Source organism: Mytilus edulis, chromosome 9 (genome assembly GCF_963676685.1).
Source record: "Mytilus edulis chromosome 9, xbMytEdul2.2, whole genome shotgun sequence".
Classification (NCBI taxonomy): domain Eukaryota; kingdom Metazoa; phylum Mollusca; class Bivalvia; order Mytilida; family Mytilidae; genus Mytilus; species Mytilus edulis.
In genome coordinates, this window is record NC_092352.1 from 13,250,683 (window position 1) to 13,386,739 (window position 136,057).

Here is a 136,057-nt window from a genome sequence, read left to right on the forward strand (position 1 = left end):
AAAATGTTTTAAATCTTCTTTATTTAAACTCCTGTATTGAAAACGAAAACAAAAGATACGAAAAGGGTCATCAAAACTGAACAGGGATTGACAAAACATTGATAATATTGACGAAAAGAAACAAAAAAAAAACAAAATTGAAGTTCTCATAAAACAAGTCTGTATCACATTAAGACATGTTATGGAATAACCGTTTCACAGATGATATCGGATATGTTATTTATGTCGTAACTGCAATCAACTTTCCTTTTCACCACGAATATGACGTACTGAATTAAAATTGAGAATGGAAATGGGGAATGTGTCAAAGAGACAACAACCCGACCAAATAAAAAACAACAGCAGAGGGTCACCAACAGGTCTTCAATTTAGCGAGAAATTCCCGCACCCGGAGGCGTCCCTCAGCTGGCCCCTAAACAAATATATACCGAATTAGCCTATTTACCGGGTTTGTAATAACATGAGCAACACGACGGGTGCCACAATTCGAGCAGGATCTGCTTACCATTCCGGAGCATCAGAGATCACCCCCAGTTTTTGGTGGGGTTCGTGGCGCTAAGTCTTTACAAATGTCGTTTACGGATTAGAGTTTCACCTTTGCAGAACGAAAGGAAGGCTGAATAAACTTATATGAGGCCGTAGATTAGACATGAAATGACATTGTCAACCCACATTTTAACTAGCCTTAACATTAAATCACTTCTAAGCAATTTTGCATCATTGAAATAATATGACACAGGTTTACAATCCTGATCTTGCGACACATCTCCGTAGACAAAAAAGAAGACTTCTGGGGTTGTAATGACATAATTGAAGGTACAGGTATTCTTTCTAGTCCCTCCTGTAGCTTGGTGAATGTGATGAACATTTTCCACTACTTCTCGAAGCAGACACATAGGCTCCAATGTACAGCTACATGAATTTACAGTGTAAAAGGGTTTAAAATTGCAGAGGCAGATTTTTTGGGGGAGGAGGGAGCTGAAGGCACGCCCTTTTCAAGGAGCCTCATGTATGGTAAAAGGAAGTATGATTGGTAATCAGACACCAGCTCTAGACAAAATGATGAAAAAGAAATAAAGCTTACCATACAACATTTTTACAATCAGAAAAAAAATATATACATAAATCAGTTAGAAATAGCCATGAAATGACAAATGTTCAACAATATAAACAAGAACAGTTATGGCCAGAAAATCAAGATATACACCAAAAAATTACAAGCCCTGTTTACAGGATGCTTACTAAGGACCGACACATTCATATGGTAGTTGTGTTCTATTTGTATGGTGCAAAATGTTCTCATTGCTAAAACCAGTGGTAGCCAAAGTATTAAATCCAGAACAAAGTAAAAAAAGCCTAACAGTTGAAAAACTAACCAGATGTTGTGAAATTCAAATAACAAAAATACAATAAAAAAAGACATCATTAGCGTAAGGCTATTTACATATAATACATTGTAATATTTACAATGAACCATTTAATAATTAGAAAACAGAACCTATAGCTCCTGATTTTTTTAAAATATAATGGATAAATGATTTAAAGTGTTACAATAAATCAGTTAAGCTATTTATGAACATTTAAAAAGTTTGTGTCGACTGCAAAAAAAATCTAGAATAAGGATTAGTAATCTTGCTGTGTTAACATTAGAAATTGATCCAAAAGCTAAATGTTTCAGAAAATAGGAGACCTGGAAACTACATGTACAAACATTGTTAATAAATGCCATTTGTAGAGCAGGATCTGCATACCCATCCGGAGCACCTGAGATCACCCCCAAGTTTTGGTGGGGTTCGTGTTGCTCAGTCTTTGATTTTCTATGTTGTTTCTAGTGTACTATTATGTGTCTGTATGTCTTTTTCAGTTTTAGTCATGGCATTGTAAGTTTATTTTAGATTTATGAGTTTGCTTTTCATCTGGTATCTTTCACCCCAATATTACAATTTATCTGTTTTGATAAGATTGTCTTGAACCTCTTTTTCATAGTTCAGTGAGTGACTATATAGCTACTCGAAGAATTGTTTGCTATGTTGATTTTCTATTATAATTTATACGCTATCGATTTTTGTATGTGTTTATCTATATGGTCATACTGCCAATATAACAGTTCTCATTTGACCACATGGTCGTTGATAATTCACAAAGTTAAGTTTCCTAGTTCAAGTCAGTATTTCAGATATGATAGCATATTATATTATGTGTACTCTCTTGTAAGGTGAACATATCTGTCAGGTAATATATAAACACCTGTCATTTATCAATAATTCCATATAACTTGAGGTCCTCTGATGTTCAGTACTTCAGTACTTTGATTATGTAAATCCAATTACATGTAAATAAAGTGCTTCATAAAATAATTGCGTATTGACAATTCATTTGGAAACTCAACATATACCCACACGACACTTTCTTCCTGTAGGTTGCTTTTCTGTAAATATTGACAATGCAATTTCCCATAGGAACTCCTTTTACGGCTAAAACTGTACCACTATTACTATTAAGTTTTGAATAAAATCTTATCCTAGAATTGAAAGTTCATATGCACTACAATTTTTTTCAAAGGTCAAAATATAGGGCTGTGCGGCATATTTTCAACGTTTACATGCCCTGAACTTCTCACAGTTTAAACTGACACTAATTTTCTTAACTACCCCTACCTCGAATAAAAGGTTACCACAGATTTCAATATAAACCATATGCACATGTATATTTACTGGTAATATTCCCAAGTTATGTCTCTATGAGATGGAACGCAGAGATCATAACTTGGAACCAGTATGTAAACAAAATTAATTTTCTATGAATATTCTAAATCTTTCCAAAAGAGGCGTGGTTTGAGGAACAGCTGTATTTACAAAGTGCAACCTGTACCAAGTCAGGAATAGGACAGTTTTATCTAATAGTTTGGTGTGTTTGAATTTTGAGTTGGCCATGTGATTTGATTTTCCGATTTGAAGTTTGCTCGGATCTTTTAAGTGCTACACGAAACAAACCTCTTTCTTAATTAATAACATCAAATTTACCAACAAAGCCGGGCTTCAAAGTTCCTGTGAAACTACATATTCTAGAGGTGGCGAATCGTATGAGAAGGCTAAAAACATCGAAAGATCTCTTAGATTAAATACAATCTAAGACTCTTTCATCTATAAATTGTATTAAAATATTTGAATTTCTACACTTTACATCAGCATTTTCTATTCCTCACTAAAAGACAAACTGAAACATTCAGTCCTGCTTTGTTTCATAAAAAGAATGACTGACGTAGATACTAGTATCTTGTCTTAGGAGGGATCAATCCTACTTTGTACAAAATCTGAACTCTGAGAAAAATATTCTTGAAAAGATGCTTGCTTTCTTGATTGAAAACATATTTGTTACGTTTGGATAACGTGCTTTTCAACAAACAATCGGCATTTCCATGGGAAAAACAGTGCCCTTCTTCTTGTCGACTTTTACCGTTATTTATATGAGGATGAAATCATACAGGAACTTCTTATGAAGAAAAAAAAGAAGTTATCAGTATTTTTTTTACTTTACTTTCCGCTATAAAGATGATGTTCTTTCATTATAAAACTCAAAAACTTTTGACTATGGTGAATAGATACAACCGATACAGTCTGTCTCATATATTGACTTCTATCTAGACATTGACAATGAAGGTCGATTAAAAACAAAACTTAATGACAAAAAAGATGATTTCAGTTTCAAATTGTGAACTTTCCATTTGTATGTCGACACAAACAAAATAGTCGTACATGAGGTTAAGCGAAAAACAAAATGTTGTCCTTAAAAGTATAAAGAGAAAACTTTATATCGAGAGGCACGAATCTTCATCATAAACCTCCTTTTACTAATGATCTTATTGATCATAATTGATGGATTTCATCGAGGTAAGTTGGGATTCTTTACAAAAAATTCAGTATTCACTGCACATGATATTAAGGTTTATGAGCCCTTCTGTAGCCATTTTAGTACGAAATTTTCAAACTTCAATTGTATCAAAACTACAGATATAATGAATAAAAGATATATGCCATTTAGTACATATACCAAGGGAAAACTTGATGGAAAGCATAAGTAATTACTGTTTCATTGCATTTACTAGAAAAAGAGTACTTTGTGGCAAAGAAACCAAGATTTTTATAGAAAATCCACAGCCTTTAATACAGAGATTTTCGTTATAAAATTTGAAACATAGATTACTCACTTGCTTTTCTATGATGTGCTAGTGTTCATTTTCTACAAAATGTTCTAACCAACCTGTAAATTCCAAAATACCTCGTTCTGAGTCACTTAAGTCGAGTGCATCCTAAAAGATGTACTTGATTTGGTCCATATTTTTATTTGTTTTAACTAATAACTACATTAATATTCTTGTTTTTAGGAAATCAATGCTAGCACTGCATGCACTAATCCTATATCTATCAGTCATCGAATTACCAAATATAAGAGTACGTATACAAGGATAAAGGCTGTGGATTTTCTATAAAATTTCCATATGTTTAACATTGTATCAACAGAAGGGTACATATTCCTTAATCAAAACTTTTATACAGTTTCCTTTTGTTTGGTTGTATATAAGGTGTGTTTGATAATCAATGTATAAAATTAATGGCTGTTTATTTTCAATCCTTTCATTAAATGTGAACAATGCTCACGTTTTTAATGGAGAATATTTTATAATGCAAAACAATTTTTTTGTTGCTGATATAACCTTGTGTTCGGTTCATTGTAGATTTATATCTGTGTCTGTTAAAAGTATAATAACAAATAATTAAAGATTGCCTGACAAATATCTCCACACCCTCTTGTTGGTACTGTTCACAGTGATAAAAAGATAATTAAAAGTTCTATCCTTCTTTATTTTCCCCATCGTGATCTTTGTTAAACCTCTTATTGACGTTATATATTACTTTATCATTACTCATATAAAGGATGTTGAATAAAATTTTCGTCTCACGAACAAATTATTTGGAAGATGTCTGGTGAGTTCTTTTTTTGTTCGATTTTATTTTAAAGAATAATTTGATTTTTATTCCAGGTACAGAAGCAACAAACATTTGGAACATTGTACTTAATTTTAAAGCAATCTTTCACATCTAAAAATAAAAATGTATTTCCTAAACCATTAAAATTTGATCATTTTAAAAATAATTTACCTGCAGATCAGTTTTTCATTTAAGCTGAAATAATGTAAAATAAGTTTAAATGTGGACCAAACTGTCAAAAGATTAATTAAAACACTTTTACGGTTGACTTTTAATCATTGTTATTAAAAAAAAACGTGTAAAAACTAAATTTGTATGAACATACATTTTCTTAAATGTGGATGACAAATATATTTCAAAATAAATAATTTACATATGTTAAGTAGATATTAACTGCATGAGGACGAAATAAAATGTACTGTACAAATCTTTCGAAAATTTTCTTTAATAATCATTACAATAATTTCTTTTTCTGACCAATTGTGAAAATTTGAAAACCACGTTTTTCTCGATCATAACTGCTGTCTTCTAAAAAAAAATTAGAATTGAATTTTAGTTGCAATATAAAAATAAACAATATATAAGTGACCACTGCGTCGTTCAAAAGCATACAAAGAATCTCCGTTCATCTGAGGGTATTCATTAAAACTTTAGTGTAGTTTGTTAGTTTGTTTTTGCTTTTGTCGGTATTATATTTTATTTTTTTCTGAATATACAAAAACAATTATTTGTAAATCTAAATGGTTACCATATTCTGCTAGAGAAGAGGGGCGAAAGATACCAGAGGAACAGTCAAACTCATAAATCAAACATTACCTGACAACGCCATGGCTAAAAATGGAAAAGACAAACAGACACATAATAGTACACAAGAAACAACATAGATAACTAAAGTCTGAGCAACACGAACCCAATCACAAACTGGTTTCATATGAATATCTCATGTATTGTCTTTATAATTTTCAGTATTTCAGGGGGGTGTCTTTATGCAACGTCATTTGTGTATATCGTGTTATTTTCATTTGCAGGCTCATCAGCGTCGCCAGATAACGTGACGTCAATTCCATTTAATGGTACTACATCCGTCTATGATACCTATGGATATTTTATTCATCCACACTGGAAGCAGTTTCCACCTGTTCCTGATGAGTATCACTACATGGTTGGAATTTATATAACTTTTGTCGGTATAACTGGTATAATTGGGAACTCAATCGTCATATGGATCTTCAGCACGTAAGTTACAATGCCAAGGGACATAAGTCATACGTTTTTTTTACCTATGACGACTTGTCAATTTCATGTCAATTTCATAAGCAATTTGTTTGTAGCGATAATTTATCATATCACTTGACTCCGTTGAGAAAGGAAATTATTAGTCAGCAAGATCAAATGAAAATTTCGTAAAATAGCGATAAAACACAAAACAGTTTCACATTTTTATTCAGGAGTAACGAGAAAAATCCATTTTAAAATCATGTTCCATTGCCTTTCATAATACATTATATTTTTTACGTTTTACATTATATATATATATAATTTAGTTATTTCGCTTTTCTTGGTTTCTATATTATAGAGTATATCGTCGTTGTAAAACAATAATTAACAAACTGATATAGCATCGATGTACACTAATGGTGGTTGTAGTCCAATGAGAAGACATACTGATTGTTATTACAATCGTTTTTGTTTCATGTCTCTTAATTACTATATGTATTATTATTATTATTTTACAGAACGAAAAATTTGAAAACGCCTTCAAATATGCTGATTATGAACTTGGCTCTTAGTGACTTGGTATTCTCAGCAGTCAACGGGTTTCCACTTCTTACAATTTCTGCCTTTAATCGGAAATGGATGTGGGGTGATGCAGGTAAAGGCAATATAAATATTATTAATAAATATTAATATTTGTGATATGAAATTAGAAATTTTAGGTCTTGTCAATCCTTCTGAAATGTCTATGACCAACAAACATTTCAGATTACGCAAAACATCGGATAATTATATACTTAAAATAAATGTAAAAAAGGTGTTCGAAACAGACATAAACAGCCGTAACCCAATCAGCAGGGAAGGGGCTAATTTATAAAACGTTTAATGGACTAGGCTTTTGAATTATAATTTTAGTATTTCAAACATGCTAGAATTCACTGAATTCCACCCCTGCACATCTAGTGACTACATTTTTTCCATCAGACAACACAAATGTGTGTTCACACTTGATACCAAATAACATATATTATATACAAATAAATTCGAACTATTACAACAATATGACTCCTATTCTCCAAATTGTACAAAGACAAATGAGATATCAGACTTATAATTATGTTATTCTAAAACAAAAGTTGTTTTACTGTTTATTTCATTCCTTTGTGACAATGAATCCATTAAAATACATTTGAATGTCTAATCTGTGAGAGTAATTCAGTTAAATTTCATGTTGTTGTCAGGGTTTTTTTTTACTTATGAGTTTAAGTGTTTTGCCTCTCTTTTACTAATAAATTACAATTCATTTACAGCTTGTCAGTTATATGGATTCATTGGAGGATTGTTCGGCCTAATGTCGATAATCACCCTGGCAGCTATATCAATTGATCGTTACTATAACATAGCAGAGCCCCTAAAAGCTGCACAGTTTATGACAAGAAGGAAGGCCTTTATGATGATAGTTTTAGTGTGGATATGGTCATTAGTATGGGCTGTTCCTCCGATATTTGGGTGGGGAGCATACGTTCCTGAAGGATTCCAAACCTCTTGCACATTCGACTATATCAGTACAGAGCCCCATATGAGAGCATACATGATTGGCATGTATATTGGGGGATTTGTTCTTCCTTTGGTCATGATAATCGTCTCATATGTTTTAATCTGGAAAGCAATCAGGAAACACGAAAATGAAATGTTAAATATGGCAAAAAAAATGAAAATTGAAGATATTCGAAATAATCAGGAAAAAGCAAATGCAGAAGTGAGGATTGCTAAAATCGCTATGATTATCGTTCTCTTGTATTTACTTTCGTGGAGTCCATATGCTACAGTGGCACTAATTGCTCAATTTGGGCCTGCTGAATGGGTCACACCATACGTTTCAGAACTACCAGTGATGCTTGCAAAAGCTGCAGCTATGCATAATCCTATTGTATATGCGTTCAGTCATCCTAGATTTAGACAAGCTTTACATAAACGAGTCCCTTGGTTATTGTGTTGCTGTGATGTGACACCAGCCAGATCTGCAAGTACTTCTCATTCCAAAGTCACAACTAAACGACAAGTAAGCCGACAAGTTAGCAACGATAGTTATTATGATGGTAGGGCTGATAGTGAAGTTTCCAGCTGTATAAGTCAAATTGATGACTACGGTCAATCTATTGAAATGAAAAAGGCGGTATCAGACACATCCTTCTCAAGACGTTCTAATAAAAAGCCTAGTAAGAGTAGTCCGATGGCTTCCCCTGATTCTGAAGATATTGTACGTGAACTAATACAAGCACTGGTGAGCGTTTCGAACAGACAACCGACTGTTCAGTCACAATACACCCCAAATATCCCACCACAAAATAATCTTCAAAATTCAGAAAATGCCCAAAAAGGTGTCTACGTTATCGACAACGGAAAACAGATTGACATGGCAACATATCTGGCACATTTGGTTGCAACGGGAAAAAGTAGTGACACTATTACCAAAAAACACGAACCAAATTTACCCACTGTCAAACAAAATATAGATAATACGGATGCAAGTGTAAAAGCAAATGAGAAAAAGGCACACCAAGATAAACAAATAGCAGTGCAAAAGGATCATGGTAAAGATAATGTTACTAGTAATAAACAGACTCGAGACTCTAGTTCAGACGAGGGTAACTCTTCTAAAGTTTGTTACAGTAACGATGCATATGATAAAGGAGCGGATGATACTGACAAAACTGCGGTTATTGATGATGGACATGTATAAGTCGGAAACATTGCCTTAATTATTATTTCACGTGCTCAAATGTGTAATATTTAAACTTAACATTTATTAAGCCGTTTTCAATAATATTTTGATGAATTTGTACAAATATTGTAGTAATTATGAATAGTAATAACTTAAAGAATTTGTTAATGTTTACTATTTTAATTTCAAATTAGTTGTTTGTGTGATTAATGTTTACAATGCCATACATTGTTTTAAATGACTTACTAGTATTTGATAGTACAAAATGTAATAAAATATATAAAATGTCTTCTTATATTTTTATGGTTTCCTATTATGTAAAAAAATTGTTAACCTTGTGTGAATATACTGATAAACAAGTTATAATAGAGATTTCCAATAAAATGATATACGTACCTAACTCGACGTACGCACGTAACGGGACCGGTTATTGCTAAACGATTAATTTTGTTAAATTTTTTAATAGTTGACATACACTTTTCTTTTAAATGGAAGTGAACGAACATTAAAACAAAAAATATTGTAATTGATAATAATGTATGTAAATAAATGTGTACACCAATTGAGTATATATATCGTAATTTGGAAGGTGTAATTGATTAGCAGCTGATGAATAATAATCTGCATATAAACATTGTCAACTGTGGATAGTAAACTATCAGTTTATAGTGCATAGTTATTTCCTAAAATATCCGGTTCTCAAGTATCTCTGATTAAAAGTGGATGAGAATGCAAATTTACATACTTGTTACGTTTTTGAGATAACTATAATGTCACTTCAGTCTTTACGGGAATTTTCTTTTATTCATACTCATCCAATTAGAAGTGAATTCTAAAGCTATCACATAAATTGATTGAGTTAGCGAAAAAATTTTGTTTCAATTTTTGTATAGCTTTGGGAGTATATATATATAAAAACAAGTCTAAATTGAAAACTACGTTCAAACCTATGATTGCGTTGGATAAAAATCGCAATTTTTATACGTGTGCGTGTAAAACAAATTTCGTTGTAGAAGGGTCTAAATACAGCACAAACAACATTTTACAAAAACCAACAAAGTGAAAAAGTATATTTGAACAATATATATATATATAAGTGACAACTCTGCGACATATCTATGGGCATGATCACTAGTGAAGGTGATACACGACTAAAAAAACATTTTATATTCATAATTATATGCTAGTACAATGTATATGGCATTGACTGGTAGCAGGCTAGCCTCGAATACGGTTTCAATGATTTTGTTGGACCCCCCTGATCGAATGACTTTAAGACTGTATTTTATTTCGGCTTCTCCACCAAGCATGATGCATTCATGAGTAATAGCAGGTATTGGTTTACTCGTAAAAAGACAAGTGTGTCTTTATAGTGGTAACGCTCTTTTGATACTTAAGTGTTGGGCATGTACAAAAAGATATATATGCATTTATCATTTTCATTCATCCTTTTAATATATATATATGTAATACTTGTCACTGGATATAAGACATGCATCAGTATCATCATCATTGTACTTGAGGCTAACTCTCCGTCGAAAGTACAAAAAAGTCGTGTATTATAAATAGCTTGACGCTTCTTCGTCGTTAGTATTATAACTTGAGGATTAATTCTTATCTGACATTTTAGCCAATCTATGTCGAGAACTTATAAAAGAGGGACGAAAGATACCAAAGGGACAGTCAAACTCATAAATCTAAAACAAACTGACAACGCCATGGCTAAAAATGAAAAAGACAAACAGAAAAACAATAGTACACATGACACAACATAGAAAACTAAAGAATAAACAACACGAACCCCACCAAAACCTAGGGGTGATCTCAAGTGCTCCGGAAGGGTAAGCAGATCCTGCTCCACATGTGGCACCCGTCGTGTTGCTTATTTGATTACAAATCCGGTAAATAATCTAATTCGATAGGTCACATTCATGAAAGGGAAGGGGATTGTAGTTACGACGTAAGGAACATATCCGAAATCATTTGTGAAACGGTTATTCCATAACGGTCAACCAACTCGTAATGGCGTCCGTAAAATTTACGAAGGGATGATTTCAACTTCACCATTTGGAACTCTTGGTTTAATAGCTTCCTTGTGAGCAGTAACCCTCTATCAAGAAAATCATGATAGGAAATGCAAGCACGGGAATATCGTATCAATTGGGAGATATACACCTCGTATGCAGGTGCTGCTGGAATGTTGCTACTTCGAAATGGAAAGTTCACAATTGGAAAGCTGAAATCATCTCTTTTGTCGTAAAGTTTTGTTTTCAACCGACCCTCATTGTCAATTTCTAGATGTTACGCATGCATCTTTATACTATATGTAAATGTCCAAGTTAAAGCCAATAGAGATCATGTCAAAATTAAAACAGTAAGAAAGGGGTTGACTCGTGAGTCTGAAACGAAGCATAAAAACAGCAATTTTATTTCCAAATAAACTCCATGTACCGATCTGATAGTATCCACAGCTGCTGAACACTATCTTCAAAACAACTACAACTAATGCTTAGAGAATAATTATCCAGTTTATAAAATTGATCAATTATGTCGTACTGTTCCAAGTCAGCAGCCTATGATTCAGTGCTTATCGCTTGTTGTTGTGTTTTCGTTCATTTTTTTAACCTTAATTTGGCCGTTAATTTATTCGTTTTAGTTGTTTAAAATTTTAATTTTGTGGCGTCTTATAGCTGACTATGCGGTATGGGCTTTGCTCATTGTTGAAAGCCATACGGTGGCCTATAGTTGTTAAAATTTCTTTGTCATTTGGTCTCTTGTGAAGATTTGTTTCATTAGCAATCATACTACACCTTTTTTTGTACATATCACAAATTAAGTATAAGAAATTGCATAGACATTCTAGAAAAGCAACCCTTTTAGTTTTGCCATGTCAAAAGCTCGGAGTGTCTGTAGGACCATTAGTGATCATAACTGTGTAGCAGATTATATGTAGTTTCCAGGTGTCCATTAGAGTATATGTAGTTTCTAGGTGTCCATTAGATTATATGTAGTTTCCATGTGTCCATTAGATTACACGTCAATACACATTCTGTGTTAAGTCAGCTACTAAATCACGAGAAAAAATCCAATTCAGTATGAAGTCTTAAACTTTTAAATCTCATGCGAGATATCTAATGTTCAGACATTGTTGTTTTCAAAAAGTATTTATCACAGTCAAACGACAATCAATTAAGTTTTTTTTTCGTGCAATACAATTTGTGAATATGGCCGGATCCAAGATATTTAAAGAGTGTTTAATTCCGATAATTGGATTTATACTGACGAGCGGAGCGATGCGAAAAACAATTTGAACGATTTAACGGTAAAAATTTGTATAGATATTGTGGAAAACATGAGATTTTCAAAACTATTTCGCGATCGAAAGGGGGGTACGCCCTCTACCCCTGAATCCTGCAATGCGCCACGTTTAGGTTTACAAGGACAAAAACCTCGTCTCAAACATTAGTATAGGTAAAGACGAAAAAGTACTATTTGATAAATATATCAATGTTATGAATTTCAGCCCACATCAAATTATATTCAATTAAATTCTAGAAAAATAATGTTTTAAAAAAAATAGTCGAGTACACTTTTTACATTCGGGTGTGTTGGAATCTACTTTAAACGTTAAAACTTGTAAAATAAATTTAAAAAAAACAGCCAACGGAATTCATTATTTTAATATTGTCATGCTAAATTTGTTTTAGTAGTTTTTAAAATTCATAATTTGAGAAGAAGTAGAATATGGGTCAAGTGAAATGACAAGAAATGATGGGTGTATTTGATTACAAGTTGCTAACTTACTTATTCCATTATAATATTTGTGTGAGTAAAATCATTTAAAGATTAATGACAAAATAGTCAAAGATTAAAACAAATGGTTGGGATTGATTTTTACATAAAGCATATTCCAGCAAAAAATGCGTGTTCAAAGAGCAAAACATGCATGCAATGTATTCTCCCCTCCGTCATGCTTCAATACAATAGGACGAAATACGATGAGTTAGGTCGGTTATGTCGAGTAAAGTCATTTTATTGGAAATCTCTACTACAACTTTAAAATAACGTTACAAAGAACCATTATTTTGATATGATTATAGTGTCAATAACATGTTAACTTCTAAGGTAAACTTTCAGTAACTAAAATTAGAATCATCTGGAATATATGGGTGAAAAAATGCCAAAATACACAATATACAAATTGAAAACGACTTTAATCTTTAAGTACAATGTATATGTTGGAGTATCTTTTCCTTTCCAGGTGTATCAGATCCCTAACAATACATATTCATGTGTGAAATTTTCCTTACACCAGCTCTTTCTATATACACGATCTCTTAAAACAGCTCTTCGTATGTACAAAATCCCTTGCACAAGCTTTTATTTAAAAGACCCCTCCCTACAACTCTTCTTGTGAACAAGGATTCTTACTACAGTTCTTCCTATGTACAAGATCCCTAATCGCTATACCTATGTAAAGATCCTTTACAACTTGTCTTAGGTATACGATCCCTTATTCCTTATAACAACATGTTCCTGTGTACAAGATCCTCACAACAACTCTTAAGGATGTACACCTCTGAGGAACCAAATATTTCTAGAATTAAACTTTTTTCTAAACCTGATTTTTGGGTTTATATGACTGTAAAAAAATAATTGGTTTAGAAAAAATCATATGGTTGTGCACTTCTTTTTTTGCTACGGCTCTTTCAAAGTACCATATTTTGATGATTGTACCATTTTTCACCAATTTTTACCTATTTTTGGGCTATCATCATAAAAAAATATCACTATTCCACAATGAAACTTTTTGTCATACTTTCAATAGAGATGAAGGGGACCAATCTGAATAAATTTGAACTAAAAAACTATAGGTAGGTGTTAATATAAGAAAGTTTTATCATATTTTGATGATTTATTGTGTCAGATTTACCATGTTGTCAATTTTGTCAATTTGTGATTCTCCATTTTAAGTACAAATTGCATATGTTCTTAACTTCTTTGTAATAAATGATTGAGAAAATACATATCTAAGAAATTTGAATAGAAAAAAGGGGTGTGGGATGTACATGTTTCTGGTAAAATCGTTTTTCATATCCCTCGCCCATTTTCTCAAAAATTTAAAAAGGCTGACTTGATTGGTAATAAAATTTGAAAAATTGATACTCAAAAACTACATATTGGAAATCCCAAATTACCAAATTTAGTACAGAGTTTAATAAAGGCAACAGTAGTATACCGCTGTTCAAACTCATAAATCCATGGACAAAAAACAAAATCGGGGTCACAAACTAAAACTGAGTGAAACGCATAAATATAAGAGGAGAACAACGACACAACACTACAATGTAACACACAGAGAAACGGACCAAGCATCAGACAAAATCCCACGAGAATAACAAATATAACATCAAAATCAAATACATGAATTAGGGATAGACAAGTACCGTGACACGTCTTATCGCAATGTCAATTTACACTTAAAAATAAGAGAAAACAAACGACGCAACGTTAAATTGTAACACACACAGAAACGAACTATAATATAACAATGGCCATATTCCTGACTTGGTACAGGACATTTTTAAAGGAAAAATGGTGGGTTGAACCTGGTTTTGTGGCATGCCAAACCTCACACTTTAATGGCAATGTTAAATATAACATTGAAATGACAACATAATATTACAGGACTACAATACAAATAAATAGGAGAACGTATTAGACAAAGAAACACATGATTAATGAATAACAAAAAGCATCAGGTTTAAAATTTAATACGCCAACAACGCGCCTCGTCCACACAAGACTCACCAGTGACGACCAAATATAACAGATCGAAAGCGAAAAAAAAGTACAAAGTTGTACAGCACTGAAGATCAAAAGCTGAAAAAGGTTGTTTCAAATACGGCTAAGGTTTATCTTTTTCATTTTTAGCCATGGCGTTGTCAGTTTGTTTTAGATTTATGTGTTTGACTGTCCCTTTGGTATCTTTCGTCCCTCTTTGAATATAACATTTTTTAAATTCATTGATATTTTCGACTTGTATCAGATATTTTATAAATAATTCCAGAACGAGATTTCAACGAGACTGAAACGTCAGTGTCGTGTGTACTATTGTTTGTCTGTTTGTATTTTTCATTTTTAGCCATGGCGTTGTCAGTTTATTTTCGATTTATGAGTTTGACTGTCCCTCTGGTATCTTTCGTCCCTCTCTCAGAAGAATACATCCTTAAGCACAAAATCATTTGCCAAAAAAAATTATTTCCAAATTCCTTTACAACAGGGGTTTTTATGTCCAAGAAATCTGTCAAAGACATTTACAATTTATGTTATGTAAGAGATCTTTATAAAAACTTTTTCTAAACTGATTTGGACATATCTGTATGCCTGAATTTGGTAACTATCGATGATGGTTTGGTACCTGGATAAACTAGGATTTTATTGATTTAAGGTAGTACAATACAAAGATTTGTTCACTCCCAATCAGACAACTTTAAACTGATGTAATTCATTTCATCCTTCTTTATATTTTATCTAATTGTGATAATGTCATTATGACATAGTTATTACATAATTAATTATTATGTAATTAGTTGCTATATTGTGATGTCAACACTTGAATGAATTTAGCGTCTTTATTCTTCATAGCATCCTAAAATATTTTATAGATTCTTGCAAAACACAGCTTGACCTCCAAAACTGTGTCTCAGATTTCCAAAAACATCAATATAACAAATTTTATACCCGATTGAATTTAATGGTCTCTTATGAATTGATGTTGCAAACTTCATTGAAGATTTATGAGAGAATTAATACAATACGAAAAATCTGAGACACAGTTTTGGAGGTCAAACTGTGTTGTGCAAGAATCTATAAAATATTTTGGGATGCCATGAATAACGAAGAAGCTAAATTCATTCAAGTATGGACATCACAATATGGCAACTTATTACATAACAATTAATTATGTAATAATTATGTCATAATGAAATCATCACAATTTGAAAGATTAATCTTTCTTCTTTCTTTTGGTACCTCATTTATAAAATTTAAAGAAAGATGAGTGGAATTACATCAGTTTAAAGGTGTCTGATTGGGGATGAAAAATCTTTGTATTGTGCTACCTTAAAGTGTCATTAAATATCGCGCATACGTCTCAAAAGTTATTTAATATTTAATTCAACATTAATCGATCTCGTTTTTTTTCTAGTCTTTCTTTTTGTCAAAATGATTCAAGAGTTAAAAATTAAAGATTTGTATATCATGCTTAATCGTCTAATTGCATGCAACCGGGTTGGACTGTAGAGTTGACAAAGTTTTACAGAGAGGCTTCCTTCTCCTCATTTTAGATTATAACCTGGAATTCGACATAAATGGTCATCTCAGTACCAGAATCTATGACAAACGAGATGATTCTAATTTTGAAATTATCAACTTGATACCACCTCAGAATTGGTTGACAATTGTGGAAAATTTCTTAGCAGCAATATACCATCTTAATATACATAAGGGAAATACATTTCCTATCACATTCGGTATTCAAGAGCTTGCAGCTGCTACACAGACTTTATAAAAACGGTAAAGATATATGTGCAGGAAGTTGATAACCAGGATTATATCGCAATACGTCTCTTCTTTTTTTCTACAATAATTCATCGGAAAAAAATCAATGCCTTGTTGATAAATATTCCGTATCAACTTCACAAATAATACATCATGGTCTTGTGGTATAGATTCTCGGTACTGACGTTGTTTGTCATCTTTATAACATGTTATGCTGATATTTTATTTCTCTTTGTATATTACAAACCTTTACTTTCCGGCCAAATTTTGGTAATATCTTTTTGGTGTGACTCTATATTAATACATCCCGCCATTGTGTTATTTGTAACCCGGATTTATTTTTTTCTCAATCGATTTATGAGTTTCGAATAACGGTATACTACTGTTGCCTTTATTCATTGGTCTATGGTAAAAAAAAAATGCATTCTTGTCTGTCATCTTTGCTTGTGTGCTGTGTATATATAACTTTTTGTTTTTCTTTGCCGGCATAATTGTTAGTTTCTATCGATTTATGAATTTATACTACTGTTGTCTTTATTTTACAATTATTGAGGTAATAACACAATGTTGACTGCTATATCAACATTACCTTATTAAAGACAAGGAGCATACAATACATCAAGCTTTAACAATAGTACCATCAATAACACAATTTCACACAATTAAGTAATTAATTACTATATATCATTCTGAAATCTTCTTAGACATTGTAATGTTTTAGCAGTATTAAGTGTGACTACCGCTTACAAATAATCCTACTAAGATTTTTTGTACATGCAATCAATATTTCATAAATGAATTCCGATCAATAAGAATTGGTAAACAGTTGGACAACTGTTGATTTCGATGTGTTCTTTTAGAAATTGGAAACTTATGGGCTTTTTTGTAGCAACTTTTAAATCGTTTAGAAATCATTTATTTTTTCACCTTTTTATACTATGACGGAAATTGGAACATAATCCATAATGAGAAATCTACCTGACAGTATGTGCCTATCCCTTTGAACCTGTGTTATAGTTGACGTGTTTACCTCAGTTTTTAGTTTGTAACCCGGATTTGTTTTCTGTCAATCGATTTATGACTTTCGAACAGCGGTATACTACTTTATTGCCTTTATTGGTACGTGTTGAATCCTATTAAGGCTTTAAAAAAAACGATGCAGAAGAGTGCCGTCGTTAGTGGCGGTGTTCCTGTAGGTCTGTCTTAACTATACAGAATAATAAAAACAGCTTGTGTTATCTTTTAAAACAAAAAAGTTATGTATTTCTGTCGAAAGGTAAAATACATCCACAAATCCGAATTTTTAATAAATATCAGAAATTTCAACCTCAACTTATTCAAAAGGTAGCACATGATGGTATATATTTTATTACCTATTTTATCAAATCAGGTAAAAAAAACTTGCAAATTTTCATCAAAATTTCATTATGGGATCAAAACTGTATCGTATGGCCTTAATCCCTCTTATTTATTATTTATCATTTGTCGTTCAATTATACTGTCTGTTTAACAATTGGAATATAGTTTGACTTTGATTTTTCTTTTTGGTCCTACTGGTGTGACAAAATTGTCGAATGCTAAAGTCAGTGTTCTGCTTTTAATGTTTATGTACCTTTAACTAAGTTTCGTTCTAAAATTGTGTTATTCATGTTAGAAAAACTATATATATAAACCGAGTTTAAACTCTCAAAGAAGGTGTGGAGTGCTTCTACTATCCTAAATATTCGTCAGCTTTTGTTGAAGAACGGAAATATTTTTAAAAGAACAATAATTTCATTGTTAATAAAACGAGAACAGCAGTGAACATTTATAGTCATACCAAACACTTATCAATAATGTATATATTTAAAAAAAAAAGAGAGACTATAGATATAACCCTCAATAATTCATTAAATAACCAAAAAAAAACACATTAAAAATTATATCAACAGGTCAAATCAAAAGTTTTATTAACTAGCAGTTATGTATGTTTCAACAATTACGTTTATTCACACGTTGATATATTTTTATTGCCACCAGATTTAATGAAAATTAAAATCACAAAAATACTGAACTCAGAGAAAAATTTAATCGAAAAGTCCATAATCACATGGCAAAATCAAATAACAAAACACATCAAAAACGAATGGACAAGAACTGTCATATTCCTGACTTGGTACAGGAATTTTTAAATGTAGAAAATGGTGGATTAAACCTGGTTTTAATTATTGTCCTTGGAAAATGTCTGTACTAGGTCCGGAACACGACACACACATGTCATCCATTCGTTCTGTTAGTTGATATAGTAGAGCCTTTGATTTTGTCAGGTTTTATAAACTTCTCTCTTTCTCAATTTATCTTAGGAGTCGGTATTTAAGTTAATAATTTCCCCCATTGTAATTGAAAAGTTTAATAACACTATTGGTTACCTTGATGAAAATTTTGATTGAAGTAATGAAGAATTCTATAATCGTGCTTCCGAAATTTAACCAAGCGAATTTATTTAAACAAATCCTATATTAACAGCCATAATTGTTCTTTTCCAGATTTTTAATATTTTAGTTTCAAACTAGAAGTACCAATAAAAAGATACCTTAAAACTATCCTGGTTTTCGTTCCCTATTGTATATTTATTTTTTTACACGAACTCATATGGTGCATAGGACAGTCGGAATCAACGGAATTAGTACAAATCTGAAAGCTGAAGCACAACAAATTTTTTTTCGTTTGGTTTTAAATTTTACGAAATATACATTCTTTATTTTTAATAGCTAAACTCTGAAAATTGTAGTCTTAATTGTTGTCTGCTTTATGGTCGGGTTGTTGTCGCTTTGACACATTTCCCATTTCAATTATCAATTCTTTTAACAATGTTTTCCCTATCAATGGTAAATATATTGTTAATTTGTTTTCGCTATTCTCTTATCTGTAGCGACAGTGAATTTGCCGACAGCTCGTCGAACTTGAAAAAGTATCTCAAATAATGTCCAGCAGCAAATTTTACGAATATCAAACATATACAATGTTTTCAATACAAATGTGTCAATATTGTATTCACTTATATATCTTAGAATTTTTAACCGTCATTTATAGACAATACCATCTACAAAAAACAATGAATTTATGTATAAATATAAATGAAACCCTGTATCCGATGCCAATGCCTGTCACGGATAAAATTAAAGTGTCGGACTTCACGAGTAATTGGAATTATGAAATAAGCTTACTGACATAAAAGAGGGACGAAAGATACCAAAGGGACAGTCAAACTCATAAATCTAAAACAAACTGACAACGCCATGGCTAAAAATAAAAAAGACAAACAGAAAAACAATAGTACACACGACACAACATAGAAAACTAAAGAATAAACAACACGAACCCCACCAAAAACTAGGGGTGATCTCAGGTGCTCCGGAAGGGTAAGCAGATCCTGCTCCACATGTGGCACCCGTCGTGTTGCTTAAGTGATTACAAATCCAGTAAATAGTCTAATTCGGTAGGTCATATTCATGAAAGGGAAGGGGATTGTAGTTACGACGTAAGGAACATATCCGATATCATTTGTGAAACGGTTATTCCATAACGGTCAACCAACTCGTGATGGCGTCCGTAAAACGACGGCTAGAAAGTGAAGCGCTTGAAAAATATCAAAGTATATCTTTGTTGTATACCTCATGAATATTGACGAAACAACAGTACAATATTTTCCAGCTTTACTAATCGAAATGCTGGAAAATACTATTCATGGTACTTACATTGATTTTGTTTCGATAAAAAAAAAGATTATTATTGTATTTTATACCGTTGATATTAAGAATTTGTAATTCGTCATTGCGCAACGTTAGTTTTCTCATTTGAATTGTTTAAATATAATTGGCAATTCGGCGTTTTCTATAGTTAACTATGCAGTATCAGTTTTACTAACTATTAAAGCCAGTACGGTGACCTGTAATTGTTAACCTCTATTTCATTTGGTCTTTGGTCGAGTGTTGTCTCATTGGCAATCATACCACATCTACTTATTTCATACCAGTGCAACATATCAAACATATTGGTGTAAAGACGTCATAGAAAAGCATGACAGGCTGTTTAATGTACAAAACAATCAGCGAAAAAACAACTTTTTGGCTTTCTAACTATTTTGATCTGAGCGTCACTAATGAGTCTATTGTTAACGAAACGCGCATTCTGGCGTATTAAATTATAACGTCGCTGGGCTTCTAAAATGTCGTATATGACTTTTTTGGCTAAAAATACTTTTTGACACCAATATGGTCTGGGCAGGAGGAAATCTTTGGTATTACAAATTAGCATACAGTTAGACCAATCAAAATGTGTGAAATAAGACATATTACAAAATTGCCAATGTCAGTTGTTTGTAATGTTTGCATCCTAAATGTTGTATGAAAACTTGAAAATCGTTGTAGAATGGCTTTGGGGAAAAATAATTGTACATTTCTTTATTTCTGTGAAAATAATTTAAGTTCTTTGATAATCCAGAAATGTTTTTATTTCACTGCTTTTTACAAAAATGTTCAAGTTCACATACGACATTTTGGAAGCATGCATTTTGCCAAAATTTTCAAAGCCTGTTTGTGAGATATTTACAACATTTTAGAAGCCCATCGACGATAAGCCTTGTACCTCTGATGACTATTTACACAACTGGGTCGCTGCCATTGCTGGAAGGAGTTTCGTTCCCTAGGGTTACACCAGCCCAGAAGTCAGCACTTCGATGTTGACATGAATATCAATTATATGGTCATTTTTATAATTTTACTGTATGCAAAAAAAAGTAAGAATTATTCGCAATACTAACGATTTTCTTATCCCAGTCATAGATTTAGCCTAAGCCGTATTTTGCACAATTTGTTTTGGTCATATTAGCAATTTTGTAGATCTTGTTCTGCTGATAATTTTTGCCTTTACGGTTTCCACCTCTGTATTATAGTATTTGAAATTATATGCAAAACAACGTAAAAAGACGACGACGACGACGACGATTGAGGACGACTTCAGGCGACAAGTGAGAGAAATAACGTGCAGCGATAAATCTGTTTTAAACTATTCTTGGGTTTCCTGGTTGCGCACAATGTTTACACACAGTACTTATGGAAGGAAAACTAAATAATTTTATGTAACTCACTTATATTTCTTGATATTTTTCATTTCGATACATTATGTGCAAATTCTTAACAAAAAAAGTATTGTATTTTTAGTACAGTCTTATGGTGTAACTGATACTCCTGTCGGTTGAATTGTTTTAAAGTAAATCAATATATTACTGTCCCAAATCAATAGATATTCAAATGCATCTTAGGTATAATATATCATGATGGTTCCAATACTAAATTATCTAAAAATTGATTTCTGTTAAAGGAGATATGATTGTGTGTATATTCATTTCACATCTTTCTTATAAGTTATTCATAATTTAATACCAAAAGCAAAAGATAGATTTGTTCCCGAATGAATGTTGATGTCTGTCTTAGGAATTATCAATCTTCTAAATATTATATGTTGCTGTCTTTCTTACCAAGACATACAAGGTAAATATAAAATAAAATTATCAATTATACCAACTTACATGACTTAAAGTTCTGGTTATATTTTGATTTTATTTACAACATAACGCCAACTATTTTTTTTCTGTTAGATGTTAAACGTGAACAAAAATACCAAATGGAACAGCCTTATCCTGATACCACATTATTTATTCTTATTGGACATTCTTAGTTAAAAATTGTTTCATGGATTTTAATAGGAACAAGAAGAATACAACCATCTAACATACGACCGTTTACTATAAAAAGAAATGTAACCATTTCATTAAACAAGAATTTCATAGTAATGAATTAGAGAATACGTCTAGCTTTCGGTTTGACATTTTAGAATTATAAAAATTCATTTAAAATTTTGACTTCAAAAGAATTTTTGATGTATAGATCCATCAACCTTGTATAATGGCATATGAATATTTAATGTGAAATTTCTCAAAAATATCAGATCAGAAACTTACCTTGCACCTTTATTTTCTAAACTAAAAATACGGAATTTTCAAATATGTGAAAACACAGTTTAAAGGAGAGTGTATTGCAGTGAACGCTTTAGTCTGATCTTTTTGGCCAAAAGAAAGAACAAAACATTGTTTAATTTTGTTTGTAAATCACTAAAGGATATAGTTGAGTATGAAATGTGATTTGTGTAAATAAAACGATTTGGATCCAAACCGTTGGTATTAAGATTAAAACTAACACATATATGTCATTATCTTATAGACGAACTTAAACTTTTAATTGAAACAAAACCTTAGAAAAAATATTAACATTAAATAACTATTTTAAATAACTCTGGAAATAAAACATGTTCACTCATGTAGGTATAGACTGGAAGACTGACTTATTGGGAGCATCATACAATGGAACATTAAGTGTTACAATCTCAGGACGTACGTGTCAACCATGGGGATCTCAGACCCCACATAAACACTTATTTACCAAAATATCCGACCAATATAATTACTGCAGGAATCCTTCGTTAGACTATCCTGGACCCTGGTGTTACACAACAGATCCTAATGTTAAATATGAATATTGTCCTATCTATCTATGTGGAGTATGTAAGTAGTTAAATAAATATATTAAAATTTCATCACAGATGAGTCTTTTGTAGACGATATATTTTTTGTATCTTTTTGTGTTTTTTTAGTAGTGTCCTTCAAATTGCTTTCCAGATGTTTGCATTATTCATGAGTTTAAGAAGACTTAATTTTTATGCATACATACGCACAGTGCATTCGAAAGGACGGTATTGTTATGAGTTTGGATTTGAAGAGAGCGACACAATATATGTACTTTTTATAATGGTATTGTGTAGTTTTGTCGCGGATCTGAATTTCAAATCGGGGTCCATCATTTATGTATAAATGAATCTTTAAATTTTATGTCATTCACAATTAACGTTATAATGCTGGATCTTCCATGTGCTCCACAACATACCTACTATAGATCTGTGTCAATCTGTTGTAGATACTAAACATTCCAAAGGTCAATAAGAGTGCATAGTTGTTTGACCGTTATGGAACACCTGCTATACAGATGATATCGGATATGTTCCTTATGTCGTGAATATAATTCCGTTCCCTTTTTCACGAATATAACCTACGGAATTAGACTATTTACCGGCTTTGTAATAACATGAGCAACATGACGGGTGCCACATGAGGGATCTGCTTACCCTTCCGGAGCACCGAAAATCAACCCAGATTTTGGTGGGGTTCGTGTTGTTGGTGTACTCTTGTTCACGCATAGTTGTCAATATAATGAAATGTGATGCAATTGTCGTACAAGTGAGAGGTTTAGCGCTATAAAACCAGGTTCAATCAACCATTTTCTACATTTGAAAATGCCTGTACCAAGTCAGGAATATGACAGTTGTCCATTCGTTTGATGTGTTTTATCATTTGATTTTGCCATTTGATTATGGACTTTCCGTTTGAATTTTCCTCGGAGTTCAGTATTTTTGTGATTTTGCTTTTTACAAATAAAGTCTCTAGTAAAAAGTAAACAAAATTACCCTTTAACTTCATCTCACTAAATTATTAAAGTTTGGTGACTATGTTCGATGTTGAACGTATCTATTCCATCGTACTTGAAATACGGAGTATATCTCTAAGTTGATACAATATTCTAGAGCTTACATTTCATAAAATGTCAATTTGTTCATGACTTATGAGTGTATATATATTATATTTACCTTATGCCTTTTTATCGCTTAGATTGTAGTGGTGGATTTTTCAAATGTGACGACGGGGAATGCATACAAGAACATTTAAAATGTAATGGATTTGATGATTGCTCCGGTGGAGAAGATGAACTGAATTGTTACGATGAAGGTATTATGTAATATCGTACAGTGGTGTGCGTAGAAGGGATTTATTATAGTATACCGTTGTTCATCTGTCCCGTCAGTCCACGCCACGTTCAAAATCAAGAGAATAACAGCTTACAATGGGTTTTTTTTATCAAATTTCATAATCCTTGTATGGGATTGTTGAATTGGTGTCTTTAATTCGATTCGAATCATTGTTTACATATCAAACAATAAGGCGAGTATGATTGGATCCAATTACTTAAATTGTAGGGTATTGTTGTTATTGTGAAAAAATAAGCTGCTTTTCAATTTATAGAATTGTCTGGATGATATTGAACCTGCAATTTTTTTTACATTTTGCGCACTGATTCGAGTATGCTCACAATATTCTATTTTCTAATGCAAAATTGTGGTTTAATATATGTTGCACTTTGTAAATACAACTTCAACCATGCCTCTTTTGGAGAGATGTATAATGTTCGTACAGTTTACTAATTGGCTTCCAGGTATGCTCACTATGTTTTATTTCATAGTTACATATCTTAGAACTGTTACCAGCATAAATACAAATGGAATTGAATTCTGAGGAAAACTCTACGAAGTTCGTGGCATATATATGCCGGGGCACTTGGCCTTTTACATTACAAAAAAGGATTATATGAGTAACAGCAACGAGAATTTTCTATAAAAAAAAAGGAGGAGGCAATTTGCTTAAAAGTGTGGGAGTGTATACATATGCGAAATTTCTTGCTGCTTTAAAGACCCATGAGGGGGCTTTGGCTATCAATTCTATGTAGTGTACAGAATAGAAACGTCACAGATGTTAACTGAATAGAAAGGACAAAAAATAGCATGTGTCTTTAACATCCAAATAATAAATATAGTTTTTCAAAGATGATTTATTTCATTATTTGCATATGCTTTATTACAAAAATTAGAAATGTTTTCATGAAGTTTGGAAACTAGTTAAAAGGTCGAGATGAAACGATATTTGAAGGGCCGTTATTTTGGCAGTACATACATCCTTAAGTAGAGGCATTCTATTATAACGATTTGATTATATAACATATTTTCTTCTCGAAAAACCATTATGTTTCGACACCATTTTTTTTTAAATTATAAAACTGTATGCACAGATAAATCAAACAACACCGTTGTTATTGTTTTTTTTTTAAACTATAGTGAACGAGTGTATGACAGAGAGCACGGGGTTAACATACAGAGGAAAGTTCAGTACGACACGGTCAGGAGACAAATGTTTGCGCTGGACAGATACAACTTTCCAAAGACAACTAAACCACTCGTATTGTAGAAATTTTAGCGCGAAACTGAAAGGTCCATGGTGTTTTATATCTTCTGATGACTGGGGTTATTGCGAAGTACCTCTGTGTGGTAAGATATGTGACTGTTGATGCCTCTATCCCCACCATGGAAAAAATGTGATTATGTGCACTTCTTTTATATTTATCTTAATCAAACCGTCACTGAAAAAAATCGGTTATTTTAAAATACTACGTGATATGATTTCCCCGAGAAAAAAAACAATCCAACAGAGTCCAAATTAGCGGATATAAGAATAAGAAGATGAGTCAAATCTCCACCAGAATTCCAAATGACATAGAAGTTAACAACTCTGGGTTGCCGTACGACCTTCAACAATGGGAAATACCCATGACTGCATACTAGTAGTAAAATAAAATTATAGGCCGTAACTAAAAACGAAAAACATTACAAACGAGATAAATAACGGCCTGATGCATGTACAACACTATTAACGAAAAACACATGTTATACAACATCAAACACCTGAATTACAGGGTCCTGACTTGGGACATATAGAAAGTTCATTTTAAACAGATTTACTATTATATCGTGAGAATCCCCTGATGGATATTAAAGGGGTGATTTAGTTTTGTACCGTAATTAATTTCATTTCTGATGACTTTTATATTTGAACAATGATCATTTTCTCCAAATTCCTGAGAAATATCGCTGTAGTCTTATACTTAACGTAATAAGAGTATGATTGAACACATTGTGTACAGACATTTGCTCACCATTTGGGTCGACTGAAATAAAATTTCAGTTTCATTTAGATTAGTTTATTCCAAGGACCACACAGATTTACTTAAACAAAATGCTGAAAACCTTACTGCATTAGAGTGGGCCCTAAGAATATGCTCAATCAATTTATCAAAAATTACTCTTCTAAAACAAACACCAGCCCGTAAATTCTTGTAAAACTCTATAGATTACAAAACTTACTCGTGAAATTAACCCGTTAGATTATGCTTAATATGTTGAACAATTGTGACATTGCTGGTTCTATTTTATCTAGAAAAGCAAAGAGAGGATGATTGTGAATTAGTTCGAAAATATCGTAAGTTAATATTTCAAATGATGCCGTATTTTCAATTTTGTGATACTGAAAAGGATCGATACTTAAATGACACATTCTTTTAGAATACATCAAAGTATCAATTAAGAATATGCTTCTAGGGAAATTATACACTTCATTGCATTGCCATTTCAAGCATTGCGTTATTTTTAGTATATACATGTAAGTAAAATAAAATATAATGGTTATGTTATACATTAGTAATGTTCAATGTTTTGCTCTCTGTCAAGATTGTCTCTCTTTTTTTGACAAAGCGTAAATATGATGTTTAATTCGACATGTCGTCTACAATGTTAATCTTGCCACACAAATTGTTACAATTAAACAAATATTCAACCAATAGTGTGTATCAAACATGTATAATGGCATTATATCATGTATCATTTCTTATAATATTAGACTTGAAACTTGAATTTAAATCTCGACACACTAATGCCATAAAATAAAACATTTCTGAATTTTTAAAAGTTTTTAAAAAAAAGTGTAAAGTAGTGAACAGTTTGGTTTGAACTGTACTGTTGACGAAAAACGAGGTTTAATCCATATTTTTAAACGCAAAAAAAAACACGAATGTTTAGTAAACCACTAGAAACTTGTTTAAATAGACACTAGACAATGTTTTATTGGCACAAACGCATTTACAATAAATGGTAATGACCGTATGGATAAACAATTTGCATCGTAGTATAATACAAACAATTGTATATATGTGAATAAAAAATTAAAGGTATAATAAAATCTATTGCAATAGATTACTTCTTTCATTTAAACAATTTGTTACGAAAGAGAAATATAGTTTTAGTGCCATGTAAGATTTGTTATTAAGTATAAGCTTTATACAAAAGTCTATCTAAAACTGGAGTTACCTCTGCAGTGGAAGAGCATGTGTTGTTCATTCTCAATTTCGCCACTTTTACAGATTTCACAATTCTTTGATCTCTGGCACTTTAAATATCTTCCTCTTTCAATGGCAAGGTTATGAGCACTGACTCTTTATCTACACAATGATGATCGATCTGATCTATTTCTTAAAGCATCAACATAAGCTACCCGTTCACTTATTTTTAAACATTCTGGAAAAATGCTATTTTTGGAGATGTTGAAATATTTGCGTGTTGTTCCTGAAAACCAAGGATGGACAATTAGTCTTTGTTTTATTAAACCAAAAAGGGGTCTAATAGAAAGGTAAACGTTTGACAAATATGAGTCCCTTCAGGTATAAATCGTAGACATATATGTTAATGCCAACATGTATGAAAAACGAATATTATCATCTTATGAACAATGTAAACATTTTCATTGAAATATAACATTGGGGAAAAAAATCAACATTTGTATTTCAATAACTGTGACAGATAAGCATGTTTATTTATGTAGGTATAGATTGGAAGACTGACTTGTTAGGAGTATCATACAATGGAACATTGAATGTTACAGTATCAGGACGTATCTGCCAAGCATGGGGATCTCAGACCCCACATAAACACTTATTTACCAAAATATCTAACCAGTCTAATTACTGCAGGAATCCATCATTAAACTATCCTGGACCCTGGTGTTACACAACAGATCCTAATGTTAACTATGAATATTGTCCTATCTATTTATGTGGAGTATGTAAGTAGTAAAGTAAAAATTAAGGTGTGGTATGGCTTTCATATTCCAAATATCATCTTTATTCATTGGTTTACAAAAACTTAATATTTGTACATACGCACATCCTCTGCTTCTCAATGTTTGTCACAGTGAAAACACATGGTATATTAACTTTTCCTATATTATCGGACCTGTTAGACATAGGAACATGTTTTATATTTTGATTCCTTTTTAGTTGAGATTGTGAAAACATCATAAAAATTCTGACCTCACATTACACAAATGCTATTACACCGAATGAAACCTCGTCAATTATAATTATATCTTTTAAACAGAAAACGATTTCTAGATAAATAATTTTTGGAATGGCAAAATATAAAACGTTTAATGGTTAAAACACATTTGAAAAAAAACGTGAATTTTTTCTATAACACCATTGGCAATTTTCTTTTTTAATATTAAGGCAACATGTATTCAATAGGTATCGTTTTGTTACCCTCATTTTGTTCCATTGCGTTGCCAGTTTGTACTCGATTAATGAGTTTGAATATCCCTTTTAAATTATCCGCCACTCTTTTACATGATATAAACTTTAATGAACCTTTTTATTATTGCCTAGATTGTAGTGGTGGATTTTTTAAATGTGACGACGGGGAATGTCTACAAGAACATCTTAAATGTAATGGATTTGTGGATTGCTCCAATGGTGAAGATGAACTATACTGTTATGATGAAGGTGCCTTTGTATACTAATATGGTTTTCTAGGGATGTTCATAGTTGGGACTTATCATTCCATATTTTTGTCCATGTCTTTGTAATTCAACTCTTAATTGAAAAGCAAGAGAACAACGATACACCCATTTATCAAAGGAGTAGATTCAGTTAGACACCAATTTGGCCGTAAAATATATCAGTCTAACAAAATTATTTAAATGTAAACTTCGGTACTGGCATGAAAATACGGACTTTTTGTTTTATTAAATTTTGCTGTTACAAAATGTTAGAAATTATTATAAATTAAGGAATGTATCTTCCTCATGCAAAGCTCTGATTCCTTTCGTGGATTTGGCTATATTTTGTGGACCTTTTGGATTTATGCTCTTCATCTTTTATATAAGCTTTGGATTTCAAACATTTTGGCAACGAGCATCACTGAAGAGACATGTATTGTCGAAATGCGCATCTGGTGCAGGAAAATTGGTCTTTTGACATTACAATGCACATGTTTCGAGTACTAGCATCATTAACTCATGATAAATTACTGAAATATTCACAATATTATCATTTGAGTTAAATTTTAGACGGTTTCCGTCTTAAATGGAAGTGGCCGCATTCGTGTTCATTCTTAATATTAAAAAGAAAGTTGTATTTGATGATAATACATAACATATATAAAGGTTGAGAGTGAACACGGATGCGGCCACTTTCGTTTTTGACAAAAATCATCTGAAAAGTGACATATTATGGCATATTTTATAGATTTTACATATTTAAGCTTGAATTAATCGTCTTTAATGACTAACTCAGTTTAAATCTCTCACATAAACTAACCGAATCAATTGAAGTAAACACTTAAGCCTCGGTCAAACCTTACCGGATAGCACGAACGGACGCCTAACGGATGAAAATAAAAGTTGTCCGTTGACAAAATTGTCATCCGTTGAGAGTCCGTTGATGTACTGACCGAATAAAACGGACGTGTAACGATTGCATAACGGACACACACCGGATATGCAACGTACGAGAAACGGAAACGTAACGGACAGAACGGATGTCGAACGTACCTTCAACGGACGAGTAACGCATAAAACGGACACATAACGGAAGCGTACCGGATAAAACGGATGAACAAGATATACGGAAAAAATAGAGGCGACAATAATAATACATGTAAATCGCATAAATATTCAAATGTTTCTGTGTGACTGGTTTTGGTTTGTTCTTCAAAATGCCGCCAAAGGGCAGTATATGACCTGAATAAGAGCTGCTTGATTGTGAAGACGTGCCCTTACTCTAAGATCGATTATGAATAATAAGAATTCATGAACCTTAAAAAAATCTAATTGGCATTTTTGACGCGAAATTTTTCATTGGCATTTATCCGTTTCAGCTCCGTTCATCATCCGTTTTATACGTTATACGTCCGGTAGAAGTCCGTTTCACATTCGTTCAACATCCGATTTATCCGTTAGACGTCCGTTAGAAGTCCGTTGATGAATTTATTTGCCTGACCTCCAACGAATGTATAACGGACACGTAACGGATATAAAACGGAAACGAAACGGACGAGTACCGTACAAAACGAACGTCTACCGGACGTTCAACGGACATTTCATCCGTTGGACGTCCGTTCAAAGTTTTGAACATGCTCAAAATTTTCCACCGGACAAAACGGACGTCGACGGATAAAACGTACGTTAAACGGACATGCAGCGGATATGGACTGATGTCTAACGGATAAGAAAGGACGTCTAACGAACATGAACGGATTGAAAAAAAGTTTTCCGTTAGGCATCCGTTCGAGCTATCCGTTAAGGTGTGATCGAGGCTTTAAGTATTAAAAAAGTGTCCAAAATCTTTCATCAGATGAACCTTAAGTTTGGTGCCCTTACCAGTCCTTCTCCTTAATTTCCTGACACCTGTATGGAATACAATGTATTCGATTAGGCTACAAGACAAAAAGAAAAAGCACCCTGCAACATTCTTTAATTTTACTTATAGATATATGATTAATGATGTCATATCATTGAATAACCCATATTTCTGTTAGCACTTGCATCACATATATCCCAGTGAACTTGAAATTACGGATACTATTGATACAAGAAAAACTGCTCCAGATCTTGATCTTTTCAATCGTTATTGACACAGATGGTCGACTTCACACTAAAATAAATGACAAACGGGATAATTTCAATTTCAAATTATCAATTTCCCATTTCTCAGCAGTAACTTTCCCTCTGCTCCGTCGTATGGTGTTTACATACCTCAATTGATACGTTATACTCGTGCAAGTTCACACTATACTGGCTTCATATACAGGAATGTGCTTCTTACGCAGAAACTGCTCCATCATAGTTATGAAGAGGAAAGATTAAAAATGACACTCCGTTAATGTTATGGACACCATCGCGATTGGTTGATCTATACGATGTGTCTGTGTTGCTAAACTAACTGTTAGCAATTTTACCACGTCTTAGATTGTGGTTAAACATCTATGTCGGTAGGTTCCGAACTTGACCTATTCCCGAATATGACTGTCATACCGAGTGTATATTTACATTGCTATACGACGTGTCTCGATATATTTTACATCCAAAATTCATGTAATAATTAATTTTAGATGTTTCTGTTATGGCTTCAGTTCAATATTGTATTTTGTCTTGTCGTTCGTAGTCCAAAAAATTATAAATTGCCTTTCAATATCAACATTGTCATGAAAATTGATTAGACTAGTAATGTGAAAATAATAGTTTAAAGTTCGAGATTACATGTTCGTTACGTAAATGCGCCCCTTCTTGTGATATCATGTGGTGTCTGTCGTTGATGGCCCAAGACCACAATTAATGACCCCGCTTTTCGTTGTCCGAATATAGTTCCTTTTAATTAGAGTGTATTTTTCCTTAATTTTTTTTCTTTCCCTTCCTCACTCATTTCTTAGATTTTTTTGGGTGGAAATGAAAGAAGAGAGGTGAAATAAATTTTTGGATGTTGTATTTAAACTGATTTTGATATGGAATGAGTGATTAGGCCAAGTGCAAAAAGGTCATATTTACAGTTTTCGGAACATCTCTTGACTTGTCAATAGGGGTATGGATGTGTATTGGCTAAATTTGTAAAAGTGATTGCTACAATCTTTCTGAATTTTGGATATATATTTGGACTAGGGCTATACATTACACACACAAAAAATTTGACAAAAGTGCATGGTGCAATTTTTTTAATGATACAAAACGTTATAAAGAACTGATAGAGGAATTAATTGTGGTCTGTGGCCTGATGGAAGATGTTCTGTGGTTTGTATGGTATATCGACAATTATATTATTATTGTGCGTTTCTTTGTGACGAGAGTTCTTGTGTGTGTTTGTGTTATATTTCTGTCATGTAGTGTTGTTATTTAAGCGATATTTTTTAACATTGTCATATAAGCAGGAGGTTAGACTAGCCATAAAATCAGGTTCCATCCACTATTTTTGCCTAAGATGTCCTGTACCAAGTCAGGAATATGGCAGTTGTTATCAAATAGTTCGTTTCTATGTGTATTGGCGTTTGTTTTTGTTGTACTCCTATTGTTCCTTTGTTTTTCTCTAATATAGTTGATGAGTGTCCCTGGGTTTTAGTTTGTAACCTGGATTTGTTTTCTCTCAATCGACTTATGACTTTTGAACACCGGTATACTGCTCTTGCCTTTATTTTATTGTGGTTTTTTATAACTTATAGTGAACGAGTGTATGGCAGATAGCACGGGACTTACATACAAAGGACAAGTCAGTATAACACAAGAAGGAGATAAATGTTTGCGCTGGTCAGATACAACTTTCCATATAAAACTAAACCACACGTATTGTCGAAATTTTAGCGCAAAACTGAAAGGTCCATGGTGTTTTATATCTTCTACTGACTGGGATTATTGCAATGTATCTCTGTGTGGTAAGATAATCGACTTCTAATGCCCCTATCCACACAATATTAAACAAAATTATGTGCACTTTTTTTATCTTTGTCTAGATCGATCAGGACATTGTATTTATTAATTTAACTGACAAATAATGTTATTTTAAATGAGATTTGATGTAATTGCCAGCGAAACAACTATCCAAATGAAGCGGATATTCACTTAAAAATATTTTCTCTAATATCATGATACCCTTATGGTAATTAAATGGGTCGGTTTGAATTTGTATTAATTAATTTCATTTGTGAAGAAACATATATAACCTTTTAGAGATAAAACAATGAAAATCTGTCTTAACTTTATCATTGTTTTTGTTTTTTATTCATTAGAAGTCTGCTTAATTTTTATGGTTAGTGCAAATTGAGTATCATCAGACACATTTTCTAAAGACATGTCAGCACCAGTTGTACTAGCTGCTACAAAAGCTTCGATTCATTTACTGGTATTTGTATTAGGGGACACATGAATTTGGTTTTATGAAATTAAAAAACTTGACAGCACTACTAAAATGGGACCAATGAAGATTATGCCCAATCAATTAATGATCAAATCCATACTACTAGTAAAAAATGGAACTAGTAATAGTGCTGTTACACACTATGAATACTTAACTAACTCATGAGACTGAAGCGCTAAAATATTATAATAATATTCAACATTATTGAAATTGTTGATTTTATCTTATCCAGAAAAGCAAAGAGAAGATGAGTGTGAAACAGTTGAATTATATCGTAAGTTAACATTTGAAATATTGCTGCATTTTCAATCTGTAATGTTGAAAAGGATCAAAACTTAAATGATGAATGATTTTAGAAGACACAAAGTACCAATTTTAAATTTTTTTTTCTAAAAATATTGTTTTGAGACAGTCAACATGATTTAATCAAGTCTCTTTTGACATTAAATCCTTCTCCGTTTCATTTGTTGTTCTTTTAACATAACATGACACATCTTTAAATATATTTCTCTAATTTTTGCGCTATTTTCACATTTCCTGACCGGTGTGAGAAAAATATTTCTCCTCACTAGTGAAAAATCTGTTCTCGGCAAATGATTAGTCGAAATTTGATTATGACGTCAAAATGTTTTGTTTTCTTCTCAATTTTCCTATTGTGACGTCATGAAAAAAGGCGACCTTGCCTGATGACGTCGCATATAAAGAGCACAATTTTCTGAAAATCTTTGAAAAAGACCGATAAAAAGCATTAGAGAAACAGATTCCGACACTATAACTCGTGTATTACGATATTTCTCCACTCGAGACAGTTAAATTTTATTATTTAAAGCGCGAGGCTTGCCGAGCCCTTTAAATAATAAAATTTAACTGTCGAGAAACACACTTGTTGCAGTGTAAGAATCTATATTTCTCCCATAATAAACATGACACTTTTTAAAATGTATCTTTCCCATAATAAATTTATATTGCTAGACGTGTTAGTAATTTTTAAACGCCTCCGTCTAATAAACTAATACGATTTTGAATACAAATGGAATATTAAGATTGAATGAAACAACGCAGTTCGCCCACAAGATGAGGTGTGTGATGTAATATAGCTGTGTCGCGTTTGACAATTGAAATTGTTGTTGAAGTGTACGTATATCAAACTCCAAAAGTGTCACCAGGAGAAATCATAAAAAGTACGTGGGAAATCAAATTTGCAAAAAACAATAGTTATTTACAACTGATATATATTTTAGACCGTTGGTTTTCCCGTTTGAAAGGTTTTACACTAGTAATTTTGGGGCCCTTTATAGCTTGTTGTTCGGTGTGAGCCTAGGCTCCGTGTTGATGGCCGTACATCGACCTATAATGGTTTAATTTTATAAATTGTTATTTGGATGGAGAGTTGTCTCATTGACACTCACACCACATCTTCCTACAGTCCATCTATATACTAGTAGTTTTATCATGCATACCACCTTTAGCTGTATGAAGTAGGATAATGTTTATGATATGACTCGTTTTCGTATGTTTAGTGTAGATAATACATCGCAGCATTTCACATATTTGTCGTTTTTCATAATATTGATCATTTTAGGGAATGGCAGTATCATTGACAAGCCAGGAAAGACCTTAGCAGGTTGTATAACTTTAATAGTATTGTATATTGATCTCGAAATCTTTAAGATTTTCAACGTTTTGAAATTAAAGGTGTTGAAAAATGTGAAAAGATCAGCATTGGAAACAAAAAAGAAATGTGTTGGTGTTTTGGTCTTATGTCTCTTCATGTGTTTTGGTTTTATACATCCTTGCAGTCACATGTTTTGGTTTGAGCCCCTAATGAAGGTAAATCCAGAAAAACGTTTTGAATGCGCGAAATTACTAGAAGTCATTTTTTTCCATTCCATAGCAAAGTACGAAGCTTGTATCTGGTTTTCGTCTTTTTCACCAAAAAAAATACATTTATACTTTTTTAATACCAAATGCATCAACTGTGAGATTAAAACAATAATAAGAAATTTACTGAATAAAACTGATTGTACACATATTTCCTCTTTTTTTTTAATTGGATGTTCTACCTATAAATATAAATGACCCATGCTAAATGTTTCACCTGGCACCAATTTCTTACTTTTGTGTATTAGTTCATGTGCACTTTAACTTGGTGAGTGCCTCGTTTGTTTATATATTCAAACACAAGCGCGTGTGGGGCAGTAGATTATATCTTTGATGACTTTCTTCGTTTTAGAAAAAATCATAATCACATTACTCCAAGAGGAGTAATCAAAAGAGTAACCTTTTCCTGCTTTCGATGTGGTATCCGTCATATGAGTCCAACGTCATGTCCTTAACTTAGTCTCAAAGCCAATACTATGATGAAACGAGTAATAATGTCAGACATGCGAAACATCTATCCAACCAAAATCCGTGCATGCATATCAGAGTTGTAACATACAAACCATATTCAACATTCAAAAATTCAGTCAAAGGTATATTATTACAACATAGAGTTGCTAATTTGACAAGTGATAGCATTGGTGCCTAGCAAAATAAAATGATAAGTATTATCACAACACTTTTTTTCATTAGTATTGCTATCAATTTGTTTAATTTTGCGAATAGTGTGACTACCAAACAAAAGTGTTTTACACTTTAGAAGTCAGACAATTAAGACAATTTTAACAAAATTCATGTATAGAAGAAAATCAAATATATATTTGAAGGATACGCTATTACTACAGTTATCGGCATTGCTGGTGCTTCGTCTGCAGTTATTGTTCTTTACCAGTTCAAAAAACTTCTGCGAGATAACATTGGATCAAAACAACAAAAAAAGGTAGGATACGCTAATTTGATTCCAGAATACTTTCGTATCTTTTTGTCAGACGAAATACATATACTGAGTAAAAAAAAAGTAGCAACATATATTTAAGGTTTCATATTTTCAAAAATATACTTTACTTCTAAAGCATAACAATACATACATTAGTATATAAAACAAAAAAAAGAAAGAAAAGAAACCATAAGGTTCAACTTTCTAAAATCTTGGCAGCTTCTAATTAGTCTGGCAGATAAATTCACCAACGGACTTCTAACGGACGTCTAATGGACGTCTAACGGATAAAACGGATGTTGAACGAATATGAAACGGACTTCTACCGGACGTATAACGGATAAAACGGATAATGAACGGATCTGAAACGGACAAATACCAATAAAAAATTTCGCGTCAGAAATGCCAATTAGATTTTTGAATGTTCATGTGTGACGAAGTCATTAAAGGATAAATATATTTTATTACGTAATTACAAAGTCAAGAAAGATACTAAAGTTCAAATGTTGAAATGTTCACAAACTGTTTTTAAAGTTCAATTGTTCGAATGTTCAATAGTTCACAATGGCACGTGATCGTATAGTTTTATAAATGTTCAGTCCTTATGGATTACGTTCAGATATTAAGCGCATGATTTCCAGCCTACCCACGATGGGGAAGACCTTGGCGGAATCTCCGGTACCAATAGCTTGTACCAATCTGTCCTCCTTCAAGTCCAAAGCTGGATCTTATATAGTCCAGTTGTCCATAAACATGTCTATAGCTGTAGGCCGGTTGTATAATCGTCTGGTTATCGAGTACTATTTACATGAGGTTAATTGTCAAATAATGTAATTAACCCCTGACGGATAAATGTTATTTTAAAGTAGACATGGTCATTTATGGGCTTCGGGGTATATATGTCCATAGTATACGAACAGATTGTTATTAGTGTCCAAAGGCTTCCTGCTATTTAATGTATTCACAGATTGTTATTAGTGTCCAAAGGCTTTCTGCTATTTAATGTATTCACAGATTGTTATTAGTGTCCAAAGCATACATGATTGTCATTGAATTGTTTATTTCCTTTTTAATAAATTTCCTAATTAATACTCCTTGATAATTAATTAATGTTACCAATTGTGTAACATTATTCCTTCCCTCGCAATAAGAACGAAAGTTCGGAAAATACGATAATCCTTCTTCATTTATGCTATTGTAAATCCAGTAGTTCCATTGTTAAGTTTTTTGGTAACCATCACCACATATATAGTTCATAAAATTCGGCAAGTCCAACATTTGAATATATTTACACATAGTTCATTTGAAAATAGTTCGATATACATAGTTCATGTTTTATTTCCGTCACCATCAAAGTATAAAGTTCATCAACTGCTGGAAAGGGCGCACATCTTTGTACAAGTGTCGTCATCATCATCTCCATTACGTAGTATTTGACGCATCTAGCTATTTGGTTCGTCCTTCTTAAGAGGCTGTTAACATCGGCATTCGGTTAAGTTTTGTCCTTGACCAATGGCGCGGAGGAAGACATCTCTCTGTTATCAGTAGCATCTATTCCAACCAATTGCGAAGACACCATTTGTTTTTACCCAATTGTTCGTGGCATTAGAACCAGAACTCACAACATTCTTTTTGGCTAACCAAGATATATTCTGAATTAATTAACAGTACAAAAATATGGCTATTCCAATGAAGATCGCACCTAAACCCCACTGATAAACTTATCTCAATTGGAAAAAACTAAAAATTGTTTACTTCCCCTTATTTCTTTTTTTATTTCATTTTTTTTTTAATTCATCTATCAGATTATTGATAGTTCGTTCATTCGCCTTGAGTTCGCAGGATTATCTGAGCCTAGCAATATTTTGTAAAACAATTTCTATATATAAATCAATACCTTTTTTTTTTTTTATCGAATTATCCGTTAAAACAAAAAAAATAATAAAAGAGGGAATCTGTCGTATACAACTTCTACAAGTTTAAAAATCCTACATAATAAAAACAAAAATATGTGTATTTACACAAGACGTAAAAAAATTCATTAATTTACAATAAAAAAAGTTCAATTCGATCATGTTATATAACCCCTACACCTACATGTACATGATACCTATAACAAACAAAATATAATATACTAAAAATTATATGTGTTTCTTTTTTCCCAATTGTAATACTTTTACAGTTTGAAATTGTGTTTCATTAATTAATCTTAACGTTAAATATAGACCACAAATTTATCTCCTTACTCAAAAAAAAAAACGTTTAAGATTCCATTAATAGAATTTTAACTACCTCTTGCGCAATTTGTTACTGACTCTACATTTCATATTTGACAACAAAAACACCTTATTGCGAAAAAAAAATGTCGTTCTCTGTAATGTATTACATTTTTCTTAAATTAGTATATAATTTCCTTATACTATTTCCTTTCTTTTTTATATATCTATTTTTCATTTGTTTTAAAATTTCAAACCTACTGCCTATCCCTTTTATACATTTCAATAAAACAATTAAAAAAAAATCTATGCCTACTTATGAACTAAACACATCGTTAAGATTCTTTTCTTTTTTTTTTTTAACACCTTAATTAATTATTTCTTTATTCTTATTTTAATTTCTGATAATAATCCTCATAATTGTTTACTTTTACTTTTCAATTTTAATTTTATTTGAATGCTAGTTTTCCTTTAATATCAAATATCTATTTCACTTAAGATTTGTCATTAAGTTCTGAAGTTCATATGTCTCTTTTTTCTTTACAAATATCAGTCTTCTACAACATTACTAGTAAATCCCTAAGGGCAAACATATCCATGTTTTTCTTTAATGTGCTACTTTATGAAGATACTTCTCTTAATCTATTAACAATATGTAAATATGGCGTAATCTAACACCATAAAAAAAACTTGCACCATTTAATAACTTAACATCACTTATGTTAATCATCCGAAGAAGGGGTTGGAATCTAAAATTATAGACTATTTGTTTTCTCTAAACAAATGTGCGTAAACACTACCCAACTGCGAAACCATCACCCAATGGCTCTAACACGCAAACAATGTATCCTCAAAGTACCCTTAACTTCATCTACCAAAGGTTCTAAATCAACCTTAATTTACACCGGTGCACTACTAAATTTACGTAAAACATATGTTTTCTAGAATAATTGAATGTATCTTCAAAAAAATAACCCATAATATGATCAAAACAAAAAAAAACAAAATACCTCCAAAAAATGATATTGTATCAAGACATATTTACTTGTTTTTTTTTACATATTACTCTAAACGAAAAACTAGCTTCTTCAAACTTAAAAAAAAATATATTTTTTAAGAATCATATTATATAATTTATCCTATCTATTAAATAACAGCCGATAAAAATTACACTTAAAAAAATAACCTTGTTCTCTAATAAAAAAAAATGTGTATAATATTCATAGTTTTTTAATCGACCTATAATACCTTAAAATATACCTAATAAAAACAATTTGTTCCTACCACAACTCGTGACAAAACTTCTGATTTTAAGCATTTTAAAAATACGGCCTGACTTCCTTTAACATTAAAAACTTTACTGAATATGTGTGCCATCCCTTGAAAAGCCATTTCTATTTGTTGTACTGACATAGAAATATCTTCATTGTCCATTAAGAAAAATGAAAGTAACTGAGTTCTTACCTTTTATATTCCTTCGCGTTATTTTAGACAATCCAAGTCGATCGTGGTCAAACGGCACCAAATCGTGACTTATGTGACGAAGTCAATAATGATTAAATATATTTTATTAAGTATTTACAAAGTCAAGAAAGATTCTAAAGTTCAAATGTTCGAATGTTCACAACTGTCTTTAAAGTAGAATTGTTCGAATGTTCAGTATCTCACACGGGCACGTGATCGTATAGTGTTATAACTGTTCGTTCCTGTTAGAGTATTTCGGATATTAGGCACATTAGTTCCAGCCTACCCGCGAAGGGTGAGACCTTGGCGGAATCTCCGGTACCAATCTCTTGTACCAAGCTGTCCTCCTTCAAGTCCAAAGCTGGATCTTATATAGTCCAGTTGTCCATAAACATGTCTATAGCTGTAGGCCGGTTGTATAATCGTCTGGTTATCGAGTACTATTTACATGAGGTTAATTGTCAAATAATGTAATTAACCCCTGACGGATAAATGTTATTTTAAAGTAGACATGGTCATTTATGGGCTTCGGGGTATATATGTCCATAGTATACGAACAGATTGTTATTAGTGTCCAAAGGCTTCCTGCTATTTAATGTATTCACAGATTGTTATTAGTGTCCAAAGGCTTTCTGCTATTTAATGTATTCACAGATTGTTATTAGTGTCCAAAGCATACATGATTGTCATTGAATTGTTTATTTCCTTTTTAATAAATTTCCTAATTAATACTCCTTGATAATTAATTAATGTTACCAATTGTGTAACACATGAATTCTTATTATTCATAATCGATTTTTAGAGATGGGGCACGTCTTCACAATCAAGCAGCTCTTATTCAGGCCAGAAACTGCCCTTTGACGACATTTTGAAGAACAAACCAAAACCAGTTACACAGAAACATTTTGAATATTTTTGCGATTTACATGTATTATAATTGTTGCCTTTAATTTTTCTGTATATATTGTTCATCCGTTTTATCCGGTACGCTTCCGTTAGGTGTCCGTTTTATGCGGTACTCGTCCGTTGAATGTACGTTCGACATCCGTTCTGTCCGTTACGTTTCCGTTTCTCGTACGTTGCATATCCGTTGTGTGTCCGTTATGCATTCGTTACGCGTCCGTTTTATTCGTTCAGTACATCAACGGACTCCCAACGGATAACAATTTTGTCAACGGACAACTTTTATTTTCATCCGTTAGCGTCCGTTCGTGCTATCCGGTAAGGTGTGACCGAGGCTTAAATGAGACAATCCACAACGAGAGCATTAACCAAAAGTCATCAAGAGGACAATAAACATTCTTAAACAAGGGATAGCCATAAGTCTATTCAAGATGTTAAATTTAAAATCGTCTATATAAATTCTGAAAATAAAACCAACAGAAACAATCCTGAAAAAACTCGGATCCACCCTGACTAAATGTTTTCAACGATACACCTGGGGTTTTGTTTATTTCAGGTGCGACCAGAAAGCAAAAAGGACAACAATCCACCGAAGACATTGCCTATTCCAAGTGTTCAAAGTAAACTTGGGATTGCACAACGCCAAACTGTGCACGTCAATACAGATCTGAAATATATTTAACAAATTAATAAAGAATTTATTTACCAATTGTGTCTTATTCTTTTATTAAAAACTATTAAAAAAATGATGCTTGACTACTACATGTTACTGATAATAACTATCGTTAGTAGTAGTATTACATGATGCGTTAAATTTTAACTAGTTTGCTTAAACAGTTGTCCGATAGACAGGTCTGTTGTTAAATCTATCAACTACCGACAGACCATTTGCTTTTTAAAGCTAGCTCTTACTCTAAATATGATTAGCATGATTAGCGGAAAAAGTAGTAATATTTCTATTAAGATACATGTACATGAATTAAATGCCTTGGTATTTAAATTGAGACCAGAGAGAAATTATTGCAGTTATTAAAAAGCGTTCCCGTTCCCTCCTAAATAAACTTTAAGGAGAAGGGGTATGTATATGCAAAGTCTTTGATACACACAAGACGTGTAGTTTTAGAGGAGTTAAAGATTTTGATAAGAAAGGAACATTTATACACCAGTTTTGAAGGTGTTGTCTCTTTCATAACAACAACAAATCGATCGATTGATTGGGTCGTCATTGTCTAATGCGGGGTTCACACATTGCCGATTATTGCTCCCGTTTGAGATCAGACAGCAATACGACACGAAAAGTGAAAAAGTCGGATTAGTATCCTCAATTATCTGGAATGTCCTATTATTGTCTGAACGCAGTCGTTTTAGTTCGTAACAGGTTCCTACTGGTCGGGAAGGGTCCGAATAGTTTGGCAAAGCACCCCGACAGTTAGGTGCGTCCCGTAACATTCGGGGAAACTCAGCCGATTTTTTCTAGTCGGATTACAATCGTTCCTATGTCGTGACAGATTCTGCTGTATCGGATCGAATTCCTAACAATGTTCTGTGTATTCGGGACGGTGTCCTGTGGAACGGTAATGATCTGGAGAAGTCCCGACAATAACAGAATACAATACGACTGAGACCAGACAAAGCCGTTTGCAATGCGATAGAGCGGACCGTGATAGGATTACGTTCCGACAGTACCCGATCATCCCGATTATGACGACAGTTTTCGAACGGATAACTTCCGTCAGCGTCGGTTCACTGTCTTGTCACTATCTGATCTCTGTCGGATTACATTCGGTAGAATCGGGACGCAGTCGTGACAGACTCGGTCGAATTTTACCTGGCGAAAGATACAAATCGAATTTCCATCCACGATTCACACGATCTTGATCAGACTTTTGACAAATTTTAATCGGGAATGGTCCTGTCAAGGACGGCAGTAAAAATCGTGAATATGTGACCCCAGCTTTATGTCCAGGGACAACTTGATATTTGAAGTTTGAGAAACCCATGCTTTAATTTAGTGTTTGGTTTGGGAATTTTACAGGTCTGTGGTAGCGTTTGATATGGATAAGAGTTAGTTTGAAGTCCCTGTGCTCCATTCTGAATATGAACATTCCAACTGACTCCATTTTTAGAAAACGAAATCTGTAACAAACATAAACTTTTAGCCATCGCTTTACAAACAGAGCCAAATACAATGAAAGTCCCAACTATGTATTGGCTTCCGAAGCTACACAAAACCCCTTACAAATATAGATTTATTTCGTCTTCAAGCCATTGTTCAACTACTAAATTGTCTATTCTTCTTACCAGCACACTTGGTACAATTAAAAACCTGATAATAAATTGTTCAAATAAGGCCTTCGAAAATAGTGGAATAAATTACTTTTCGAGTGTCAAGAACTCGTTGGAAGTACTTGATAAATTGCATGCTTATATTGGTGATTTTGAATCTGTTCAAAGTTTTGATTTTTCTACCCTGTATACCACATTGCCTCACATTCTCATTAAGAAAAAATTCACACACCTAATTAAATGGGCATTCAAAAAATCAGAATGTGAATATATATGTTCAAACTCTTTTAGGTCATTTTTTAGTAGCAATAAACAAAAAAACTATGTTAATTGGACATGCTTTGATACTATAGTATCGAATTCATAACAGTGTGGCTATGGACATTGATTGGCGCACTTTAATATCCCATTGACTGGGACAGATTAGGTGAACGTTCGTCTATAACGCCCATTGCTCACGACGTCCTTAATATAAACATTTAAACCGTGGGGTCACCAAAGGTTCTCAACGCCTATATAAAATAATTCGAAATACTAATCAGGAATTTGTGTTTTGATTTATATTGATTAATTAAACGTCCTTTACTTGTGTTTTTGTTATGTTTCGACAATCAATTTTCATAATAAGATATCGCAAAGCCATGTTCTTTCAGAAAAAAGAATGACTTACAGAATGCATGTATTGATTGATTATCTTTTTCGGATTTGACAATTGCGATTGTCGAGTTATGTAATCTTTTAACTTTTATCTGGTCTAATTTTATTTTCGAACGAATGCATAATCCACTTTCAAAAGTTGTGCAAATACGAAACATAAAGACAAAATATACTTCTGCCCTGTCTTTTTCGTACTTGAAAGTTATTGGATAGTAAGAAAGCTATTTGGATTAAACCTTGTGAAATTTGCATGCATTTACGTTATTGTATTGGCAAAATGTATCATTTGGTGTATATAGGAAACTTAAACCGTTCTGCTATACTGCTACTATACTTGTGAAAAACACTTGGCAACAGAAACGCATTCATCTTATCTATATAAAAAAATCGACCCAATTTACTTAATGAATGGCTGTTATTTATTTTGAATTTATTGAACCATAAAATTAATTTTTGGCTCTTCACATTGAATAATCTGCGAAGCGGATAATGTTAAATTAGAAGAGTCAAAAATTAATTTTATGGTTCAATAAATTCAAAATAAATTATTGCCAATCATTATAAATAAATTTCTATCAAAAACAAGGTTCAAAGATGTATATTAATACGAATAACAACGTACACAGATGTTTGCGTATGAATACACAACGTTAGAGTGGGCGTGTCGCCATAAAAATTGATAACATTGAAAATAAAGCTAATTCTTTTAACCAATCAGAAGACAGTAAAATACACCAAATTTATTTATATAGAAATGGACGTCTTCGTGCATTTGTGATCGCAAATAAAATATGTTCCGGACCTTATGAGTATTTGGACCATACGTGTATGGTTGGACCATATTAGTATACCCTTATGGTCATGATATATGCGTATGGTCCAAATACTCATATGGTCCGGAACACATACATGATATTCTGTGCGTTGTCGGTCGTCTATTAATTTTTTTCTTTTGTTGATGGATTTGACGTCTTTCTGTGAGTGATTATTTGTTCATGACTTAAAACTTACTTGCAAATAATTTAAAAACAAGACTTGATTTATAAAAATGTCCAAACAAACCATGATTTTTTTTTAAAAATACATCACATCCATTGCAAAAGGCTAAAATACGCCAGGTCTTTAATTTCAACTAAGTGAGTTGACTAAATTAATGTTGCGGACCATTTTCCAATTTCCATGCGGTATCCCTATTTTTTTCTCGCTCATCTTTTATGTTTGTTTTTTTTATCCCAAGACCTCTTGGAGCTTTCATTCTATAAAGTGTGTATTTTGCTAATGGTCGAAGGCCATACGGGGACCTATAGCTTGATAACGCCTGTTGGTCCCTGGAAAGAATGTGTCTGATTGCCTATCACACTTCATATTCTTATTTTAACATGCAGTTATATCTATGATAAGAATGAAAATTGAATTGTCATTGAGACAAAAACCCAACCAAAGAGCAAAAAAAAAAAGAAAAAAAAAGCCCAAGGCAACATGTAGATCTTTCGTATCAAGGGAATTGCTATAAATATATTTATTTCAGGTTAATAGTATTAGGCCATACTCAAGTTATAAAATAGATCTTGTCGTCAACTTTTGCAACCAGCTTCTATGTTTCTATAATGCACTGTTCATCTTTTTTGGGCTTCGACTTTTCCATTGGACAGACAATTTTGTTTTCGACTGTTTTAAAAAGATGCATTTTTTTACAAAATTATACAAGTAAGGATTCTCTGGCCTTTGGTAGTGTTGTATGTTAATTAATGTTTGTTTATTTATTTGTTTAGGAAATAAGTATGACGTACATTTTCACTGAACTAGGACACTTTTTATAATAGTTTTTCGATATCGCTCGGGCAAAAATAATCACGAATATAATGCCTACCCATGTTAAAACTACAATAAAGTATAGTTTGCATCAATTATTTCTTGAACCTACCATTTATTTTTTGTCTGTGTTGGATTTGTGTGGCATTGAAAAAAACGGGTATAAACTACACAGTGCAGCTTCCAACAAGAATACAAGATTTATTGATTTTCAAAATGCGACCAAAATTAAAAATTTGCTCGCAGCGGAAAAAATTCAACAGTTTGAATTTCATTGAAATAAAATAATTGTTATGATTTACACACCGTTACTTTTTCCAATATAAATATTCGAACTATTTTGTTTGTTGTTTCCTTTATAAATTCACATCATTTTTAAAAAGACCACGCGTCTTCGATATTTAGAAGACTATAAAAGCGATGTTCATTATCTTTCTTCTGCTGTAAGTTTAATTTAGTTATTTTGTGTCATAATTGCCATCTCGTATGTTTTAAATTTGAATAAAGAAGATTCAGGTTGTCTTATACGTCAATGATACACACAAAAAAAAAACGATAACAAATAAAATAAGGTGCAACATTCATTCTCCATGAAATGAATACATCACATGGATGTAATTTTTGTAAGAAAAATACCAATTTCGTGAGAAGTTGTGTGTTGGACTTGAAGAGCCAAGGCAAACTGACAAATATCTGAATGAACGAATCGATTTATGGTATATAAAAAAAAAACAAAGCCCACATGGTTAGCATTGAATAAATAGAAGGCCACTTAAATGATCACAACGTAGAAGTTTTTGTTCTCTTAATCAATAAGATATTTTCTGAAATAACGCGGGTCCCTATTAACTTAAAAGTTTTTTTGTTTCTTTTTACCATGAATAAACTTTTTATTTTTTATTATTATTTATTGATATCAGCTCTGGACATTAATATTCTTAAAAGTGAAACTGTTGTAAGTGATGGTATAACAATTATTTAAAATAAATTCCTTAAATGATATGTGAAAAAAAAGTTTCATTTTATGTATCAAAATGTGTACACAACAAATGATTATTTAAATCCCCACTTGAAGGCCTCCGATAGACTGAGTGAGCATAAAATCATCGCCCACGACAAACAAGTTAAAGGTAAACTTTTCAGTACAATTACTAATAAACGTTTTACTGTCCACCACACTGTTATGAATTTCGTTCTATATTCCCTTGAATTTTTACTAGATAACATTTTTGTTCGCTTTGGAGATTCCGTATATCGTCAGATTATCGGAATTCCAATGGGGACTAACTGTGCACCACTTATTGCGGACCTGTTTTTGTATTGTTATGAGTTACAATTTATGACAAAAATAAGCAAAGACCCATCGAAACAACATCTGATAAACAAATTTAATAATACTTTTAGATATTTGGATGATATTTTGGCTCTCAATAATGACGACTTCAGTATGTATATTAATGAAATTTATCCTGTTGAACTTACTTTAAATAAAGCTAATACTAACAATGACCACTGCCCTTTTCTCGATCTTGATATCTATATCACTAATGGAAAGCTGAATACTAAAATTTATGATAAAAGGGATGATTTTTCATTTCCTATCGTTAATTATCCGTTTTTAGATGGTGACGTTCCCTTGTCACCATCTTACGGTGTTTATATATCTCAACTTGTACGATTCGCTCGTGTATGCAACAATGTTTTCGATTTTAACGAGAGAAATTTATGTATTACTGAAAAATTATTACACCAGGGTTTTCGATATCACAAACTAGTCAAAACATTTACTAAATTTTATCATCGGTATAAAGACATCATTCGTAAATATAGCTCAACATGCAGACTTTTAATACGTTCAGGTATTTCACATCCAATTTTTTATGGTAATATTCTTTATAAAGCACAAAAGTGTCAGTATTCACCTCAGAAACTTACAAAACCTTTGAATAGACTCATTAAGAAGGGATATAATTACGATACTGTTGTCAAGTCATTAAAGATTGCATATTTTGGCGTTAATATTGAGTCACTGATAAGGTCTTGCATCGGAACTAAACACATTTATTCTAAAAACAGTTGTTGGCATGACACGGGTTATGTTCTTCTCATATATGTTATGATGGTATGATACTAAACCCCTAACGTTGAAACAAATTGTTGCCATACATTATTCGCTTATTTGTCAGCTGTCAACGAAATATGCAAAATTTAATGCAGATGAACATGATATATGTCACCTCATTTTTCTTGAATCATCGAAAACATCTTTAACATATATTGCTGGTATACAAATAACCTCGATTTGACGAATGTGTATCTTACGTCAAAAATGAATGGTATTTAAGATTACTTCTTTTAATTGTTCAATGTTGATCTTATATTTTCTATACTGATTGAACCTTTAATATTTGATATGATCAAAAATGATTAAAATTGTATGACATGACAATAAATAGCGCAGCGAATTTAATTACATGTTTTAAATGTTGACTGAATTGAGAGTGCCAAGGAATATCTAGTTACGTAATCTATGTTGACAGCCGTTTTAACAAAAGTAACAAAACATTTTTTATGCATTCCTTCGTATGTAGAAATTTGAAGTAGACGTATTAAATTATTTAAATCAATCAATGTCCTTTATCAGTCATCATTCACATGCGATTTTAAAGAGTTTGATTTACATAAACAACCTTTGTTGTACACTGAGTTCCTGTCGGCATGTGTATATACATTTGTTGTTCATACTCGACAGACAATGAAATCGAAATTCTTTATTAAAATTAGTCTTCTTGTGTGTAAAATAATTCCCCAAAACATGTTTTTCTCGCGTTGATACTGATGTTTTCTGTCTTTTAGCGTGCTCTGTCTTTGTGAAGCATGCTATACATGCTATAGGGCCTATAAACAAGACACACGTTTACTCTAACAGAAATTCAGTTTGAATAGTCATTTTTTGGTATTAATACACTGCACTGGAAAATAAATGTCGGTATGAATTTGATGCATTTCCATAAAATAATGATGGACGTACGATATTTTCGATTTATACAATGCGACTTATATTGAAAAAAATCACAGCTCAAATTAAACTGACTGTAATGTATGACTCTAATAGAAAATACTTGAAAATTTCAGACTACAGAAACATAAAGTTTCAATATCAAGATCAATGATGGTTGATTGTTCATGGTTTGGTATTGAAGGTATTGAAGTGTCACCAGGTGTCAGTAATGGACTATTAATTGATCAGTAGTGCAGTAATGGTCATGATCAGTTTTGGTGCGCTTTTCTTATTAGTTGCTGCTTTGTTTCTCATCTTTATAACGTGTTATAGTATTCTTTATTTGTCTTGATGAATATTACTCATACTGTTTACGTCTATTTTTATTGATATCCATTTGACGTGGCTCGGTACTTGTACATCCCGTCGTTGTGTTATTGTTCTGTGATAATTTATCGTGTTCTTGTCTTTGGTTTTTGCAGGTGTGCTTGGTCTATATGCCTTTTTTTGTGTGTTTCCTGGATATGTGGCGTGGCGCTGTATATCCCGTTATTGTCTAGTGGGAAACATTTTTGTATTCTTGTCTTTCATTTTTGCTGATGGGCTTTGTCTGTATGCCTTTTTGTGTTTCTTTGATGCATATATGACGTGGCTCTGTACTTGTGCATCCCGTCATTGTGTTATTGTAATATGGTATTTGTGTATTTTTGTCTTCATTTTTTGCTAATGTGATTGGTCTGAATGCCATTTTTACGTCTTTGGTTCATGTTTCTTTGTTTTTATAGTGATTAAGATTATAACACTATGTTGACTGCTGTACCCCTATTTTTGACATTTTTACATATTATGTCTGTTTGTTTGTGAACATATCGACTGCCATATAAGTAGAGATTTAGCTAGCTTTAAACCCGAGAGTAATCCACCATTTTCTACTAACGAAATACCTGTCAAGAATAAGACAGTTGTTATCCATTGGTTTGATGATTTGAGCTTTTGTTTTTGTCATTTGATTGAGGACTTTCCTTTTTTTTTAATTTTCGTCGGATTTCAGTATTTTTGTGATTTTACTTTTTATTGTTTTCTAGCTTGATGCAACTTTTATTCGGTAACTTGTTTTTCGACAGCTTGAGTCTGGTTAATTTACTTCAATAAAAGATACAGACAAACAACAGTCCACGAAACAATACTCGGCTAGGTTACCATGAATATCATCAGATATCCAAAGTCAGGTCGTCTGGAATGGTTTCTGCTTCATTTGTGGCACCCGTTATGTCGCCCATGCCCATGAAACAAATGAGAAAATCCAGTCTTCAACATCTCACAGGTGTCTGTATAGTGTTTCAAACTCTAGATCACAAAGTTTAAAACTTTTAGGCTTGTTTGTTTTGTCTCCTGGCTTTTGGGGGAATATTTACATCGTGAAACAATCAATTTAACTTACTTTCAATACTCTTCGTGTATAACTCTTGCAACATAACAGATGCTGATCTGCATTTTACGAGCATTGATTGACAAAGCCTTTGTAATTTATTCAGTTTTTCTGATAATATTATATCACTATTCCGATTCTCTAATTTTTTAAGTTCTTATGTACGGTATAAGCCATAAAATCGAAAACCTAAATAATGATAGCATTCACTTAGTAATTGGTGTTTGGTAAAAGCTTTGTTTCGAGCCGATGGACGGACAAGCTTTTTGAATATCATATCATAGCGAGCTTAATTGCATATAATATGAGGTATCTCGTTTATGAACAACACCTGTTGTGTGAAAAAGATCCACATCAAATGTTTAAATGGATAAGTTGTAGTCAAGTCTTTTGTTAAAAAGACATTAAAAATTACTTCTAAAATCTTTAAATGTTGTCAATTGAAAACAGTTTAGCTTTTGTTAATTTTCATTCAGGTAGAAACTGTTAAAAAGAATGAGTCTAAGTTATTCCTTTAGATTATTGGAAACGAATTCTAAATTAGTCGAAAACTATAAATCAATTTGCAATCTGAAGTTGTAGCACAGCAGGCGTTTAATAACAAGCGAACCTTGAATCGAGCAATTGGATAGCGACATATATTTAAGAGAAAAACAGACATTTTTATCAATTTATATATGTTGAGTGTACAAATGAATCTAAGCAGCATTTTAGTCGTACATACAACTTTAAAATGTTGAATTTAAAACAACTCGTATTCAAGTTCTTAAACAGCAGTAAAAAAAACATTTTTATCAATTTTCTACGTTGAGTATACGAATGAATCAATGCAGCGTTTAATAGTATGAACAAATTTAAAATGTTGAATTCAAAACCTCTCGTTACCAAGTTCTAAAAACAGCAGTAAAAGAGACATTTTTATCAATTTTCTACTTTGAGTGTACGATTAAATCAATGCAGCGTTTAATAGTACGAACAAATTTAAAATGTTGGATTCAAAACCTCTCGTTAACAAGTTCTTAAACAGCAGTAAAAGAGACATGTTTACCAATTTTCTACGTTGAGTGTACGAATGAATCAAGGAAGCGAAAATAGAATGAACAAAATTAAAATATTGAATTCAAACCTCTCGTTTCCAGGTTCTTAAACAGCAGTAAAAGAGACATGTTCACCAATTTTCTACGTTAAGTGAACGAGTGGATCAATGAAGCTTTTAATAGTATGAACAAATTTAAAATGTTGGAATCAAAACCTCTCGTTACCAAGTTCTTAAACAACAGTAAAAAAGACATTTTTACAATTTTCTACGTTGAGTGTACGAATGAATCAAGAAGCTTTTAAAAATAGTATGAACAAATTTAAAATGTTGAATTCAAAACATCTCGTTACCAAGTTCTTAAACAGCAGTAAATAAATTGAAATATCGATTTAAGTGATGTCAACATTTTAATAAATTATCATTTGTTTGGTAAATGTCTAAAACTGTATGATATGTAAGTCAAATAGTTACTTATGTTGTAAATTTAAACTGTATGATATGAATAGGACTTTTGTAGTTTAATTCAATAGAGAACTGTCGGACATATACATACATAACATAATCACTTGTTTGAAAAGTGGAAAATTCATCCGTGTACAAGCAATAAATTTTCAAATTCATTACATTAAAGATTAAAAAGATTTTAATTTGTACATAAGATTACTTTGTGTAATTTAGTTAACATACAACCTCCTTCAATATTTGCAGATTTATTTAACCTGATTAATTAGCTTAAATATTGGTCCAATTTATAAAACTAAGTCCAAACATTATAATATAGAATCTTAGTAAATTAATCGGTTTAATTTTTAATGAAGAGTTATTATAAACTTAACCCGAAATATATTTGGGTTAATACTTGATCTGTTTTATTTCAGATAGAAATAGTTATAGTCAGATGTCGTATTATCAGGACGGTTATTTATTTTTGATTAACATGTCATGACGAGGTTTAATCAACACAAGCGGACCAGTTACCAAACTAATGAACAAATCAGTAGACCAACACCAGTTACCAAACTAATGAACAAATCAGTAGACCAACACCAGTTACCAAACTAATGAACAAATCAATAGACCAACACCAGTTACCAAACTAATGAACAAATCAATAGACCAACACCAGTTACCAAACTAATGAACAAATCATTAGACCAACACCAGTTACCAAACTAATGAACAAATCAATAGACCAACACCAGTTACCAAACTAATGAACAAATCAATAGACCAACACCAGTTACCAAACTAATGAACAAATCAATAGACCAACACCAGTTACCAAACTAATGAACAAATCAATAGACCAACACCAGTTACCAAACTAATGAACAAATCAATAGACCAACACCAGTTACCAAACTAATGAACAAATCATTAGACCAACACCAGTTACCAAACTAATGAACAAATCAATAGACCAACACCAGTTACCAAACTAATGAACAAATCAATAGACCAACACCAAACTAATGAACAAATCATTAGACCAACACCAGTTACCAAACTAATGAACAAATCAATAGACCAACACCAGTTACCAAACTAATGAACAAATCAATAGACCAACACCAGTTACCAAACTATTAAACAAACCAAAGAGCAAGTAGATCAATAACTGCGCTGTAGCATACGGAGAGCAGTTTGAAAATGAACCAAATGACCAAATATTCCCAGACTGTGGTGTCATGTAAGGCTCCCTTGAAAAACACGCATTAACACAATTTGGAGAAAATACTGTCTTCTTAAGTTTATATGTGTTCCAAGTATTTCTCATAAATTATACACCTTAAATCCATCTTTAAATTGTTAGGCGTTCATGCTAAAAGATGTGTTATACAACGCTGAAATCGTGATTCAATTGTCATATTTCTATTCGTTTTTTCGTATGTATACATCATAAGCATTTCTAATAAAACATAGCATATGCTGCAGAAACACCTCTCATTAACTATTAGACTTTATTACCACATTCGGAGAAGGACTTGTTGCTTGTTTATTCAATGAAAGATTCATTATGAACAGTTTGTTTTTTTGGGCTTAGAAAAGATAAAACATTATCTTTTATAAACAAACTAGTTTTGGCTAAATTCTCTCTTATAACAAGTTGCACATCATATAACATAATACAAACGCGTAATTGAATGTTTTAACGTTATTGTAAATAATTTAACGGCTAAATGAGCTGCTTCATTTTTTATCCATAAACCATGTATATAGGATATATGAAAATATTGAATGTAAATATAATGTCAATGACTTCATATTCACGCATTCAGATTTATTTGGTTTAAAAATCTTTTACGTTACATTCCTTTGAAATATAAATGAAAAAAAACCACATCTTTTCTAATCTTTCAAAGCAGTTATACTTTTAAATACATGTCATGAATAACATAAAAGTTAGCAAGGTCTTGAGAGTATTATAAAGGTATAAATATATCTGATTTTACCCATTCAAGCTAAACAGGACTTTCCTGCTAAATGTACAAAAATCCGATTTTACCCAACTGAGCAAAACCCCACTTTACTACAAAATGTAAAACAAAATCCTTACCACTACCAGGTTGGTAAAATATATTGTCGCATAATCCGTTTTACACGCTTTTCATTAGAGTAAAATTCATTTTACACACTACAGACCAAAATACTTTTAAACACAATACCAAGCATCAACCCCAAGTAAGACTGAGGTCAACTTTGTTCGAGGGAATAACAACCTTCGTTTTCAAGTCAAAAATTACAAGTAATTTTAATGCTGGATGGTCTGTTTACAAACAGGCATATTAAAGCAATACCAAAAAGTTCTCTATAAAACTCTTATCAAATCACAGGATTTAGAATGCATATCCCTTTTCTATATTCTTATTTTCGCCTACAATAGATAAGTGAAAATAATTTTATAAAATATTAAGGAATATTTTAAACTGTAAACATTAATAAAGTACTGACTAAAAAAAATATATATAGCAAAAGAGTCTATTCACCAAGCGGCGCATGTTAAATAGAAAATTTATCATTGTCAAAATCGAACTGTTTGTCTTAAAAAACGAAGTCAAATTATAACTATTTCAATTTATTATTGCATCGTATTAACTGCCCTAGGTAAGTTTATGACTTCCACTTCTGACAATTTGCAACCTGGGTATATCAACTAAAATAACATATAGATATATAATGGAGTCAAAAGTCTCTTTGGCAAGGATCTCTCGTCACAATATTTAAACATGTTAATTTCACACCACGAACCACAACTTTTTCAATTGTTCATGAAACTTAATTTTCAATGTCATTTTTTAATGTTTCTTGCATATTGTAATATATTTCTCCGTTTATTGTTTCATTTTTTGTCTTTAGCAGTTTTCTTCTCCTTTTCCTTTCGACCCGACTTTTTACCAGATGAATTGTCCTTTTTGTTTTTCCTTTTGCCAAATATTATGGCCATGGTTGATTTCTTTGGTCTACCATCACCCTTCTGTGATTCGGGAGTGGGAACTATAACTCCCCGACGATACGACGACGTTTTCTGGTCCGCTAATTGCGCCATGATATTGGCCAATGTAGCTTGTTGTACGTTTGTAAGCTTTTTCTGTGGTGGCTTTTTGAACGTTGCAAAATGTTTATTTGCAGACAAATCTAAGAGCGCAAGTGATCCTCTGAAATTCAACGAAGACGGGGGAGTCAGCTTCCCTCTGTTCGTGACATTGCCATCACAGTTGGTCATATATTCTTGCTCAAGATCGTCCATATATCTAACAGATTTTGTTTTTGATATATCCGGTTTTTGAGCTACGAAAACTGTATTACGACGTGGCGTGTCGTCTGCACAAGATATTCTGATTTCTGGTACAGACCGGGATAAAGTCTGAGAATTTTGGAGAGAATTCATTATACGGCTTCGTCCACTAATGGCAGCTTGCTCAAAATCGCTCATTCTTCTTTTGGCCTGTTGCCTTTCTTTTGCCTTTTTCCCGACTTCTACCCAGTCTTCACCATTCCTGAATGTAAATCTGTCGGTTTGTCCTAAGCTTGCATTGCCTTCCTCTTGAAGTATGTTAGCTATGTTATGATATCCAAGTCTTTTGGCATGTAAGTAAGGTGTTAGACCTAACTTATCGTGGACATCTACAGACAAACGGTATCTACGACATTCTTTACATAAAATTGATACTATTTCGTCATTACCCGACTGGCAAGAATGATGTAAAGGGGTCATTCCGTTACAATCTTTCTCCAAAATATCGATTTCTCCTAAGAATATATCGAGAAGTAATTGTAATTCTGCGGATCTGCCTAAGATACAAGCCCATGCCAAAACTGATCTACTGTGTCTTTCATCTCGAAATGCTGGATTTGCGTTCCTTTTGATGAGAAATCTAAACATTTTCCCTCTATTTTCTTGATCCTGTATATGAAGAGCAGCAATCAACACGTTGTAACCATAGTCATTCAGAATGTTAACATTTAATCCTTTGTCTAACATTAATTTCACTTTTCTGAATCTGCATTTGTATACGGAATTGAATAGATTGTTTCCCATGCATCTTTTCAAATGATCGTTCTCTACATTCCATTTTGATTTGACTTGAGGTGGAGGTTTGGCAGGAAAGATGTCCTCTTCCATTTCATTCAAATCCAATGAATTTTCCATTTGATGGACTAAAGACTTCACTTGTATGGTAGTTTCCTCACGCAGCACCATTTCGGAAAATGTTGTTTCAAAAATATCACTTAAATAAGTTGCATACACAAACTAGAAAAGTGTGTTAATAATTGATGCGTTTTAAAATTCCATATTGATCATTTCAAGTGAAAAGTATATTTCTAGTCAGATTTAAAACATACCAACTGATCTACTGAATACACGAACATATGTGAAATATCTTTTCATAAGTTATTAAAATTCAACAATTAAATTTTAAATTCCAACACAATACCTTATAAAATCCTCACTGGCTTCAACGATTAAGTGATCAAAACGTGGCTAACATTTCTTGATAAAGCTGATGTTTTATATTCAATAAAATAATCCATTCATTTCCACGTGTTGTATCCAATGACGGAGTGAAATAAATTCCCGTGAACCTTGATCAACGAAATAATACTTCCATGTTTCCAAACAACGTATCGTGTTTTTGATTTTAATATTTTGTTTATCCACGGGGTAAAATTACATCCGAGAGCCGTTTAAATTCTAACCATTTAAATATTTAAATGATCCTTCTATGTGATTGTCCGATATAAAGATGGAAATCAAAATGTACATTGATGTAAGAAAAGGTGAAACAATTTTGACAGTGTGACAAATCTACCGTGAAGTTTTTCATTAAATAAAACTAAAAGCAAAGATTTATATTGAAAGATCATTGCTTTAAGCAATATACAGTTATGAAACCAATAAAAATATTCTCTCATACGTCAATCGCTTATGCTTTTAAAAGTCTATCAAGTAACAATTTCATGAAAGATCACTAATAAAAGAGGCAAACTTTAAATTGAAACCCTTCGATAAACCTGATAAATGAATCCAATAATGTGAAATGTTATTTGCTTTTAATGCTTTATCCAACACTTTGTCTAAGATTCATTAGGTGATATGTCAATAAGTATTGTCAAGAATCAAAGGTAATCCGAGTACAACATCACCGAGTTTCTTGGGAAAATTTTCATTTTAATATAAAACACTGCTTTATTAACTTATAATTGGATATAAAATCAACATAAAAAGAAAATTAAATACCACAGCCATGTATGTTGCCACGCAGTACCTGCGTATGTATGTAATATGTAAGATCGGTAAGTAAAGATGAAGAGGTTTCCGTCAATGACATTACTAAATGGGAATACATAAATCTAAAACAGCCATGTAATTCTCGTAATGGAGATTTTCACCTAATCCTGCTATACTTAATGGTCTTTTGTGACGTCTTCTTTCGAATATATTAACCCAGCAGAGTGTCGAAAACAATTTTATGTTTCTTTTGAATAAATGAAGTAAATGCACAAAAACACTTAAAAATTGCTTCTTTTTGTAAATTTATTGAGATGTAAATAGTTATCAAATAAAGGTACCAGGATTATAAATTGATACGCCAGACGCCCGTTTCGTCTACATAAGACTTATCAGTGACGTTCAGATCAAAATAGTTAAAAAGACAAAACAAGTACAAAGTTGAAGAGCATTGAGGACCAAAATTTCCAAAACGTTGTGCCAAATACGGCTATTTTAATCTATGCCTGGGATAAGAAAATCCTTAGCATTTCGAATATTCATACTTTTGCAAACATTAAAATTTATAAAAATGACCATTTAGTTGTTATTCATATCAACATCGAGGTGCTGACTACCGGGTTGGAAAAAAGCGTTGACCAAGATGTTGTGGCTTTTTTGCATGACCTGTATCTCCCTCTTTGACGAATCTGATCTGCTTTGCCTCTGTTGTTGGTGGTCTCTTCTTTTTTTCTCAATATCAAGGATCTCTGTCACATATTTTAGGACCTTGTCGTGCCGCCATCGATATCTTCCCTGTGTCAGAGCAACTTCACACCCTAAAAGTATGTGTGTCATAGTGCCTCTTCGCCCACATAACTTGCAGCTTAGTTCTTCTATCAGTCCCCACTGGTGTAAGTTTGAAGGGCAAGAAAGTGTATCATAGACTGACATAAGCATTAATGAAAGTCTGAATGGTTCCATCCTCCATAGCTCTGCCCATGTGATCTTTCTTTCTAGCAAATTCCTTGCTCCTTGACGGCTAAGCTCTACTGCTTTTGCCCTTCTTGGTTGTTGTTCTTGTTTTATTTTACTGCACCATGATGCTCTTTTCTGTTGGTGTTGCCTTTGACCACTGTTGTAAATATGTCATTCCTAAGCCCTGTCTCCACCAGTACAAGTTTTGCCCACTATGTCTTTGTGATGAAGAATACTTTCTGCTTGATCTATTGTACTGTCTTCACATTGATATTGTCTTTAAAGGTGTCATCAAACAATTTCCCAAGGCACTTATAGGGTTATCGTCTATTGCCGGTATTTTGTCTACTTAGATCTTCAACTTCGTTGTTATCTGACCCTTTCTCTATAGCATTGATCTTGACTTCTTTGGCTGAAATTTCAACCTGGCCCAAGTGACTACATCTTCCAGTGCTATCAGTATCCATCTTGCTTAAATATGGGATGACGTTGTTGCTGTTAGGTCATTCATGAGCCTCGAAAAATTTCTGAATCCTTCTTTGGACCTCTTGTTTTTTCTTTCTGTTGCCTTCATGATATGCATACTCATCATGAATAGTATCGGTGAGATGGTACAACCTGTAACTTTTTTCTTTCTCTAACTACTGTCATGATGTTGTCTTGTTTTCTACAGTGAGTCGCAGCTGTAGTGCACCTAAATACTTTTGAACTATTTTTTTATGTGATCTGGAATGTGGTAGTGATCCATCGCCATCTCTATCAATTCGTGTAGTACTTAACCATATGCGGTTGCCAGGTCTAACCATACAACTGCCAAATTCTTCTATCCAGCCTTTGCCTAATAAATGAATTTGCGAAGAACACTAGTATGTTCATCGCATCCTGAAAACCTGCGATGCTCCTTTCTACATAGGTGTATCGATGTAGCTATTATCTACCATATATGTCATCATCCTGTTCGCCAATACAGAGAAGTAGATTTTTCCCTCTACGTTCAACAATGAAATTGTCCTTAACTGAAATGTCTTTTGATCTTTTTCCTTAGGTAAAATGCACCCTCTGTCATCTGTCATCCTTCAGGAATGGCCCCTTTTTCAGATAGTGTTCGGATTAATAGCTGCTATAGTTTTATTTGGGTTTTTCTTATAGAATTTGTATGGTTCACCACTGTACCCAGGTGCTGACCATGTTCTTTCCTTTTCTTCCACCTCACAAATTTCCTTCCATGTTGGTTTTTCGTTTCGAATTCTTTTATTGGTTGTTCTTCTTCTGCAACCCTTGGGCAATGTCCCAAAGGTTGTCTCTCTTTCTTTGTCTGAGTGTGTTTCATACAGATAACTTCTTACTTCGCCCTGTTCTTTCTCCAACCAACAGTGTTTTTTATGTAGTATGAATTCTAGATGAAGTTCACTAAAATTTTCCCTTTCTTCTTATTACTATTCTTGAGTTGTTCTGCCCTTCTAGTTCTTCTCATCTCATCTTTAACACTGTCTGTGAGGCTGGCTTTATCCAACTTCTCTTTGCTTCTTTTGTACCACCTGTTTAGGTCTTTGAGCTCCTTCCTTAGTTGTTAATTTTCTGTTCTTTCCTGTTTGGCGTCCGCTTGATGTTAATCCTTTCTTCAATCTCCTCAACACCAAATATCTCATTTCCAATGTTATCCACTACCGTAGTCAGTGTTTCTATCCTCCTCTTGTGCACTTTATCATGGAAGCTCGTGTCATCATGAATGATACATTTCATTATGAGATTGCTGTTTGCCAATCAAAATAACGTATTATAATGAAACATACATGTAACGTAATTATAGAAATGTGATTTAAAGGAGATGCAAAGTCAGTAAATTTTGTATTTCAATATATATAGCCCTCAACACTATAAGAACCCCAGATGGTTGACTGAGATATAGATATATGTTCAAATTGACTTCTCTCTTGCATTCAGCAGTACAATCCATGCTAAAAAACAATGGGTTATTTAGATAACGACTGCCATTTAACATACAACCTCATCTGACTAATAACAAGCCCGTGTGCTGTGTGTGTGTGTGTCAGTTTGCAAGTTCCAGTCTTTAATCTAGTTATGTCAACTGACTAAAAAGTTTGATGTTTAATGTCACGGACGCCGTTTAAATTAAGAATAATTAAAAACAAACTTTAAATAAGTGTAAACTGCTGGATATATACCGATTGTCATGTTGTCTGCACATTTAACAATATAAATATGATGAAAATCTGAAAAACGATTTTTTTCGGATTTAATTGTATGTAATGTACTTTTACATGATAGAAATAAGTGTTTTCTTTGTTGCACTAACAAATCAGAGGATGACTTGATAGATTCGGGCCAAACTTATCCTAGGCATAGATTACCTGACCCCTATTTGGCACAGTTTTGGGGAATTTCGGATCCTCAATGCTCTTCAAACTTTATACTTGTTTGACTTTCTAACAATTTTTATCTGAGCGTCACTGATAAGTCTTATCATATGTAGACGAATTGAATAATAAGCCTGGTACTTTTGATAACTATTAACAATGTCATTACATTTTTTTTACGCTGGTCCACAGACACTTGCTCTAAAATTTTGTTTGCCTGTATGCTTAGTATATTAAAGTATATAGGTAAAGATATTCAGAGCCAAGTTTTTGACGCCACAAAGCTGTGATATGCAATTTTATGACGCACTGAGCAGAGTGATTTAGACAGTGGGAACACCGATAATAAAACTTGCACCGTACAGTAAGGGTGGTTGGAAGTAATTGCTTTCATGATAGAAAATTAAAAAAAATATATTTAAAAACATTTAAAAAAAAACCGGTTATGCTTGATAATTTGTATTTATATTCAGCGAAATTGTTTAAAGTTTTTTTTTTATCGCAAAATCTCCCAAATTCGATGTCAAAAGTTTGATGAGTGCCATGTTAATGATGCTCTCTGTTCTTTATAGAACATTTTCTGCAAGGGCATGCATACCCCGTGTTATAAATAAATAAATTTTAGCAAATATTTTATACGTGAAAGTTCATATTTAACTTTACAATTGGGTTTTAATTTTCAATTGATAGTTTTTACAATGATGTTTAAAAAGATAAAAAGAAGTCTAGTTTACGCCATTTAAACTTATGTATTTATGAGAAGACGTTTGTAGCAAAACGGGCAAATTAAATCACTTTGCAAGCAACAATTGATCTAAATAATTTAAAGATAATTGGAAGACGGGAAAGGGACATTTGAGAAATTGTTGATTTAAATTTAGCCTTGAAAAAAAATATGAACTATTGTTAATGAAATAATATAAATCGAATAATTATTCTGTAAATGTCATTTTTGTAAACATACCGGAAGTATTTAAAACCAAATGACGCCTGTGTCAGAATTCGTTTGGAAAAGGACAAATCTAGAGTGCTAGCATAAGGCAGCTAAACTGCCTAAAATTTGAATGACCAAAAAGCAGTTTCAGCATTTCTTGTTTAATTGTAAAGATTTCAAGGATGCACTACTTTCATGGGTTGTTAAGCCAATAATACATATCCGCTCTATGTGGTTGGAGCTCATTTGACACCAAACCTCATTAGATTAATCCAAATCAGATATTCTCTCTAGATATTCACAAGCAAACTTATATTGCACCTTCCTCAAACATCTTGCTTTTTCAAAACTTTTTTCATAATTTGCTTTCCATATGCAAACCAGAGATATATGATATAAGCTTTCTGAGACTAATGTTACAAATGTATGAACTAAACATGTCTCTGTACAAACTAAATCATATATAATCAATCTGAATATTTATGAACATGAAATATTTATTGGGATACATACAAACCACTATACTTCTCTTTTCAAATGAAACATAAATCTTCTTTTGCCATGTTAACGATATAAGAATATCCTGTGCACTACGACAATTTATTTATGATAATAATAATATAAGCTGTGTCTATCACTAACTAGATGCCCCTCAGGACTGAATCTCTCACATGCCAAACGTTTATTTTGTATCATTTCCCAACTATTATAGTTTCTGCAAAACAAATTGAGGAAAACGGGGCAAAAACTCCTTAAATGGTTCATTGGACGATTTCTGTGATGATTTATACATCTTATTGTTCAGGTCGTATTCCTTTTTTGAAGATTCTCTCTAACTATACTAGTTTTCAAGATAACAATCACAAACTGCATAATTGCTAAAAAATGACATTTCTGGGATAATAACTCCGTAATGGATAATGGATGGTCTGCTTTTTCTGTAAATTTCGTAATTGATAGACCCTTACCAGCTAATCATTTCTTCACTAAGAGTTTTCTCTGTTACTGCTGTACTTTTTGAGATAATAATCTTCATTAAAACCACAGACTACCCTCATGTTATATTTTTTAGCAACAGCAGCTTGCTTTGATTATAGATCAAATAACCTAATATTATTTTAAAAGTTAATACCTAAGGAACATTCAGGTAATGTCTTGTAACATTTGGCTGGATGTTTTTAGAGAAGACAGTTTTTCTGACAGTTGTAATCAATGAAAGGACGAAAGGACAACAAACGAGGATGGATACCAAGTGATGGCAATAACTCACATGGTCCTGTGGGTCAGGTGACCATAAAATATATGTTTTAAAGATACTTTTGAACCCAACATCTCCATTTATTAATATCATGCTGAGTTTCAATTGAAACCTGTTCCCTGATAACTTATATATCATTTCCGTTGAAATTATCAATGAAGTTAAAACAAAAATATTTTCATTATATTAAGACTAACAGCTATTGTTCTACAAACAGAAAAGATAATTGGTGACATTTCTGACATTAGAATAATTCTTTGAAACTTGAAATCATTTCAAGGGTGCAAAAACACTTACAAAAAGAATCAAGAGGAATACTATTTTTAGAAGAGATGTAAATGGCAAAAGTTAGGTATAAGATGGCAGTTATTAGAGGATGACAGATACACTCATAATCCCATTTGGTTATTGGTGAATTATGCAATAAAAGAAATCCAAATTCATTATCTATGTGAAAATAGTCATTTATTGAGAGTAATTTTTTTCATCCTGAACTAGTGTTTATACAAAACCAATGAACTTTGTAAGTGACCAGCACTTTCTGTGTAGTTGTAATCTTTAATCCAATCTGCTAATCAAATGTCTGCTGTTCCACTATTGTCCAGCTCTAGTGGTCAGTTCAAATTATCTTTTCTCTGTGTACTATCAGTGTCTAGATCTAGTGGTTATTTCTGAATATCTGTTCTGTGTCCTACTTGTTTCCAGCTCTAGTGGTTAGTTCAGATTATCTGTTCTCTGTGTACTATTAGTGTCTAGCTCTGGTGGTTATTCATGATGATCTGTTTTGTGTCTAACTAGTGTCCAGCTCTAGTGGTTATTTCTGAATCAGCTACTGAAAAACTGTCTAGTCTATAATCCATATGTAAATGATCCGCCATCTGTTTTATAAGATCTTGCTGTTGTTTCTGTAGATCATGTAACTTTGTTATCCTGGAAAGAAACAGCAAAATAAGTGTTTATATCTTTCTATTTTGACTGACTAGTTGATATGTATAGATATCAGGTTTTCTACACATTGATATCATAAAATATTACCTACAAGCCACAATTTAAACTTTTTTTGTGAATGAGCAGCAAACGAGCTAAAAATCTTCACATTGTGTCGAGCGACTGATATTTCATTATCTGTTTATCTTTCTATTACTGGTCTTTCCTTTCTCCCTAGGATAATTTTACACATGATGAAAGCAAGCTTGATAATTTCTCCTCACACAATGAGGTCACTGATTACTTCTCAGACATTGTGATGTCGCTGATAATGCCTGCTCTCATCTCAAAGCTGTGATACAAGAATTACGCAGCAGGGTGATATAGGCGTAGGGAAGAAAGATAAATACTGTATATGAGGATGAAATTTTTTTCCCTTTTTGTGATTTTGTTTCACTCAAAGGCTTTCTTTATATTTCGTTTACAAAGCTGGAAATGAAAAAAACTATTTCTTTTTCTATATGTTGTCACTTTGTTTTGTTGTAGCTTTATTACACCTATAACTGTATGAAGTCCAATTAGTGAAAATACAGGATTTATTTGACTTTAAAATCACAGTATTTCATTAGATAGACATGCCTTTGGACGAATAAAATTAACATGATTTATAAGTATTTTTGTGAATTCATTGAAACTGTAAGTCAATTCTTTCTCTTCAACCACCATACATCATAAGCTACTCAACATTAAACAAAGCATAACAGTACTACATTCTTTTGTTTTTTGTTTTGAACTACAATGAACTTTGGGGTTTAAGAAAGCTAGAAAGGAACTCTTAGTTAAAAGTATTCAGAAGGGGAAAGTCATATCTTAACTTATAATTTTCTTTTTAAAACTAAGTAGAAGTTAACCTATTAACTTCAAAAACACTCTACATGGTTATCAAAAGGTATAAAATGTATTGCTCACTCTACATGGTTATCAAAAGGTATAAAATGTATTGCAGTAAGTGTCATGGCTCCTCATTCCCAAACAGTTAAAACAAATTGTGTAATAAAGAAATAAGTGTGTATATCTAATGTCACCATGACAACTTTCTTCAACATTATTTACTTACTGTGAACTTTGCTTTTTAATTAATGACTTTAATTCATCTGTCTCATCAACATGATCAGCCTTCCCTGTATCTAAATATCTTTTTATCAACTCTTCTTCACTCCCAACCAGCACTTTCTTTACCTATTGTGTAATACAATGTAACAACAATTATTTTTTTCATGCCAGAATTATTCCCGATGAAGGAAGTAGTCAACTGGTGTTTGTTGTTGAAGGATGTATGTATGTATATTGCTAGGTAATATGATGTCCATGTTAATTGAACCACGAAATAGGGGGTTAAAACTCTAATTAGGCACATGTTTTAGAACCTTCACAGGCACAGATCCAGAGGGGGGTTCCGGGGGTTGGAACCCCCCTTATTTTTTGCTGATCAATGCATTTGAATGGGAGCATATAGCTGGAACCCCCCCCCCCCCCCTCCTTCTTCATGAGCATGTGTGCTACATTCCTGGTTGATATGATCCTAACTTCATTAGGGAATAATCATTAACCAATACTATAACCTGACAATAGACTCAGTTCACACTATCACATTTCCATGTTCAGTGGACACTAAATTCTGGTAAAACCTTAATTTGCATAAATTTGATTATTTTTCTTCAAAATAAATGACAAGGGGTTTGCTTGCATCATTCAATTACTTCTTAAAAGGTACACAGTTCTATAACATATTTGTAGAATCTAAACCAAAGAAGAGATTGATTATTAATCTGTTGTGACTCAAATGTTTGTGTTTCACTACCATCACAGATGAACACCCCTTTCTTGTCCATGATTTCCATATGAAACATTTATACCATTCCTTTTTTTTACATTATTTAGATACTAGTGTACTGGACAGGTAGCAATGTAAGGATAAACATACCTTTTTCCATACTGTACCTTCTGGCTTGTTTGGGTATACAGTATGTTTTAACTTTTGCCATTTTCTCTGTACTGATCTAGGAAATCTAATTTCCATTAGATAGCTTTTGTCAATCTAAAAGAGGTAAAAAATAAAACCCAAAACATGTGAGTTTATATCAACTGTACTGTTCCATATGTTCAAAAGTTTGGTCTTTTGAAGAAAAAAAACATTTGCATACAAATTTGAAGTGAATAGAGGGAATTTCAATAAGAGATCAGTGTACCAAAAATGTTTTCTTTTCTAAATTGTATTTCCTCATCTATATTAAGTAATAAAAGCTTTGTGCACACTAGTTAAGATATCAAAAATGTTTTATTGGATGTCTTACGTCCAATGTAAAATTAATGTTCATAACACATAAGCAGGCTTCTGAAACATGGTAATCTGCAAAGCCTAAATCAAATCTTTATTATTAGATCTCATCAATTAAAAAACGGTGTCTTTTTATCTTTAAACCTTATAAGAATAAATTCATTAGAACAACAATTATCTGAAAAAGATGTCCACAAATTAAAAGTGACAACAATGAATACCACAGAAAAAAATCTGTTTAAAACAAAAAAGTGTCCATAGTACATGAATGCCTCATTTGCACTATAATTTTTTATGTCCTGTGTACAGTAAAATTGAGGTCAAAACTCTAATTTGGCATTAAAATTAGACAAAATAGTCAAAGATCTTATAGGGAACATGTGTACTAATTTACAAGTTGATTGGACTTCAACGTCATCAACAACTACTTTGACCAAAAAAATTAACCTGAAACAGGACAGATTGGTTGGACGGATGAACGAAAGAATGAATGGATGGACATATCAACCAACACATGCACAGACGGATAAACATATTGCTCCTAGCTGGGGCATATAAATAACATTTAACTCAACTTACAAAGATTGATATTTTGGAAATGTATGCACCAGCTCTTACTTTTTCAATGTCACCAACAGCTATCCCAGTCTGTATAATAAAAACACAACAAAATTAAAAAAAACAAGGTAGGTTTAATTTCTATCTATGGTTAAATCTTTTGGTATAGAAGGATTATCTGATATTTTTATCTTAAAAGTAATTCCATCAATTATATCTTGTCTGTTGTGCAGATCCTGATAGAGAAGACCAGACCTTGATCCTTAAACATATTAAATTAAATCCTATCTTTGATTGATTTTGAAAACTTACTTCATTTTAGTGATCAAAGATAAAACAGTTTAATAAATTTAATGTAACCATAAATCAACTATTTTATGTAAATTGAAGTACTCAGATTCTACAACATATAATGCATGGGTTGACAAAAAGATATAGTGTTTTAATAAATAACATATTTGACTGGAATATTTAATTTGTGGAAACCCTGTGCTCTGCTTTCCAAAGCCTTCATTGGATGAAATCTCAAAGATCTTGTCAAATTGCACGAATTTTCTCATAAGATCTCATAACATTTGCTTTTTCTTATGAAGACTGTTTAAATATTGATTTTGCTGAATTTTATAATGGAATTTCATTAAACATGTAATAAGGGGTTAAGAAATGATGTCAAATTTTGTTTTGAAATTTTACAAATTTGTATTAACTTAAAGAGAAAATATTAAAAAGAGAATAATTTTGTCCCCTTGCTGGCATAAGATGTGGTACAACTGGTATTAGTGTAGACAGTACCACATTGTGTCAACTGTAAATACACAATTTGACGTTTAATTAAATGGAGTAACATGGAAGACCGTACAACTTCTTCTAAAATGGTACCATTTATTTCACAGATGTTTACCATTGTCTTCCAAATAATTATACTTGTTATAGAATTTAAAAATACTTACAAGAAAATTCATCAATGCTAGTGGCATCACTAGGAAGAATAAAAACATAATGCAGTAACCATCTATAGCAAATGGATCATTTGCTCCTGTTGTGAAGGTATCTATATAGTTAAATTCTCCTAACATCATAGACAATGAAGTTAGAGGATACACATCACGATCTTTAAACCCTGGCTGTAACAGAAACAAAGTTATCTATTTAGTTAAATTCTCCTAACATCATAGACAATGTGTTTAGAGGATACACATCACGATCTTTAAACCCTGGCTGTAACAGAAACAAAGTTATCTATTTAGTTAAATTCTCCTAACATCATAGACAATGTGTTTAGAGGATACACATCACGATCTTTAAACCCTGGCTGTAACAGAAACAAAGTTATCAATGTAGTTTTATATACTTCTCCCGGAATCATACATGTAGAAAATTTAGTTAAAGGATACACATCACTATATTAAATCCCTGGCTGTAACAGAAACAAAGTAATCTATGTAGTTAAATTCTTCTAACATCATAGACAATGTAATTAGAGGATAAACAGCACAATCTTTAAACACTTGCTCTGTAACAGAAACAAAACTATCTATATAGTTTACTATTCCGAACATCATAAAAAATGTAGTTAGAGAATATGCATCATGATCTTGAAACCCTGGATGGAACAGAAACAAAATTATCATACGATTAAATTTGATAGAGAGTGTTATGGTTTTATTGTTTGTTTGTTATTTTGTTGTCTTTGTCTGTGTTTATTTCCTTGTTTTTTCCAACTCTATTTGGGAGAGGAAGGCGATTTATTTTCATTTATATAATATAACATTTATTTAATACTACAATCATGGGTTGGGAACCCCCTTTAAAAACTGGCTGGATCTGCCCCTGTACCCCCCTTATTTGTAATCATAATTGATATAATTATGTTCAGAACACTAGGGGTCTAATTTGCGAAAATGTTTAATAATTGAATCAAGTAAGAACAACAGCTAAAGGAAATCTTCCGTATCAAAGACATAATTTGTCATCTGTAGCCAAGGAATTTGTCATCCGCAGACCATTATTAATTACCACTATTACAACTAACAGTAACAGTTATGTAAGACTATTGAACAATTACCCTGACCCATTGGTACATGCATTTATAAATTTGAATCGTCTGCAACAGTCTGATGTTCTATCTTAATGGGAAAATGTTGTCGTCTGCAATGGTCAAATGTTCTACCTGGATGGAAAATTTTGAAAATGTGACCTACCGGGGTATTTGGTCAAACGAATATTTCTTTTGTTTATATTGTTGTTCAAAACCATCTTAGCCTCCCGAACAATTATACTTACTGTATTTGCAAGTGTTATGTTGAAGGCTGAAGAAAAAGCCATCAGGAATATACACAATATCAAAACAACCTAAAATATATGACAATGTAGCATTAAAAAATTGAGTTTTTAAATAACTCAAGTAGATAGATAGAAAGAATATGAGTCATAACAAATATCTATAAATAAGACATAAATGTGAAACGTAAACAAAGTAACTCAAATATAAACAATTAAGAGTATATACTCATATAGTGGAACCATACATGCATAGTCTGAGTAATTTAATACGATGAATGTTGAAAAGTTGTTTTATTAAAAATGCCTATGGTATGAATAAATCTTGAAGCAGTCATAAACTTAAAGTTTCTACTAGAAAAAGAATGTTTGGTGGAGTTCTTGGGGTTGAAATTCAATGCTTTTAAATAGGGGACATTGTCGCCTTTATCCTGAGTGGGAACCCCTCCTTTTAAAAATGGCTGAAATTTGCCCTGCATTTATTTTATATTTATCAATTATTTACTACATTACACCTTTATCTACTTACCTTCAACAGTGTTATGATTACTTCACTAAACATGATAAAGTATATTCCAATAGAACTGAAGCTGAAAATTAAAGTAGACATTATCAAATTATGTACTGTAAATTCAAGATTTATTGACCCATGCATTTATTATTGCAATTTTGCCATGTTCAACTACATAATTATTTTAATTTAAGCGATATTGAGAAAAATCCAGTTTAACTCTTATAAAAAAATTCAAAATGCTAGATTAAATTATTGTGATTATAACCCTGTTGCATCTTTCATAGAACTTGACATATAATAGGCCTACTTAGAGCTTGACATATAAAAGGCCTACTTAGATCTTTACATATTGTAGGTTGACTTAAGAGCTTTAGGTAAAAAGTGTATTTTTCCAACAAATATAAACTAGACTAAATCACAAACTAATACATTGTTGACACCGCTGCTGCCGGTAACAGCATACCGATGTCTTGCTTTTTGACTCTGTCTAGCGTATAACTAACTATACAACAAAAGAAAAATTTAGGAAAACAAAAATAATTGTCAACAAGAGTTAAGCCACCACTGTAAATAATCATGGTTAATATAATAACAAATGCAAGTGTTGGTCATATTTTTCACGATTATAAATAATGGAAAATTACACAAAAGATATTTAACTATTATGGAACTGACCCTCTGAGAATGTTCATCAACATTAACCATCCTAAGGCAGCAGCCATCCATCCTGCTCTCCAATTATTCAAACAAGGAAGATTATTAAATGGCAGTAAAAACACTATAGTAGCTATAATGGTAGTCCATGATAACCAATTATCTAGTGATGTAAAGTATTTCCATCCCTACAAAATAAATATAACTGTCAGATTCAAAAATGTTCACTGTATTTTATAAACTTTCAAAAATATATAAAAAATACATCTAGTTATCTGGTTGATCATATTAGTTTTTCATTTATTGTTTTAAACATAGTCTGCAATCATACATTATTTTCTTAATTCTAACATTTAAGAAATTAGTTCATAACGAGTCAAATTTTTAACTTACTGTTGTGAAACACATAGTTATCTGGTTCAACATCAGAATAATAACCATAAAAAATACACAAGCTTTCAGTGCAACCATTTCCGTCTTGGGTATTTCCATTTTAGAATATAAACCAAGCTGAAAAAATTATTAGATCACATTGTTATGAAATTTTGTTAAAATTAAAATTTTAATTATCTATGTAGTATTCAATAGGCTGCTATTTGTAATTTTCTTTATTTTTCATTTTTTGCCCAGATTTTCCCCATCTCTCTTTGACTATTGAGTATTAACACTTTGCAGTGTCTTTCCCCTCTTTTAGTTAAGGACCAGAACCAAAGAGCTTGACCGAAAAACCTGATTTACTTAAAATGTATGGAGATATCATAATGGAACAGGAGAGGAGATATTGCCCTACGAAAGACAATCCCGCAGATCTGCTTACACGTGGTATAACATCTGAAGAATTGCAACAGAATGAAATATGGTTTAGTGGACCTAAATGGTTAAACAGCAAAGAAGATTGGCCGACATGGAACGGAAACAATGTAACGTCTAGTGTATGTACAACAATGTCGGAGAACGATGACAAAATTGAAACAATGGAGAATAATCAAAATGCATGTATTGGTATAGGAGAAATCATAGATATCGAACGGTACAATTCTTATAGAAAACTAACCCGCATTACCGCATATGTAATGAGATTCGCAACAAACTGCAGAGCAACGGAAACTGAACGAAAGAAAGATTTGTTACGTATTGATGAAATTGAAAATGCAAAATTCCTATGGATAAGCTGGGAACAGTATATCTAATATATATGTTCCTGGGATAAGATATACACAAGGTAAAATATTTAGTGACGAAATAAATTGTATAGATAATTCTACAAAACGTAAAACACTTGTGCGACAATTAAAGCTCTTTCTAGACGAAAAACAATTATTACGATGTGGTGGCCGCCGAATAGACAATGCGACAGTAGGAGAAACAGTCAAGTTTCCATATCTGTTACCGGCAAAGGACCGTCTTACACATTTGATAGTGTTAGAAGCACATGAGAACACACTACATTCAGGTATAAATATCACTCTAGCATACATACAACAAACATTTTGGATTCCGAAATTAAGACAGTGCGTGAAATCTATATTGATGAAATGTGTAACGTGCCGAAAAGTAATTGGAAAATCTTATCCCACACCAGAAATTCCACCATTACCAAAGGAGAGAGTTCAAGATGCTACACCCTTTAGCATAACCGGTGTAGACTTCACAGGAGCGCTAACGATAAGGAACAGACACAACGAAGAATCGAAGGCTTACATTTGCCTATTTACATGTGCTGTCACTCGAGCAGTACATTTGGAATTAGTTTACGATCTCAGCGAAGAATCTTTTTTATTGTGTTTCCGGAGGTTTGTAAGTCGACGATCAGTGCCGAAAATAATGATGTCAGACAATGCGCTAACATTTAAAGCTGCTTCAAACGAAATTTCACGACTTTGCAATTCTAGAAAAGTTAAAGAAAATATTCAGAATTATGGCATTGAATGGAAATTCATCCCAAATAGAGCTCCATGGTTCGGGGGCATGTGGAAAAGAATGATTGGCTTAACAAAAACATCACTTCAGAAAGTATTAGGACGTGCACATGTCAACGATGAGACTCTAAGGACTGTATTAACAGAGATCGAAGCTTCACTCAACGATCGACCAGTGACGTATATTTCAACAGATATCAGAGATCCGGAGCCGCTTACACCATCCCATCTTATACATGGACGAAGAATAACAACTTTACCGTATGTATCGTCAAATAGTACTATTGACAATCTAAATGTTTGTGAATTAACGCACACAAACTTGAACTATCAAGCGATACGACAGAGACAACTGATTGAGAACTTCTGGACAAGATGGAAAGGAGAATACCTTACTTCATTGCGAGAATATCACCAAAGAGCTGGAGTCGACGTTCGGAAGATTAAAGAAGGTGATGTCGTTCAGATACACGACGAATCGAAGCGCGTGCATTGGAAACTTGGAGTTGTGCAGGACACTATTAAAGGCAAGGACGGTTTAGTTCACGTTGATATGGTGAGTACCAATTCAGGAGTTACAAATCGACCCGTGACGAAACTCTACCCATTAGAAGTCAACAGCATGGAATGTTATCTGAGACGAAGAGAACGAAGAAACTAACATGTGTGAACAGACTTGTTAATTTTTCTTATTTGTGAAAAGACTGTCAAATTCAAAGACTTTTTTACGTAATCTAATAATTTAATATTTTTTCAATTATTTGTGAGATCAATCTATTTTTTGTTCTTTCCGCATACCACTATATATCACAGCTAATGGACATTGCATCTGGTGGCCCCGAGTATGTCGGTGATTTAGAGACAGTTTAACTTACGCGTCAAACGTTAACACTACTTTTAACGCCGTTTCCATTCACATTGTTAACGTCATCATATCTTCTGTTAACGTTGTTCTATTGTTATGTATCATGTTACTATATTGAGTTGAGATTATACGATCAAACGAACCAGACGTTGTTTTACTGCCTGTCCAGACTTTCAGTTAACCCATCCGTCATAGATGTACTTAGGTGAGTTTAGGTAAAAATTTAGAAATTAAGAAATTAAAATTGATACTATAAGCTCTGGTAGAGCATCAATTAAGGATAAAGATAAGCTGAAAATATTGATAGGTCATGGACCTGCTTTTCGAGATATTTGAGATTTAAAATATGGCCGGAAAAGGCTGACTTGGACTTTTACCTTATATTTGCATTGGGTCTCAAAACAAAAGAAAGAAAATCAAGAATTTTCTAAAATTTTGGTAAATGACCTTTCATGAGCTATTAAGTCTTATATGAAAAAATAAATGAGTGTTATTGGACAAAATATTTTACATTGTATTGTATGGAAAAACACCAAGGAGTCCGAACATTTGACACAAATTCCAAAACCTCACCTAAGTACATCCTTAAATTGTAATGGCAGAAAGAGTTTTAACATTTGTATATTTTTGGTTTCATCGTTTGTTGAATAATATGAGCAATCTTACCTCTTTGTGTTGAGCTACGACAGCAGGATTTGCTAACAGTGTGGCATTAAGAAGAAGAGGACACTGTCGTACATTATCAAGTACATTGGTTGTTATTTTTGGCATCATGATTGAGAAAAACTGTAGACAACAGAGAAACGCAAAAAATACCAGGAAATTAATATAGAAATATATATAACCCCTTTCAAGCCTGAAAATATAATAGAACAGAGTTTTAGCATCCCTCACATTGCATATATTTAATCTGCCCATGGGCAATAACTAAAAAAACTATTATTTTATAAACTTTTTAAGTATTATACAATAAATGAAGGCATGGGATCACTATACAATACTATTTCAAAGGGTCATATTAAACACCAAGAAAAATAGATGCAATGTTACTAACCAGTACTAGTTCCAAACTAGAGGCTCTAAAGAGTCTGTGTCGCTCCCCTTGGTCTATGTGCATATTAAACAAAGGGCACAGATGGATTAATGACAAAATTGTGTTTTGGTGATGTTGATATGTTTGTACCGGTAGATCTTACTTTACTGAACATTCTTGCTTCTGACAATTATCTCTATTTATAATGAACTTGGCCCATTAGTTACAGAGGAAACTAGTTTGTTAAAATTTACAAAAATTAACAAAATTTATGAAAATTATTAAAAATTTACTATAAAGGGCAATTACTCCTTAAGGGGTTGACTGACAATTTTGGTCATGTTGACTTATTTGTAGGTCTTATTTTGCTGAACATTATTGCTGTTTACAGTTTATCTCTATCTATAATAGTATTCAAGATAATAACCAAAAAATGCAAAATTTCCTTAAAATTACCAATTCAGGGGCAGCAACCAATTCGTCTGAAAATTTCAGGGCAGATAGATCTTGACCTGATCAACAATTTGACCCCCTGTCAGATTTGCTCTAAATGCTTTGGTTTTAAAGATAAAAGCCAAAATATACATTTTACCCCTGTGTTCTATTTTTAGCCATCTTGGTTTGATGGCCAGGTCATCGGACACATTTTTAAACTAGATACCCCAAGGATGATTATGGCCAAGTTTGGTTAAATTTGGCCCTGTAGTTTCAGAGGAGAAGATTGTTGTAAAAGTTTACGGACGACGGACAATGGACGCCAAGTGATGAGAAAAGCTCACTTGACCTTTCAGGTCAGGTGAGCTAAAAACGTCAAAATTTCCTTAAAATTGCCAATTCAGGGGCAGCAACCCAACAACTGGTTGTCCGATTCGTCTGAAAATCTCAGGGCAGATAGATCTTGAACTGATAAACAATTTAACCCCATGTCAGATTGCTCTAAATGCTTTGGTTTCAGAATAATAAGCCAAAATCTACATTTTACCCCCAATGTTCTATTTTTAGCCATTGCGGTCATCTTGGTTGGTTGGCTGGGTCACGCAACACATTTTTTAAACTAGATACCCCAATGATGGTTGTGGCCAAGTTTGGTTAAATTTGGCCCAATAGTTTCAGAGGAGAAAGGTTAACGACGACGACGGACGACGACGACGACAGAAGCCGAATGCCAAGTGATAAGATTCCACCCTTCGGGCCAGGTGAGCAAAAAATCAATTCAACTTTTTAATAAACATCTTATGAGAAATGGAGGCATGAGATCACTCACAATGCTTTTTCCAAGGGGATACACCATATCTCCTGTAAAAAATACTTTGCCAGCAATCTTCCAAGATCTTTCAAAAAATAAAAATACTGTCTGTTTTTTAGGCTATAAGTTATAACTAAATAAAGGTATTGTTCCACAAAGCATTTCATAAAGTGTTTAATATTAAGAGAATAAAACAAGACTTACCATTTGTGCATCAAATTACTTTGCACCAGTATATGTGACAACAAACTTTCTCTTTTATACCGAGCCATTGCCTAAAATTCATTAAAGAAAAGTTTTGCACATTTTTAGGAGATTTTGGCCGCTGGCCTTACTCAATTTCCTTTATTACCCTTCTTTACTACCTGGATACAACCAATCACAATCATTAAGATGTTCTACATGTTATAATGATTTAATTACTAAAATCATGTAATGTGTTCCTGTATCTAATTTTTAAACAAGAGAATAAAGTAAGATGTTAAAACATTGTTTCTGATGATAAGGATTTGCCAAGTAAGCCAAAAGAAAACTTATGATACAAATATTAAAGGGGTGTTTGGATCATATAACTTCTTTATAATGACCTTGTTAAAAAAAAACTTTCTGCTAAATAAACATAAGAAGATGTGCAATAACTGCCAAAGAAACATTTACTTTCCACATAAAACCAAATGACACGTTTGTTAGACACTACAGTCTTTATCAATAAGCAAAACTCATACAATATAGTTAGCTATAAAGTCCCAGGCATGAAAGAATGTAAATGATTCATAGGAAAAAACAATTGCCAATATTTCGTTATGAGTCAAGACATGCAGAATCACAGATTTTCTATTTTGAGTTTTGTTGCTGCTTTTCATTCTAAGCATCCAATGGTACATCTATTAGGTGAGTGAATCATACAAAGATATTATTTAGAAGAAAGAAATAGTTTTTTAAGACGACAGTCAAATATTATGATTCTTTAAGGTTTAGATAAAGTAGTAATTAAAGACCAATTCAATTTAATAGTAACAGTAACAGTAAGAGGAATTCTACTGCAGCGAATTCATTCTGTGGCATTAATTGGCTTGGATTTGATGTGCATAGGAAGCAAAGAATTTACATATTCATTTCCTTTAAGCTCGTATGTATACATCACCAAAAACACAAAATCAAGTAGCCATTATAAACTACAATTGTTCTTCCTTCAACTAAAGTGTATAGCTATTATGATTAAGGATATTGCCCACTGTAACATATAAAAGAGGGACGAAAGATACCAATGGGACAGTCAAACTCATAAATCTAAAACAAACTGACAAGGCCATAGCTAAAAATGAAAAAGACAAACAAACAACAGCACACATGACACAACATAGAAAACTAAAGAATAAACAACACTAACCCAAATTCATCCAATTTGAATTTATCTTTACTTATTGAAATGATAAAATAATAGTGAATTTATTTTCAAAATCAGTTTCTATTATACATGTGATCACTATAACATAATAAAATTATTATACCTTTGGTGCATAAAATCTGGATTTCTTAGACATAATGTCATCTACTCCAGGGTCTATGTAGGTGTAATCAAAGGTCACCTGGAAATATAAGTTATCTAATTGAAAGATTATCAACATTGTTAAAACATGTCACATTCACAATTGCAGAAAAGTGCATTCAATGCACCAGGTTTGTTTCAATTTTATGGAGTATATTAATTGTTTATATCCAACCTTACCGTCACTCTGATTACCAGTAAGCATAATTGTGTTAAGTTATACTGCAATCAATCTTCATGGTGTGGGCAATAAGATTTATTTTCAAATTAATTAGTTTCTATTTAAATATAATAATCGTCAAACTGATATGTACTGATTGTTATTAAAGCAACTTTTAGAAAACATCACGGGTCTATCACAAGTATTTCTATCAAACTAACTTTAAAAAAAAAACTATTTTTTATGATGTTCAAGATATTTAGCTACACCAAATTTGTCGATTTTTAATATGAACTTTCGAACACATCCACTTCACTATTTTAAACTTCTTTATAACATATTTATTGTCTAACTTTCACTTACCATAAAATTTGGATCATCTTTCTTTTGTTTAGAGTATTCAACACAGTTGTCCAAAACTACCTATAATGAAATACTATAAACATGATAAGCGTATCCCTAATTTATTTTCAGTGGTTTCTCTTATAAATAAAGATTGCTATTTATTTTGTTAGACTGCTTTCCATGTGCAACTGTAATAACTTTTTATATTCCATGATGAAATGTGTAAATTCAAAATCATAAATTCAAGAAATAGTAGATCCTTTTATATAAAGATTATTTATGATGAAGAAACTTTTCATCATTTCTATTGTTGTATATTCTTGAAAAAACAACTTATAAACCACAAGTATATTGTTTCTTAAGTAAAACTGTTTTTTAAATATTTATAAATGATAGTGAACTCTTTTGTTTTCTTTAGATTATAAACTGACCAAAGCAGCTTCAGGACATCTCTGTATAAGTCTCTTCATTGGAGTAAATCCATCAGAGTTTCTTACATTCATACTGTCTCTCCAACTGTAAATACATATATGTATGACTGATATATACTGAGGTAGACAACCTTATTGCTATTCATTAACATATACATTGTTGTTTTTTTTGGTTTTGTAAAAATTGACTTCCTAAGAGAAATTTAAATTATTTACTGTGTCCATAAATAAAATGGTAAATTGATAAATCTATGTACAATTATATAGGCTGTTGGTATTTGCAATGTAAATATCATAGAGTTACCTGCTCTTACTGAACTGATTTGTTTGTTTGTTCTTCTATGTCATTAGTGTTCACATATTTTACATATCATCAACGTTTAGCTGCTCACCAAATATGCAGTCAATCTGTTCAGTATATTTTGTGGTATTAGAGAAATGTGTGCCGAGAAGTTTAATGTTCATTCAACATATGGAATTTTTCAAAGTAGCAACAAACAGGAAGTTGGTGTCTGACAAATCCTCAGAAGAACTCACATATTAAAACTCATCAATGTTAATCAGCTGAACTAACATTAGATCATTCTGTTCAGTGGTTGTTTAGTGGTGCATGAGAAAAATGTGGAGAAAATATTTTGTTGTAAGATTGGCATATGTAGATTTCATCAATTCAGTATCAAATGTAATTCTATAAAAGTATTAAATCATGTACACTTTGCTTTAAACCTGAGTTACCTGGAATGGCTCAATAAAGCTACAGCTGCCTCTGACTCATTACCGTCTACAGCCATACCCAGTGGAGTACATCCATACGAGTTCATCTGAGTCACGTCAGCATTGTAACGTAATAATATCCTTATACAATCCACATGACCATGTTCACATGCTACATGTAGAGCTGTGTTCTGAAACGTATAATGAAATTGTCATATGAAACTAATAATTAAATTAAAATGTATCTAATAGTAACAGTGACCTTAACTTTGACCTCTAAACCCAAATATCAATATGTTTCTTTCTTTTCATTTTATCTACCATCTGTGAATGTTTTATTCCATTAAAGCAAGGGAAAATAAGGCTATTAGTTAGAATATTTTTTTTCTTCAAAAAAAATCTTCTTTTAGTAACAATAGTGACCTGAACTTTTGCCCTATTGACCCCAAAATCAAGACTTCTCCCCCTTCCCTGTATCTTCCATTTGTAAAACTTGCATTTCAATCATGTAAGGGGAACTCAAGTTCCAATCATGTAAGGGAAACTCAAGTTACAATCATGTAAGGGAAACTCAAGTTACAATCATGTAAGGGAAACTCAAGTTACAATCATGTAAGGGAAACTCAAGTTACAATCATGTAAGGGAAACTCAAGTTCCAATCATGTAAGGGAAACTCAAGTTACAATCATGTAAGGGAAACTCAAGTTCCAATCATGTAAGGGAAACTCAAGTGCCAATCATGTAAGGGAAACTCAAGTTACAATCATGTAAGGGAAACTCAAGTTACAATCATGTAAGGGAAACTCAAGTTCCAATCATGTAAGGGAAACTCAGGTTACAATCATGTAAGGGAAACTCAGGTTACAATCATGTAAGGGAAACTCAAGTTCCAATCATGTAAGGGAAACTCAAGTTCCAATCATGTAAGGGAAACTCAAGTTCCAATCATGTAAGGGAAACTCAAGTTCCAATCATGTAAGGGAAACTCAAGTTCCAATCATGTAAGGGAAACTCAAGTTACAATCATGTAAGGGAAACTCAAGTTACAATCACGTAAGGGAAACTCAAGTTACAATCACGTAAGGGAAACTCAAGTTACAATCACGTAAGGGAAACTCAAGTTCCAATCACGTAAGGGAAACTCAAGTTCCAATCACGTAAGGGAAACTCAAGTTCCAATCACGTAAGGGAAACTCAAGTTCCAATCACGTAAGGGAAACTCAAGTTCCAATCACGTAAGGGAAACTCAAGTTACAATCACGTAAGGGAAACTCAAGTTCCAATCATGTAAGGGAAACTCAAGTTCCAATCATGTAAGGGAAACTCAAGTTCCAATCATGTAAGGGAAACTCAAGTTACAATCATGTAAGGGAAACTCAAGTTACAATCATGTAAGGGAAACTCAAGTTCCAATCATGTAAGGGAAACTCAAGTTCCAATCATGTAAGGGAAACTCAAGTTACAATCATGTAAGGGAAACTCAAGTTCCAATCATGTAAGGGAAACTCAAGTTACAATCTATAAGGGAAACTCAAGTTACAATCAGAGAAGACAAATTATAAAACTTCGAGAGAATACTAACCAAAAGACATAGATAGAACAGCCCAAACTGTCCAGAGTCATCTTTAGAACAATTTCAAAATTTTAAACATGGAAATTTACAGAAAAAATGTATCATTTAAATCATATTAAGCATGTTAAGCAAGCAATAACCAACTCGCAATAACCATCAGTTAGTCTTCCTCCATATATGAAAATCAAGTATTTTGTGTATTAAGGCTCCCATAGTTAGCAGTAAGTTACAGGTAATTTCATATTATCAGAGAGTAGTGGGTTTGAGGGAAGAACTTTCCTGTTGGTATATGGAAAAAGACCCATAACTAATAACAAACCTTTATCTTATCAACTTGATTAACCTCTGCATAATTGTCTAGAAGTACTTTGACTATGTTAGCATATCCATGTCTAGCAGCAAGTATCAGACCTGTACAGGAATCTTCATCTCTGCAATTATAATACAAAATATGCTAATAACTTTCAGGTAAATCAAAATATGAAATCATTTTTGTTTTACTAGTAAAAATATATCTGCTTCAGAGTTAAATAAAACATGGAAAAATTAAGATAACAATTAAGACTGCTCAAGAGGGCACTTTTTATTCCTCCTAATATACTAAACATTCTAGTTGGTAAGTTCTATGGTCATATGTTTAATAACCCATAATATCTGTCTAAAAAGTTTGTGCTTATCAGTATAAAATTATTAATAGAAAGACCATTCACTAAAAGATTTTCTTATTTGCTACTAACCAATCAGATTTTTTTTATCAGTAAAATGTGGCTATTCTTCTACATTTTTGTCTTGACAAACTGTTATGCAAAGTATGATAAAATGTTATAGTAGATAAATAACTCCACTAGAATTACAAATTTAAAGAAATATGGAGAACAGTTTTAAAGAAGACCATTTTCTTCAGTCAAATGTTTAATTCAATAGATGATGAATTATTACCTCCTTGCCACATCCATTCCTTACACCGCAAAACCCATACTTTTTTGATATGACAACAATATTTGGCAAAACTTAAAGAGCTGAGTATCACCATACCTTGCAGAGATGTCAGCACCCAAAGTAAGGAGTGTCTTAACTGATTTATAGTGTCCTGTTTGACAAGCTAACATCAGTGGGGTCCTTCCATCATCATCACCATCATTCAACTCTGTCTGACTGGCATTATACAGAATCTCTATAGCATTATTATTATCATTCCTGGTAATATATAAGACATATGGTTAAAGCAAGTGTGATAACACTGAATTTCTTGCAATCTTGATTATAAATGATGGGTAAAAGTATTGCTACATTTTCTCACAAAGAACTTGCTATTGATGAATGAATCATTAAATAATGTTGTAGTCAGGTGACCAATATCATATTAAGATACAAACATTATAATGATATGTTGACAGTAATCTCATTGACAATCAAACCACAATGTAAATCTTATAACTTTTATATAGGTACTTTGAAGACTTGCTATATATTTTTTGTTGTAGAATAGTTACTGGAATGTTTATTTAAGAATTTTTAACATGCTATGAAATAGAATTATCTCCCATGTCATAATTTACAGCAGTCTCAAATTGGGTTATCTCCCTTATCCTGACTATTTATCTCCCATGTCACAATTTTCTTTAATCTCAAATAGAGGTATCTTCCATATCACAATTTTCTATAAATTTTCTATAATCTCAAACAAAGTTATCTCCCATGTCACTATTTTCTATAATCTCAAATAGAGTTATCTCCCATGTCACAATTTTCTATAATCTTGAATAGAGTTATTTCCCATATCACAATATTCTATATTTTTTTCTACATCTCAAATAGAGTTATCTCCCATGTCACAATTTTCTATAATCTCGAATAGAGTTATCTCCCATGTCACAATTTTCTTTTCTCACAAATAGAGTTATCTCTCATGTCACAATTTTGTGTTTTCACAAATAGAGTTATCTCCCATGTCACAATTTTCTATAAATTTTCTATTATCACAAATAGAGTTATCTTCCATGTCACAATTTTGTGTTTTCACAAATACAGTTATCTCCAACATCACAATTTTATAATCACAAATAGAGTTCCCAATTTTCTGTTTTCACAAATAGAGTTATTTCCCATGGCACAATCTTCTGCAGTTCAAATACAGAGTTTTCTCTCATTTCACACAATTTCCAGGGTTTTTTATTAATGTAACTGGGTGAAAATTGTAATAATAAATCTAGCATTTTTTGACATTTTCCAAAATGTAAATTGCTGCTTCAATCTCAGAAATACAAATAGTAAACTTACTCAGCTGCAATGTGGAGTGGTGTTTTCCCATTAATATCTCTACTGTCTACAATTAGGTTGTGTTTAATCAATGTGTTCAGAATCTGTAAAATCAAAAAACTTAAAGGAGATTTTCATCATGAAAAGCAAACCTGATGGATTCGCCTAAAGTGAAAACTATGATTTCAGTAAAACTATCATTTCATTTTAAGCTAGAATCATTATAAATGAATCATAATAGTGAATTTTACATATTGTCAGTTACAAAAAAATTGGCAATATCTGAACCTATTAAATTCGATATTTGATTTTAGTTATTACCATGACCCAAGCACGTTTCCACGAAGACTATACCACATTTATCCCATGTTTATACCATGCTGTTAAAGACCATAGTAGGATTTTTAGTACACCAATGCCGTCCTGATCAAGCTGTTCTTACGTTCATACTATGATCATCAAGCTTATTGTCATTGTCATATAAAATTTGGAGAGCTTTTGTTTTGTCCGTAAGTAATTTGGACCCCTTGTCCTTCATCGCCAATGGCTCAATCATTCTTAACACATCTGTGTCATCCCTACTATTGCTCCCTAAAGCATCAACGTTTGATATTGATGGACCAGCAATAAGTTGTGATTCCGGTTGGATTGTTCGGTACGACATATATCTTCTGGACCAAGATTGGTTACTCTCAGATATCCCTCTGCCTCTACCCTTATCCTTACGTAGATTTTGGTAGCATGACTGTGTTGTTTCTGAGAAACTCTATGTATCAATAAAAAATAGAAGGAATTATACAGTATTTATATGGAAAAGGATTTTGACGTCATTGCTGGGAGCGTGGTAAGATCGCGGTATGAACTTGTTATGATGGTAGTATGGTCGAGGTAAGAGCGTGTTTTAATCACAGTCCAAGCTTGGAAAGATCGTGTTGCAATCGGATAAATTGTGGTATGGTCATAGTGAGGATATGATGAGAGTAGAAAGATCGTGATAATCGCAGTGTGGTAGCAGAATAAGAACGTGGTATAATTGTAGTGGGATCTTTGTAGAAGCCAAATGAGGACATAGTAGAAACGTGACTGAAACGAAAATTTTATTTTTCATGCCACTTATACTGCTAGCTCTCCTGATCTGAATTTATTTTAGATCGCGGGAGCGTGGTGCCATCTTGGTCTAGTGAGACTGGGGCTTAACCTGTATTCTCCCTTTTTTGTAGCATCTTAAATGAGGCTAGCCATAGAGAGGCTACTAATTCAAACATAGTATATTTACCATTGTATTGCCATTCTTGGCTGCATAATGTAAAATGGTCTGATCATTCAGGTCAATGGCTTCTATCAAATTAAAACAACCTTTCTGCAATTAGAATTAGAACATAACTAAATAAAATGCCTTAAATGCAAAAAAATATTAGCATGACTGAATCCTAAAGTATTTTGAAAAGTGAGGATGTTGCATTGTTTTTAAAAAGGACTTATGTACATAAAAATGAAACAGCTATTGTGAAATGATTAATGTTGGGTTTTTTAAATCAAAAACAAAATATTTGTATTCTTTCTGGTTAAAATAAAAAATAAATTAAAATTACCTATTAAAAAAAAAACATATGTCTATATGACACCTAGCCCTAAGCAATATGACATTTCTATCTCAATTAAACAGAGAAATCTGGGTCAAAACCCGAATTTGGCATATCTTAAACAGAGAAATCTCGGTCAAAACCCTAATTTGGCATATCTTAAACATAAGGAACTAAGTTTCAAGTTGATAAGCTACAAAATGACAAATGCATCAAGTTGTTGTGAGCACAAACTACCATAAACCAAAACTTGAACCTGATACAAGATAGAAAGAAGGAGGAACAGACTAACAGACAGACAGATACACAGAAAACATAATTCCCACCTAGTAATGTCCAGGTTCGAGGGGTTGTAAAAACATGAATAATTCCATTATTAAATTCATACTGCCTTTGGCCATCTATAAATCATTTTACCTCTTTCAGCAAAGTTTCTATAACTGGTAGATGTCCAGATTCTACAGCTAGATGCAAAACAGTTTTATTATTTATTTCTGTCTCAGCTATTTGTGCTCCACTTGATATTAACAGCTGTATGGTCTCAAGGTGTCCTTTACTGCTGGCCATTAACAATGGTGTATACTGGTCAATAGCTGTACTGTTTATGTCAGCTCCCTGCAAAACAAGGACCAATGTTTAATATCAGTGTTTAAAGTACATGGACACTTGTATAGGAATATATTCAGTATAAATTGTGTTTGGTCACATCTCAATATTGTTTGTCCTTCGGAATTAAAGTTTGCTTTTGGTTGTGACAGACCTCTGATAGTTGCTGTCATATTTGTTTACCACTTTTGTAGACATAGAGCTGTTTTGAGCTTGTCATATTATATTTGTTGAAGACCTGATCAACCAACCCGGAATGGTATTTGGTTTATTTGTGTCACCAGGTTGTTGTCTCATTGGTATATACATTTACCCTACTATTCCTTCTAAAACCACAATTAAAATTATGATCTGTATCAGCATATTTGATTTGAAAACTAAAATTTGCATATTTCTTATTTTGTCTCCAATTTTTTTCTAAACATATTTATATAGCTCAGTCAAGTAAATAAGGAAAACTTAACAATTAAAGATAAAAGTCCCAAAACTATCACACAAAAAAAAATAATTTAATAAATTACCTGTCCCATAAGAACACTGATGATTTTATGTCTGTTATGTAAAGCAGCCCTACAAAATAACAGTGAAACATAAGAAGGCATGGTACGATTGCCAATGAAACATCAGAGACTAAATGACTTAGAAGTTTGCAACTATAAGTTACTGTACTGCCATTTGCAAAACCCAAGAACCAGATATGACAAAATTAAAAATGTGATAACAATACAGTAAACTTCAAAATAAAAAAGATGTTATGAAGATAATGAAGATTTATGAGTGATTCTTCACTGACTTTTGTTAATCACAGATCTTGTGTTATCAAACTATAGTTTTGGTGGTGAACTGCTAACAATTCTACTGTACTCTTCATGCTTTTTCATTAAAAGAACAAATTAACATCAAAGTACCATAGATGCTGCGAGCCAGCCAATCGGATTATCAGAAAATGCAGCAAACAAACACCTGAATTATAATACTAAATTTTGCACTTACGAAAGTGTTATTCAAACCAGTTGTTATATGGATTATTGAGTGGGGTTGACAAATTATTCATAGTTTCTATTGAAGTCATTTAAAATTTCCCTAGGTACTTGAATATTCAGTGCAAGACATAATGCAAAGACTTGTCTTTTGTGTAAAACCGAATGCTGACCCCTAAATCATTTTTGATTCTGTCATTGGGCTGCTGTCTCATTGATGTGTTGTAAATTCAGAAATCAATTATGAATCACTGATTGCTGGTACAAATGTCAGATTTAATTAATGCAATTGCAAAAATTTGTAAAGAAAAATCACTACTGAAATGATGAATATGAGTTTTTATGATTACAAACAAATACTGTTGTATATTTTGCATTGATAAAAAAACATTGCAATAATTTCTGAAATATACCTATGACAAGGAGTCATCAAGTCTTTGTCTAAAACATTAACATCAGCTTTATATCTGAGCAACAATTCCACCATCTGTATATCACCATTATTGGCAGCTATAGATAGAGGAGTTTGGTTACAGTTCTGAAAAATAAAATTAAAAAATTAAAAAATATACCAGTTTTGTACTATAGATAACTCAAACTACTGTAAAAGTAAAAAATGAAGACATTTCTTTTTTTTAAATAATTTAGTAAACTTTATTCACTTTAAAAAAAACTTACATTCTTCAGCTTGCTTCTTTTAACCTGCCTCCTGAGATACATATGTGTACTGTTAACAAACTTTTTTAGATACTGCTAAATTTTTTAAAACTGCTTATTTTTACAAAAGGACTTTGTCTTTAAAATGTTAAAATATAACAACTTACATTCATACCATTTACATTTGAACCTCTCTCCAAGAGACTCTGTGCAACCTATTACAAAAAAATAAAGAATCTCATTATTCAAATATACAATATATTTGTCCCAGTCAACCAATCATTATCCAAATGAACACTATATTCATCCTAATCAACCAATCATTATCCAAATGAACACTGTATTCATTCTAGTGGAAGAAGCATTATCCAAATGAACGCTATATTTGTCCTTCGGACTCAACCAACCATTTTTTAAATATGAACATTATCTCCATACTGGTCAACCAATTATTTTCTAAATGAACAATATATACATCTTAGTCAAAATCCGTTTCATAAAATTCCACCCCTGCAACATTCTATATGAGCCTTTCCCAAGTCACCTGTATTCAGTGGTTTGTTGTTGTATATCATATTTGTTTTTTATTGTTTTGAACATAAATCAGACTGTAACTTTCTCATTTCGATTATCCACATTTGAAATTTTGAGGTGTTTTATAGCTTACTAAGCAGTATGGGCTGTGCTCAAATTTGAAGGCTGTATAATGACCTATTGTTGTTAACTTCTTCATCATTTGGTCTATTGTGGAGAGTAATGTTTAATTGCCAATTATGTCACATCTTTTTATTTATTATTGATCAATATAAATGATCATAAATTATCATGTGGAAGTTGGTATAATTTTATAACTCAAATGTTTTTAGAGGATTTTAGTGACATTAAACCTACCTGTAGTTTGTTATTGGTAACAGCTAGATGAAGAGCAGTATTCCCTTCTTTATCCTCATGATGTAGTAAGTTCTCCTCTGACTCTGTTCCTCCTTGCCGCAAAGCTGAAATTACATATTAGAAATAAAGGTATGTTTTTTTTTCTATTGTGTTTTAGGGGAAATATTTCCTTTGTAGCAGATACAGTGCAATTTAACCTAAAGCGCATGGAGCTTTATCAACTAGACAAAAATTCAAAAACTCTTATTCACTACCAAAAGTACAATATCAAATTATGTTAAAAATGGACCAGGAGAGAAGCGTTTTCAACACAAACAATTAGAGCAGGAATAACTATTACATGTAACTGCTTACCTGTCTTTAGATAATAAGACATTGTATCCTTCATGTCTTCTGCTGCTGATAGGAAGAAGGGTGTGAAGTCATTTATGTCTGTAGCAAATATGTTAGCTCCATTCTGCACCTGTAATTTTATATTATAGAGACTTTAACATAATTACTCATTAGAGAATTTTGTTTAGGCCTAACAAAGGGAAAATACTACATAATATCTGATCATGTTTCACATTAAGGATGTTTCAACACATATTATATAAAATCCCTAACATGCACAAGTGTAGACATAATAACACTTACCAAAAACTGCACTGTTTTTTCTTGTTTATGTGCTGTTGCTTCATGTAAGGCAGTTTGTCTGTCCTCATCTACAGCATTAACATCACATTGATCAAAGTCCAGCAACACCTTAAATTACAGACAATATATTCACTTTAAGATCTCAGGTGACCAAACACACTTTGACAGAAATAAATTGGATATTTCATATCAATGGTTCAGAAGAGTGATGTTCAAGTTAAATGAAATATTTAAAATAAAAAAATTACAGGTTTAGGATATACATGAAGTTTTGTTGTAGACTGTTTTGATTGAAAATTAAACTAATTAGGAAAAAAAAACATGATCAAAATTACTAAATTATATAAGAAGATATTTGGGTTTCACCAGTATTGCCAAGTTTCACGAAGAAAATTTATGAGATTTGGCCAAAACAGTAAAGATTAAAGAGAAAAACAGTAGATAAATAAACATGAAAATGTGTGAGTCTCAAACTATTAACTATTTGCCAGAGACTTAGCATAAATAAGACAATAACCCAAAAACAAAACAAAACTAAAAGAGGTATCAGTATTTGATTTTCTATTATGAAGTCTGACCTTTATAACAGGAATATTACCACGTCGAGCTGCCACATGAAGAGGAGTTTTCTGTTTAGCTTCTCTAACATCCACACTGGCGCCTTGCTGTATCAACATTTTAACAGCCTCCACACAATTATTCCTGGCAGCCAGATGAAGTGGAGCAACACCATAAGGTCCTTTAACATTCTTGTCTACAATAAAATATCTCATTAGGTGTATGATGAATACAAATTTAACTTTTACAATAGGTAAAACAAAAAGATTATCTAAATAGATTTTTTACAAATATCTCTAAAAAAAAAAAGGAAGTATAGAAATGCATAAAATGTGGCTAATAAATGTCCTGTGTAGATGATCTAAACATCTCAACTTTGTACCTATGTATAAAATTGTATTGTAAGATTTTTTTACTGAACATAAAACAGCATCTTCTGCAAAATTCTAAATGTTCGATGAGAAAATAAGCATTGCTGAAGACTGTGGTTGTCGTTTTTTGCTGTATACCATGTTTGTATTTTATTCCTTTTTTTTATAAAGTCAGGCCACTTCTTTCCTGGTTTGAATGGCCTTTTGTAGCTGACTGTGCGATATGGGTTTTGTTTATTGTTGAAAGCAGTTCAGTGACCTGTAGTTGTTAATTTCTATGATATTTGGTCTTTGGTGGAGAGTTTTCTCATTGGCAATTATACCACTTCTTCATATTTTTATGCCCTGTCCTCTAAAGGTCTTGTGCTTATTGTGTGTTATTAGGTTGCTATACCCCACTCATGGGCCCACATTAATTAGTTAAATTTTTTTCCTGAGGTTTTTTCCTATAACTTTATGACATCCTTTACCAACCAATATGCTCAACATCATAGTCAGTATAAGTGCATTTTTTCTTGTCAATTCTGTAAGTATTTTGTTGTAGACAATCAATTATTGACTCCATTGAGGTTAATGTACTAATACACTGAAGCACTTGATTTGTTTACATTTAGTCAAGATTTTTATTTGAGCATACTTCTGAATATTTATATCTCACACTGTCCTGCAAATCACTTAGCTTATGTAAACACATTAATACCTGCATTGTATTTAAGAAGAACTTCAATAATCTTTGATTGATTTAATCGTGAGGCATAATGTATAGGTTTAAAACCATGACTATCTGTTTCTGTTGCCTTTTCTGGGTTTTCCTGCAGCAAACTTTCTAGTTCTTTCGTTAAGCCTTCTTTCACAGCCTGCATCAATAAATCAACTAGCTAAGATCCAATTTATATAATGCTGGATAATTAAAACCTAAATCACCTATTTTTCTCCTTAATTTTTTTAATTGATAAATATATGATAAAACAAATGATTTTTTAAACAAGTTCACTTTGGACTATTTATAAAAGTAAAGTGTAATTGGCATTTTAAAATGATTATGAAGACAGATTTATAATTTGTTGCATTATTTTCCAATAATTTGAAAGGACATGTTAGGAAAATTTCAAGCTCTTTAAATGTTTACCAACTAATGGAAGTTTTTAACGAACTTGACTGGCTATACAGCCCTTGCACGGTCAGCTAAATGTTTAATGTATTTTTCATGAGGTGATCTGTAAGCCAAGTTAGTTGAAAGGCAAAATTTAACATTTTCCATATAATATTCATTAATCACTATTCTGTAAACAAGTTCTCGTCATAAATATACTGGTTTTGATAGGGATGCAATTAATCAATATTTGGTTTGTTTAAACTAACAGAACAATTAATGAGCTAACATTGGTAAATGTACAATTTTTATCAATTTTTATAGTCTGATTTTTTTTTACCATTACAAAGTAATTTTACTAACCTGGCTTACTGTAACCTTTTTAACTACTTGTCTTTGACCTCCAACCTTTAATCTGTGTTTATCAAGAGCTGGTGCTACAGCTGCTATGCCTTGTACTTTAGACCATTCTGCACCATGATGTGAACTTTCAGAAAACTCAGCATCTCCATTCTTCTGTGAATCATTTTCTCCTCCTTTCAATGGAGCAGGATGCACAGCAGAAATTGTATGAGCTTTGGACCAATGATGATTTGTTGGTTTATGAGATTTCATGTCCTTTAACGGAGTGTTGGTTGGGGAAGGATTTTCATTGGCAAGGACCATGGGTACCTCTGACACTGTTGTCTGTTTTGGTGACTCTGTTTCTGTAACATTACTTTCTGTTTCATATTCATTATAAGTGTGGTCCATTTCTATTTCAGTTCTGCAACATAAAATAAATAAATCAATTCAAATCTTTTTACAGAATTTTTTATAAAGTGCCTTTCATTGTCTTATTGTATGTAGGTCAACAAAAACAATGTTCTGCACACAAACATATTGAATTTGCCAATATTATACCTTCTTTAAATAGAAAATAAAAAATGCAATTAACTATTTCATCAGCAATTAGTTATTTTATTGAATATGAATGTCTTTGAACAAATTAGATGTAAAATAAACACAAACTTTGTTTGCAGTGTTCTAGTTGGTGTAGGATTTGTAGTAACCATGGGTACCTCTGATTCTGTTGTAAGTTGATGTAATTGTGGTTTTGAATCATTTTTTTCCATAACATCACTTTTTGTTTCTTTTCTTGAGTTATTAATGACATCATTATTACTGTACTCCATTTTATTCTACTTCAGTTCTGTAACACAAATATATTTAACATTGTACATGTATAACTTTTTAAACATAAGCTAGCTTTACTTTTTTGTGTTTTGGCCCACAGACTGCCTTAGATGGGGCCGCTCCAGTCATGCTTCACTGATTCCCAAAATAATCAACCAAAATTTTCCCACAAACAGAAATAATGAACGCATAGAAAAAAAACTGATGAAACCAAATTTGGTTACTGGTAATTATAAATAATTAGTTTTAATTTATACATAAAGAATGGATTTACTTTTTGATAAATATTTAATAGTGAGAAAGTTCAAGTTGTATTTATTTTAATTACACTTCATTTATCAATTATTTTATTTTTTTATATCTCAGCATTTAAAGTTTTTATTTAGTTTTATTGGAAACACTCATCTTATCAATATTCAAACACTTCATTAAAAACCAAAATGACTAGTTTCAAATACGGTCAGTTCAATTAAATTAAATGGAAATAAGATGTGAACATTCAGTTAAATGTTTGAACTAAAATACAATCATTGAATAACAAAATAACAATATGAAAAGAAAACTGTTTTTTTTTCTTTTTTTTCCCTTCGGAAAATAACATCTTTTCGATTCTTTTCATTATCAAATGTATTGTCAATTTTTTGGTTCTGTTTAGCATATTGAATTTGCCATTTTAGTTTGGATCTCAAACTCATAAATCACTACATTTGTATTTTCTTAAGTTATACATATGGTAATTATGATAGTTAAGTGATTTTATTTTGAAAGCTAAGTTTTTCACTACTTTTTGTAATCAATCATAGAAGTTCTATATTGACTTTAGGATAGAAATCTTTTAAAAAAAAATGATATATAACAAACTGCAACAGATTGATCTGGATTCCAAATTTAACACAACATCTAGCTGATAGAAAAATCCACCTGCCAAGAGGGTTAAAGTCATGCTATACAGATTAATGTTCTCTTTAAATAATTATTTTTTACTAAAATTGTACTTATAATATTTCAGGAAGAAAGCCTAGTTCTAGATTTTTGATTTCATATACATTAAGTCAATTATTGTGATACAAAATATGTTGATGCTATCTGCTTCAGCATGACTGAGGCATTTATCCACTAAGGACCATGGGAGATGAAATTAGACATTTCTGTATTCACATGTGATTGTAAGGACTTGAACAATGATTAAAAATCTCATCTATGATATAGATCACATGGGTCAGACTTAAACTTATCTGTCATCTCCCCAACCCCTCTCCCAGACATTGACAGTAATTTCTTACATTTACAAAAATCAATTAGAATTTGACTGAACTCGTCATATATATCACAGGCAATATTTTCCAACGTGATTTTAACATTGGAATCACAAGATATACACGTTGTTCATACCCGCACTTGAGTAGAACGTGAAATGAGCAGAAATGTAATATTCAGGTTGTGAGCACAATGTGATATAAACGTTCTTCACACATGATATTCACCTTGCAGATAAAGCCACATGATATCAACATGATAATACAACGTGATAATCACTTTGAATATAAAGCTACGTGATATAAACATGATAATACAACGTGATATTCACTTTGAATATAAAGCTATGTGATATCAACATGATAATACAACGTGATAATCACTTTGAATATAAAGCTACGTGATATAAACATGATAATACAACGTGATATTCACTTTGAATATAAAGCTATGTGATATCAACATGATAATACAACGTGATAATCACTTTGAATATAAAGCTATGTGATATCAACATGATAATACAACGTGATATTCACTTTGAATATAAAGCTAGGTGATATAAACGTGATAATACAACGTGATATTCACTTTGAATATAAAGCTACGTGATATAAACGTGATAATACAACGTGATATTCACTTTGAATATAAAGCTAGGTGATATAAACGTGATAATACAACGTGATATTCACTTTGAATATAAAGCTAAGTGATATAAACGTGATAATACAACGTGATATTCACTTTGAATATAAAGCTACGTGATATAAACGTGATAATACGTGATATTCACTTTGAATATAAAGCTACTTGATATAAACGTGATAATACAACGTGATATTCACTTTGAATATAAAGCTAGGTGATATAAACGTGATAATACAACGTGATATTCACTTTGAATATAAAGCTAGGTGATATCAACATGATAATACAACGTGATATTCACTTTGAATATAAAGCTAGGTGATATAAACATGATAATACAACGTGATATTCACTTTGAATATAAAGCTAGGTGATATAAACGTGATAATACAACGTGATATTCACTTTGAATATAAAGCTACATGATATAAACGTGATAATACAACATGATATTCACTTTGAATATAAAGCTAAGTGATATAAACGTGATAATACAACGTGATATTCACTTTGAATATAAAGCTAGGTGATATAAACGTGATAATACAACGTGATATTCACTTTGAATATAAAGCTAGGTGATATAAACGTGATAATACAATGTGATATTCACTTTGAATATAAAGCTAGGTGATATAAACGTGATAATACAACGTGATATTCACTTTGAATATAAAGCTACATGATATAAACGTGATAATACAACGTGATATTCACTTTGAATATAAAGCTAGGTGATATAAACGTGATAATACAATGTGATATTCACTTTGAATATAAAGCTAGGTGATATAAACGTGATAATACAACGTGATATTCACTTTGAATATAAAGCTACATGATATAAACGTGATAATACAACGTGATATTCACTTTGAATATAAAGCTAGGTGATATAAACGTGATAATACAACGTGATATTCACTTTGAATATAAAGCTACATGATATAAACGTGATAATACAACGTGATATTCACTTTGAATATAAAGCTACATGATATAAACATGATAATGCAACGTAAAATTTATGTCAAGAAGACACATGGAACAAATGAAATATTATCTGTTGCACTCATTGACAACATTTTGTTTCTAAGTTATCTCATTTTGAAGATGTCTTTTTTTTGGTTCTTAATTAAAGTATTGTAAAACATTTTTAAACCGTCTTTTTGATAATAATGATTATCAGCTACCTCAGCAGTGGCGGATTTAGAAATTTTCATAAGAGGGGGCCCACTGACTGCCTAAGGGGCCTGATTCCGTCACGCTTCAGTGATTCCCTATATAACCAACCAATTTTTTTCTGAAAAAGGGGGGCCTGGGCCACATGCCCCCCCCTAAATCCGCCTCTGCTCATATTCATATTTCATTCACATGCATGACTGTGTATGCAATATTTGTAGCTGGATCCTCCATCAACTCTTATATTACTATCATTGCAATGTATTGTCCTCCAAATTATATTTTCTGGTTGTATTCAATGAAGACCCATTGGTGGCCCTAATTAAAGCTGTGTTCATGTTCTTTGGTCAGACAAAATCCCAGAAATTATTTGAATTACTAGTACCTGTACTACAAATTTGACAGTGTAAACAAGAGCACTACATTTGTAATTTAATTACTAATAAATACTTACATGATAAACAAGCATTTCCTTATGTGATATTATTCCTCTTCTGAATAATTCTTACAAACTAATCACAATCGTGAAATTTCCATATCTTATATTAAGCCTTCTATTTTCCTGGTGTCTTGTTTCACCTTATGATAGATCACATAAAATGTTCATGTAGCTAGAAATTTAAAGGCAACAGAATTATTACCATTAATCCCTGTACACATATATATATATATTACCTTGCAAGTTATTTAAAGTAAAGGAAATATCTTTTAAAAAATCTAATTATTCTAGACATAATTAAAATTTTTAAACTTTGTAGAAATATCAAAAACAGATTTGTATGATAATATGGTAAGATTCAATACAGTTTATATACTAGATGTTCATTATTGTCAATAATTCTACATATTGAACTTTGACATCAAAATTTATTAATTGCTTTTAAATACATCCATACTATTATATTAATAGTTATCAAAGGTACCAGGATTATAATTTAGTACGCCAGACGTGCGTTTCATCTTCATAAGACTCATCAGTGACGCTCATATCAAAATATTTATAAAGCCAAACAAGTACAAAGTTTAAGAGCATTGAGGATCCAAAATTCCGAAAAGTTGTGCCAAATACGGCTACGGTAATCTATGCCTGGGTTTACCTGCATGAAATAATGAACAAACACTTTCATTAACTTGATATTTTAATATACTTCAAAATGTTGTACTGTTACACAAGTGTTGGTTAAAATGTTCTCAAAATATTTGAAAAGTTAAAAGGTTTCTGACCATATAAGTACAATGTAATACAAATATTGTTTGGGTGATTTTTAATATCATATATTCATACATTTATCAAATATAATATGTGAGTAATAGAGATTTATGATGTGTCAAAAAATAGCCAGTAATTATTAGCTTTAGGTATATTTTCCATACCAAAAAAGGATAGAATAAAATTTCATTTCAATAACTGTATAAATATTTGAAATGAATTATCTTCTTATCAGTGACTTTTACTTGACTATAAGATTAGAGATTATGTCTTCAGGCTTAAATATATATATTTTTTTTAAATATATATTTAACCCCAATGCAAATTATAAGAATAAAATTTCATTTCAATAACTGTATAAATATTTGAAATGAATTATCTTCTTATCAGTGACTTTTACTTGACTATAAGATTAGAGATTATGTCTTCAGGCTTAAATATATATATTTTTTTAAATATATATTTAACCCCAATGCAACCGTACAGTGGCCCAAAGCTGTTAATTCCTGTGTCATTTGGTCTCTTGTTGACTGTCGTCTCATTGACAATCATACCACAACTTCTATTTTATATAAAACCAGATGCTCCGCAGGGCACAGCTTTATACAACTGCAGAGTTTGAACCCTGAACATTGGGGCAAGTATGGACACAACATTCAAGCTTGATACAGCTTTGAATTTGGATTGTGATTAAATAGTTGACACAACACAGGTTTCTGACACATAATGAATGTGGTTTAAGAACTTAAACTTAAAAACTTAAAATTTTAAATTGGACATTGCCTACACAGCCAATTTTGCATAGGTACTATGTATGTACCAAAAATTTGTAGTACTGGAAATATACTTTTCATATTCAGTACTATTTTGTTACTCTAAAATTATTGTGATATTTAGGTACTTGTATTTTACAGTATTAGATTTGTACTTGAAAATTTAAGTACTACATATTTTTGGTTACATTTTCAGCATTTTGATAGTATGTCTATTTTAAATCTCTTAAAATTATGATTTTCAAACATGGAATATTGTGATCCCTTTTGGTATTATTTCTGTACCAAAATTTTAAGTACAAATCAAGTACTGTAAAATACAGGTATGTAAATAGTACAATAATTTTAAAGTAAAGAAATAGTACTAAATATCAAAAGTAAATTTTCAGTACTACAGATTTTAAGTACAAAAATAGTAACTATGCAAAATTGGCTGTACGTTTTATGGTCCAATATCAAAAATCTAAATACATGGTTAGATTCAGCTTAACAAAGAAACCCCAAGAATTCAATTTTTGATGAAATCAAATAAAGTTCAATTTTGGACCCTTTAGAACTCAATGTGAACCAATTTGATAACCGGGCCTAAATATCAAAAATCTAAATACATGGTTAGATTCAGCATATTGAAGTGAAGAACCCCATATATTGAATTTTTGTTGAAATCAAACAAAGTTTAATTTTGGACCGCAATTTGGACCAACTTGAAAACTGGGCCTATAATCAAAAATCTAAATACAGGTTTAGATTCAGCATATCAAAGGACCCCAAGGATTCAATTTTTGTTGAAATCAAACAAACTTTAATTTTGGACCCCGATTTGGACCAACTTAAAAACAGAGCCTATAAGCAAAAATCTTAATACTTGTTTAGATTCAGCATATCAAAGGACCCCCAAGGATTCAATTTTTGTTAAAATCAAACTTAGTTTAATTTTGGACCCTTTAGACCTTAATGTAGACCAATTTGAAAACGGGACCAAAACTTAAGAATCTACATACACAGTTAGATTTGGTATATCAAAGAACCCCAATTATTTAATTTTTGATGAAATCAAACAAAGTTCAATTTTGGACCCTTTGGGCCCCTTATTCCTAAACTGTTGGGACCAAAACTCCCAAAATCAAACCCAACCTTCCTTTTATGGTCATAAACCTTGTGTTTAAATTTCATAGATTTCTATTCACTTATACTAAAGTTGTGGTGCAAAAACCAAGAATAATGCTTATTTGGGACCTGTTTTTGGTCCCTAATTCCTTAACTGTTGGGACCTCAACTCCCAAAATCAATCCCAACCTTCCTTTTGTGGTCATAAACCTTGTGTTTACATTTCATTGATTTCTATTTACTTATACTAAAGTTATTGTGCGAAAACCAAGAATAATGCTTATTTGGGTCCTTTTTTGGCCCCTTATTCCTAAACTGTTGGAACCAAACATCCCAAAATCAATCCCAACCTTCCTTTTGTGGTCATAAACCTTGTGTTAAAATTTCATAGATTTCTATTTACTTTCTATTTACCAAAACTCCCAAAATCAATCCCAACCTTCCTTTTGTGGTCATAAACCTTGTGTTAAAATTTCATAGATTTCTATTCACTTTTACTAAAGTTAGAGTGTGAAAACTAAAAGTATTCGGACGAAGACGACGACGCAGACGACGACACCAACATCATACCAATATACGACCAAGTTGTATAAAAACCCCAAGAATTCAATTTTGTTGAAATCAAACAAAGTTTAATTTTGGACCGCAATTTGAACAAACTTGAAAACTGGGCCAATAATAAAAAATCTAAGTACATGTTTAGATTCAGCATATCAAAGAACCTTAAGAATTCATTTTTTGTTAAAATCAAACTTAGTTTAATTTTAGACCCTTTGGACCTTAATGTAGACCAATTTGAAAATGGGACCAAAAATTAAGAATCTACATACACAGTTAGATTCGGCATATCAAAGAACCCCAATTATTCAATTTTTGATGAATTCAAACAAATATAAAAAAGAAGATGTGGTATGATTGCTAATGAAACAACTATCCACAAAAGACCAAAATGACACAGAAATTAACAACTATAGGTCACTGTACGGCCTTCAACAATTAGCAAAGCCCATACCACATAGTCAGCTATAAAAGGCCCCGATAAGACAATGTAAAACAATTCAAACGAGAAAACTAACGGCCTTATTTATGTAAAAAAAATGAACAAAAAACAAATATGTAACACATACACAAACAACAACCACTGTATAAGAAAAATGCTTCTGCACTGAAATGATCCAACCCTTTCATTCTTACAGTATTCTTTTGGAACCCTAGGCACATGCCAAAGTATATATCCTTTTTAAATAGCACCACAGAGCAGTAGCCAAAGTAGCTTTAAAGAGTCCTAAAACTATTTATATTCAATAAGATATTGAAATCAAAAGTTGATTTTAAAAATTTAGCTTTGGGCACTCTCTCTTGATCATGAAGAGCTTCCTTTATAAGGTTTGTAACGCGGCTGAAACCAGGGCTAGGGGATGTTTTAAACTTCAGTGAGGTGACAGATTTTGCACTGTATTGAAGGTCGCTGTAACTTTGAGATGAAGAACAGCAATAAAAGTGATGTTCCTTTGCTTTTTTGTGTATTTTTCTGTGCACATACTGAATTTCTCATGGATGGATACCCCATACAGTTTTCTTTTCTTAAAATTAACTGAAGGATTGATGAAGTAATTGATCAAACAAAAACGTAAAACCATTCATAAAATGTAACTGTAACCTAAAACTTACAAGTTTGACTGCAATAAAATATCTATTTGTCTCAGGCCAAATACTTTTAAGTCTTAATGATAGTCTAACCTAAAGCATCTTGTCATTATTTATTAAGCACTGTTTTTTAGATGTAACTGGAACCATACATACTATTTTATTTGGCCTCAACATTTGACATTTGTTGCAGGAGAGGCAAACAGTATAGAGGATAGCAAAGACAACTCCATGTTGTACATTTACCCAAGCTTTCATATATATATATATATATACATGATCTCTAAATTGAAATACATTAACACGATATGTAGGACATGAATAAATAGAGATTTTAGGTTAAAAAAAAACAATGTGACAGCAACCCAAAACGTCTTGTATAAAAAGTATAAATATTGTTACTTATAAACTTGAACTACAAAATTCACACACATACTTCATTTCAAAATTGTTTTTCTCCAAAAAATAATTTCCATATAAATAGTTATCCTTGAAAAAATGTAGGGTATCAAATTTATAATCCAGCTAAACAAATGTTGAACTAAAAAATATCAGTTGATCAAATAGAATTAACCTCAAACTGATATATATAACGAAATGCATACTATCTGATAAAAGCAGCTAATTATTAAACCACTCTCCACAGTTAAAGAACGGATTTCTAAATTTACTAACTAAAATTTCATTCTATACTCTTTTCAAATCAAAAATCTAACCAAGTATCTATTTTGCATAGACATTTTAACATTAATTTCTTGAGATTCCCAAGTTAAATATAAAATTTAAATACTTAGATCTTAATAATACAGAATTAAAAGTAAACTTACTTAACACTATACATGTGACCTGTTCAGGTAATTCTGTTTTAAATCCTTGTTAAACTATAGTGACATCTTTATACAACTGATTAACAAAAAAATTTAAACTGTGGAAATCAATAAGCCGTTTAACCTCAATAAAAGAAAAAAAAAATTCCATTTTACCTGTCCAAGGATAATTAGGATGATTATCCTAACAATACTTATCTTTTTGATGATAATAGAAAATATACAATACATATACGAGACTCGTATTTAATTTGACTGTTTGTTCTATACATGTAAAAAACATATCTGAAAACATTTGCTTAGCGAACTTTTGACAACGTCTTCTTTCATATCTATGGACAGTATTATATAAACTAAAAGTTAAATTATTAATGTTTAATCATACCAAAAATTGACCAAATACATTGTCCAGGCTAACACCAAAAGTCATAATTCTATTTACAAATAGATATCTAAGATAATGAACTTTAATTAACAGTAATGAAGTAATGAAGATGAATTCATCAATAAATTTTCAATTGGTTTTTGGTGGGTTTTTTTAGGGGAGGGACAAAAATGACTGGTTCTGCCTCTGATTTAAACATGTTTAAAATTGATCAGTATTGTTGAAGGTCATGTCTGGAAAAAGAAGTAAAAAAAAATCCTTATACAGTTCCATATAATTATTATAAAGTGTACAACTTCAATATATTTGCAATATTCCTGTGAAGTTTCATGGTTTTAGATCTAAGAAAACTGTAATAGGATTTGTTTACATAAAACTTAAACCCTCTTTTATAAATTTTGCTAGAAAAAAAAGTTCTAAAGTCTGAAAAATATAGCAGGAGAACAACTTCAAGATATTTGAAGTGCCCCAGAGTGGTAAACAGACCCACATGTATCATCCCTCATGACAACATATTGAACTTAGAAGGGACAACAACTTGCAGAAGAAATCCAAGATATCTGAAACAAAATAGATAAGTGGTACATGTTCTACAATTACATGGAAGAAAGTTAACAATTGTATTGACCAATATAAAGTTTACAGTACATTGGATCTTCAGTAATAAATTCATAAAACCAAAGGAAATTCACAAGCAATTATTGAATTGAATTAAATCACATTGACTATAGAGTATCTTTTACAATAATGCTTCTAAATTTAAAACCAATTTGTTTATACATTTTTAATTGTATCAATTAAAGATGAAACTTCATCAATACCTTAATCAATGTGCCATTTAAGTTGTTAACAAATCATTTTTAAAATAGAACAACTAAAAAAGTAATTTTAATGCAATCAAGATTTTACAAGAATGCACTATTGTTGTGCTAAGCTTATATAACCTCCACTAGTAATTTAAAGTATCCAGAGACAGAAAGTAATTGTGTGGCAGATTCCATAAAAGCACATCACAATTGAGCTGGTCACCAAATATTAAGTCATTCTATTGAATACTTTCCCAAAAGTATGAAGAAAAATGTTAGGGTTCATTCATCATTTTAAAAATCCAAAGTATCGGTAGACAGAAAGAAGTTATTGGAGAGATCTCAAAAATAATCAATGTTACCAGACATCGATGCTGAGTTGTTGACCAAATAAGAAATAATTCTGTGTTTTAGTTTGAGAAAAAAAAGTGTGACTAAAACATTTTCAGACAATGTGATTGCAATACATCCCTCACTTTTAGAGTGGAGCAATAAAAATAAGTGTAGTAGAAATGGCTTACCCTTTTTTGAGCACCTTTTTTTATCCTAAAACTGGCTGATTGATGCGAAATACACCATTTTCTTTTCTTTTCTTGCTGTTTTTCCTTTTATCTGTTGGCCATGGTGTTGAAGACCTGTTTGAAACTTTCTACTTAGTAAAATGCCATGTCTTAACAATATAAAAATAAGAAAATGTGGTAAGATTACAATGAGATAATTCTTTACCAGAAACCAAATGACATAGACATTACCAACTATAGGTCACTGTACAGCCTTCAACAATGAGCAAAATCCATACAGTAAAGTCAGCTGTATGCATATTGTAAAAGTATTGAAATACTTATCATTTGTAATACTGCAATCTGTTTCGAGCAGAAATTTAAATTTCCTATAAAATTAATTCCACTGAAAACAAGTCATTATATTTATGTCACATATCACTCTGCCAAACATTGTAAATAACCAGGTTAACACTAAACTAATTCTGTTTTGGGTTTTTTTCCTTTACAATAGCAGTTTATACCTATCTCATACAGAATATGATTTAATAGGCATAAACATGAAAATTAGCCAAAAATTGTCAGTTAAGGGCAATAACTCCTTGGTGCAAACTGGAAATCGGTAGATCTCGACATTCTTAGCATGTTTGCCACTACCAGATAAGTTCTTTTATAGTTTATAAGACATATGGCAATTAATGCATGTTACCCAGCTGTTCTTTTTTAGCCAAGGCAGCCATTATTCTTGACAGACAAGATTAAAATACAAAAACTTTGTGTTGGATATGCAAAGGAACAGTTCAAGACGGTTTTGCAGGTTCAGTGGAAAAGATTTTAGAAAAAGTTTACAACAACAGACCTAATAGACCTAGGAGGGCTAAACACTAGTCTTATACTGCCACATGTAAATTTGTTTTGTTGAACTGGTATTGTTTAAATTCCTGTATTTCAGTTTCCAATTTTTGTTTCCTCAACATAGTTTATTAAGTGCTAAAAGAAAACCTTTTTTTTTAATTGTCACAGATTGACATTTTGTTATTTACTTATGCTGTGTGCTATATTTTTCTTCCCATAAAATTATTTGCCTAAACCTCATTTCTCAATCTGCTGCTATTGGCCATTTTTAGATATTTTTTTTTGAAACACTAGCACAGAGGTCAAAGTGAAATATTTTCTGTTTGATAGAAAGGTTAATACTACTTTAAAGATATGTTTCAGAGATACTATATTATGTGGGGCTGGTGAGAATTTTAAAGCAAGAATATACTATAGTATTAATGTATGGACTTTTTCATATTGGCCCTGTAACATGCCCGAGGTGTTAATAATGGCCAAGGATGGTTGTAATGGCCCTGAGGCAACGCCGAGGGCCATTACAACTGTCCGAGGCCATTATTAATATCAAGGGCATGTTACAGGGCCAATATGAAAAAGTCCATATATTGATACTTTTATTAACCAACTATAAAGGCATCTTCATTCAAGAACAGTCTTCGAGTCTCGGATCCAAAATATTATACAGCTATCCACAAACTACAACAGGACCAATACAGAAAGGCCCGTTTCATAACATTTTTTATTAAATTGTTTTAATTCTTCGATTAAACAAAGAGTAGGAAACTTACCGTGAAGAAGATACAGGAAATTTTTTTCATAGCTGAACTTCTACTTGTCTTTTCGCATGGAATTTTGGTCAACATTGTGACTGTCAGATGTAATTTCTGATTTCTCATCCAAGTACTTAATTTTATGCTATTAAAATTCATTTCATCTAGCAAATAAAAAGTAGCTGGGAAGAATAAATCAGACAGTTTAACTATTCTTTAGTCTGCAATCTGAGGATTGAACAACGGAAATTAAACAGTGATAATAATCGAAAGTCGTACTCGAAAAAGGCTGTGAAATATTTCCGTTTCAAGTCGTTACAAAACAATGTGAATGAACATCATTTAAACTTGTTTTTATGATATTAAGTTTTAAAAAAAATAAAAAAATGTCACGCTTATTTAAAGAAATAAACGACATTTTGATTTAATCGATGTCCCGTTTCATCTGTTCATAATGCATGACTGTGATTTCGTAATGCACGGGTGTGATTTCGTAATGCATGACTGATATTTCGTAATGCATGACTGAGATTTCGTAATGACTGGCTGTAGCAATTTTTCCGTTCATAATAACCAGATGTTGAAATTTTCCCTTTATAAAGCATGGGCATTTCTATACATATTGTAGTAAGTTGGTTAATAAAAGTTTTTTTTGATCCTGAAGATTAAAAAAGTCAGGTCTTCAGATCATAAAACTAACAAATAAAAAACTATGCCCAACAATAAAATGAGTCAAGGTTTCAACAAACATAAATTTATTTGTCCTTATAATACACTAATTCAAACAAATATCGTTCTTTTCACAATGTTTTTTTAAAGACTCAAACTGTCAGAGCCATCTACACAGCTTCAGGTGACTTTCGTCGTTCCCAGATCATTCTATGCTTTTGTTTCATGTAAGCCTCAACAACAGTAGAGTTATATCCTAAATCACCATCTACAAAGGATGAATAAATTATACTTAAAAAAAACATGCAAGAATAAAATCCAAGTTGTATAAATCACCATCTACAAAGGATGAATAAGTTATACTCAAAAAACATGCAAGAATAAAATCCATGTTGTATAAATCACCATTTACAAAGGATGAATAAGATATACTTTTAAACACAACATGCAAGAATAAAATCAAAAGTTGTAAAATCTCAGTATTCTTTAAAAGACTTTAAAAAATGTTCTCTTCACACAAGGATAACTTTTTTTACAAGAAAAATTAGGTGCACAACCACATAGTGACATACTACCTGAGAAGTCTGAATACATTACAAGAAATGTTTTCCAAAATTTGGACTATAAAAAAAGGTTTGCAATATATTGCAAGTAATGTTTTCAAAAATTTGTACTGCAAAAACAAAGGTGTGCAAGTTTCAATGTAACAGGGTTGGGAAGGTGAGCTGTGGCTATAGTTTATTAAGTTACATTCGTGTAGTATTTTCATACATTCACATAGAACATGTGTACCAAATTGTACCAAACTACCATCATTATGACAATTGATGGAACTGTGTCCCTATTTAAAGTGTACTCAAGTCTAATATGTCACTTCAGTAATCTGATGATCATTCTATTTTGATATTTTTATTAAATTTGTTTACAATATCTGATCACTGCCAAAAATTCTATTTATCCATTTTCCAAATAAAGTTTAGTACAATTTATAAATTAGGGTAAATGAGATTCAAACTAAACCTTGATCACTGACCCTTGAAATGTGGTCCATGTGATGTGACCTCTATCTGATGGACATGTAGACATTGCGAGAAACTTATACACAAAACATAGTTATCCTATTACTCATATAAAGTGAATATTTCACATGAACAAACAATTTTTTTTCTAGAAGTCACTGAACCATAAAAATAAGGTCAAGGACATCAAACATATGACGGATGGAAAGTTTGTAATAAAAGACATCTTTACACAAGGTATGAAGCATTTCGCTTCTACCTTCTTTAAAATAAAGCTTGATCAAAATAATTTATTAGTTATCATAGAACATCTTTATAATCACTTCCTTATTTCTGTCTTAAACTTTACATGTACTGATTAAAGTCTGATTTTGTATAAATAACATAAATTGTGTAATGCTAACAAGTTCAGATTTGTTAAAAATGTTACTGACAATGAATAATGCAGTCTTCATTTTAATTAAGGTGGTACCCAACACCTTACTTAAATTGATTTGGCTTGTATAATTTTCATAAAAATTTGACAAAATATTTACTTTTTTTCAAAACAAATGAACCAATCACTTTCTCAGAAAAAAATGGTTGGATACATAGCAGTTTGACAAACAGTGGTGTAGCTTGCATGTATGCTCAGATGCTCAAGCATCCACATCATTTTGATAAAAAAAAAATTAAAATAAAAAATTAAAAAATGTATTCGTAGGAGTTGAACTCGTATACTTGTATCCAAATGTAGCAAGGATGGAGATATGAGGATAATGTCCAATCATTTCTAAAGCAGTATGCACGGTCTTTTATGTATGATCAATTAGTTTATGAAAACAAGATGTATCAATCGCAGAAAAGTGTTCTGACTTTCTGACTTCTTTCGTAAAAAGTCTATGTCGTCAGCTATGGCAAGCCCAGACAGAGGATGATGACAGGCAAACCCGCGGAGATGTCTCATCTGAAATTTGGGCCAAGCGGAGAGATGGCTTCTCAACTGACGTAGCAACGTTACTAACAACTAAACCACCATTTATATCCTAGAATCGTTTCCTCTGACTTGAAAGAAGAAGTGATAAAAACATGAATTGAAAAAAAAATAGAGTATGATAATTAATGGGCCTATATTTACCCGTTTCCATCTAGATACAAATAATATTTTTTCAATAAAAGAAGAGCCAATGCCCCCATATTGCAATTTTTTTTTTCTATCCAAGAAGCAAGAATATAACTAAAAATAATATCTAAAGAGAAATAAAAGCTTCAGAGCAAATGCAATGGGATTTCCATTATAATTTTTATTTCAAAGGGGCATAACCAGTTAAAAATATTTGATCAGGACTTATTTTTGATAATGTCAAAGACATTGCTGATGATTTAAGTTTTTTAATAAAAATCTGGAAAGAATTATACACATGAGAGTGCCAACAAGACCGAACAGACGGAGGGACGGACGCCCGATATTTCCATGTCCCCTGCAACGCGTTAAGTGAAAGAATAATCACTTCGGTTCCTATATTCTGAAGTTCCAGCATATACAGAAGTGCTGCTGTAATGGGTCCATTTTTGAGATGTCAAATATAAGATTTGGTGGAAACTTTTACATCAAATATTTATCATGTTTATGAATTGAATGATAATAGTTTTGAGAAAACAATAAAATTATGTTGGAAATATATGAATGGTTGAGTATTTTGAAATTACATAAAAACTCTAACAAGTGATGGATTCTGGGGGAGTACACGTGCAAAAAGGAAATGTCAGAAAAAGATATATAATTTTCTGCATAAAAAGATCTCTAAAAAAAAATTCGCCTCGCTTTGCTCGCCAACAGTTTGGCATCCACATCATTTCAATCCTGGCTACGCCACTGACAAACACTAATTTTGATCATTGAGGAGCTTAATATATCCTTAACAATACAATGTGATTAAAACGTTTAGCTGATTTTACAGAGTTATCTCCGTGTAGTGTTAGGTACCACCTTAATAAAAAATCTTACAACACAGGCCAGTACAAATATTGTTGTACCAGCAAAATTTTTCTTAAAGACAGATTTCAAAGTTCAAAGTTTTTTTGTGAAGAAAGATTATTTTGATGAGAGAAACAACAGTGTTTGGATACATACATTTTATAAACCAGTTTGTAGCTGCCTCCTCACTCACTGCTGCTATGGAGGCACACTTAACAGGAGCGTCTTCTCCCTCATAGTAATTACAATCTATATAACGATCTTTCAATATTCTTACAATTTTACTGTCCACCATTCTGAAAATATGAAAAAAAGAACTTGATGACTTTAATTTGTACCTATATATGAAATGAAAGGAATGCAATAACTAGTAATGAAATTGAGATTTGTTTTTAGTTTTTTTTACATCATAGTTTAAAATCTTTTGATATACATAATGCATGTAATATTTACTTACAGTACCAACACACAGTGTTCCAGCTAGCATGAAATGGAGGGGCGCCGCGCCCCGCCCCCGAAATTTTGCGCCCCTCTGCCTTTTTTAAGCGCCCCTGCGCCCCTCTGTGCCCTTTTGAAAAAAAGTTTAAAAAACAATCTTTTTTCCTCATATAGTCGCCATTTTGTTTAGTTCTTTATACACACACTTCATTAAGACAACAGATTAAAATTGTTGACACTTGTTACCTGATTATAATCACCTATTTGATTAGAGTCAATTACTTAATCAGGTGAAATTTACGACCCTGTCTAATCCCTTTACCCTGAAGCACCAAACATCGAAGTTAAATGAATTGATTATTTTAACACCTGACGATGCAAAAGATAATTTATAAAATAAATGTGAACGGTGTTCATTTCTATTGTATTTGTTATTTATTATGTCATTTAAAAAGAATCATTCCAATAGGTCAAAATGCATGAAACATGATGTAACTTTGACCTCCGTAGCAGAGTTCAAAAAATTTATGGGTCACTGAATATTCACAATTCAGATCGTTTTTGTTTTGATGTTTTTATTTTTTAAACTAATCTTTCAACCTAGTTTTAATCCAGAAGAAAGTAAAAACATTGCTTGACTGTACCTTAAGTTGAATATCTACATCCAAATTAGATTAATTAAAACTGTAATCCATGATCACAAATTTGAATGCTTTGTTTACAATTGTTGAAAGCCATGTGCTTTTTGGTGGGAACATTCGGGAAACCCCTTATTAACAGGAAACAGTTACATTTCATTGTTATTTATAGACAGTAGGAATTTCATTTTGGAAATCATTTTGATTACAACTGCTAAGATTCATTCATGAAAAATTATAATAATTTCTTGGGGTGAAACTGATAATACTTTTTTATTAAAATAATTTACATCTAGGGGTATGGAAAGGGGGGCTGTTTTTTTTTGGGGTTTTTTTTCTCAATAATATTACAAATATATATAAAGTTCACCAGTCTGAAAATACATGGTTAAATGGATTTTATTTCTGAAAAACTCATGTTTATTTAATTCCTTTATTATTTCCATCATAATAAGAAACAAGCTACATGTATACGGTATTTCAAACATATATTTTTGGCTTTTATATAAGAACATTCAAGACTATTAATATGTATGTGCCTGCAGTAAAAACAAACCTGGTAAGGCCTAAAAAAATTCTACAGGGCCCTTGAAAAAACTTTTGGATCCAGGCTGGCCTTCAGAGAAAATGTTAAGTATTGTTCCTGACTGTATTGCAGATTTATGTGAAGTTTTTAAACTGACATGCACAATTCATTTCACAAGTGTAATAAAAATAATTCTACAAAACAAGGCAGCGCATCGCGTTGCAAATTCATCTTAGACCCACCATGCATCAAGAAATATGTCTTTATGTGGTAATATTAAGTATTTGATTTTTTTCAGTGAGAACGCGCTAAAGTGCCCTTTTTAAAAACGCGCCCCTCTATTTTCAAATCCTAGCTGGAACACTGAACACAAATACCTGAACAGTTCTCATGGACAGGATCTTTAATTTGTTTGGACTATCTTAAATCTACAATCAATGTCAAATTTCCATAATGATACAAAAATATAAAGATATGACACACAACCACCACTTTCAAACAGGGATAAACTAGCTTTTTGATTCTAAAAATTGATAAATAAATTAAGCATTGACTGCCAAAGATTGGCCAACAACTCCTTGTCTCCTGACAACAATTCTTTTTTTTCAAAACACATGAAGATATGAAATTAGGCAACCACTGACAAAGTCCTTGATTGTGGCAAGGTTAAACTAATAATTACTATACTCTAAAATCTCATCCCTTTACTGTTTCAATCTCATCCAATGGACTTACAAAAGGTTCAAGAAAGAACACACAGTTGACTCTCATTGTCTCAAACTAATTTCAAACTTCATGTTCTCTCAAATTTAAATGTATGTCTATCCCGATTTAAAGATTTACCTTATATTTACTCCTGATGTCTCAAAATTCTTGCAATTTCAATTTGTTTTAGTCACTTGCAGTCAGTCGGATAAACTTTTATGTAACAAGAGTGAACTGTATGTTCAAATATATGACAGAAAAAGTACTTTAATTTTTTAGTTATTTTTTAGTTATATTCAAGTAAAATATAAACAAAAACAGGAGTACCGATACAAAAAAAACGATATAAATCATATAATGGTCACAGTTACCAGTGGATATGATGTCATGACCATTCTTCCTTCTTCTAACGTAGATGAACTTACTTGTCTCTTTTCCACTGTTCCTGTGCTTCGTATATACATGCTGTTTCATTTACATCACACTGATCAATTGTTGGTACTCGGTTAAACCTTCTGTGGTAGTATGGGTACTTTTTCTGGAATGGCTGAACAAATGTTTCTGTAATGATAAAAAAATTCTTTACAGTGTACAACATATATTAGTCTGCTTAAGAATTCAAATATTTTAACATTTCAGGCTTTCAATTTTTATGCTGTTGAGGGTTCCTGATAAAAGTAGATTCAGAAAAGCATGCAAGACTAAAGTGGCAGATTAAGAGGGCTTACACACATCCCCCTTTTTAGATTGGAATATAGTATCCTTTTCTAACATAAACTCATACTCACTTTATGCAATTTTGCCTCCACTTTAAAAATATCTGGAAAACCCCCCTGCTTTGGACACAACAAATGTATATAGAACTAGTGTTATTTTCATTCTGCTAAGACTAGCCGTCACAAAACAATCATTACTTGACAATTACATTTAATGTGACATACAATTCAAGAATCAGAACTGAGATAAGTATACCTTATAAATATAAAACAGTTGAGATGATATTTTTTTCTTTCTAATCAGTCGTTACCAAATAGTCTCCAAGAGTCCAAATACTGTGAAAGTACTTTAATTTTTGGGTTTGATTTAAGTGGTTTGAGCAAAAGTTATGTGTTCATTGGTTTTTAAATTCATGGATTTTGGTTTTCTTAAAAAAAAAAAAGGAGAGAAGAATTGAGGCCATGATAACCACATGTTATATTGTATTTTATAATGATTTTATGACATTGCAAAATAAGATGTTCATTTTAACTTACTATATTGTACATGTCATTCGTCTATAAAAACGGACAATGTTCAGCAAATTTAAAGTAAAATAATTGATTTCAGAAACAAGCCAATTCATCTATGCTTACAAATTGCCTCGATTGAAGGAAATTGCAAAGTAAACATTTAAATTTTTGCACACATGTAAATCATAGTAATGACACTAGTTAGCCCAAGATCGAGTGATCAACAGATAATTAGAGACTATCAAAGGTGTTAATTAGGCCATAAACATGTAACTTAACATGCTTAAAGAGAACAGTTACATAAACAAATGTTATAAATGTACATTGAATTGTAATATTTATTCTTAAGCATGCCCAACCTGAAATTACTAACTATGAGGCTAAAAAATAACACTTTATCCTAGCAAATCATGACCAGAAATCTGACTTTCATCAACATGATCAATAAAATTACAAGTTTGAGCTTTCTACAAAGCTGTGGACCACATCACTCTATCCTATATGGTAATATGGGTGTATTTGGTTGTTGATTTAGTATTGGAAATTTGGTATTTTTTAGAAATCGATTGATATAAAATGGATTTGTAAGACTTGGAATATCAATTTTTGACAAATTGTATATATATTTTTTTCTGCTTGAAAACAATTATGTGATTGTGGGTGCATTGGACAAAATGTGAACTTTATTGAACAAAATAAAGTCATTACAAAGACTGTGATAATTAAACTTATTTATACAAAATTTATTTTACACATTTTATTAAATTTACAATTGTAATTCAAAGTTGAGGTGTAATGGGATATGTTTCAACTATTCTGGGAATGTTATGCACAAACCTTCACAACATTAACTTATAACATAATGTTGCTACGCCAACCACAACTGTATATTTCTTAGTCATTATTAAAATACTATCTGAATAATCAAGTCTTGCTCATCAGATCTTTAATACAGGAACCCAAAGGCATTTTCATTTGATTATACCATAATACATGTAGCTGGGAACAGTATATCTAACAATATATATGTTCCTTGTAATAGGTACTTCTATGAGTAAGCATGAAAATTAACTATAATTGTACACTTGAACACTGAGGTCAAAACATGGAAGCATCTTGAGTTTACAAACTTGGTGAAGCAGGAAACAAAAATATAGATTGGCATTTCAACATTTGTGCAAGAAACATACACAGAAACTTCTCTTAGTTGATTAAGAACATTTAAATTGTCACTAAATATTGTTGTATCTTTTTGAGGGATAGACTGCAATGTCTTGTTGTACAATCAGCACTAGGCAGTTGTAACATTTACCTACATTTTCTACATTTACATGCGATCATGCTATAGGCGCTTTTTGACAGGATGCAGCCAGTTACGACTCCAATCAATGAAAATCATTACCTCATGGATCAAAATTCTCTCTTAATCCACCAACAGTGGAGAGGAGGGGAGTGGATCATAACTATTGTCCTAGGCTAGTGAAGATGAACACAATGGCTTCCAACACGATGAAGGGTAGTCGTCTTGAAAAAAAATAATTTAGCAAAGCATGCAAAGGGAGACATATAGCTCTAAACATGTATGCCAGTCTTGGATTTGGGAAAAAGGGGGGGGGGGGGGGGGTAAAGTTTAAAGACGAAGAGTAAAGACTTAAGGTTCATGTGGACCCTATGGCTAAAACGGCCTTATTCTCACCTCAAAATTTACTCTCAGTACAGATAAACATGTGGATCTGTAAACAAATTCAGGCATAGCATGCCCTAGATAAATAAATTTCAAAATATATACGTTTATGTTTAAGAAAAATAAAATACGGTAAATTTTAATGGATCTAAATATCCAGAACGTTTGATTTACAATGTAAATTATCTGGAAATTTGGGTCTGTCAAATCTTAACAGATTTTAAATTTTATATTCACCGGAAGTGAAGTTTCGTTGGTAATTGTGGGAAGTCATTTCCAAACAAAAAAGTATTTCCCCACTTCAAATGGAATTGTATCTTATTAAATCCTTTCTTTTGAATATTTCTGGAAAAATTTTACATCAATAAGCACAAAAAAGGTAGGACTTTGTAACTATGTAAAAATTTCTAACCGGCAATGAAAATTTCTTGTCAAATTTAGGTGTCAAAGTTCGCCCCAAAATTTGCCCTCAAACTCCAGACGTAAAAAATGGCTTTGAACAGCATTATGACGTAGTAGGAAGGCGTCCCAGAAAAAATTAAAATAGCCTTGCCAGATTATTATTTGGGCTACCCCACAGGTAATAATTGAAGTGAGCGATATTGATTGACATGGACAATAATTGGTGATTTTAACTGTGTACCTGTCAGAGTGGACCATATCAAGGGGGTAGCAGTCCTTTGCGCCAATTACTGTTTTTCAGGGGTATCATTTGCGCCAAATTTTATTTTCAAAATGTATCATTTGCGCCAATTTACCTGTACATATATCTATCATAAATATTAATGATTACTATATATGTATTCTTATTTTTGCCCCAAAAGGTATCACATGTTAGGAGATATTTCACCATAAAGACGAGTTTCTGAAGAGAATTAAATGACTTAAGCAGCATTAGACAGTTAATGTACAGAGAGAGAATAAAAGTATTGCTTTGCTTAACAAAGATATGCCAATATAGAAAATAGAAGTTTTTGCTCTTTATGTTTTAGCCACAAATGTTGATGACACAGAGCTTTGTTCCCACCATGCGTATGGGCTTTATTATTATTATGAACAATAATTAACTTTTTTATGGAATTCATCCTTCAATGTTTGTGTTTTTGGACAATAAAAAGAAGTTAAAAGCTACTACATACATTAAATTGGGAAGTACCCATGCAGCAGCAGTAATAAAAACATATGTTTCAGAAAAGGAATCATGTGCCGTGTTACACTGCCGGTTCCAAGTCGGAATAAAGGAGTAAGGAAGTAATTTTCTTTTAACTGACGCAATCGTATGTTTTATTTTTGGCGCAAATGAAACCATCTAATTTTAAAACATGTGGCGCAAACGTAGCATTTGAGAAAAAAAGTTGTGGCGCAAAATGACGCATTTTTGGCGCAAACGGATCTCTCCCATCAAGGGAATCTCAAGTGTTTGTTAATTTTATCACCTTCTGCAGGACCGAAAAAAAGTGCACGGCACAATCCAGTTAAGGGAGCTACCATTTGATTTTTATGGGGGGGCTAGGATGAAAAATTTTGTCCTGCTTTTTTTTTTAGTTGTAATCTCTGTCCTGCCTTTTTATTTTTTACTCTATTCGGTCCTGCCTTTTTTTTTACTAGTTTATCCTGACTTTTTTTACACAAATTGTCATCCTGCCTTTTTTTTTAACAAGTTTCTCATCCTGCCTTTTTTTTTTACTCAAAACTCCTGTCCTGCCTATTTTTTTCAAATTTCATCCTAGCCCCCCCATAAAAATCAAATGGTAGCTCCCTAAGTTATGAATTTTCTAAATCATACAATGCATTTGAATTCTATTTATCTAGAGCATGCTCATTATGCTATATGCCTTAAAACTTTTCCAGATACACAGGTTTGTCTGTACTCTGAGTAAATTTTGAGGTGAAAATACGGCCATTTTAGCCATAGGATCCACATGTACCTTAAGGATTATATACCCTTGTGTTGATTCAATGCTAAACCTATGGAAATTTTATAGAAAATCCACAGCCTTTATCCTTGCACTATCATATTTAGCAATTTGATGACTGATAGATATAGGATTATTGCGTGTAGTGCTAGCATTGATTTCAATAAAACAAGTTTATTAATGTAGTTATTGGTAAAAACAAATCAAAATATGGAACAAATCAAGTACACCTTGTAGGGTGCACTTAACTTTGGTGACTCAGCAGAGGTATTTTGGAATTTACAGGTTGGTTTGAACTTTTTGTAAAAAATAAACACTAGCACATCATAGAAAAGCAAGTGAGTAATCTATGTTTCAAATTTTATAACAAAAATCTCTGTATTAAAGGCTGTGGATTTTCTATAAAAATCTTGGTTTATTTGCCACAAAGTATTCTTTTTCTATTAAATGAAATAAAACAGTAAATAATAATGCTTTGCATCAAGTTTCCCCTTGGTGTATGTACAAAATGGCCTATCTCTATTATTCGTTATATCTGTATCTCAGATCTGTAGTTTTGATACAATTGAAGTTTGAAAAATTCGTTCAAAAATGGCTACAGAAGGTATCATAAACCTTAAGGCCTCAGATCACAATTAATTCCCTTTGTTCGTGGTCTAGGAATATAGTTCCCAATTATTATATGGGGTATTTCTTCCCAAGTAATCTGTCTACTGTTTTCTTTGAAATGTTTACTATTTGAGTGGTCCTATCAGTTGCATATATATTGAAATAAGTAAAACATGTGGAAAAAAATGATTGTTGAAAGTGAAAGTAGTGATTTGGCCAAAATGAAAGTAGGGTAGAAATCAGCCTTCGTCATTTATTCAAGATTCAAATCCTACCATTGGCATGCTAATAGGGCCCTCAAAAGAAAAAGCACTGATGGATTGTACTGGGACAAGCATATTTAATTATTTTATTAGAATAATAATGGTCTATAAGCAGTTAAATTTATTTCATGTTTGTGGTGGTGCAAATTTTTTAATTCAATTCGACTTTAACTAAAAAAATGCATTGTAGCCAAGGGGAAGAATAATTGTGTTCTGAGGCCTTAAACAGTTAAAAGTATACTATAACAAAACCGACTTTCCGTGCCTGATATGACAAATTATTCTTCCATACTAGTTAAAGAAGACAACTCATTTACCCTTAACCCAAGATGTTGGACCATCAAGAATTTTGTACATTGCCACCAGACCACGATCTACTCCTTTTGGGGACCTTTCCTCATTATTAGCCATTTCATGCAGTTCATCCACAGATACGAATCCTTCATAAATGACCTTCACCGATACCTTTTCTGTTTTACGGCATTACCCTGGAATAAAATACCATATATAATGAGGTCATATAATAAAATGAACAAATGGGAAGAAACAGTTTGGGTTTGAATGCTATAATCGAGCGTATAAAACGTTATTATTTAGTTTAATAAGTGTTGCCCTTTATCTGATTGTCGTAATGGTGAGGCCGTAAGCTTGAAGGGTAAATTACGGAAAATATTTTTTTTTATATGTATCTTTTTGATTACTTTAGAAAAGGGAAATACAGTTATGACTTAAAATTTTCTTGAAGTTGATTTTTTCATCTTCATTGATGTAATTCAAATATTCTCTATGGAAAGTTTGATGATTTATATTTCCTTATTGCACCTCGTCTGTGGGAAAGCGGAAGTTGCCGTACACATCATCTTTCTTTTTGCATGCCGAATTCAGACGATGGTAACGTGTACTTTCTATCCGTTTAAATCCATTCATTTTCCACGATATAAATGATAATTTTATAGCCTCATTTACAAAATTAAACATCTAATTACATCTCTATTAGTTTTGATTTAAATTTGAGGCATATTTTATATTTAAAACTGTCCTCGCGCTGATGTCTGAAAACTGAATATTTACCATTTGCCGAAAAAGTTGCAACTTCACTTGTGTCCCTCTTTGATTATAAGTATATCTTTAAAACCGAGTACCAAGTAGAGCTTTTACTTCGAGTGTAATGTTATTTATATTACCAATTTGTTTGTAGAAAATAAACCCGATCCATTGGTTCTTTAAAGCAAGACCAGATAAATATAAAATTTACCCCATTCTCGTTAACCAACTCTCCTAATATAATGAAAAAGGTTCAATTCCAGACAACTCGCCCAACTAAAATTATTCGCTTGAACTTTTGACAAATTTCAATCACTTTCCATTGAGGTAGTCCAAATAATTGTGACGTCTGGCAAGGCTATTTTAATTTTTTTCTGGGACGCCTTCAATGTGGGATCAAAAAAAGTCAAAATCGAAAAATACCCACAGCAGACGGCATGATTATCTGGACTACCATTGAGGTATCAGATATTATTTTGTTTTATGATGTTGAAATTTTACTGGAAGCTGTATGGTATCCAGTAATGGCAGACAAATAGCGATAAGGTGTATTACAGAGCATATTAAAGGACTAAAGAAATGCTATCGCTCAACAACTTTTGTACCTGTTAGTCTTGAGAGATGACAGTTTTGAATATTGCTGAGCTCATAAAGTCCATAAGCAAAGTTGTTAAGTGTTTATGTAGCTCTTCCTGGACATTGTCAATTCTTTAATTTGGCTGTCTTGAGTGCTGGCCAAGTACTTCTCAATCTGTTGTGAATTTCAAACACTGCATTGTGGCTTAAACATGTGTAACAGAACTATTTTTTTTTGATACATGTATGACTGCAATATTTTTTTTAAATTTGGTCGTATGTAAAGAGAAATTGAATGTACATGATATCTGTATAAAATAAATTGTTGATTCAAATTGTAAGAAGTTTTATTTTATTTTTATATTTTCAGTCTCATAGAAAATTCTCGGCTCCTCGGCACGGTTCTAAAGGCTTCCTCCCCAAGAAGAGGGCCAAACGTCACCGTGGAAAAGTGAAGTCATTTCCCAATGATGACAAGAACAAGCCAGTTCATCTCACAGCATTTATTGGATACAAGGCTGGAATGTCCCATATTGTCCGAGAAGTTGATAGACCAGGATCCAGTATGTTGATTTTAAAGTTATTTTATAGTTAATATAAAAGGAATATTATGAGACTACATTTGTAGTAAGGACATGTATTAAATCAAGTACCATAAGTGTTCTTCCTGGAAGGTTTTTGAATGCAAAACCTTGCTATTCATATCCATATAGTTTCTAATTTCCCGTGCCTTCCTTAATACTTTTACCCGACAATATCAAATATCAAGGTAGTTATTTACAAGCTTTTCAAATGGTATAAACATTTCACTGATGGAAACTAGATCTGTGACAATTTTGTAACTTATTCTCATAAGATTCAATAAAATGCCAGCTACAATTTCGCAAACGATTTCAGATGATTGATGGGGCAATCACCAGTGCTTCTGCCCACAAGTCAAATGCAGTCTTCACACTGAGTGGCAGCCCAGGCTGGTAAAATTGCTCTTGGGCCTGTTAAAATCATATCTACAGGCCAACAGAATCTTAACTAAAAAAATTCAAAAATTGAGCTCCGGGTCTGTATAGATTTTGAAGTTCATCGTGAAGACTGCAAATGACATTTTTCCTAGACTGGGACTTTGGACTACTCATTGAGTCTTGTTCAGACTATTTTGATGAATATAAAATTTAATAAATCATGTGGTTATTTTAAAGTTGATTTATCAGGTCAGGAATAACCACCAATTGGTGGATTATACCTCAATTGACGTATAATCCACCAATTGACATATAATGGTATAGACCAATTGGTGTATAATTCATTGTTTTTCAAAACAAATTATTCTACCAAAATGGAGCATTGTTTTCTTAAAACCATATTATGGTATGAAAACTTGTCAAACATTTCTAGTTTAGTATAGTGACATAACATATTGCATTTAATCAATAATTGTATTTGCAGTTTCTTCTATTGTTATCTTGTCAATTCTTGATTGGCAAATTTACCTGTAATCACCTGTCAATGGACATCATTATTGTCTGCAGTCATGTGATCATGAGTACAACTCCACAGGTGAATGGAGCTCTTTGTTAATACTTGACTTTCATTATCTAAAGTCAATCATGGTCAATAGTACAAATGTTTCAACAAAAGAATTGATGTACACATGCATTCTCAAGAGATGCAGCAGGCTTTGACAAAACTGAAACTTTCGGAGGACTCAATAAGGGTCATAAAATAGGTTGCAAGTTGCAAAATCATGCTCCTATCTCACACTAGCATTTTATTACAAAACATTTGCATTATACGTCAATTGGTCTATACCAATATACCTCAATTGGTGGATTATACGTCAATTGAGGTATAATCCACCAATTGGTGGTTATTCCTGACCTGTTTATACAAACTGACATTTCAATTTTATTTTATAGAATCTCACAAGAAAGAGATCGTAGAAGCTGTAACTATTTTGGAAGCACCACCCATGATGGTTGTAGGTGTAGTTGGATATATTGAAACTCCAAGTGGTTTAAGAGCATTTAAAACCATCTTTGCTGAACATCTTAGTGAAGAGTGCAAAAGACGTTTCTACAAGAATTGGTATGAACAAAAGTTCTTTATATATTGCTGTAAAAATGATACTTCACAGAAATTTATGAAACAACACAGGGCCTAGGTGTGTGATCTCTGTCATTATCTCTATGGATTTTCATTTCTCACAATTTTATTATTTAAAAATTCCAGAGCAATTGAAAGACATATTTTGGAGTTTGTTTCTCATGGAAATCATTGTTACCAGGGAATGTAGTTTTGAAAATTTCCAATTTGAATGATTGTACAGAGGGGGCCTTTATACTAATTGATATTAAAGCTACAAGTCAAAATCTAAACACTAGTAGAACAGACTAGATGATTAACATATAGTATATCTGTCTAAAGGTGGTTGAAAGTTCAGGATTGATATACATATAATTATACATTTATTGAATAGAACTGATTTGCTAATTTGTTTTGTGCACTCTTTCTTTTTCAATATTTACAGGTGATTGATGCCACGAGATTGACAGTGTCTCATTATCAATCACTAGGAAAGTGGCTCAACTTGAAGCTCCTCTTGGTTTTAAACCAATGAGCTTGTTACAATGACGTTTCCGCTCATGAATATAATTTCATGATGAAACGGTTCATATTTATTTAAGGTACCGATCAAAGAAGAAGGCATTCTCCAAGTCTGCCAAGAAATGGCAGGATGAGGCTGGAAAGAAAGAGATAGAGCGTGATTTCAACAAGATGAAGAAGTACTGTAGAGTCATCCGAGTCCTTGCACATACTCAGGTAAGGCAATTATTTCGACACAAAATGTAGATACAGTGCAGTCCAGTGTATCCGCGCACCCAAGACTTGTGATTTCACTTTGTTCAACTAATAAAACCAACAATTGGATAATACTTTTATTTCATAAAATCTTCTGTTTGTATGGTTTCACCTTTAAGATTTTGTGTAATGTATGTCCAAAATTAGGGGAACCCTGTTCTGAGAGTTCCTCAAATGTCTGGTGATATGGTGCATGCCTTCCAAAAATATCTTATTTTGAATAAAGGAAAGATTTTCTACTACAAAATTTGGCTGAATGTTAACCAAGCACACTGCCAAGGATACATAGCAAAAGTTATTTCCATCTGATATAAATTTGACTTAAATAACACGAATTTTATCTGATGAGGCCAAATAAAAATATATGTGTGGTTCCAGTAACCCTACCGTCCCTACTTTTTCGGCTGAAAAATAGCCTACCCTAAATATTTTATTGTCATTTTTCATTAAGCACTGTTAAAGTCAGAATGTTGCTCCCATAGACTCAATTTAAAAAAAAAAACATAAAATAAAAAAATATCCCTACCTACCTTAACTTTTTTTCAGATGTAACTGGAACCACACATACTTTTTTATTTGGCCTGATGTAATTATTTTAATCGAAATTGGCCATATATTGTAAATCAAGGGATTGGAGTTGTTTATTTGATGAAATCCGCTAATGCGCTGCATCACCAGCCGCGGGGACTGGGGACTCCACTGTACGTCTTTAAAGAAACACCACAGTAATCTTAATTTGTGGTAGCGAGCTGACTGAGTGCAAGAGGTCTGGTTTAAATACCTGGTGCAGTCTAACCAAAACTGCACGTTCAAAATGACACAGGTTACATGACAACACTCGAGACATAATAAATGTAAGAACTATAGAAACTTGTTTCTAATTTCTGGATAATAGACTTGTAAAGTAGAAAAAAATCATTGAAAAATACAGAAATAAAAACACAGTGAGAGAAAAAAAATCTAAATGATGTGTTATTACCAGATAGGCCCATTCTAGCATTTGAATCTAATACAGCATAGCATAAACATCAAAATATTGATCAACCCTAAATGAAAATATCATTCTTTCTATTTTTGGTGGCATGATTTACGTTGTGGTGCTTAGCTTATATAATATAGTACTGAACATTGTCTTTATTGCAGACCAAGTTGATGAAGAAACGTCAAAAGAAAGCCCACATTATGGAGATCCAAGTTAATGGTGGTACCATCTCCCAGAAAGTAGACTGGGCTAGAGATTACTTTGAAAAGAGCATCCCAGTAAAGAATGTGTTTGCCCAGGATGAAAACATTGATATCATTGGTGTAACCAAGGGTAAAGGAGTAAAAGGTAAGATTGTAAACAAAAGAAAGGTGTTGAATAACATTGTTTCAAAAAGTTTTAAAATCCACTAGTACAGAAACAAAACTTGTCCCTCTATATGGCTACAATTTTTTTTTTAAATTTTCACCTAGTCCAAATCAATAATTACTAGTCTGGGGCACAAGACTAGTGGCTAACAGTGCAGACTGGTACAAGTATTACAGTAGCTTTCTTTTAAAGAGACTGTTTATTACATCAGTTCAAATCATGAAGAATTTTGTCATATTTAATATAACATCTGTTGAACTTGTATTCTTAGATTGAGTTTCTGTTAAATCTGTCTCGTGACTACTGAAAGATCCACTCGTGTTAAAAGGATAAATGCAAAAATATCAAAAGTATTGGTAAAGCTCTCTGTGACAACTCCCAACATTATCCTCCAGTTTAATATATATAATGTATTATGTTAATAGGTGTAACATCCAGATGGCACTGTAAGAAATTACCAAGGAAGACACACAAAGGTCTACGTAAGGTAGCCTGTATTGGAGCTTGGCATCCAAGTCGTGTCCAGTTCACTGTGGCCAGAGCTGGACAGAAGGGTTACCATCACAGGACTGAAATCAACAAAAAGATCTATCGTCTTGGTGATGGATACCACACTAAGGAGGGCAAGCTTATCACAAGCAATGGTTCTACTGAATATGATGCTGATGAGAAGCCAATCACTCCAATGGGAGGATTCCCTCATTATGGAGAAGTATCAAACGACTTTGTCATGGTTAAGGGATGTTGTGTTGGACCCAAGAAGAGAGTTGTCACACTTAGAAAGGTACATTTTATTTAAACTTCAACATCATTATGAAAAAAAATGGAATTGCTGTCAATGAAGAATAAAACAAGTATGTGTTAATATTATAACACTGTGTTATATACAGTTAATTATTTTTGTTAAATTTGAGAATCAATCAATGATGAAACACATGGAAAGTATCCCTGCCGGGATACTCTGAATTTGATGAAGATTTCACCCATGTTGCCTTCCTTCTGATGATTGATTCTTGAAATACATGTCAATTTTAAATACAGTTAAAATAAATACTATCTGGGAACACATGCACATTGTTGCTTTACAATAGTATATAAATTTACATTTTATGTTTGTTTCTGTTTACAGTCTCTCTTGGCATCGTTCAAAAAGAAGCAAATGGAGAAGATTGACCTGAAATTCATTGACACCGCCAGTAAATTTGGTCATGGACGTTTCCAGACATTCAAGGAGAAACACAACTTTATGGTAGGTTTAATTGTATACTTTCAGGCATCATTATTTAAATAGATATATGAAGATGTGGTGCGAGTCCCAATGAGACAACTCTCCATCCAAATACAATTTTTAAAAGTAAACCATTATAGGTCAAGGTACAGACTTCAACACAGAGCCTTGGCTCACACCGAACAAAAAGCTATGAAGGGCCCCAAAATTACTAGTGTAAAACCATTCAAACGGGAAAACCAACGGTCTAATCTATATTTAAAAAAAAAACGAGAAATATGAAGTAAACACGATAAATAAAGGGGGTAAAAATAAGTTGTAGGGAGTTGCAATATAACCCTTGTTAATTTGGAGCTGTTAATCTAAATGATGAAACACGTGGATGATGTCCCTGCCAGGATATCCTGAATTTAGTGAAGATTTAACCATGTTGCCTTCCTTCTGATAGATTAACTATTCAATTGTTGGGCTTTCACAAACACCAAACCAGGCAAAACTACAGATTACTAAAATGATTTCGGTAATACTTTACAAAATCACTATATAAACGTACATATTTATTACATTTAAGTGTTGTTTTATTTGCATTTCTCTTGTAAACAGGATGATACTCTTATTTAAAAAGTATCCACCATGCTCACCTGCATTTCTAATATATGTGTTTTCCTATTTTAGGGTCCACTCAAGAAAGATGCTGTAGCAAAAACAGAGGCTTCTTAGAAATGGGACATTTCAAATGAATAAAAATTCTGTGATGTAATTGTACATGTCCATTTTTGTAAAAGTTTACTCGTCAAATAACTTCGTTACTAGTGACACATTTTTATATTGGGCCAGTTGAAGACCAATTGGTGGCCTTTTGCTGTTGTCTGGTCATTGATCAGGTTGTTGTTTCTTTGACATATTCCTCATTTCCATTCTCAATTTTAGTTGAGTCGTTTTAATAGTGTTGCTATAATGACTATATATGTTCTCATTTGTATGCAATATATACTACTGGATGTTAAACACCAACAAATGAAAAAAATTATCAGTTTATCAATGTGCATGTGGTGTGATTACCAATGAGATGACTATAAATCAGACCAAATGTTGAGGGGTCACCTATTGTATTTTTTACTCATTTCCTTCAACAATTTGAGAGAGAAAACCACCTACAGCATTATGAATTACCAAGAAAAGACCAAGGTATGCAAGTCTGATTTAGAAAAATTATATACAACAGCAAACGAAATAGTGTAAAGATTATGTATCCAGGCACAATGTACACCAGTCACTGCAACTTAACTCGAAAAATTGCAGTTGGTATAAATCTATCCCCACACAATGAAAAAGTTGCCAACAAGAAAAAAAATTGTCAAAGATGTTTTCAAATCCCCATTGATATGACATGATTTGGCTTCTTTGCTTTAAATCTACAAGTTTGCCCGATTGGCATGCCGCAGTAGGATTGAACAAATATATGGCCGGGTCTTTGTTGCTGTTTTCCAAATTGAAATAGAAATCCGATGTAATTAAATGCCAATGAACAATCACAGATTGTTAAAGTAAGCCATGAGAACTTCAAATCGGAAATCACAGATTGTTAAAGTTAGCCATGAGAACTTCAAATCGGAATCAATAGACCACAATTGAGCGTATATATGTTGTGGCATAAATTCTCGTTTATTTTGCAACTTGTCTTGACACTTCAGAATTGACTTACTACTGAAGGATAGGTTTGAATTGTGGTATACAGTATTCAAGAGTTCCCGGTCATAATGTCCAGTGGCAAATATTTCTGCCATCACCTCAAGTTGTAAGCAGCTGTATGGGTTTAATATGCATTAATCAATATTCAAATTTTGTCCCATCAAACTTGGGAGGATCCTTTCATCAACTACGAGACCAAATGACTTTCTTCGGTCTTGCATCATTTTTCTTGAAATCCTCTAGCAATAGTTAGGTTATATTGTAATCACTGTATTCATATAGAGGGGATTGAGGTAAGCAAGCTACAAGAAACTGGATTGGCTTACAATTTGAAACAACAAACGGTATTCTTTTACTTTGATATAATAATGTTTTTCTAATTACCGAATGGTGTACGAGTATCTTGATGGGCCATGTCGTTTGTACCTTGTAGAAAGTTTCCAAAAACACTTGTAAAAAAGATGTGGTATTAATGCCAAAGAAACCAAAATGACAAAAATTACAACTAGAGGTCACCATTAAAAACTAACGGGCTTATTTATATAAGAAAATGAACGATAAATCACTGAATTGAAGGCACATACATACATTAATTAAATTATTATGATAATGCGGCGGATCCCAACCCTTTCCTTGACCTTGGACAGTGGTATAAGAACGAACTATAAAAATCAGTTGAAAAATTCTTAACGGGTACTTGTACATCCCAACAACAAAAAGACACTAGGAACAGATCTGAGAGAACTAACAGCTAGTCGTGCATCTAAGACTAAATTATCAATCCGTACACATCCAACATTCAATGGATTTAGTGTAAAGGAGTCATAAACAGTCTGAGAAAAACATAACCTTCTGCAATGCCAAGATACAGGTATCGACAGATTATAGACCTTGTTTCGCTATATGACTTAATTTTGATTTCATAGTTCCATTAAACGAAACATTGCTGTCACGTTTACCTAACAAAAACAATGGACTAAAAATAGTTATCAAAAATTCTATTACATGTAAAAAGAATTTGCCACCGAACTTTTTTTTAAATGATTCATTTAGAATCCTATCAATCAGTCCTCAATCATTTCCGTCAACAAAACTAGTATTTGAAATAATTAAAAAATCTTAAAAGTTCTTGTGTGGGAAAAACTGATGCCAAACTTGAGTAAACAACATCCTGCCATAGGATTTACAAGTGAAGTATCACTGAGATATAATAAACTAAAGTGTACAAAAATGATGATAGAAAATCATTTGACCGATACATAGTTGCCAAATTAAACTTTGGTCAATTATGTGAAAATATATTAAATAAGATGTGTTTTATTACTAATGGTCCTCATTTAAGTCCGATCAGTTTATGCAGGTCTGTCACCCAACTACTACCAGAAGCAACTCTATTCTACCCCTACATTTTTTTTAATTTCTGAACAAAAATCAAGCGATAGATTTTCATTGAATACTTGCATGTCGTTTATTTCAATGAATTTACAATTGGAAAAATATAGAACCGAAAATGTGTTTCTCGTCCAGAATGTTGATGATGGACACCTAGATAAAATGGACAATTTGCATACGAATGTGATGAACTTTAGTGTTTCTATTGACAACAATTTTTAAAAATAAATTTCCCTCTTAACCAGTCGACAGACATACCTTAGTATGGATATTTTAAAGTTTGGTTTTTAACTACACTTATATTTGATATAGTGCTAGCAGAGCAGACCGACAGATTTGACAGTAGCAAAGCTACATTGCTTGTAAATTTTTATTTTCAACATCAATTTTACTATGCTGAATTGTTCGTCACATGGGGGTTACCCCCCCCCCCCAAAAAAAAAAATAATAAAAAACACAACCCCTGCTTACACTTTATAATCCAGTGCTTAGAAACGTACAACTATTGATCAATAACCGGTTGATTTATTTATAATTGTTGTAAACTCGGGTTATGAAAATCTGTCTATGTATACATGTTTAAACAAGACAATAACAATCAAAACCAAGGAGTAAATAAGAACTCACAAAACCAAAAGACTTTTACATCATCAGTTATAAATAATAAAGAAGAAACAACACGAACTCCACTAAAAACCGGGCTTGAAATCAGGTGCTCCGAAAGGGTAAGCATTTCCTACACCGTAAACGGCACCCGTCGTGTTATTTCTTTGTTCAGTTCGGTAATGATAAAAGGTTATTATGACTGAGGAAGAATATCAGATAGAGGATGAAGAGAAACTGTAAGAAACAAAAATGATCATCAAAACAAGATCTCTTATGGCAAAAAATTTGTTTTCCACTTATAGAAGTTGTTGTACTGTAAATTAGTCAACAATGCTGTAGGAGTTGTAGCCTTTGAAGGATGTTAAAAAGAAAATGGGGTTTTCTATTTTCTTTCTTGAAACTAATCGAAATATGATCTCATTGCATTGTATGAATTTTATGCAAAATTGACAGCTCCTTGATATCTATAGTTTTTTATTGCAACAGAGGTGTAAAAGGTTTGTATACGGCCGTTTATTGTATACCTTTGTCCGTCCGTCGTCAACATGTTGGACATTGAACTCGAAAACGCTTAAACCAATTTGCGAAATGTTTTAAAATATCTATTGAGGTTGGCTCCCTTTTGAATTTTATAAATTTGAGATTTTACGTTTTCGAGTTTTGGGGTTTTATTCATTTAAAAAAAAAGGGGGGGATTTTCCAGTGTTCTGACAATTACTCGCAAACACTTTCAGCAATTAAGTTGCACTTAATTTTGGTATTTTTTTGTGTCGATTGACATAGGTCTCTTATAATTTTTATAAATTTTAATGTAAGTTTCTAGGTTAAGTTGTTTTATTCATTACAAAAAGGGGGATCAGTTTCCAGTTTTCTAACAATAACTCAAAAATGCTATAAAGCAGTTTTCATTGAAATTTGTCGACCGATTTATATCTATTAAGATAACCTCTTAAATAATTATTTAGTTGTTTGTTGGGTTTTTTTAATTTCTGATTTGACGTTGAGAAGTTGTTGAACTTTATGTTTTGAAAACGCAATGGGCGTATCATGCACTCATGGCGCAGCTGTTAATTTTTTTTTCTGATGCAAAACAACATGCACTTAACAATATATGTATGAACGTGTTTAAATTGTACGTGTAGTTTAAAAACAATCACATTTTATCAGCATTATAAACGCAGTAAAACGTGGCTTGCGTTAAAAAGGTTATATCCCCGGCAGAAAGCATACCGTAATTATCAATCCAGATTAAAATTTTGCTAATATGTGCGATGCAATCACAGATCTGTGTAGAGCAACGTTCGTGGCGTAATTGTCATTACGTCAGAATTACGTCCTTAGCAACATATAATCTGGTATTATGGAGGTAACGTGAAGTCGCAGACAGCAATTATATGGTATAAACAGCAACACCTGAAGACTTTTGACGACTCATAGTAAACTGGCGATTCGCAATGTCGTCGGTAAATTTGCCGCCAATTAAGAACCTTGTTAAATTCACGAAATCCACAAAATCAATCTCAGCTCTTGATACTGAGAACGTTAGTAAGAGTAGAAGGAAATCAGGAGTAAAGAAAAGCAAAGAATTCGATCCCGATAAAATTGCAGCAGAAGTTCGATATGCGCAACTGCAATCAATATTTGGTAATGCAGAAGACGGTTTAAACATAAAAGAGTTTAAAAGAGCAATGAGAGAAACTCTTGGTAACAAAATGACGGATGATGAAATCGAACTACTCTTCATGAAGGTTGATGCTAACTGTGACGGAGTGGTCGACTGGGAGGAATATGTAACATATAATTTATTAGAATATCAAGGGAAGTCACTGATGAAAGAGATGATGAAAGAAATACCTTTTCCTCACGAACCAAAACAAATTCCGAGTCGTCACCGAGAGGTTATTGTTTCGATCCTATTTTACCCCAACGTGCGGAGACGAGACGGTCGTTGTTATATAGACCATACAAATGGTAGGTATGTTACGATCAGCAAGGAGGGAATTTTGTCAATTTGGAACGTGCATATGAAGTTAATCACAAGTTTTAATACTATATCTGAGATTGGAGACAGGGCAACACAGCCATGGTTGATCGACTTGGCGTGCATTTACAATGTAGGAATGGTAGCAATTTCGTCAACAGATCGGGACATAACTGTCTTTGATCTACAGGGAAACAATTTTAGGAAGAAATATCATCTCATAGGACTAGACGACTGCATAACATGTATGCATTACTGGGTAGACTTAAATGATATGAATGAAGCAAAACTCCTTTGGGGAGACACATCGGGAAGCGTTTGTGTAATTATCTTCAAACAATGCCTTCGTGGAGGCCTGTTTGGTTCATTTGGTGTGAAAAGGGGTGGATTTAAAAGAATTAGCTTACCTGAAGTTATAAGGGGTTTCTACAAAGGTGCAAGAGGATATAGATTTAACCGAGTTCATAGTGATTGGGTGTTGCGTTTAAGGTATATTCCAGAATTAACTGCCTTCATATCTTGCAGTCAATCTTCTGATAACTCACTTTGCGTGTACGAAATCGGAAAGAAAAAGACGAACTCAGTGATTAAGATCAATAAGGGAATTCTTTGTTTTGATTACTGTCCAGGAAATAACATCATTGTTACTGGTGGTATGGATTACTGTATCCGAGCATGGAATCCCAAAGTTAATGCAAAGTCTATGTATGTGTTGAAAGGATACACTAAACCAATTAATCAAGTTGTAATTAATACCCGAAAGAGCCAGATCATTGGTATAGACAAAAGACGTACTATACGAGTATACGACATGAAAGACCAATCATGTCTTCAGCATGTTAGTGGCAGAGTGGTAAAACTTGGGAAAGTTCCATTGTCGGCGGTTTACTTTAACCCAGTGTTACAGACACTAATCATAGCTACAAATCATCTTGCCGTGCTTCAGAAATCTAATGAAGAGGAAAGGGCTGCAGATATCGAGTCTCATACAAAACCAGTTGTTTGTGTTCTATACAATAAGCTCTTCAAATTCGTAGTTAGTGCTTGTCAGGATTCTGTGATCAGTGTTTGGGACCTGTATACTGGAGAAAAAGTTATACATGCTGCCAATGCACATGTCCGTGAGGAGAAGGGCATCATAGTACCAGTAGAAATAACATCAATGGCATTTGATGGTCCACTGCGACGTGTTATCACAGGGGCCATGGACGGTAGTATCAAAGTGTGGAACTTTAATAACGGAAGTTGCTTGCAGACATTCAACACTCCGGATGGAGTAGAAATAACAGGCATAGTTAGTATCAATCATCGAATATTTGCCACTGGATGGTCAAGGAAGATGCATATTTTCATTGACGGTAGAGGAGAAGAGCATCGAAAGGACTGGAGGCAGAAACACAACGAAGATATCCTGTGCATGTCTTATTTAAGTCCCAATATCATCGCAACTGGTGCTTACGATGGAGATGTTGTTGTGTGGTCACGGGACACTGGACACGTTTACTGTACTTTAAATGCAGGAAAGAGTATAAAACCGATTGGAGATACAAAAAACAAGAACAAGGATGACAGACCAGACACAAGCCAAAGCGGAAACTCGGAAGCTAAATCAAGTGAATTAGGTTTTTCATTTAACATTTTTGAGAATCTTGCGTCAGAAGAAATGCTGAAAAAGAGAGTAAGAAAAGCGAGTTTTTTACATAAAAACATAGACATCTTAAACAGAGTTAAAGGAAACGTCTTAATGAAAGAAAACAAATGGTCACAGAAAATCGGTCGCTTAGATGATACACCAGTAGAACATCCGTTACTCCCATTGTATAGGAACCAAGACGATTCACCAGTAGATGGAACAAATCAGAAACCTCCGAGTCGAGTGGCGAGTAGACGAGAAGATTATGATGATCTTTGTAAAATGTATGAGTCGTCTATTGAATGTATCTTATTTTTAGAATCGCGTGATAGAGAAAGCGAGGAAACTGCCATCTTAATTACGAGTGGAGCAGAAGGATGGATTCGTGCCTGGTCAATTTACCACCAAGGAGGCCTTTTAGGTCAATTCAATGCTGCACACAAAGTAGGAGAAGGTGTACATACAATGTGTACTGACGAAAAAAATAAACTGCTATTCACAGCAGATAGCTGTGGATATGTTAAAATGTGGGATTTGTCAGAATATTGCACAAAGAAAGTGCTTACCAAGGCACGTAGGGCAAAGCGATGGAAGTATCTTAATGATACGTTCACATTTGTTAAATTTTCATATTGTTATGAACAGCCACCGGAAATCCTTATCTCATCAAACAAAATGCCATCCAACATCAACAACAGACCACCACCAGCATCTTCATTGCCAAAGATAACACTAAAATGGCCCTTACTTGTGAACTCATATCGGGCACACACAAAAATTATTAACAAAATGGAATATGTTGAAGGAGAAAAACTTCTAATAACTGCAAGTAGCGATTGTGCAATTCGACTTTGGACTCTTAACGGACTTTATATAGGTACGTTTGGTGAAACCTGGGAATCTATTCCAAATTTATTAAAACAGATGCCTACAGCAAAAGTTCGTATTCCATCTGATTTGCGTCGATCAGGTTCGGCAAGTACTTTAAAGGTATTAAACGGAGGACGTTCAGGACTATGGCAGCAAGCACTCGATGGGGCAAAGAAAATTATTCGCGATAAAGCAGAAGAAGTGGAGTTTGAAAAAAAACTACAAGAAGAAAAATGCGAAACAAAATCACCATGTGATGACGGGGATGGCCCAGAAACTGCAAGTTCCATCCCAGCTAGTCGCCCAAAACCCAAACCAACAGGCGGTGTTTTCAGTGACATTCTGGGGAAATCATACAAAAAGACAATGCGACACAAGATGCCTCCTAAAATGGACAAGTTTGTGGAAATCAATTCATCGGTGAGTATTAATCTGTTCACATTGATTTGAGCACGTGGTCAAAACCATGAAAACACTAGCTATTAGATATACATATATACTAAACAATCTTAATGAATAAGTTGGACATACATAGTGGTTGTAGAAGTATTTTTATTCTTGTGTAACATTCTTGAAGTTATCAATACCTGACTGCCCCTTTATTCCGAGTGTCTGAACCGATCTCTATTAATTCTATAAACAGTATAGCAGGGTAAATTATGTTTGATTTTACTAATGGTTCATCTTGAATTTTGAAACATATACATGCTCATCTTTTTAGAAAACATGATAATAAGATAACAAAAATATACATGAATCATGGTCAATCATGTCTCGAATAAAGCCATAGGTACATGGGAACAGGATTTTTTTTAGCCCCGGTCGTACTTTTTTTTTCCCCAAATGTTTTGTTTCTGTTAATTTCAATTACTTTCGCGCTTTACTGTATAATAGGAACATAAAAATACTAGAACTAACTTGTATATGCTATTACTATCAATTCGAGGGTTACTGTCCACATATTTTGCAATTTGGAATGTCAACTTCTGAAGCAAAGTTGTTCACCTCGGTAACTTCTTGTTATTTTGTGATTTGCAAAGATCTCAGCAGTCTGAAAAAAAGTAAATTCACTAACGTACTGAGCTCAAAAATCCAATGGCAAAATCAAAAGATCAAACGAATGGACAACATTGAACTGTCATATTCATGACAATTTGGTACAGGAATTTTCTTATGCATAAATGGTGGATTCATCCTGGTTTTATAGCTAGCTAAACCTCTCACTTGTATGACCGTAGCATAAAATTACATATTTACTTATACAAATACTTGTATATTAAAGCACACATTATATCTAAATCACAATGATAAAAAGGCATTATGTATCGACACCCCTTAGCCATGCACTATTTCCATATTGAAGTTAAACTTTTGCTATCATGTCTCTATTTTCTTCTTTAATAGATAGCTGTGTATCGCTGCCTGCCATTCTCAGAACTCAACGTGGACAATGATCCAGAACAAATGAAACGTATAGATGAATTAAGAACACTTTATTTCGGTGGATCTATTCTGTCTAAAATGAAGGGAAATTTATATGCCCGCAATCGAGAGAAAGGACCAGCGTTTGCTGGGCTATACAACAAAATTACACAGAGGCAGCCTTTACCAAAAGGTATAAATCAAGCTGGAAGAATAAAACGAGCCCAGAATAAAGTCAAAAAGACACCAGCATCTTTCTTTGACGCACTCACTATTAAAGAATTCAAACATGAAACTGATACAATAGACAAAATACTCAAGAACTGAACATTGTAAAATGATATGCTATCATGTAGGTGTATAATAAATACTTTAGAAAAATTAATTGAAGAATATATTGTATAATTGGACGATGGTGGTGAATTAAAAGTTGTAATATGCTTAAAATATGTAACAAATGAAAATAAATTTTATTTATATACACAGAACATTGTAAGATATTTAGTTCATTTTAGCCAATTAAAGATCTTGATTTGTTTTACTATCATCACTTACGGCTGCCGGTGATCAGCTGATACTAAATTTTAGTTAATTAATGTCCAGTTGCAAATATTACATTAATATTCAATATATTAACAATCAGTTTTCATGATTGGCAGAGGAGACCGGTGTGCCAAGAGAATCATAGTCTTTTGGTAGGTAACTGGCGCTGACTGAAAATCCTATTAAGATTGAAGTCGAGTGCACCTTGCGGGAATCGAACTCAGCATTAGTGTTGACATGCTATGGATACTTCAGTTCAACTACTTAGACCACTATATCACTACACTTGTATCTATTGTTTTGTTACGAAAGACCTTTTTAATGGCTAAGTTGATATTATACAGCAGAATTAAATATGGTCTACCTGACGGAAGATCATGAGGATTCTTTGGTAAAGGTTGAAATAAATTTCTGTAAACATTAACAATTTTTGTCGTATGGAACTTGGAACGTTGAACGTTTTCAAATGAATATACCGTTTTGAGCAAAGTTACCTGGCTCACAGTGTCATGAGAGCTTTGGCCAATGTCAACCAAACTTTAACTGAATGATCCTTTTGTGCATCTTGTTCCAACCAATCAAGCAACAAGGCCACCATAGTCAAAAATATAACATAAGTTCAAAATGCATTTATTGTCTTGAAAAGCTTAAAAACTAGTGAAAATCTTAGAGAGAGAAAATATTTTCATAATTTCAAGAAATATATCCTTCTTAATTCCACATAACTTATTACGATTTTTGACAAATTTTCCAAGCTTTTGTCTATTAATTTTAAAATTATAATTATGTATAATAGATAAAATAGATAAGTAGAAATCATAACAGCAAAAATTATCAGAAATACCAAATCTACATATTTGTCTAACTTTCAAAACCATTGGATAACTCCTTACAAGAGATCTTGCCTAAAGTGACATTTTGTCACTTGCTTACGAGTCTTGCCTTTTTCTTAAAAACTATAATAGATAAAAAAATAAAAAAAATAAAAAAAAACTGTGAACAGCATAAACGATCATAAATACAAACTAGCAATACTAGGAGGCAGACTAGTAAATGTGGCATTCAATCCTAATAAATGTCAACATCTAAGAGTAGCAAGACTGAAGTCAGTGAAATATATTCAGTTATGGCAAACTACAACATACACGGTCACGTCTTCGAAGAGAATGAATGACACGTTAAAATATCTAGGTGTCACTTGAAACATTCATATTGATAACATCGGCAAAGAAAGCTAACAGAGCTTCTCAAAACAATAACAACACTGTCCATTTAAATAAACTAAAGCATTAAGCTACCAGGCACTCACAAGACCCTCGCGGTAAGTCCACTCACGAAAAAATCAACTTTCAACTAAGAACAACACCAACAAACAGGAACCTATACAACGCCGAAGTGCTATATATCAGGAAAGGAGAGAACAATGTAAAGTCGTTATTGTTTATAGAGTATGACACAGACTGACTGACGTACACTATAAAATTTTACAGTCAGTACACCAACAGCAAGAGGGCCCACAGAACTTTACTAAATATTTTTACTCATGTGAGTGAGTGCATAGAACGAGGAAAACATCTCATATTGTGTTACGCGGCTAATGTTTTACGAGAAAATCCAATTATCTGTTAAAATATGTAGGCATTGCACAATGTCTTGCGTTTTTTGAAAATGCTTATGTCATCTTTATACTAAACCAGTTAGAGTTTACTGATTGATACTTTAGTTTGGGAGAATATAATTTATTTGTGAATAGTAATTGTCTTTGAACTATAGCTTTCAGTAACTGTGGGAACTCCTATTGCGGTGCTTTGTGTATATTGTTATTATGTGAGTGTTTAGAGTGACTCGAACCGATCTTTTGAGTCGAGCCTGCGACTTTTGTCTCAGAAAGCTCGACATAGGGATAGTGATCCGGCGGCGGTGGCGTAAATCATAACTTCTTAAAGTTTTATATTTTTTGAAGGTGAAAGACCGGCATGGATTCTTCATACTTTGTATATACATGCCTTATGTTTAAATACGAAAGTTCCGTCTGTCATATTTTCATTATCCTGGATCTCATTTTCATTGTTCAGTGACTACTGAAAAAAAGTTATTATTTTTGTAATGTTAATTTCTTTTTTATTATGAGTAATAGGATACCTACATTTTTTAGTTTGTGCGTACCTTGCAAGGTCCTCATGTCCGTCAGACAGTTTTCATTTGACCTCAACTTATTTCATGGATCAGTATCGTAGTCAAGTTTATTAGCAATAGGTCTTCTATATTTGGTGTATGGAATGATTGTCAGGTGTACTTGTCCAACTGATAGGTGTCATCTGACCTTGACCTCATTTTCTTGGTTCAGTGGTCAAATTTAAGTTTTTGAGTTTTTATCTTTTTTCTAATACTTTATGCAATACCGGTAGGTCAACTATATATGGTGTATGGAAAGAATTTATGATGTACACGTAAGTCTCGCGTGTTTTGTTTGACCTTGACCTCGTTTTCATGATTCATTGCTCAGTGTGAAGTTTGGTGTTTTGGTTTGTTTTCCTTAAACTTTAAGCAATAGGTCAACTGTATTTGTTACATGGAAAGATTGTAAGATGCATTTCTGTCTGATAGGTATCATCTGACCTTGACCTCATTTTCATGGGTCATTGGTCATTGTAAAGTTTTCGTGGTTACGTTTGTTTCTAAGATCCTTTAAGCATTAGGTAAACTATATTTAATGCATAGATTGATTGCATGGTGTACATGTCTGTCTGGTATGGTTCGTCTGATCTTGACTTCATTCATTGGTCAATTTTGAGTTTTCCTGGTTAAGTCTATTTCTTAGAAACTATAATTAAGCAAAGGTCAACTATATTTGGTGTATTGAATGATTATAAGGTGTACATGTATTTCTCGTGTGGTTTATCTGACCTTGATCCCATTTTCGTGGATCATGTTAAGTTTATGTGATACTTGTAGTAAAGTTATATTATATTTAGGAATATCAACATAAAATCAATGGTTCTAAAGAAGGCGAGACATTTCATGGTGTGCACTCTTGTTACGGTTTGTTCTTACGTTGTTCACATACAGAGGGTTGTGTGCATTTTCAGCCCACCACATTCTCTACGTGCCTGTTCAGAGTCAAGAGTATGTAGTACAGGGTTTGTCGTTTGTTCATGTCATAATTCATTATTGTTTATCCTATAATTTTATGGCCCCGCAACGAAGTTGTCGGTGCCATATAGTTTTACCCTTGTCCGAAATTCCGTCATTCCGTCATTCCGCAACAAACCACGGAGTTTTTTTTCTTAACGCCTTCAGATATTGGGCTGATTTTTGGTATGTGAGTTTACCATGATGAGTTACAGATCAAGTTTAGTTTTGTTCCGCTCGGCTAATTTTTGCTGTAATTTCGGGCTTTGGACTTTGATATTTTTTTCAAAATCACAGTTATACGGACCTTTTTTCTAAATGCTTCAGATATTGGGCTGTATTTTGGTATGTGAGCTAACCATGATGAGCTACAGATCAAGTTTAAGTTTCGTTCCACTCTGCTAATTTTTGCCCAAATTAAGGGTTTACAACTTTGGAAAATTGTTGAAAATCACAGTTATATAGACATTTTTCTATACGCCTCCAGATTTTCAACTGATTTTTTATATGTGAGACTACCATCATGTTTGTGTCCACATGTGTTATTGAAATTGCAGATTTTTCAACTTTTTGAGACGGGGCCATTCGTGTCGCTTTGACACATCTAGTTATTATTGCAGTGGCTATTATGCAAGCTCCGGCAAAATAATCTCTTTGGGGCTATTTCTAATACCGGCCTCGGCACAATAGCCTCCTAGGTGCTATTTTGCCGGCTCCAGCAAGATAGCGATTTATATAGAGTTTTGCTATTTTGCCGGTATTAATTAAGATTAGAATAGAAGTAAACAAATTAAGAATCATGAGAAAACAAATATAGAATATACACTTAAATAAGAAATCTCGATACGAATAGGTCTTCTTTACAACATTTATAAACTGCTTCTTTTGCGTCTGCATCACTTTTTCAAAAAATATAGATATATGCATAATCATTCAACATTCATAGAACTTAGTAAATGCTGTCAATTAATAGCTAGATTTCTATTCATCGTCTCAAGTGTACAATATTTTTTATCAATCTGTGCATCATCGGTCTTTATTGCACGATACACTAGATATTGTTATGGTTTTCCATTTGGTTTTCATGAATGCATCTGGTTTTCATGAATTTTATAGTCCCCGTTTCACGTTTCTAAAGATACACATAGTTGTCGTTTTCAAAGTGCTGCCGAAACCCTGCTGTATATAGCTCTTCATATTAGTCGAGCTTAGCGTTTGATTCAAGTTGAGACTCAGATTCAAGTTTGTTTGATAACAAATTGTTGTCTTCCATTTACGAAATGTTCAACAGATAAATTTGCATATAATTTTAAGAGTGCATCTCACCAAAAGTGGATAAACTAAACCCGAAAGGCTTGTTGAAGACTAAACGTCATGTAGACATCTCAGTAGCCACATATATCATTTGAGCCGATGATAAATAGTTTCAATAAAATGTATTTCATATAGACTGATTAAAAATCTGACTGAAAAGACCGGCAAAAATAGAAAATCTCTATCTTGCCGGAGCCGGCAAAATAGCCACCGCCTTTTTAAATTTTGAATTAGGCCGTCGGTTGTTTATTGTTTTAATTGTAGTTTCACGTTTTCCATGTCGGGGTCTTTTATAGTCGACTACTATGGCTGCTTTCCCCATTTATAAGACCGTTCAGTGTTTTGATTGAGCCGTACCACCACTTCATGTTAACACTGGTGGATAGTTGTCTCATTGACAATCATACCACATCTCCTCATTTTTTTTTACACAAAATGTAAGCACATATCCACGTTAGCACTATAAATAGAATAATACTGAGGGGGGATAGGAGGGGTCCTGATCCCGAAATCCCGGACTTAAAAAAACGAAATCCCGA

The 136,057-nt window shown here is 32.4% G+C and overlaps 7 protein-coding genes across 11 annotated transcripts; 4 read left to right on the forward strand and 3 right to left on the reverse strand.

The window, feature by feature from the left end:
* Positions 1-6,024: 6,024 nt before the first annotated feature.
* Positions 6,025-9,144, forward strand: LOC139490263 (rhodopsin, GQ-coupled-like). Its single transcript, XM_071277113.1, has 3 exons — positions 6,025-6,224; positions 6,725-6,861; positions 7,514-9,144. The coding sequence occupies exons 1-3, from the start codon at positions 6,148-6,150 to the stop codon at positions 8,944-8,946; spliced, it is 1,647 nt and encodes a 548-aa protein (XP_071133214.1). The 5' UTR covers positions 6,025-6,147; the 3' UTR covers positions 8,947-9,144.
* Positions 9,145-22,836: 13,692 nt separating this feature from the next.
* On the forward strand, positions 22,837-48,882 carry LOC139489826 (plasminogen-like). The gene is made up of 8 exons (XM_071276671.1): positions 22,837-23,092; positions 24,251-24,367; positions 28,121-28,360; positions 28,959-29,075; positions 32,782-32,991; positions 33,706-33,747; positions 35,056-35,119; positions 48,765-48,882. The coding sequence occupies exons 1-8, from the start codon at positions 22,837-22,839 to the stop codon at positions 48,880-48,882; spliced, it is 1,164 nt and encodes a 387-aa protein (XP_071132772.1).
* A 5,276-nt stretch (positions 48,883-54,158) lies between these two features.
* On the reverse strand, positions 54,159-56,501 carry LOC139487657 (uncharacterized). Its single transcript, XM_071272608.1, has one exon. It carries the CDS (start codon positions 55,798-55,800, stop codon positions 54,439-54,441), a length of 1,362 nt encoding a protein of 453 aa, XP_071128709.1. The 5' UTR covers positions 55,801-56,501; the 3' UTR covers positions 54,159-54,438.
* Positions 56,502-62,802: 6,301 nt separating this feature from the next.
* Positions 62,803-94,027, reverse strand: LOC139489528 (transient receptor potential cation channel subfamily A member 1-like). Of its 5 annotated transcripts, none has more exons than XR_011656195.1 (32): positions 93,818-94,027; positions 90,159-90,289; positions 89,461-89,863; positions 88,705-88,861; positions 87,654-87,829; positions 87,076-87,183; positions 86,794-86,902; positions 86,440-86,543; positions 85,716-85,763; positions 85,305-85,429; positions 84,433-84,481; positions 83,723-83,920; positions 82,999-83,082; positions 81,744-81,826; positions 80,499-80,660; positions 79,783-79,894; positions 77,911-78,080; positions 77,176-77,260; positions 76,763-76,822; positions 76,202-76,279; positions 74,895-74,965; positions 73,078-73,267; positions 70,021-70,137; positions 69,649-69,815; positions 68,989-69,049; positions 68,463-68,531; positions 67,130-67,303; positions 66,201-66,269; positions 65,268-65,381; positions 64,401-64,522; positions 63,052-63,286; positions 62,803-62,950 (listed from the first exon to the last, which is right to left on the reverse strand). XR_011656195.1 is itself a non-coding variant. In XM_071276027.1 (31 exons), the coding sequence occupies exons 2-31, from the start codon at positions 90,270-90,272 to the stop codon at positions 63,151-63,153; spliced, it is 3,765 nt and encodes a 1,254-aa protein (XP_071132128.1). In that variant the 5' UTR covers positions 90,273-90,289; positions 93,818-93,974; the 3' UTR covers positions 62,803-63,150. The 5 variants fall into 5 exon arrangements, 3 of the variants coding, with proteins under 3 accessions (XP_071132128.1, XP_071132129.1, XP_071132130.1); XR_011656194.1 differs by having other exon boundaries at positions 90,109-90,289; positions 93,818-93,974; XM_071276027.1 differs by having other exon boundaries at positions 62,803-63,286; positions 90,109-90,289; positions 93,818-93,974.
* An 8,936-nt stretch (positions 94,028-102,963) lies between these two features.
* On the reverse strand, positions 102,964-114,358 carry LOC139489530 (NADH dehydrogenase [ubiquinone] 1 beta subcomplex subunit 10-like). The gene is made up of 4 exons (XM_071276031.1): positions 114,196-114,358; positions 108,603-108,738; positions 106,027-106,166; positions 102,964-103,162 (listed from the first exon to the last, which is right to left on the reverse strand). The coding sequence occupies exons 1-4, from the start codon at positions 114,287-114,289 to the stop codon at positions 103,065-103,067; spliced, it is 468 nt and encodes a 155-aa protein (XP_071132132.1). The 5' UTR covers positions 114,290-114,358; the 3' UTR covers positions 102,964-103,064.
* A 287-nt stretch (positions 114,359-114,645) lies between these two features.
* Positions 114,646-121,693, forward strand: LOC139489529 (large ribosomal subunit protein uL3-like). Its single transcript, XM_071276030.1, has 8 exons — positions 114,646-114,769; positions 115,869-116,061; positions 117,412-117,580; positions 118,180-118,315; positions 119,498-119,684; positions 120,131-120,489; positions 120,835-120,954; positions 121,609-121,693. The coding sequence occupies exons 1-8, from the start codon at positions 114,665-114,667 to the stop codon at positions 121,651-121,653; spliced, it is 1,314 nt and encodes a 437-aa protein (XP_071132131.1). The 5' UTR covers positions 114,646-114,664; the 3' UTR covers positions 121,654-121,693.
* Positions 121,694-125,967: 4,274 nt separating this feature from the next.
* LOC139487658 (WD repeat-containing protein on Y chromosome-like) lies at positions 125,968-131,017 on the forward strand. Its single transcript, XM_071272609.1, has 2 exons — positions 125,968-129,527; positions 130,512-131,017. Exons 1-2 carry the CDS (start codon positions 126,078-126,080, stop codon positions 130,854-130,856), a joined length of 3,795 nt encoding a protein of 1,264 aa, XP_071128710.1. The 5' UTR covers positions 125,968-126,077; the 3' UTR covers positions 130,857-131,017.
* Positions 131,018-136,057: the final 5,040 nt, after the last annotated feature.

Coding starts and splice junctions, on each gene's coding strand:
- LOC139490263 (XM_071277113.1), top strand. CDS start 6,148: ATGGTTGGAATTTATATAACTTTTGTCGGTATAACTGGTATAATTGGG. Junction 6,225..6,724: donor GTCATATGGATCTTCAGCAC/GTAAGTTACAAT, acceptor ATTATTTTACAG/AACGAAAAATTTGAAAACGC. Junction 6,862..7,513: donor ATGGATGTGGGGTGATGCAG/GTAAAGGCAATA, acceptor ATTCATTTACAG/CTTGTCAGTTATATGGATTC.
- LOC139489826 (XM_071276671.1), top strand. CDS start 22,837: ATGTTCACTCATGTAGGTATAGACTGGAAGACTGACTTATTGGGAGCA. Junction 28,361..28,958: donor TATCTATTTATGTGGAGTAT/GTAAGTAGTAAA, acceptor ATTATTGCCTAG/ATTGTAGTGGTGGATTTTTT. Junction 29,076..32,781: donor ACTATACTGTTATGATGAAG/GTGCCTTTGTAT, acceptor TATAACTTATAG/TGAACGAGTGTATGGCAGAT.
- LOC139487657 (XM_071272608.1), bottom strand. CDS start 55,800: ATGGTGCTGCGTGAGGAAACTACCATACAAGTGAAGTCTTTAGTCCAT.
- LOC139489528 (XM_071276027.1), bottom strand. CDS start 90,272: ATGGAGTACAGTAATAATGATGTCATTAATAACTCAAGAAAAGAAACA. Junction 78,081..79,782: donor ATCAAGTTGATAAGATAAAG/GTTTGTTATTAG, acceptor TATACGTTTCAG/AACACAGCTCTACATGTAGC. Junction 74,966..76,201: donor CCAGATTTTATGCACCAAAG/GTATAATAATTT, acceptor AATGAATTTTAG/GCAATGGCTCGGTATAAAAG.
- LOC139489530 (XM_071276031.1), bottom strand. CDS start 114,289: ATGGCTAATAATGAGGAAAGGTCCCCAAAAGGAGTAGATCGTGGTCTG. Junction 108,739..114,195: donor TCCAACATCTTGGGTTAAGG/GTAAATGAGTTG, acceptor TTATCATTACAG/AAACATTTGTTCAGCCATTC. Junction 103,163..106,026: donor TACAAACTGGTTTATAAAAT/GTATGTATCCAA, acceptor CATCCTTTGTAG/ATGGTGATTTAGGATATAAC.
- LOC139489529 (XM_071276030.1), top strand. CDS start 114,665: ATGGAAAGTTTGATGATTTATATTTCCTTATTGCACCTCGTCTGTGGG. Junction 117,581..118,179: donor AGACGTTTCTACAAGAATTG/GTATGAACAAAA, acceptor TATTTATTTAAG/GTACCGATCAAAGAAGAAGG. Junction 120,955..121,608: donor AGGAGAAACACAACTTTATG/GTAGGTTTAATT, acceptor TTCCTATTTTAG/GGTCCACTCAAGAAAGATGC.
- LOC139487658 (XM_071272609.1), top strand. CDS start 126,078: ATGTCGTCGGTAAATTTGCCGCCAATTAAGAACCTTGTTAAATTCACG. Junction 129,528..130,511: donor TTGTGGAAATCAATTCATCG/GTGAGTATTAAT, acceptor CTTCTTTAATAG/ATAGCTGTGTATCGCTGCCT.